The sequence below is a fragment of the Diorhabda carinulata genome, chromosome 3, assembly GCF_026250575.1.
Source record: "Diorhabda carinulata isolate Delta chromosome 3, icDioCari1.1, whole genome shotgun sequence".
Taxonomy (NCBI): Eukaryota; Metazoa; Arthropoda; class Insecta; order Coleoptera; family Chrysomelidae; genus Diorhabda; species Diorhabda carinulata.
The window spans coordinates 18918475-19029708 of record NC_079462.1 but is presented as its reverse complement, the minus strand read 5'-3'; the positions used below and the strand labels follow the sequence as shown (position 1 = coordinate 19029708).

The following is a 111234-nucleotide window of genomic DNA, read 5'->3' as shown; positions in this document are numbered from 1 at the left end:
CAAATAGAAAGGATGTACTCATTTTCTGTGCAATAGAAAACATATTCACTATTACGAATAACAAATAACATATATGAAATAACGTGTTGGCGACAAATAAAATATCGTAGCAAAACTTACTGGGTATCGAACAAATCTTGATCGATCACTCTCGAGTATTCGAAACGCTAGACTAAGTAAAAACAAATAACACTAATAAATGTCAAGCATTCTTCTTTTTCGCGTGCCTTGACCATTATCGATCTTTGGCTTTTATATTGGCTATCATGATTCCTATATCAGGGCCCACACAAACAAATCCTCGTCCTATTAAAATTTTCCTTATCCTATCAAATTCTATCCAACGCATCTCTCTCTCTTTAGATTGCTCTCATTCATTGTATGTTTGTCTAACTACTATAACGGTATAGTATATTGAAATTTCTCGTATACTTACAAAAAAAAAGAGAGCTCGTACCAAACAAACAGCTAGAAAATTGATTGAAGGAAAAACTCCTCATAAACAATTACCAACAAAAGCCACTCGGAAAGCGCCAGCTACTTGTGATGTAAAAAAACCTCATCATCATAGGCAAGCTACTGTTGCTGGTTTGTAAAAGAGTACTAAAGATTACTAAAAAACGACCCTGCAGAGGAGCAATTCCTATATCAGGGCTCACTCCAACAAACCCTCCTTCTATTAAAATTTTCCTTATTCTACCAAATTCTATTCAACGAATCTCTCTCTATCTCTCTCTCTGCACTCCGGAATAACTGAGTTGCTAATTGCCCGAACCATTGATTGAAGATTTTTCAACCACGAAGTTGTGTGCCAACCTATGACTTTCCTACTCATTATTTAACCTAGCATTCTCTAGTGAGGAAGGTAGTACTTTGTAGGATTGCACATCACATGACCAAAGTATTCTAGTTTCTTTAATTTCTTATTTCTTAAACCTTTTGATATATTAATGCATCTAAATGTTCTTGATTTTAGGTCTCTTCTGTTTTAAAATAAGTTTTTCATTTGATAATTTTTAAAAGAAAGATAAATTTTGACGTTTCTACTTTTCTTTACGTCAAAATTTTTTGATAAAGACATAAAGAAAAGTCGAAACGTCAAAATTTATCTTTCTTTTAAAAATTATCAATATAAAAACTAATTTTAAAACAAAAGAGAATCAAAATAAAGAACATTTAGATGCATTAGTATTCTAATTTACATCTCTTTATAGTGTTGATTATTTCTAAAGTTCTGTTCATACGCTCAAGCAATAAATAAATAAAATTGTTTAAAATATAATTGAAAATAAAATTTGGTTCCCTATCATACCCGTGTGTGGAAAAATTTTATTTAATGTCAAAGGTTAAAAAGGTGTGCAAAACAATAAGTTTTATCATAAAAATACCTCAGACAAAAATTGTAGATCATAAAATTATGTACTAAAATCGATTTTATTGAAATTGCCGTTCCGATAATATGCTGGCATAGTTTTCTGAATAGATTTATATCATAAAAAATTAGACGTTGCTTATCCTAAGTAAATATAATGAAATTTTGGAATGTATTCACCTTCTAATTCCGATTTTTAATTAATCTCTTTTTCCAAAAGGTAAAACCGTTCGTTCGTATCATCGTTATTTCCTTTATACATAACAAAAAAGAAATAATCTAGCAACCGATGCAAAAAGTTTAGTGAAGATAAAAATCCGTTAAATTTGCTGGTGTTCATTCCCTTTGGCTGCGTATTATTGGCAGTGTTTTAAATTTGAACCTAATCCAACTTAAAATGCCATTTCATAGATCCTTTCCAACCGGCTCTCTTTAAGTGCCACACTCTCACGGATTTTCTCTAAAAGAATTTTAAATTCTTAAGTAGACGCTCTCCATCTCACTCGGGCTTATAAGAAGGTTTAGTGGTGCTGTCTTTCTCAGAAAAACAACAGATTTTTAATTCCCACAGTCTTTTCTGAGCTACATATATATTTTTCTTGCTTTTACCCATTCTTTCCGTTGGGTTAAGTATAAAGCTGGGTCTGAGGTTCAAAATGAATTTTACGGCTTCTTTCCAACATGACACTAGGTAAAGATAAAGGTAACGGTTAAATAGTTACCAAATATTTGAATATAAATGTAATATTAACACAAAGGTAAATCATGTGTGATATTATCAGTCATATATTCTACAGAATAATTTGAAAGATACTTATACGATACTAATCTAGGTAATATTCCGAAAAACAGTGTATGAAAAAATACAGGGTAAACCAGAAGGACAAGGGAAATGTGAAGAATGGAACTGGCATCGTCGCATCCATATGGACTTTCTTCTGATTAGGGTCAGTAGTTACAATAAGCAAATGGGTTTTTACAATTAACAGGACATATAGGAAATAGTCCAGTACTTATTACTAAATTAATTTTCTGTCTGACAGTTCTAAAATTTATTAAGTAAATCACATGTGTAACGTCTACGTAGCATTCGCTTATTAAGTGGTACCATTGGGTTCCATGCCAGATTATTAAGATGGTTGCTAAGCTTTAGAGCGTATTTCTGAGACAGATTGGATATCTTTTCTTTCACTCCTTTTATTTGGGTGTCCTGAGCAATTACATTATTAGGTACATACCAAGAGGTCTTTACAAAACTGAAAAACTTTGGAATGAGACCTTTCTAGAACTTCTATCTTGGATTTGGACTCAGAGGACTCATTTGCGCCTCAGAGTTGTATCCCATAACATTTTGGTTTCATAATCGCTTTGGTAGGCTAATAAATTATTGATAATTTACATAGTTTATAGTAGTCTCGATCCTAATTTTCATGCTTCTTGAATATGTATATGCTACAGATAAGTCTGTGATCTAGGTGTATTCCTAAATATGTGATTTGCTTTTGTTTTGATAAGAAATGATCGTTGAGCGTTCAGTTAGACATGTGCCCTTTCTCCGTGTGAAAGTAATGTGGACGAACTTTTCTTCATTTACTTTGATGCGCCAGCACCAAGGTTAATTTGGAGTGCTAGAGATCCTGCAGATAGGTCTTGGTGAGAGAATAGAACAGCAGTATCATAGTAGTTATATTGATATTACTAGAAAGTTCAGCTATATAGAATAGGTCCCAGTACGCTTCCCTATGCCTTTGACACATCTGAGGTTATCGGATGCAAGATTATAGTTTGGTCTAGCAATATTGCTTGGAAGTACCGGTCTTGTAGATAAATTTTTAGGATAAGGAAATATGTGAGAGGTTTTATCTGTTGTTATATAGAAAACCATCATGCCAAATATTGTCAGAGGCCTGTGATATGTCTAGAAATGCAGCAGAATATTATTCTTTATTTTTAAATGACAAATTTATATTTTTGGTAATGCACTTGTACTAGGATATTGTGCTGTGATCGGTAGCCAAACTGTTGATCAGGTATTACTTGCTTAGTACTCAGAGTTAGCTCAAGTTTCTCCAATAGAAGTTTGGACATTATTTTCAGAAGACTGATCGATTTTCTAAGCTGGTTTGTCCGTCCTTGGTATCAATAAGACTTGAGCCAACTGTCATAATAGCGGAAATGATACTGTTTTTAAGATCGAATTATACAGCTGCTTAAGATATTAGACTCCTTTTTTAGAAAGATCTTGCAAGAGTCGTATCCTGGAGATTTTTTTGGGGTTTATCTTCGTCTGGATTGAATTAGGGACTTGTTTATTGCTGTTTTTGAGGAAGTGAGATGTCGTTTCCAGGAACTCCCTCATATCTGCATCAATGTTAAATTCATTTATAATTGAATGAGGTTCAAAGACATCAATTAAGTAGTTGGAAAACACGCCGCAGTTGATATAGTGTCGATTGTGAGCTCAAAATATACAAGGAAGATGCATAAGTTGAAGAATGGGGATGGAAATAAACATAACACGATGAAACTTATGATAATAAGAAGAAGATACAAACAAAACATTTTAAAAAGAGTATCGGCATATGGATGTTTAGGCATCAAAATCAGAGATGAATAGAGGCAGAATTAATAAAGAGCTAAGAGAACAATAATATTATTAGGCAATAAATAGAACGATCCTATGCCACCAACAAATAGACATACAAGTACATCGTTACATCTCCAATAAAATAAACAATGGAAAAATGGATAGTTCAGGAAAAGTACTAAGCTCAAACTAAGACAATGAATTGAAAGTTTTCAGAGAAATAATAGGAAAATCAAAATGTATTATAATTACAAAAGATTACATAATGATCAATAAAAAAATAAACAATTACATAATTAAATATGAATACGTTCGAAAAGTTAGTGAAAAGTGAATTTATAAAAGATTAAACAGTTAATGTCACTTACTTTTTTATTAACTAATACTGAATCTTTCCTTTTTCGTACATGCAAAACGTACAGTTTGATTAGTCTATAAAAACGCTCGACAATATGGTCACTTTATAGTAGAATTGTGGAATTCAATTTTAGAATTTCTGTCATTTTATCTTCAATAGTTTGTATGGGAGAGTAGTTTTGTACTGATTTTTTAAATTTATTGCTATTCAACACATCGCTGCTACCATCATATGAGCATTAACAACGATATCTAGGTAAATTTTATGTTACCGAAAGAGCGTATTTAAAATATACAACCACGCGTATAGTACCGTATGTGAAGGTGTTAATACTGTTATTAGTAAATTTATAAATTCAACTTAAAGCGTTATAATACACCCTATATACTCATAAATCTGTTTCAAGTGCAACTCACTAGCTATATTAATTATACTATATTGCACATTGGTCTTCTTTCCACCCGTTTGTTATGAACTTTATCACCCTTAGAACCCCGTTAACATGTTTGTTTGTCTAACAGCTGTTCACATATCGTCAAATTACCTCATTAATTGCAATTGTCAATTGTCTAACCCCTCATTATTAAATAAAGGAAATCCTCTTGGGGTTGCTATACACTCGAGTAGATTTTAGGTAGATATACGTTTAAAAATGATTTATTCTTATTGCTCATATGATATTTACATAGTGAACGTCTAAATTAAGGAATATAATTTGAGTATTTGAGTACTTGAATATCTGTTATAAACAAAAACGATCATCGACACCAAAGGGTATCCTGAAAAGCAATTTTTCAAAAACTAATAGTTTGTCGAAACACTACCACCTACATCTGTGTTCTCTGATGGTGGCAAGATCGAGCCGATCCTGGCAGGAGAATAAATTATTTTCTGAATAAACGGTATACGGTTGGCTTTGATTTGATTTGTACCATCCGAAAATAAAATTTAAATGATTTGTACCCCTCGAGAAAATGAAAAACACGCGAAAATATTAGGAGGTCGCTCCTAAAAGGAAAAAATAAGATTTTCTTCACAAAAAAATACAAGCAGTTTTCTTTTAATTTGTACCATTCGAAAATATCAATTTTTCTATTTGTACCCTTCGCAAAATTTTTCTCACTCATTCATACGTTCGTACCTTCTGAGCATTGCCAACTAATCCTATTGGTGCATTTAAAAATCTATCTGATATTGATTTTAAAGATTGCAGAAGAAAATAATTATGAACAATCTTAAGCATAATATATAGTTGTCAACTGCAGCGTGATTTATACTTTTATATGTTTATATATAGTTTGAAGAAATGTAGGAAAAAATGTTAACAGAGTAATTGAAAATGTTTTGAAAACAGTTAAAAAATATGACTCATCAATATCACATCGACTGATGTTTATATCTGAGGCACTAGAGCAACTCATCTGTAACATTAAAAAACGGAGTCTGATTTCAGGTAAAATGTTCCATTTTATTGCTAACAAATATGTCCTACGTTGAAAAATAATAATTTTATTAAAAACTCTCGGCACAACTCTTCTTCTAGAGTGATTTCGATATTATACTTACTTTTTACATATACTATTTGTTTTTCCTACTTTTTCATGTCCTCCAATTCTTTGTCTTGCTCGATAATCAAACTTCTGTGGTTTGATGGACATATTGATACCTTCTTAAATATTTTTTCTAATTCCATCCATCTCTTTAGCTTCGAGCTTTCTAATTGATGTTTTTTTCAAAACCTGTATGCTGCTATACTTTCAACTATGCTGATATATTCGATCTTAGGATCATTGCTTCTTGTATTTTGTATTTTGTGAAATATTTTTTATTGCAACAACTCTTCCCCAAGATGTTTTTTGTTTTACTTATATTTAATCTCCATACGTTTCCTGCCTCGTATTCTGAAAATGACAACTGGAAACTTCAAGAGTCCATCTCTGGTTATGACCTGGGGTCCAACAAAATAATATCTCGGAGCTTCCAACTTTTTTAAAAGCTTATTATCGGATTTCTCTCGGCAAATTGCAAGCTTTTTCCGGGTTCTTAACACTTTTTAAAACTCTATTTTACTTTTTATCTGCGACACAAATCCACAAGAATTTTTTTTGTTAGGGGAAAAATAACGTGTTTGGTTTATATGAATACTAGTCGGAAGTGAAAAGTTACTCATCGGAAATTTAAATATTGAAATTCATACTAAATTTTTTCATTTTCGTTAATATCGCAAATTATTTCATTTTTACCGTTAGTAAGTATAGTTCGTCCAATATCAATTACAGATTATAAAAACTCTTGCGAAAAATTTGTTTCATCTGGGGAGATACTTTATTTTATAAATTTATTATTTTTATAAATATTTTAATTATAAAATCTTGAGTAGCTTTGTCAACTGATTTCAGTTTTTCTCTACATATTTTTCGGCTCTGTGAATGATCCACAGCAACCCCTTTCGGGACTACTGTATTAATAGAAAATTTATTTACTCTAGTTAACTCAGCAATTCTTATTATGATTGCATTATCAGATTGCTGAATATTTTCTTTTTTAAAACATTCAAATATGTTAAAAATAACTTGCTGTGTTTGTAGATCTAAGTATTTATTAAAAATTCATACTTGTCTTTATTCTCACTGCACTGTGCAATTTCATTGACTTCATTCAGGCATGGTCTAGAGAACGCCATATTTCTATTCAATTAAAGAAATTTATGAATTAAATAAATTTCACTAAGCTACGCCACTGCTTATCGCAGACTGCCTAACAGGAATTTTTACAAAGAAATTGTGTACATACGCCTTCCGACAGTTTCGGCCAATAGAAATGCATTTATGTTCACGATTCGATGTTTTCATTGGTAAACAGTGGAGATGATGAGTGCACGTGGACTGAGGGTTTGTTAGATGTTGTTAGATGATGTAGATGTAAACATCATTTTTCATTTATCAATTTGGTATTAGTGCGTATTTATGAAATAATTTATATCATACTTTTAAAAAATATAGATGGTGTCTCATAATTAATGACTGTTTCCAATGTCCACTCTGTTTACTAAATAATCAAACTAAAAGAGAGCCTTAATAATCAAAAGAGAACCCAACGTATTCTATGGTTTTATGCTCTATGAGATTTTGGTACCATTAAGGGTATGGTAAAAAAAAATCCGTTCACTTTGACACCTTAGCAAGTAAAGTAGGCCTTTACTGAGAATATTACAAATTGTTTTTTGCAATTTGGCAGTTATCAAATGTCTCAAGTATTTGTTAGAAGTTTAGTTTGAGGAATGGCAAATATGAAAGAAGTTTTATTAACAAAGTCAAGATGAAGAAATCGTTTACGGTTAATTATTTTATAAGAATGGGAATAGCCAGACAAACAATTTAGGATACCTGTCAGCGTGTTTAGCAGAAGCAGAAAAAAATGTCAAAAAAAGAAGAGGGAAGCTTTGGTTAGAGCGGCTCACGGAAAGTCAATTTGCAAAAATTGTGCAAAATATATGTGCAACATTCTAAAGTAAAAGAATGTAGTTAAAAAATCAAGAAAATCGGCACCAAACATTCTGAAGAGCAACAATTGGAACAAAAATCAAAACTTGGAAGTCTCATTGATAACTAGATTTCGGCCGCTAAAGGTTTGAAAATCATTATCGACGAAGAGTCATGTTTTACTTTTGATGGAAGTGAAACAGCGAATAATAGAATTATTATTGTCAGAAAGTCGAAGAAATGAATTCAGAAGTGTATTCCAGAAGGCACAAAACTCGAAAGTGTTGGTATAGTTGACGATATCTTCTCGTGGTCGTTCTTCAGCATACATTTGTCCTTCTGAAAATTCTTCAACCGCTAAAGTATATGAAAAAGAGTTGTATTAGATCTAGATTAAAGCAGTTCATAAGGGAAAATCATCCTGAAAGAAAATTTTGGGCTTTAACCAGATATTACAACTGCTATTGGGCAAAGGTCGTTGAGCGAGCTTTTGCGGAATTGAATACTCCATTTATTGAACAATTATTGAACTAAAACATACACTTATAATTGTCGCATTGCATTGTCCGCATCTCCTTTGGATTCAAATTTTTTTAAATGCACCAATTTCGCCATGATTGTGAATAAATTTGACGGTACAAGATTCCTACTAAATGCTGGATGAGGTGGGAGTTCATAACCACGAAGTCCTTCGATCTTATTTCGCTTAACTTTTACAATATGTGGTTTAGAATTATCTTGTTGAAGGAGAACCCGCTTTTGGTTAACTAAACCTGGATATTTTTACAAAAAACTTCATACATTCATATCAGCTGTCCACTATATGCATCGGCAATTATAGCTCAACCATCTTGAATGGTTTCGAAGTACACTAAATCTTCATAATTCCACCAGACAGACGCTCGAATCGACCTCTATTTGAGACGGGCTCTGGTGACTACCTGTTTTTAAGACCCTGGTAAAATTTTTGTTTTGTCATAGCTGTTGGACACTCAAATTCATTAAGATAGGTGAGGTTCAGCTCAATGATGGAGAATTATTATCTATAAAGGTGGTTGATCTGGGGAAGAAAGTTTGAAAATGGTCCGAAAATAACAATCTTCAAATATATGGTATTCAGAACTCAAAATTTTCATTAATCCAGCGATCAAGTTTCTCATAATACGAATCATACTTAGCGTTTTCTATTCTAGTTCAAACAAATTAAAAAGTGATCGAATAAACACCCGTCGTACTAGTTGCTTTGTCACTGAAGTAGTACTATTTGAGAGGAGATCCATTGTTAGTTAAAGAGTAATTGGCACCAATCTAGAACCCCTATTGACAAGACAAATTTAAATAACACACAGTTAAAAGTCACTAAAGGAATGAAAAAATCTATTATACAAACACTACCAATTAGGATGGCAAATGTGCAAAAAATAATCAACTGAAAGCTGAAAGATTTGCCAAACAAGAAGCAGAGATTAAGCTAGCATATCCTAAAGAAATTTTAAAAAAGATTAAAGAAAACAAGATTCTCGAAAAGCTCCCAGATTTGATCTCATAATTTGTAAAATCCTAAGACAAATACCAAGTAACGCAATAGTTAAGCTGACACATTAAATTAATATATTTTTTAGACTTAAATGCCATTGATGATCATGATCCCTAAACTGCTACTTAAACAGCTCAAACCCATTATTGAAAAGAATCATCTGATTCAATCTTATCAGTTCGGATTTAGAGAAAGTCACTCCACGATCGATCATATCCGCCGAATTACAAATCTCATAGAAAAGTCGTTAGAAGAAGAAAAAGTGTGTTTCCACAATAGTTCTCGAAGTAGCACAGGCATTTAATAAATTTTGGAAAAAGGATATAAATTGAAAATGTACTTGCCTATACAGTTCTCTGTTATCCTAGAATCCTACATCTCACACAGACACTTCAGAATTAAACAAGAGGAAGCCTACTCTGAACTTGGGAAAATTAATGCAGGAGTGCCTCGGCACAGTGCTTTGGGACCTCTTCTATTTCTTTTGTACAGCCTAAATTAGAAGATGACACTTTAGTTACCTCTGCAGACGATACCGCTATACAAGCAGTAGAAAATAGCCTTTAAGACACAACAAAAAAATTACAGGTATCAATCTTGGACAAAAAAGTTAAGGATTATAATAAATGAATTCAAATCTATACATGTGAACTTTACCAATAGAGTTCAACAACATATATCCACATACATACATGAAAAACGAATCTCATTCCCAAATACAGCAAAATACTGGTCGGATAGTTTCAGCTATGGCGCTGTGCTAGTCAAAGTAGTCTACAAATAATTCAAAGACTCTAGAACAAGGTACTAACGAACATCGTGGATGCACCTTGATACATTCGAAACAGTAGCGTCCACAACCTAACCTAACCTAACCTAACAATCTGGATACAGACACTGTTAACCAGACTATAGTAAAATTTACTTCATCACCACACCAATGTTGAGGTAATCCAGGTCCTTAACATTGAAGAATATATAGAAGACTCATGAGGATTAAACCTTGCAAGTTGGTGAAATGAGATTGTCAAAAGCAGAGTGTGTTCAGGTGTACGTTAATTAGGGTAGAAAATGTATCAGAAATCTAAGGATGATGTAGAGTAAGACCTTAGCTACTTACACAGTAGTAATTTAAGTTAGATGTAAATTGCTGCTGGATCTTAAGATCATATTGTAATGTTAACACAATTCTGAAGTAATTGTTACATAAAAAATATAATTGTTATTCAGAAAAGAGCCATACCGAACAGGATTTAGCAAAGATGAACAACTTGGAGGTTAGTTAAATATTGTTGCACAAGGTTGTGAACGCTTTTGCATTCTAATGATGAAGCAACTAATCATCCCCTGCTCAAATCTGTAGCCGTTCTCTTTTGAATGAAACACTCAATCTTTTCAGTACTCCACACTAATATTCTTTATTAATCATCTGCATTTCTGGAATATATCCGTGACGCATCACACCTTTATAATTAAAGAAATCAAACGGCGTCGTCCTTACTTCAAATTTATTATCTATGAAGTTGATTGCATCGTCATTACTCCGGAAAAGAGAGTTCAAAAATGGTATTCAAAATTCAAAATTTTTATTAATCCAGCGATCAAGTTTCTTATGATATGGCTCGTATTTAACGTTTGCTATTCTAGTTCAAACAAATTAAAAATGGAGTAGATCTAGTAAACGTAAAACTAAACCGTCTGCAACTAAGCTAAATAACAAACTACACAATACGATAGAGGTCAACTCGAAATCTTTTTATCTAAAAGTGCAGAACATAGAGATCTGACGTCGTCTTAAGTATCGTTTACGTTAAAGGGCCGTAAGGTGTCGTTAAGACAAGGCTGTTTCCTTAACGTTTATCTGTTAAATGAGCCAAATCGCGTTACAAACTACTTCCCTCTGTGTAGTGCAAAACATTTTCGTAACGGGACTTTTCGTGGTAAATACAAAAAAGAGCTTCCCATCAAACTTTGCCTTTAGAAAAAATATATACCTATATAATTAATATGGAGTTTCTTATAACGATAACCAAATGTTTGAAGGTAGGTAAATTGAAACTACACTTCACGTACTGAACTTTGTTACGGTCAGAAAAGTTGCGACGTAAAAAAATTAGTTCCGCATATTATGGCCCGCAATTTGTGACACCCTATATTAAGCAACACTTTACATCTAAACTAAAATAACAATTATTTTCCTGTAAAAAGTCTGATGAATACAACATTAACATTTAAAAACGCATTCACTAGAGTAAAAAGTAAAGCAAAAAGCTAAACCTGTATTTATTGATTCCACTGTATTATTAACACTACTAGATGATTTACAATGAAGATCCTTGTTACATCCCCTAAATCCCGCCCCTCATAATTGAGTAACATAGAAGCCAAGGGCCGGTACAGGCACAACGCCGTTTTCATGGTCTTTGCACGCGCGCTCTTTTTTATCGGCCGCCAATCCAACCGGAAAATGAACACTCCTGTGGTGACAAAAGAACATTCCATCATTTCCAGCGTGATGGCCTCCATTAGAAATGCATAAACGGGGATTCGCCATCACTATTTTACAAACTAGACGTTTTTACGGTTTTCGATGTAAATGAAACGGAAAATTGTGACCAATCAATCGACAAGCGATATGGATATATTTTCCGTCTTATTGGGTACATAATATAGTACTGTAAGTAGCATGTCAATGATTCGATTAAGTTTTCCGTCTCATTTTATTCATGTTTATTTAAATAATTTATGTGGAATAATAGACATTTCTTATTTCCATTTCCAAAACTTAAATGAATTTGTTGATTTCCTACTGCAATTCGATTCTATTCAGGTAAGAAAATTTTTCTAATATGTTTTGTTTCAAAAAAATTAAAGAACCTGAATACGCTAAACAAGAAAAACTACCTCATTGAATGATAGACATAACATAGCAATTTGGTTAGAGCTATATATGGAAAACAAAGATAAAAAAGTTTTATCTTTTTATCCTCCATTGGGATTATCACCAAAATATTTCTTCTAGTTTTGGAAGTGGCTATACTACAGAAATGACTACCGCATCACAAGAATTGACAATTGGAATATTACAGTACTTTTTAAAATAACATCTTTTAACTGATCAAAAATTTGATATTCTTTCAATAAAATCATATTTCTTTTGATTGAAAAATTAGGTACATACTCTCCAAACGCACGAAAATACATATAAAAATATAGAAATAAATTTCGGAGCTTTCAGAACTGAAAAGATTTCAACTTGTTTCTGTTTCCCATCAACCAAAATTAATACAAAATGTATTCTTTGCAAAAAATACTTGAAACAAATTATTTCAAGTTACGCATTGATGTTATTCCTCATTATACTTCCTTCCTATTAGAATATATTGTTACTACTTTATGGAGCAGTCCTGGGAGACCAAGTGCAGAATTGCCACACCTTTTCCCGAACCAGTAGTATTTCAGATCCACTGTTAATCAGAAAAGAGTTAAACCCAGCAGGACTTAGAAAGCTGAAGAAGTTGAAATACTTGGAGGTTAGTTAAATATTGTTGCCCAATGTTTTGAAAGCTGGTGCATTTTAATAATGAAGTAGCCAATTATCGCTTGTTCAAATCTTCTCAATACTTTAATACCTTAATATTCTTTAGTAAACATCTGCTTTCGGACGGTCTTGGAGATTGAGAATATTTTCACTTTGCAGAGTGTCACTTGGTTTCTTGATCAGAGCTGGCTCATAACCATTAATTTTAGTTTTTCCAACGTTAAAACATAACTTAGAGCCATTCGGTCGTAAATGAGCACACTAATGAATACGTCAAACCTGAATTTGACATTTATACCCCATAGATGTCGATGGGGGAAGTTTTAACGCGGAGATATGAGTGTAGGTTCGATATTTTTCCATGAAAACTTAACCCTCAATCTAGTTCCTAATTGTGGGTTTTCAAAATACAACTAAAGCATTGAATGGTGCTACTTCGATAAACTTAAAATTACAATTCTTTCGTGTACCTATACCGCAGCACAGTAATAATGATAAACAAAATCCAACGTCCTTGTCCTCATTTTTCTACATTATATCTCAACATAGACAAACAAAGAGTATAGGACAACTAAAGAATTGAATCCTGGTATAATGACAAAATAATATCTACTTAAATTTGCCTTTTTCTTCTTCATGTACCATCTCCGTTTAGGAGATTGGCTATCATCATAGCTATTTCAACTTTAAAAGGTGCGGATCAGATGATGTGATACTACAACTACAACGTTATTTCGATCCAATCCGGATAGAAGAGAGAGATATAGGGAGTGGTATATCAATGCTCTTTCTCTCACTGCCAGCCGTTCAGTTCCACTTGAACAAGCTCCTACACCTCGCTCTCTCCATCTTAACAATTTTCTCAGGTTCCTAAGCCCCAATATATCCTTCACCTTGCAATATATATTTTTCCTACAATGTCTTCCTGAGTTATGAGCTTTAGGATCTCATATTTAGGACCTTTCATGATGTAGCAAAGATATTGAAGCTCTATACTTTTCACATCATTAAGGGTCTCTACTGTCTTCTCCATTAATCACATCAACATTGGTCACACGGTTCATGATATTTTTAGCATCCTACGGTAGGTCCACGCTCGTAATATGAGTTGAGAGTCCAAGCTTCTACACTATATCAGAGGACTTCTTGATCTTGATAAACTAAGCATGAGCTTTATCGATTCGAATCATTATTTCTATATGGTAATCTATGGAGCAGTCAACACTTATACCCAGGTAGTCGACTCTTTCGCCTTCCATATAGAGTTGTTCATTGGCTGCTTTAGTTTTGTTGACAATCATATATTCGATCAGCGCAAATTGATCGAAGGAGTGCCGTTAACTCTTATTCCGTTGGGATAAATTTCGAGGGCTTCCGTAAAGATATCCTCTGAGTAGACGTTGAATAGGAGTTGAGTTGTATTTTTTAGTTTGGACTGATTGCGAACAGACGCAGTTTGATTTAAGTACAGTACAAGTAATTACTTGCATATCCCTCGAGTCCAGGTTTTTCGGTTCCAAGGCTTAAATTAATTGTTTGTCTTAATTGCCAATTACCTGAGAATTGAACTAGGATGAATAGCACATCAGTGTAGACTTTGAGCATTCCTATTATTACTTTTGGTGCGTACCAAATATTTTCAACGTCCACTTAAAAATAACATTACCTTCTCTGCAGAAATCATCTATTGGAGGCTCCATAGATCTGACAATGTTATCATAACTATTTACAAGTTCATTGAATTTTGATGATTTTTGTTTTGAAAATAAAAAACATCTTTTGTGAAGCAAGGAAAGCTTTTTGATTGGTGTTGTACTTATAGATGGGAAAAGAGAAAGAGTGCTAATTTCCACCTTAAAACTTAGTGCAAATCGAATACTTAGTCTTCATAGCGTTAAAGGATGTCCAATCCTCATCTTATTTTTATTGTAGAGAACATCAAGAAACCTGAACAAGGTTGAGAATTGCTTGCAGTTTCTCTATTTCTTTACTTAAACGACTCATGACGGATTATTTCAAATCAAGTTTGCAAAGCTTAAGCAGTAGAATCGAGGATATTTTCATCATAAAAATGAGATACCTAATATTTTACTTTTTGGTGGCCTCCTCCTGAGACGACGTATTGGTTCTACTTGGTTCTTTCAAGAGGATACATTCGTAAGTTGTGATAAGCGATATAAAACCGTTGACAACTAATAGCTGGTTATCAATGAAAACGAACTGAAATAAGATTTATAGAGCTCCTAAATGTAGCTTCAATTAGAAGAGGATTATGGTTGACAAGATGTATTCAAATTTCGTGGTTTACTGCTCAAATTTTTATTTCAGAATTTATAATTAGAATTAAGTATTTAAGTAAATTATTAAATTAGAATAACAAAATTGACTTTAAAATTCAAGCGTTTATTCTTTCTTCGCCTCGTTTTTCCCTCATGGTAGGTATAAAGTATATTGTTCCAAAAGGGAGAGATAAGTAAACGAATGCTTGAAAAAGCCCATGAAATAATTTCTGTCTAGTAGACAAACGAGTTCTGGGAGGCCCAGATATCACATTGCATTGTCGCATCATCTACAAATATTAAAAATATATCTTTTTGTTTGTACATCCTAATATAAACAAAAAAGATGCCACAATCAATTATAATTTTCATTAAACTCACCTTGATTTAAATTGTTTTCGAACTTTATCTCACACAATATCTTTCAAGAAATCGGAATTTGTTGACACAGAACTTGACAACGGTTATATTTTTCATCAGTGCCTTGACTGCTTTTAACTCGTAGACTTAATATTAAAGATAGATAAAGTGATATGTAACTGGAATTATACTATTGGAAAAAAGACAATGAGGATCAATTTACTACTGTCTATTTCTCTTTAGCCGCTCCTTATTGTTGTTTTATGCATAGAGTTAATATTGAAAATCCAATCAAAATAAATTAAAAAGGGATAGAGGGTGGTAAACTGATGTTCTTTCTCACTCTATCAATAGTTCGGACCCACTTCAACAATCTCCCATACCTCACTCCCCCTATCTTTAATAGTAGCTCGATGTTATAAGTATCTACTTCACGTAATTCAGATATTATTATTTGTATGTGACAATAAGTACAATAAACTTTTTGTTTCTAGTTATATATTTTGTACATGTACGGAAATAAAAATTATTACTTGTCAGTACACTTTCAAAATTTATATTTTTTTTAATAATTGAACAATTATAATTATTCCAGTTCAAGACGTTTCAACCTATATACTATAAACAAAATTATCATACGCAAAAAATTTAAAGTTACCAGCACAGAACATAGGGTATGTTCTGTGCTTAACGGTAAGTTCAGTATGACGAAATTTTTATTTCAAAATTAGTTTTTATTCGAATACAGGAAATTATAGAAACGAAAAAACAAACATTTTTATAATGTATATAATATAATTGTTTACATAACGCTACATAGAATAATATTCACCATGCACTAACTGAATACTCGAAAGGTGAAGATCAAAGGAATTATCGGAGAAGGAAATTAAGGTTATGTAGGTTATTTAGAAAAGTTGTAAATAAAAGATGAGTCCTAAACATCTCGAAGTAAACACTGTTTTATTATTAAAAACACAAATTAAGGAACAATCTGTAGATAAATATGAGCAACTTTTAGTGGCAAATGGTTTTGCAGTTAAACAAGTGAACACATTAGTTTTCCAATACAAAAATCTTGAATTGTTGACGAAAAAACTTAATTGTAGTGATTGTTACTCAGGAATTATATTTTCTAGTCCTCGATGTGTGCAAGCAGTATATTTAGCTTATCAAAATTCACAGGCCGATATTTCCTCATGGAAATTGAAAAAGAATTTTGCTGTAGGTGCAGCAACCTCCAAGGAAGCTTTAGAAAAATTAGGATTAGAATGTAAAGGACAGGAATCTGGTAGTGCAGAAAACCTTCTTAATTTTATTTTGAAAGGTAGACGTTTATGTATAGAAAGTTATAATTCATATTAAATGCTGCAACTTATTGAACGAAACATTAAAAAAGTGTTTTTCAGAAAATTGTTCATATAAAATGCCATTCTTGTACCCTCATGGAAATTTAAAGAGGGACACATTCAGCGGACTGAAAGGAACAAATGAAATAACAGTTGAGAGCGTTTTGGCTTATGATACAATTAACAATCCGAATATTTTGGATGAGATGAGAGAAGCTACTGATAATTTCACACTAATTCCAGAATATGTAATATTTTTTAGTCCCTCAGGTGTACACAGCACATTAGAGCATCTTAGAAAAGTTGAGAATTTTACTATTTCTAAAGTGAGTATAGTTTTACAACTGTAATTTCTGATTTCTTCCAATCAAAAAATTATTTAATAGATTCAAATTCCTGTGTGGGAATATATATTTATTTAAATTATTTTAGTTAATACCTATTGGTCCTACAACTGAATTATCTATGAAAGAAGCAAATCTTCCTGTCTTTGGTGTTGCACAGCATCCAAGTCCACAAGGTGTACTGGACATTATTTTGTCAAAGTCAAGATCTCATTAATGTATATTCCAAATTTTGTTGTCTAAAACAGTTTGTAGATATTTATAAAGTTTTATATATTTATGAATATCTTTACGATTTGTTGAGATTTGAAATTCTATAATTAAAATCAATAAAGATTTAATTCTTATATTCAATTTGATATAAACCAAGACAAGAAAAATAATAGAAAAAATCCAATTCATATTTTAAGTGATTGAAAAATGGGAAAAATCTGTGATCTGAAGGAGTGATTAATATACTGGACTGCAGATTTGGATTTAGAAGTACAGAGGCCTGGTGCAAGAATCTACTCAATTAACTTTTTTAATTGTAATATATTAGTTTACAATATAAATTATAAGTAAAAATAAATTAAAATCTTATTTCATAAACTATACAAAATTTATATTTAAGAAAATTCTTTCTTGTTTTAGGTGTGGCAAAATTTTCAATTATCTTATCAAAATTCATATCCTTCAATGTAAAATCTTGTTAGTGACAATCACTTGCCTACCTTTGTAGAGTGATATACATTGCAACAGTATAAATTGCCAAGAGATGTGGGAGTTTGTCACAACTTACATTTTGAATGCATGGAATATATAATTTATTATTATTTAGAATATAACATTATTACATACAGTAAAAAATTGGTGTATGGATTAAATTACATTACTTCAATCTCTTTCCGTTGGGTTTTTAATATCTTACATTTCATTTAAATTTCCAAATAATTTTTGGAGAAAATGCAATATTTAAAATAAAAAAAAGTTATCAAATTAGTTATTTTTCTAGGTCCCATCTACTCGGGGCCTGGGTCTTCAGTCCCCCTAGACCCTCCCTATACCCGAGGTTGCTGTTTGTGAAAATTTACTGATATTTAAAGATAAATATTTACAATATCTTTTCAATGTTTTGAGATAAAATTTTTGTGTTGACTGTGATGTATGGAGCACTGTACTTTTTATAATATTGTCCAAATGTTAAGATGATTCTATCGAAATGCAATTTTATATGGTTAAATTACTTTATTCGTTGCTATAAGTACTTACTGTCAAGATTTTATGAATTGAAAAGATCCAACACGTCCATGAGAATAGAAATCTTAAGACTGAGGAATATGCTGATGCCATAGCACTTTTGGAACAAATTTGAGTGACACAATCTACTATATCTAGAATACTGAAACCATATCAAGAGAGTGAAAACTTGTACAATGCTACTATAGGGTAACAATGAATAATCAAAATCAATTTTGGCGACTACAGGTGTTGTGAGAAGCAGTAACAATTTTTTCACAGGTGTATTTACTGAAGTAGTCAAAATAAAATTTGTAGAAATCGAATTCACTTATTTTAGACCGAATAAAGCAGCATCTTGTCCAAAAATTAATGGGAAACTGGCGAAAATGACAAAGGAACAGTATTTTATTTAGTAATGAGTCAAAATATTTTTGTTTTAGTGATGATTGCTGTGAAGGAGTGTATCAAAATGATAAGCCAAACGAAATATGATTGGAGTTATGATATATTCATACTGAACACTGTAACAAAGTAAACGGGTGTACCTTCAGTCTTTGAAGATGATACCTTGGTTATAGAAACTCGCATCAAACAGTGTAATTATGAGTATCAGTGTAATGTAAACATTGTGTGTTAAGTACACAATGATGTATTATTTTCTAGGCTGAAATTAGTTTTTGATGTTTGTTGAAAACTGAAATTCAATTGTAAGCCACAATTAATCAAAAAGTGTAAATAGAGTCAATTAAAAATTAGAAACGCGACGATAATAAATAACAAACCTTGTAACTACAACATTAATAACAATTTTGTTTAGTTTCTTATTAATATGTTCAATAAATTTGGTAAACCTTGAAAATATATTAAAATTATTCCAAATTGGTCCCTTTGGCGCTTTACTGCCCATTTACAAAGTAACGTACAACATAATTTCAACTGTTTTTCTTGAACCTAGTTGTTTTGGAAAAAAAGTATTGCCGATAGTTGTGTTATATTCCAGTTTATTATATTATAATTCAAAGCGATGTTAGCAAATTGAATAGTATTACACTCCATCATCAGATGAAATTCTAATATTCAATTTATCAAAGTGGGTTATTAATATAATAAAACGAAATTATTGTTATCAAAGTATTTATTATTCAATAACTTTTATGTATAAGAAAATACCAATTCGACAACATATCAAATCATGTATCACAGTATTCCACATTAATAAAATGCAGTATTCTTTTAGCAATTTGTATAAAAAAAAACGCAACCACATAACTCTTAATGTACAAAATTATACAGAACTTCAAACCTATTACTAAACTAATATATGGTATGGGTACTTAACAGTATTGTCACTAACTCACAGATACTATTGAAGAATATATTTGAGTCAATAGAATAATTTTATTTATCAATGTCTCTACAACAAAACACAAAATGTGTCATATAGGTAGATTAACACTTATTCGTTTATATAATATTAAGCTCATGAAGTACAAATGCACCAATAAAGCAAAGATTAATTACACGATTCAACAAAAAAATTTTCGTTCCTGGTTCTAAAGTTTATATTATGATTTTTCGGTCAAGTATACACAAAAACGAAAAGAAAATACCTTTTTTAAATATAAAGTTTGCTTTTGTGATCCTTATAGAAATAATACTCATTTTAATTTTTTATTAATTTCAATTAGTTGTAACATATTTGAAAATACTGCGTGATCAGAGTAGGGTTTTTACATTCACATGGGCTCCACATGTTGCTTGTAGTTATAGTAAAAGATGTTTGGAAGGTGGGCTATATTTAATTTATCTTTAAATCAAATCTTATAGATATATTAATTTTTATAACTTTATTTCAGGTTAGTATTGAAGTGAGAAAAGGTCTATGAAATTTGGAATACCAAGAATATGGCGAGAACCGTAAGACCACATCCATGACTGCTACTTTTGCATTGTAAATCCAAGTCAAAGACGTAGAGGAAAAAATACAAAACCTATTGAATATCCCGACCTTGAATCTTCTACTGCTCCAAGTGTACATGACCTAAGATGACCAGTACTTGATCCATCGAAAAAAAACTTATCTTAAACAAAGTAGCTCATCGCTTAATTTTAATAGAAGTAATTCTGATAAGGCATTTTTACCTGTACCAAAACCACTAAAACACCATCTTATAACTACAGAAAATTTTAACGACTTAATAAGAGATATGAAATTACCAAAAAATAAAGCAGAGCTTTTAGGCTCTCGTTTAAAACAGTGGAACTTACATGCTGATGTTAATATCACAATGATCAGCGAACTTAGCATGAAACATTTTTTAAGAAAATTGACTTTGTTTTTGTAACAAAATAAAAGGTATGTTCGAAGAAATTGGCATTCCTAGCGAATGGCGTTTATTCATTGGCAACTTTATAAAAAGCTTAAAAGCTGTTTCATTACACAACGAAAATTAATTTCCATCTCTTCCATTTCGTACATTTAAAAGATAATTATCAAAGTGTTAAAATTTTGCTTAAATTAGTAAATTATGACAAGTATAATTGGCAGCCGATTGGAGATTTCAAATTGGTCGGATTTTTTATGGGACTACAGAGCGGATGCTAAGCATTAGATTCAACAGTCATGGCCTGTAAGAACAGAATTTTGTGTCGGAAAATAAAACCTAAAATATGATTCAATTGTTGAATTGGAAAAAGTGTTAATGCCGCCTCTACACATTAAGCTAGGGTTGATGAAACAATTTGTTAAAAAGTTCGATCAAACCTCAGAAGCTTTTGGATAGTTGAAAAAGTTTTTTCCTAAGTTATCAGAAGCAAAGGTTAAAGCAGTGGTTTTGTTGGTTCGCAAATTAGGCAAATTTTCGCTGATAAACAATTTCAGAAGTTACTGAATCGTACTTAAAGCTAGAACAGTTTTTAAACAGTAGTTTCTGGATTTTTAGGAAAAACGAAGTTGAAAACTACGAAAAGTTAGTTGAAGATATGCTAAAAAAGTTTACTGCCATGAGGCTGCAGGATGTCATTGAAAGTTCATATGCTCCACACCCATTTAGATAAATTTAAAAACAATAAGAGAGCGTATTCAGAAGAGCAAGGAGAACGTTTTCATCAGGACATTATAAGCGTTATCAAGGCCAATACAATGAAAACATGATGGGAGATAATTGTGAAAATTTCTAGCTCTATGCTAATTATTGTGAACAATTTCATTCTAATAAATTATTTAAAATAATATGTAAACTAAATAACAAACCTTATTTACAGAAAAATTATTCCGTCCATTTTTCAGTGAATCATAGATAAAAATATATTTAAAAACAATAACAACTTACGATTATGGAATAAATAAAAATTGAATTTGGAACATAATGTTTGGTACGTTTGTACGTTATTACATGCAGTGATCAAAGGCTATAAATATATACATTTTTTGAAAACATATTGAAATAAGAAAAAATTTCTATTCAAAGAAAAAAAACTATTGTTTTCTAATTGTATAGTATATATTCAAACCTCCACTGGTCTATTTGGGGATTATAGAGAAAGTACTTATGAACATATAAGAAAAAGTAAAAGTGTAAGCTAAGTATTTTTCACTTTTTTGTGAGCTATTTTGATAGTAAAGCTTGATGAAAATTAGAAACACATTTATTGTACTCTCCTCAATTAAACATTAAAACCACAAATTTTAAAAAATATCGTTTAGTCGATCTTCTAAACACAAGAGCAAACTATTTTATGTTATATGTATTTTTTTTCGTGTAATTACGACCTAAACAATGGAAATTTTACACATTGGAGTCAAAGTCAAATTTTGTGTTGACACGTGTTATTAAATGATATATCTAAAATTACTGATGTTGCAAATGCAGCAATTTATTGTTACAATAATTTTGATAGATTACAACTTGTCACAAAATGAGCGTATTAACGAATACAGCAACCGATTCAAGAATTATTTTACCATCTATCTCCCTCTTTTTGAATTTATACAGACTCTAAATCTTTTTTACCTTTGCCCAAGTTACAAACTACTAGTTGTGTTGTTGAATGATCCAGATTACTATTTTGTAAGTAATAATAAACATCAAGTGAAATAATACCGTTGGTTTTCTTCATCCATATATACAAGAATTCATTTATTTTATAAGAATCTTTCTATTCGCTGGTATAGAGCTAAAACGGAATCAGAATCATCTCGTTCTTCTACAAGATAGTATAGCCTCAATTTCTTCTCTGAATGGCACTCTAGTATATGCCAATCTTGGAAAAGTTTTAGGGCATTTTTTATTGTATCAACAGATATACTTTCAGCTGAAAAATAGAATAGAATCAATTTACTTCTTTACTAAGAAAAATGTGAATACAAGACAGAAATTTCCAAAAAATTGACAGAAAAAAATCGTCTTCTCAAAAAATGAAATGCACTATGCTATACTATTGGGTATTTCAAACAGACTTTCCTTCAATCAACCGCTGCAATACTCGAATGGTTTGGTTGGCCTGTTGAAACATCTTAATCTCAAACAGTAGCTTTTTCATACCCTCCAAAAAATTTATGTATGTATGTACCAATTTGAGTATCACAGATTAGATTCGCATAGGCTTATACTGCATTATTTATTTTATGCGCATAAAATAACAATGTAAATTTGCTAATAACAAAGAAACATCAGTATATAGCGAACAGATATCATTAATAAAGCCATCTATCCGAATAATTGAAAAGATCTATATAGAAGTACCAGTTCCAGTATTTATTATTTTTATGGAGGTTAGGAGAATTGTCTATGTGTATGGAAAAGTGTTCGTCTCAATGTGAAAAGGGTGGTGCCACATTAGAATCAGGGTAAATTTTATAACACAAGTCGTTGAAAATTTCAATCACAAATGATATACATTTTTTTTAATTCGGCATACTTCAATTCAACTACAATTGCTACATTCATGCCGTACCATTTGTCTACAATGCCATTCTGGAAGGTTTTCAGCTGGACACTTTTTTCAACTTTTCTTTATATCAACCTAAGTAAGAACAATCTACGAATACTAACAGGAGTTCTATCAGAACACTGTCGCCTAAACAAACACCTGAAGACGCTAGACCCACCATATAATGCAAGATGCAGATTTTATTGCACAGAGAACGAACCCTCTATCCACATTCTCTCGATGCGTGAAACACTACGGAACTCCAGCGCACTACACCTAGGAGCGTATGAAATAGAAGAGAAGAGAGAGGGACACAATAGATCCTTTTAGTGGCAGTTTATAAGAGATCCCAAATCTATATATACATACATACCTCTACACTCCATAATTACTTTGATTTATATCTAGATACCTTCTGGTAACAAAAAACCACATGAATGAGTAATATTCTAAATGTTGATATAACATATTCATATTTTTGAAATGGCAAATGGATCAATCAATGATCTACTACACTTATTCCTATTAAATGAGGTACAGGATATTTCGTTATTACAATATTTAGAGGGATGCTTAGGATTATAGAGCTTCTTAGTTTTATTTCCGGAGATTACTATCCAATACTTTCTGATTTTCAAGATTGTGAATAGAGGAATAATTGTGGTGCCATCTTTGTAGTGTAACAGATTAAAAACCGTTAGCAATTTCTTTAAAAGCTACTTACCATATTTTATACCACCACAAGATAACTCTGCCTTCATTTCTTCTAATACTTCATGTATCAATTCATTTTCAAACAGCTGTCGACCAACTAATTTCTCCAATGTAAAAGCAGTGATAGCATAAGTTTCCAATAGAGGTATAATAGGTACTCTCAAATATTTTAAAATGTCTACTGCTTCTTTATTGGGATTCATTTTATATATTTTCTGTGGAAATTTTTCTTCTTCATTGTCTTCATCAAATTGTTTTGCTAATCGTCTGCTTCTTTTAATTAAATCTGTCTCTTCATCTTCATCCTGCAACATCAAAAATATGGTTATATATTTAGTATTTTTTCAAAAATCAAGAATTTATAGTTGAGTGTGGCTTTTTCATTATGTTACTTCTTTCAACACTTTTTACTGCCACTATATTAACATTAATAATGAATATTAATTGTAACATTGTAATAATGGGTCCAGAAATTTTAATTGTATTACTTCTATAGATTTGGACAAAAGTTTTTATTACATACAGTATTGGAAGATAGGAAAATATTTAATCAACTTAACTGTTTCATTGTATTAACACTTCACTTTACCAGAGTATAGTGAAAATATATGACTGACGATTTGTCTCTGGCCCAAATTTGCTTTTGCTGATTAATTCAAATAAATATAATATAAACACATCGACAAATTTTGGAAGAGACTCTGTTATGCTTTGATTCAAAAGATTCTTGAGAGATAGTTTGGAATCAGTACCACTAGATAGGGAATTATTAACTGTAGAAAAATATAAAACAGACATTTTGGATCAAGATGTTAATCCTTATGCTCTGTTTATTGGTGATGACTTGATTTAAATGCACGCCCTCACATAGCAAAGATTGTTATAGAGTACATTCAGGAAATAAACTGGTCAGCAAATAGTCCATATTGAAACCCCATAGGACATGTTTTAGGCTTTTTTATAGAAGGATGAAATCTCGAAATTTACAACTGCAGAATTTAGTTCAAGAACATTGATTGGAAGTATTCTGTATGAATGATGAAACCACACCTATTGTTCAATTAATTTCATTTCTTTCTTTACATGTTTCAGCTTTATTATAATCGTCAAAATGTCTCTATTTTTACAAATTGAATAAAGGTATTACTTTTATTATGTTCTGTTTTTTCTTGTCAATATTTAAGATAAAAAATAACTGAACCTTAAAAAAATGAAATTCATAGAATTATTTGCAAGTGATTTAAACATAAATGATGAAATACTACAATTTATATTTCAATTTAAACCAAATTCATACACTACGAGGATGGTCCCAGAAGTACTTGGTGTAAACTAGAGATGGCGGTAGTTGCTTAAAAAAATACCACCATATTAGAAAGTACACAATCTATACAACATATGATCCAAGTTTGAAGACGCCACGTTGTTTGATATTTGTGTATAGTGAACGTTTTCAGTGTATTTGTATACATGGAAAAAATTGGTCATCATTATTGGATACAATACTTTTATTTAAAAGGTCTTAACCCAACGAATATAAAAGTTGAACTAGATTCTACTCTGGGCGAGATTGCTCCTTTGTTATCAACAGTATATATTGGGTAGCAGAATTTAAACGAGGCCGTACGACTTACGAAGACCAGTATCGCAGTGGTCGACCAAATGAAGTGACGACTCCAGAAATGTTGAAGAAGAACATCCACAATCGGTACTTGATGATCGTTGAGTGAAAATGCGCGAGCTAGCAGACATTTCAAAAAGCACGGTACATCGCATATTAACTGAAAATTTGGACATGACAAAGCTAAGCGCAAGATGGGTGCCACCTTTGCTCACAATGAAACAAAAACAGTGTTGTGAAGATGTTTCCATCAAGTGTTTGGAGATGTTTCAAAAAAATAAAGCCGAAAGAAAAAGAAAAATCAAAACAATGGACTAAAAAGGGATTTTCTTTGACTATCTTGAAAAAGGAAAAAATATCAATGGTGAGTATTATGCGAACTTATTGCAATGTTTGAGTGAAGAAATGGAAGAAAAATGGCCTTATTCTTATTATAAAATATAGAACTTATTGAACATCGCTAAGAGAAATATATGGAGCTAAAAGGAGATTACATTGAATAATAAATATATTTGTTTCCAAAATTGTTGTGTTTTCTTTGTTGGGCCAGGTACTTCAGGGACCAACCTCGTAGATATATGGAGTGGTTAAATCAACTAAAAATAAATTACACTTACCACCAAAAATATTTGTTTTCTATATAACAAATCGTCTAAGCAGCTGGCAACGACTTCTTCAATATTTTGGCATGGTTTGCAAAATAAAAATTCAAACTGTAAAATATCACAGATCTCTAGCACGTTTTCCATTAAATCTTGATAAACCACACTACCAGATGTGGTGTCTAAAGCCTCTATCGCTATCGCAATTGCCGATTCAAGAGCAAAATGTGTAACTAAAGTATTACTATAATATGCTAGTTCTATGACGTTGGGTAATATCGCTATAGGTTTGATTATATCCTCATTATTTACTTTTTCTTTTCTAACTAATCCTGGACCTAACATATCTACCTGAAAGATAAGTTCAGTACGTATTATAACTATTATCTCCTTGAATTTGGAAAACTAGGATTCGTTACTCTTCAGTCTGTTTTGTAACATGAGGGATATATGAAACTGAGTATGCTAACTTTGAGATTTTGACATTTACTAATAACTCCAATAGAATAAATTCACAAAAAAACTTTTTCAGAAATACTTACAGCATAATTTATAACATCTATTGAATCACCACTGAAGCCAATATCTCTCCTAGCATATTGCAGATCTTTTTTCAAATCATCTAATGCTATAACTAACCTTTCAATACTGACACCTTCCCTGTATTTAGTAAGTAGTAAAAATGCTACAGCATTTGTAGACATTACTGAAGTTGATTTTGCACAATCTAAAAGAAAATTTCTATGTAACTAGTAGTAGTAATTTATATTAAAATTGATTAGAAATCCTTTATTAACCTTGAAGGATACAATCAGTTTTATATGAAGGAAATCAAATGTTTTCTCTATGTGATAGAAGAGTTGAAATTTTAATGACCACTTTCTCTCAAATTCTAATACGAGCCCCATCGCATTTCAGTTGGCCTAATTGAAAAAAATTACTAATTATTGCTTTTTCAGCTATTAAGAACCGGAAAATTGTTTCCTTTTGAGCACTTTATATTTTCTATAAACATTTTAGATACTTTTACAAGTCTTAACATATGTTATAATTACAAACAAAAAAAAAACAAAAACCAAATGTAATCAGAAAAGCTTAAATATTAAACATACTTTTAAAAGTAACCATTGCGTCAAATCCCCTTTATTTTTAATAAATCTTTGAGGCATGGTATTAAATTCTGGCAGTATTTGGGAGTAAAATCATCCCAAATTTCTTGTAGTCTTTCTTTTAATTCCATGACTGTTCTAGCTGGATTTGCTCGCAACTGCTTTTTCATTTCATTCCAAAGTGTTTCTATTGGTGATAAATCTGGACTACTTGAAATCCACTCTACAAGTGGAATATTGTGGTCTGAGAACCATTTTAAGGCATTTATTGACTTATGGCATGCTGCTCCATCTTACTGAAAAATAAAGGATTTCCCAGCAGTTAAAGTTACTTCTCTTGTTGACAACAATGATTCTTCCGAAATATCCAGGTACTTGTATCCATATCCATGTACCAGGTACAGTATTGACAATTCCGTTTATGAAATGCGGTTTTCCCACTCCTCTTGCAGATATCGAGCCCCACACCATCACAGATGCCGGAAATTTTACTTTCCGCTTCAAACAATCTGGATGAAAAGCTTCATTTTAATGGCGAATAACTCTACTTCGATCGTCACCCACGCAAACTTCATAACGAGACTCATCACTCCAATATATACAGCTCCACTGTTCAAAATTCCAATTTTTATGCTCTTTGGCCCATTTAAGTCTATTTTTCTTTTGGATTGAGTCAATAATGGCCTATGTGAAGAAAATTTAAATTTAGAAAAATATGCATTAAACTAAGGTGTTACAAAATTCACATTGTATGTCCGAAATTCTAAACTCTCTCTCTCTCTCGAGCCTCTCTATGACATGTGGATTTTGAAACCCGCCTACCCACTGCATTACTCCAAAGTATACTTAGTTGACCAAAGTTAGCACGTCTGTTTTGTTAAATTATTCTTTTTAACGCTCGTTTATCTTTGTCTGACAATTTCGATTTTCTTACGTACCGGCGTTTAGGGACAATCGAACCATTTGATTTATACAAGCGAACTATATTTCGAACACTGTATTTTGACATGTTTACAACTTTCGCGATTTCTGAGTTCTTTTTCCCATTTTTGAATAAGTTTATTATGATTAATCGAATTTTTTCATCAATAACTTTTCCTCTACCCATTTTAAAAGTTATACTCACCTTATTATTTCAAAAATCTATCTGTCACTTAAATAAAAATATTTTGTGAAAATGTACTTACACAGCCTACTTTATTATTTGCGTATTTTAGACCTAACGAAAGTTTGAACACAATTTTGGAAACAATGAACCCTTGTATATGCATAAAAAATTATTATCAACAAGAGCTATTTATTATTTCCATCATATTAAATATCATTCAAAATATTTGACAATATTCATCCAAAACTTATTTTAGATGTAAAACTGAAAGTTTAAAACATTTTACTAACAGCTACTTTTTGGCATTTTAAAATAAAGTTTAATAATTTCGAATTTTTCTAAGTGGGCCAACTGAAATGGGACGGGGCTCGCACATCAATATGATTCTCTCTGGAATATTCTTAAAGGTTCTTCAAACACATTCTTGAACGTTCACAAACACAACAACTACAAGGCACTGGAAAGCATGGCAGAGAAAACATTACTTAGAATGTTCAGAGATGGAATCATCAAAAATAACCCGTTCCTAAATAATGACCAACCCTGGGACATGCCTTAGGACATTGCATCGAAAAAGTTTAGCTTTGAGAAAAACTTCACCTCAATAATAGTAACTGTAAAAGTAAGTGGGGTCAAAACATCATACAAGAAATGAACAGAAATGCCATTAAATGGTATATGGATGGATCAAAAACAGCAGACAGAACTGGAATAGGAGTGTACGGGCCCAGAAGGAAACACTCTGAAAGCTTGGCAGCGCACCAAGCATTTTTCAACCAGAAATCTATGCAATTGAAAATGCGTTCAGTTCAATCTAGAGAGGAACTATCGCAAACAGGAGATTATTATCTTGTCCGATAGTCAAGCAGCCATTAGAGCTCTAAGCTCCAATATCATAAAATTCAAACTCGTTTGGGATGGATTGATAAAATTAAACAAGCTAGGCAAGAAAAATAAAGTTACCCTACAATGGATTCCGGGACACACCGTAACGAAGGGAAATGAAATATCTGATAAGCTCGCTAAAGCGAGGGCAGCCAAGCCCTTTATGGGGCTTATCTCACAGAAGAGATCAGTTCGACTTATAGGTGATCTATAATTGAACAGAAACTTGGATGGTTTTAAGCATATATCGCCCACCTGACTCTGTTTAACCGATACTACCACGGCAAATACTCTTCCGAGCTGTCCAGCATAATACCGCCTAGAGCTGTTTTTGCAAGACCTACTCGATAGGCAGACGTGGCTCATGAACACCGAGTGCGCTTATAGACGCTCAAATCTAAATTTATCGGGACTCATTCGTTTGGAGCAGTGCAAACCTGTGGAATCAGCTACCAAGGAACGTCTTTCCTGAACACTACAACCTACAGAAGTTCGAAAATCGATATTCACAGTAAAAGGGTTTACCCTCTTGTGCTTGCTTTTTCCATAAAAAAGCAACTTAATAGCCAAGCCACATATGTTTAGGACATTCAGTTTCAACATTAACTGCAGCTAGAAAACATATTTCACATCAAGATAATTAAGTTAGCGGAGAAAAGGTGATTTTTAGGTTATGTAATATAACAATACCTCATGTGTTTCAACCAAACAGTTTTGGAATAATATGAATCATTAATATAAATCGATACAGATACCAGATACTTAATGTTTAATCATTGGTGATGCATATATATATATATATATATATATATATATATATATATATATATATATATATATATATATGAGATGAGAAGTCAAAAATGTGCAATTCATTATAAGATTGTAATAAAAAGGACAGATACAAGATTTCTGGTGTTTTCATCTCTTCTATTGGAATATTGGAATGAGTGTTGGTTGCTCTCACGTCAAGCATTACAACTGCTCTATTGAATTCTATCAACAATAATAATGCGAAACATGTTTACATGATCGTAATAAATATAATTACCATAAATTATATGTTTGGACATGCTTTCTACAATGAATTTGTGTTCTTCAGATACTACGTCTGTGCCATATAAACTCCCTCTAGTTGGATGGGTTTGTAAAGATTTGTGTCCAGAAGGTACCATTTTTTGATTAACGTTGAATGTTTTAACAAGTTCCTATAAAAATAAAAAAATTATATTACCTAATTAAATATAACGAAATTTACTAACCCGCAATGAAAAAGGTTGGTTGAAATCTATCCTCATCATACCGTAATTACTATTTAGAACATTCCATATGGCCTTGACTGCATTTCCGAAAGTTTCCATTTCCTTAGGTTGTCCCAATTGCTCCCGAATAAAATTGCCATCGACGAGTTTTTCATAATTTACACTTACTGGTACCAAAAGGGCATCTTCTATAGTACCTGTTAGACAAACATTATTTTCTTTGTATAAAATTCTTCATTTGTATTATGTATCGCTTACCATCCATAAATGTTTCTACAATAACACTGAGAATACCATATTTTGGCATACACGGTTTACCCGTTCTTGTACGACCACCTTCCAAGAAAAATTCAATATTGTGTCCGGCTCTTAAGCATGTATTCATGTATGAATGTAAAACAGCTTTGTATATGTGGTCTTTTCGTCCCATAACTGGATCTACGCGACGTTTAATGAAAAACGCACCGAGACCACGAAGTAGAGACCTAAACAAAATATTTCATGAGCTAGTATTTCAAAGAAAACGTTTTCAAATATTCGTAGGGGACATTTTTGGAAGTTAAAATATTTCAGAATTTATCTTCAATATCATGAATACAATTTTCTAATCTATAACGATGACAAAAGGTATTAACTTTTCAGTATCTTATACAATGGAAGACTATATCTGTAAGAAAAATGCATTGAAAATAAATAGAAAGGAAAACATAAAGTAGCACATCATTAAGAAAATAGATCCCAAAAACACAAAATGAATAATTGATGTTTGAACATAGTTAAAAAATTAAAAATAAGTAGAGAAAAGGAAATAGAAGCAATCAAAGCCAAAAATAAACATCTGCAAAGATGTTGAATACTAGCCCCATGGAGATACAAATTCCACTCAAGAACTACAAATAAGATATAAAGTTAGAGGTAGACAATAACAAATAGCAATAACTCCTCAATGTCTCATTGATCATTGATTATACCAGTAAGAAAAACGCTGTGGAAACCAAAATAGAAGAAAGGAAAACACAAAGTTAGAAATAATTTAGGGAACAGATCACAAAAACACAAGATAAACAAAAGAATGTTGGACGTAGTTTAATAATTAAGAAGTAAAAAAAAGCAAATAGAAGCAATCAAATACAGAAATAATCAACTGCAAAGATATAGAATAAATACTAGACGGATGGAGACACTACTATACAAATTCCACTCGAGAACTAAAAATAAGATAAAACGTTAGAGGTAGACAGGAAAAAGAACAAAGAAACGATGACAAATGGCATCAAGTCTTATACAAAAGAAGATACTAGGAAGAAAAACGTTGTGGAAACATAGATAAATGAAAGGAAAACGCAAAGTAAGAAATAATTTGGAGAACAGAACACAAATACAGAAGAAAAAAGTGCGCGGCAGCGCAATCACAGTCCGTTTTAAAATAAAAGGTTTTTCACTTTATATTGTAATGAAAAAAGTTGTAGCTCTTTTAATTACGTTTAAAATGGTTTTTCATAAGTTGTGATTGCCTCAAAATTGAAGGAGTTATGGTCTAAAAACTAATCGTATTTTTTTGTACTTAGTAGACTGAAAATTTCAGTAATAGAGACCCAAAACTATTGTCTTATGTATATATACATATTGTGGCTCATATATTTTAGGAACGTAGGCATATATATGCTATACAATGTCACCAGTTTATTTCCGCAAATTGAGTAAAAATTATGACTATGGGTTTTTTATTTTTTTCATGCATTGTCATGCTCTTGTAGATTTTTTTAAAATGTATTACTAATTCAATCTGGTACAGTTTTAGACAACTTGTGAGTTTATATTTTATTCAATGAATAGTGATTTTTTACTTTATAATTAAATTATTTTTAAATGTGTAATTATATAAATTTACTGTTTCAATTTACGGGTAGTTTTAAGGGTTGAAAAGCTTGAGAATATAATAATCATTTTTGAGAATTGGAAACCTTTTCATTTCATGCAAATATATTTTTTTATCAAGGGGTTGTTCTTAAGGGTCGAATTGGGGTTAAAAATTCGATAATCAAGATAGAGAACATACAATATGATTTACTTTTAACTTAAATCTTTTTATGCCATACCAAAGTATTTTTTATAATTTAGGGGTTGTTTGCAAGGGCTGTAGGGTTTTCAAGGGGATGAAAATGATTTTATTGAGGTAATTGTGTTACAAAAACACTTTACAATTTCACCCCTTAATATTAAACACGTTTTCTAGCCTATTTTTCGCTTTAATGACTGCACTCACAGTTTTCTGACTTGTATTTATAATAATTGTTTTTATACTGACCCAAAAAATGGTATCCTTAAGTTGTCACCAGCTGCCACAAGGGGCGATCTTATATTATTGTTCAATAAAATGAACGATATCAATATATAATCAAGATGTGATCTATGCAATGGTAAGAAAATCAAAGGAAGACTCGATTTTCCAGCTTTTTTCAGCATTTCCACTTGTCCAGGATGTACTGCGACAGAAGTTAAGAAACAAGGTAGTAGTTTATATAGAACCCAAGATGTGAACCTGCAAAAAATATAATACAGAGTTTGACAACAAAGTGTAATTTAATTTATGTGCTACGCTGAATATAAAAAGTTCTATTTGTATTATACGATGGGTATGAAAAGTACGTAACACATACTTCAATAAAAAATCCGATAACGTGGACCTCATATCAAACAATAATTTTCTCGCTCGTTTTTGGTTACGTTTCAATAACATCTGGTAAAATTCTTCGTCGGAATTATTAGCATCCTGGACTTGTTCAGCTGTTGCTTTTTCGATAGCTTGTTTCAAACGATTGTTTCTTAGTACGAGGTCGGCTACTTGAGGATACTGATATGTCTTGATTTGGCATATTTGATATAAATGCGAGAAAGTGTGCTTTAGAAAACCACTATTCGTTGGAAGTTGATAATTCAGAATATTCCTTAGTACCAGTGATTCCGTGGTTTTACTCACAAGAGATTCCTGAAAAATTTTTTTTCAATACATTTTGTCCATAATACATTTTTTGTATAGATAATGTTTTAACTTAATGCATTATCGAATTATATCCTCTACATTTGGAACTATAGAGAAAGTATTTACCTGTTTATGGGAAATTAAAAATTATTTCAAGCAAACAGTACCAAACAAGTACTAAATTAATGATAAATTATATATCTTGTGTAGGAACGCATTAAAATGTTTCATAAGGTTCATGGTACATTATCAAAAGTTATGAATGATGTTAAAATTGGTCGAAATGTGGTACCTTAATAGTCTTAAACCGAAAATTTCCTAAATGTTGTTATAACAATCAATTCAAAGTACATAACAATTCTGGGGCATCATGATTATGACTTGTTGTTCAAAGTTAAACAATCCTCACGTGTTTTCGCAAAGTTAAGCATAGACGAATATAAACAAAGAATAATTTCATGTAGTTTTAGAATAATATTATGTAAATCGGTATAGTTTAGTTCAAAAAGGTGCAGGTTAAAAAGATTCTGTTTCGTTATTTGAAACAATAGAAGGTGAACGTGTAACAAAAATTTGGTATATGGTAATATACGAAATTATGTCATTCGTAACGAGATTCGAATTAAGAAAAATTATTAGACGAGATGAAACAAATGCTTATTTCTAACGAGGGGGTAATGGTGGTTATTGCTTACGATGATAGAATAGGCAAGTAGTAATCATATGAATGAGTGATAATTATTACCCGCGAGTAGAATACTACAACTTTTCTATAATTATAAAATAACGGAAATGAGTTATATTTGATTTCATTTCTTCGTATAAGGCTTCTTAGAGTCATTGCATGGGCTTCTGTTTCCATCCTGTCCTATTGTTTTATTTCCTGTAATCCTGTTCCTGTATTTATCCCATCTTTATTTCTTCTGACCAACTCCCTTGTCTTCTTTTTTAGTTTTTGTAAGTTCATCCTAATAGTACTTCCCCCATTTTGTTTTGAATTGATTTTAAATTTGAATTTTATTCTTAATTTTGTTATATCTTGTTTTATTTTCTATTTTTCTTAGAAATCTTATTTCTGTACTTTGTTTTCCGCTTTTTTGTTCTTGAATAAGTATCCATGTTCCTTATCCAAATTAAATTAAATATTACTGTTTTTATTTATTTTGGTACTTCCTTTTTAGCTAGAAACTGTGTCTTAAATTGCTTTAAATGCTCTAGTTTCGCTGCAGCCCTCTCGTTTATCTTTTGTTTTTAACCTGCTCTACTGTTGCTTATTCTAGTTTTATCTTATAAGTCTTCTTTCTTTCGATACATCACTGTGTTAGTCTCGTCTTCGTTTATTCTCATATTTTTTGTCTGTTGTCTATAGTTTCAATTTTTAATTCAAATTTCAACATTATTACTTTCTTATGCATTTAGTAGCATTATGGTTAATAATAATGGGCTTAGAATGCCCCTTTTAATATTTTGAACATTTTTGATACATTTTGCCTAATAATTTTTTGTGTATTTATATAAAACTTCTTTCTACGTTCATTGTTTTTTTGTATTTCTCTGTATTCTAGGATATTCTATAAGCCTTTTCCACTAAATCTGTCGAATGTTTTTTCAAAATCTATAAAATAATAATGTATTTTTCCGTCTTCTTTTATTACTTTTCCAGATACTTGTCTAATTACGAGGTTTATATCTGTTATCTAAATCCTTGTTTTGAATTTTTTATGTTTTTTATCTAGTTTTCCTCTTAGTACGTATTATATTCTGGTAAATGTATTCTGTCTTTACTTAGTAATTTGATTTATTTATAATTGTTGTAGTTTCTTATATTCCACTTCCACTTATATATTGTAATTATTACCACTTGTTAATCTTTTGGCCCTTTTCATGTGTCATATAATTATTTTTCTGTCCATTATAATTTTTATTGTCTCTATTATATCCATTTCAGTCGTTTTTACCACTTCTTTTGTTATTTAATCTATATTTCTGGTGATTTCAGAGTTTTATTTTTTAAATTGCTTGTAGTATTTTTTTCTACTTATCTCTTCTTTTGTTTTTTAGATTTCTACTACTCCTGCATTTCCTTCAGTCTCTTTGTTGTCCGCTTCGTTGATATCATTTCCTTCTAAAAGATCTCTAAAATATTGTCTACATTTTTTCATATCATCTTCGTTTGTTACTATATCTTCTTTCGTGTCTTTCATGTGATAAATCCGACATATACGCACGTGCTCAAGGCGCCATTAATAAAGTGCTTTTAATAAAGTTAGTGCCGTCTTTTAATATGGCAGTAACGTAGCTGTAATGTAGCTAACCATGAAGCTGGTTAGCTACATCTAGAAAAATCCGGACTTCTTTAAAAATTAAAACATGAAAAGATCATATTTTATCAATAATTGTTCAGCAATTATTTTATTATAAATAGAAGTATTGTAAATATCATTTTAATGAATCTTATTAATCCATTCGTTCAAATTAATTAAGTTCATTCATTTGTACAATTGTAACTTTTTTGTGCCTATAAAGTTTTTAAAAAATAAAATTTCGTATGTGAAATTTATATTTGATTCTCCTTTTTTTAAATCGATGTCTAGTTGCCCACATGAATCATATGTTTTTAGAAAGAGGACAAAATAATATCGGTTTTAATACATTTATAGCCAAATTCCCGGTGTTTGTTGTATAGTTTAGATCAGAGATTCCCAAAGTGGTCGATATTGACCCCTTGTGGTCGATATCGGTTTCCAAGGGGTCGACATAAGCGAAAACTGTTTTTGGGGGTCGACGACGTCTAAAAATCGGCCCGTATTATTTAACCCGAGTTCTTATTTAAATTTTTTTAGATACTTGTTCTAGGGGTACCGACATGTTATGAGAATGACTAATATTTTAGTAGGAAGTATCATTCTTGTACTTTTAAAAAAACTTATCAATCGATAAGCGTGCGCACGTTCGTAGAAGATGAATATAATGTGTTCAAGCCTATAAATCTTTCAGGCATGTTTTGACTTGCACTGTTTTAGGTGCATATACGCAATTTAACCCGAACGAGATTATGATAAAGTTGAAGTCCAAAAATGCTCCGGATATTTGACTATAGGACGCGCTTGCACTTGCGTTTTCAATTTCGTCGGAACTTGAATGATAATACTGTAGGTTTCTCGGGCAAAAAAGACGTACATAGCTTCTAAAAAATCGAATCGAAAGGACAATATACGTAATGTATGCTCTTTTCCAAAAAAAATTCAGCCTCGCTGTGCTCCACTCTGAAATCGCAAAAATCTTTCGAACTTCTACCTTTTTTTCATTTAACGTGCAAAAAATCATATGATTACCGTCAGCACAGACGAGGAGCTTAAGGAGAAGTTCAATCAAAACTATCAGAAATTCTGGTTGCAACGCAACATTAAAACACATTATCCTGCATTGTGGAATAATGTGAAAAATACCTTATCGCTTTTTCATCAACTTACCTCGTCGAAAAAGGCTTCAGCGTGGTTACAAACATTTTGACAAAACAAAGGTCGTTTGAAAATCAACGAACGTGGCGATTTAAGGCTACAACTCACCAATATTAAAGAGAAATTAGCTAGATTGGTAGAAAGTCACCAGATTCATCCATCGCACTGAATTTTTCATTTTTTTTACTTTACTCTGCGATTTAAATGTTTTTTCGAAAAACCATTCCTACTCAAGTATTCTTACGTAACTTGTATTAATAATTATTAATTCCACTTGATATTTATTGTATTTATTTTGATAAATTTTGATGACTAAAGAATATCAAGTTCACTAAATTTCTAAATTGGTAAGTATTTTGTATCAATAGAAAAAAAATAGAGATACAATTTTTTAATTAATTGTAAAGTAATTACGGGGGTCTGAGGTATCAGTTCAGTTAGGAAAAGGGGTCTCTTGCCTAAAATGGTTTGGGAATCCCTGGTTTAGATGTTTTTTCATTTTTGATTTGTATAAGATTTCCTAATCCAAGAAAAGAACGGTGTGCTTTTAAAGGGAATCGTGTCTAATAACCCTATAGTTCACCCCATAAGTTATCAAGAATAAAAATCAACTACCACCACTTAATAAAAAAGACATGATTGTATAACTCTTGAAGAAGATTACAATGATGGATGAAATCGATTTTTGGTATAAAAAACGTGTGTTTCTTAGTTAGTCACACTATTTATTTCATTCGAAAAGCCGATCAAACACTTTGTCTTGAACCTTTTGACTGTGAGGCTTGCTCTAGTATTTGAACCGCGCACTTGTGAGTACTAGGCACTCACAGCTGACGTGGTTTTCAGTGTGTTCCTCCTCCATACACCACCTATACTCCAGGTTGTCCATGATGCCCACAGATTGAAGATGGATTACCATGTCCGTTTAAAAGTCCAGTTACCAGTTGAATTTCGCGCCTGTTAAATGGAGCATTTGTTTCGTAAACAGGCAGTAGGCCCATCAATGTGTGATTTTTTTTCTAATGCATTTTTACTTTTCAAAAACTGATGTTGCGAAAGACAATTTAATTTATGTATCATCAACTGCGGACAATAAATCTTATTTTTTTAGTATTTTTTTTTATTAAAAATTATCTAAAAAATTTTATTGTAGATTTCTTTCTATCTATACACGTATATTTATATCGAAATATAATCTTAATATTTTATAAGAATCAACTTAATTTTTGGATATTAAATATTTATAACAAATGACAGATAAAAATTTATTTTCGATTACCTTCACGTATTTCTCGTTCAAAACATACCACTTCATTACTATTTGATAGAAAACTAAAAATAACGCGATATTATAAGCGGCTCTGTCTAGAATAACATCAAAATTTAGAACCTTGACTCACAAACATCTTAGCGACATCTTCTAGTGGGCTAAATAAACTTCAAAATAATTTAGAGAGTTTGCTACAATACTAAATTTTGGATGATTTTTTTTGTTTGAATTAACGTGTCCCGAAACTTGGAACAATGATGGTATAATTAGTAACTTTATTAATTTAACTACTACGACAATTATTTAGATTGCATGAAGATTACATTTCATTATATAGATTTATCTCATTCAAATAATTGATTAGGTGTGGTAAGTGCTTCGGAATCTTTAAAAGTTCTTGGAGCAAATATCCCAGCCATATGGTTTATTGTTGTGACTTCTTATCCTAGTTATCTGGTTATTATAGGTTTGTTCCAACCTGCTAGTTTCGACTGTTCTTGGAAGCGTTTAAATGATATTTTCTACGCAATCTCCGTATATGCACGGTTCTTGTAACAGTACTTGCTATCAGCCAAGTATCGAAAAGACCGTCCCAGGAACGGTTTACAAACGATACTTAAATCGGTTGGAACACAAAACAGAATCATTCGTATAACGGTAACTGTCCGGTTGAAACACGTAATATCTATTGCGCAGAATCGTCACCGTACCTAGAACGGTTTTTTGATGGGTTGGAACGAACCTTATGAATTTGTATGTCACTGTGGAGGTTAGCTGTCAAATATTTTCAAGTTTAATTCACAAGTTCATTCCCGGGTACTCCGACTTGAGACGGTACCTAGAGCTCATAAGACGGTGAATAGAATATATATGTTATATATATTATAATCGACGTCTGTGCGTTTCTACATTGCATAATTGGCGAAATGCTAAACTAGAAATGATAATCTGCTGAAGTACTTGGACTATCTCAGTTCCCGAAATGGATAAATCAGATTAAACAGAACGAAATAGGATCTATGTTTCCAATTGATCATTTAATCTTTGACAATTTCGCGAACTGTATATTTATTTCGGCAAATTAGGTATACGAGTCTAACATATATATACACATTTCGAGTGGGAAATATTTTTTACTGCTAATGATAACAACGTGTTTAATGCCATTGACATAATTTCTCTGCCTACATTCGAAGAATTATCAAAGCGAATCGAATTGAAATACTTTCTGTTAAAGACACGATTACTAAAGCATAACTGTTATTTAAGAATGGATTTCGACGTCACCTGATGAGGCAATTGATTGGAGAATTGCTATCTCCGAACCTTTCACTGATCGATTAATGGCGAACTTGCGAATACTTGAAAAAAAATACGTGGCAAGTTCTGCAATACCTCAACTTTTCAATTCAATTGTGTGTGCTACCGAAATATAAATGACTTTAAAAATGCAGATCTAGTATTATTTTTAAATAAATATAAAATATTTTTTAATAAACAACGCTGTCCTGTCTTAATATACGACAAATTTGAAAGTTAAACAGTATTTTAAATACTTTATATTAATAATATAAATGAGTGACTTACCCTACTAGTTAGTGTACAATTTTGACAACACAAACCCATAAATGGTCGTTTTTTCGAAAGCTGAACTTCTGGAACATTGTTTTTAATATTCAATAACTGATCTTCTCTAGCCTACAAAAAAAATTGTTACATTTATTCATGAAGACATCTTTTGATTTATTCAAGGTTTTTTCAGGATAGACGTATGGTCGCAGTTATTTTCAAATTTTACTAAAGGATTGTCTGAGAAGGTTCCACCTAACAAATAAACAAGACATTTTTTTCCATAATCTGTTTCATTTTTCAACAAAGTCGTGTTTTAAGACATTAGTCCAACGAAGTTCTAACCTTTTTAACTTTTCCAAATAATAGTTACCATATGTTTCCTCGAAATCTCACTTGAACTAAAATTTTAATGTTAGGAAACGAGAAATATCTCTGGATGCCAATCCTGGTGAAAACGGTGGTTGTTACTCTTGGCAAAGTGCGCAGAGGTGCATTGACCTGATGGTAAAGAACTTTCTTCTTTTTTAAATGCAGTCACATTTTTACAATGTTTCTCTTTACCTAATGAAGCAATGATGTGTAATGAACAATCCAATGATTATCCCAAAAAACAGGTTTTTTTCGTTTCAGGACTGTAGTCGTGGTTTAGATTCCAAATGCAGTTATAATTAATACACAAAAAAAACCGACACATTTTGCTAAAACCGCGTTAATAAGATCATGTAAATGTTCACTAGAATGCGTTTTTGGTCCAAGGTGAACAGACAAAGCAATCAACGCGAAAACGCGCCAGTCCAGGGTATCTTCAGGATGTGTCTGTAAGGTCACATCTCAAATGCCTCAAGTTTTTTGATCATTTGAGCTTTCAAGTTCCCAGTTTCCATTCCGTACAGCAGTACTGACCACATATAACATTCCATGAATCCTGTTCTGACGTGACGCAATTTTTCATTTTCTAGCTCTCTAGCCTTAATCCTTTGGTCGTCCGGTACCACTTGGTATACTTTTTTCGATTAGTCGACAATAAAGCTGATAAGGCTACATTCCATCTGAGTATTGCCTTTAAAAGAACAAATATATAATGGCAGTTTGGTACCAAATTTTTTCCATATTCAGAAAAACCTGCTCAACGACTCACTTAGGCGTTTTTGTTTGTTTACATTCTTGAATCCGAATCATCAAGAAATCCGTTGTATATAAATAGGCGCTAGTATAGCAACCAGTGTCAGTAAATAATACGACGTCATAGTGAACACATCAGAATAGTATAAAGTAAAGGGTGTATTTAAGTAGATTAGCATGTTAAGCAGAACTTCTTCAAGTTAAGGTAGAAAACTTCTTCAAGTTAAGGTCGAAAACTTCTTCAAGTTAAGGTCGAAAACTTTTCAGACCGCTCTCGTAATTATTGTTGGAATGCATATACGTATTCGGAAATCAATATGTCATCAGTGTGATGAAATGAATTCATTCATTTCATTGAAATTTGTATAGATTAGAGTCAGCACTTTTGTTTTGCTTAATAAATATATACAGAAAGAACTAACCTCGTAGGCAAAAAATCGATTTAATGCAAAAATTCTTCATTAATAAATTTGTTAATTTGAATTTGAGTCAATAATTCTTTAATATTGTAGTATATTTTTTCAAAAAAATTTAACGTATATCATTATATACAGAGTGGCCAAGCCTTATTACCATAAAAAAGTATACATAGATAACAGCAACATAAACTTTTAATTTTTTTCGCGAATAAAAAATAAATAATAGGAGATCCACCCTGAATCTCATGGTATTTTAATATAAATTTACGTACACTATAACTCCAAAAAGTCAGTAAGAAGGCGCGGATGTAAAAGAGGAAGAACAGGTTTTCTAGCTAATTGTTTAAGAAAGTTCCTTCTGTGACCGCATGTTTGGAGACTGTTTATAATCAAAATATTCAAAATTGACTTTCAAAATGACAATTAGAACTTGCACATAATTTGTTACTCTTTTGGGCTTTAGAATTGTATACTGACTAAAACTACGACTTTCCTTGAAAGGCGGAAGTATCTCGTTTATTGTAACACATACTCAAAGAGATAATATCAGTTCCTACAATTTTCCATACAAAAATCAACTTAATAACAGAAAACTTCGCATACTCTTTCTTCTCTCTTTTGATGACATAGCATGATTCAATAAAAAATAAATGGCGAATTATTTAATAATTTAATAAACACGTGAATGAATTAATTCGATTTTTAGATGAAAAAAGAGTGTCATTCTATAATGGTATAAAAAAAGCCGTGAGCAGCAGAGCTCCATAACGAAAGTCGAATTTTTCATCGAATGAAGAATTTAACTAATACACAAACAAATCTTTCCATAAAATGAATTTCTTGGAAATGATATCAATTCTCAATCTTATTTCTTTATATGGAAAATTTGTTATTCCTCAATAACTTTTCATTTCACAAGTTAATTCTCTCTCTCGAATGAAAATTCATAATTTCAATAGACCCGGTGGTTTCGAACCCTCTTGTTCAATTCCAATTGACAACAAAGAAAAAATTGTCATAATGACAAGAAATTTCGAAAATGGGAAGTAAAAAGAATCACCCTAGCAACGATCATACTCGTATTATTCATTAAATAGGAGGCGGTCAAGTTCAACAATTACAACGATCAAAATGATTTCGGGCGTTTTGTGCTAGAAGAACTGAAGAAGAAAACTTTGAACTTGAGAAAGACAATTCTTCAACATCACCCCTACTTGCATGCGAAGTTCGAACCCTCTAGTTAAACTTTTTCTGGCCAAAAAATAAGAAAATATAACGAAAATGACCATAAAATGAAGAGGGGTGGAGATGGAAAGTTTCGACCTTAGACAGGAAATCATCTCGCAACTAATTAAACCTACATGTGAAATTTCATTTTTCAGTCGCTTTTCGTTTGACCTGCAGAGGTGAGCAAAGGTAAAAAACCACTTTTTTGCACTGCGACCCCTCGAAATATTCATTTGTTTTCAACCAAACTCTAATAACATCAATCCGCCGTCGGAAAATTCGACTAATTAAATAAAATTAATCATTTTTCTTCAAGCTTATAATAATTTTTATATTATTTTCGGAAACACAGATCGTAGAAGTAAATTCTTTTACTATAATGATTGGTATGACGTGTAAATCCCCAGCAGAATCATTAGGTTATAATTCCAATTCTTCTTCATAAATTTTCTGCATACCATCAGGGTTTTCGTGTTTATTTCAGAGGAGTTTACCAACTCCTCTCTGTTTTTCAACTCAATGGCTTGTCTGTCTAAATTTATCGGCTTAAGATTGACTTTTTTGTTCCCAGTAAAGGTAATAAGTTGGATCTTGTTGGACATCACCTTGAATTATGTTGCAGAATATCAAAACACTCCTTTTCTTAAATGACTATATCGTCGGCGTACCCATGTCGAGGTCAGTCAGTCCGCATAAGAATTCTTCTTCTAAAAGGCTCCACCGTAGTTCGGGGTGTAACACTCCCTTGCAGTTATAGAAATGATAAGTAGCTTTTAGCCCAATGAGGTTTGAAATGTAAGATAGTTTCGATGGTTCATGAACGCAGCTTACAATCATTTGGTTGGTAGATTGAATCTTATTAGGGGCGTGAATTAAAAAGTCAATTTTTCTCATATTATGAAGTGTGGGCGTTTGATGTTTCCAGTTAATTTCTAAGCGGTGGAATAAATTCGAAAACGCCTGCAATTTATAGTATTAAAATCGTTTAATCTATTTTTCCCTCATTTCAACTTAAGAAACAAAGAAATTTTAATTTTACTCCATTGCGGATTTTTGCCTATTTAAATTATGCTTAAAGACTAATTGTACCAAGATTTGAGCCAAACATTTTTTTATCGCATTTTAAGCAGTGTGTGTTCTAAATTTTTTTTTTAAATAAAACATCGTAAGGGGAATCAATTTTATGTTATAATGCCCATCCACATGGATAGCATTTCTAGAATATAATTTTTGTGGTCGTTTGTCTTACATGAAATAATTCCATTTATTTATAGGATTCAATAAGCACATGGTAATTGAAGAAGAGAGTCGTTGTTTTGGTTTCCGCTTTTCAGTTTTACCCCTTACAGTGTATTTAATCTTCTTTGCCAATATACGGAAATTTCTACGAATTATAATTCTTACATTTTTCTTTCCACATGCCTTTTATCCTCCAAATACCTACTTCTAATGATCTGATCAGTTTCTTCATATTGATCTCTCGTAACAATTCTAGTAGCCTGGTTATTTTATTATTGAGCTAGGATGTTCTAGCAACTATTATTTTGGAATTTCTTATTTTGAGTAGTAACTTGGGTCTGAATAAAATAAAATTATGTATAAACCAATCCAATTTGTATTCTATCAATGTAATAACTTAGACAGCTCCTTGTATTCCAAGGTGAAATAAATTTTACCAAAATTTATATTTCAGACTTAAAATCATTTGAAAATACTAACAATACACACGTTGTTGCCATGACAAGAGGGCAAGGTCGTGAAATTATAAACACTGATTATCAAAATGAATGATTACAAAAAATGGGTAACTGAAATTTACCAATCGGAAGTGTATCTATTGATAATCACAACAAATCAGAGCCGACATTATCATATCTGCAACAAGGAAAAACCATTATGCAGAAATGGTTAGGGTCGTGGAACATTCCATTTGATGAAGGAATGTTTAAACCAGAATTATACGCCCTCATGAACAAAAACCAACGATTTAATGAATATAATATTTTTACTTTTAAGGCCCATGCCACATTGAGACTGCCCCATTACCATCCTGACCTGAATTGGTATGGGCGCAATGAAAGAATATGTTGCTTTCTCTTTCAAAAAGGCCATAACTTACACCCGTTAGCTCATTGTTGATCTTAGAAAATCAAATCACAATTTCCGAACATTGTGCTCAATTTTAGTAGTAAATTTCAAATTTAAAACATGATCGATTTTTATTACTTTTTTGAGCGTTAATTCCTCCATGATATTTATTTAGTTGTATAATAGATTCTAGATACAGGGTCGGCATTAGTCAGGCAAGTTCCGCTTCAAAAAAGAGTTTTTTTTGTTTACTGCCTATCAACGCGGATTACGAAACTATGTTTATCGAATTTCAACAACAATTTCTAAAATCGCCGCTACCAAATCGTTCAACAGTGTGGAAGACGTACCAGAAATTCTTTAAAACGGGCTCTGTTGCCGACGTGCCGCGTTCTGGACGACCGGTATCTGAAACAAGTAACGAAAATATGGAAACAATGGCGCTGGCGTTAATTGAGCAGCCGAATCAATCTGCAATGCGACTATCGACAATCATCCAATCGTTCTTTACGACGTATGCTGATATATATGCACTATCAAGTCTACCGTCCGCTTCTCCTCCACGAGGATAATTTCGATGGTACCTCTGATGCAGTCAGGATGATCCGCAGTTCCTGCATTCCAATTTGTGGTTGGATAAAGCAACCTTCAAGCTTAACGGTACGGTTAATCGGCATAATTGTGGGTACTGGAATGACCAGAATCCTCACGTTTTCATTGGAAAAGAATGAAATTTGCCTGGTGTGTGTGTTGTGTGCGTGTATGGACAGGAGGTCTCGTGGATGCATACTTTCACGTGACGGGCCTAAGTTATCTGGGAATGCTCGAAGATTCACGTGGGAAAATGGACAACAACAATCCAGTACTCGCGAATATTCGTCATTTCATACAGAATGCACTTTTTTTGTTTGTGCAGTTTTGCCGCACTACGAGTTATGTGTGCGGCATTACCTTAGCTTAATTTTGAAAAATGGATAGGCAGATGAAGATTCGTTGAGTGACAGGCACAGTCATAGGACGTGACACCCTGCGAGGTCTTCTCAAAGACCGAAAAGTATAAAGGCCGAAAACTTCAGTAACCTACTAGTCATGAGAATTAATAGTAGATAGCCAGTTAAGGGGAAGAAATAATTCTTAATGTTCAAAAAACCATAGACAAATGAAACAACCTGTCAGCTGATAGCATTTATCTACTGGTCTACCAGCGTAAAAGGATCATCATATCATATGATTACGCCCAGATGAATTCGATCAGTTTCCGAGCAACAATGAACGTGTTACTTTCCGAAGATTTCTATCATAATCGGGCTCACACGCTAATAGTTTCCGAAAAGTTCTTGTGTATGCTTTTCAAAAAATTAATTCGTATTCGTGATTTGTCGGCAAAGCGTATTGCGCAGGGAGACACATCCGTTTTTTTACGATTCACAATTCCGTTGACTTGTGCGAATGTAAAATGATTATCTTGAAAAAAGCCGGATCAATGCTGTGTGAACGGGCTGTTACGTAAATTAATTAACTTTCACCAACTAAAAATAATGCGTCACTTATTTCTTTTCATAAATTAAGGCAACAATAAAAATTAATATCACCGGTATTGTTTACAAAAAGCTTATATGAAAAAATTTGCATATTTAGGCAACATTGAGTATCTTTGTAAACAATATATCTTATCAAAAATTAATAAACCCCTTGATAAAAATGTTTTCTCGTCAGAAATTTTCAACTGGTGATAACTGACTACAATAAACTTATGAGCAGTTGCTAATTGTTATCAAGAAAATTTACGAGCTTACTAAACGAAATTATCACTAAGGAATTTATTTTCTTTGCGCTCCACTTATTGCAGATAAAATGATTAGTGGGTACGTTGTTATGTTCTTCGATAAAGTAACACATCACCGATTGGTCATTATGAACATCGTATGATGATATTTACGTTACGTTGTATTATGAAAAATATCTATAAGTGCAACGTTCAATACTTATACAGAGTCTTCAAGAACGGAATATCCAATTTTTGGGATTGAGTAAAAGTTAAAAGAATGTTATAGGTTAAAATAAATTTTTGTTATTGTTATCAAGATCTAAATTTATTGAAATAGAATATTTCCAAACTATACGAGGCTTTAGTTTCAAACCCAAATTCATTTTTATGTCTCCTCTAAGTCAAGACAGTCAAATAATTACCGTCTTTCTCCTCAAAATTAGCGTTTATGTCCTTGTCTGAAAAAATTATCTGTCCTACAAGTGAAAATTTAAAGATAAAAAATAGGAAAAAGACGATGGGGACCAATTCCTGAATTTCAACCATAGTTGAAACTCATAGAGTAATTTTCTTCGAATGTTTCTTTTGTAATTTCTCCCTGTAATCAATCAAGAAATGCGGGATACTCTCCTGTTATTGTTTTGTTTTTTGAAGATAATTGATGAACACAACCTCATGTCTATCACAAAAAATGTTCGCAATCACTTTTCCGATAAAATCGTCTTAGCATTTTTTAGCTGGTTTGCCTTTCGCAATCCACTGTCTTGACTTTTTTCTGTTTCAGAACTGTAATGGTTTCATCTACAATTATAAGTTAAAGCAAAACACTGACTCATTTTGCTTAAAAAGCGTCAATATGGCCTGGGGAATGTTCATTCGAATGCCTTTATGCTCCAAACAGGCTGGGTTTAGAACAGGACTATCATGTATAGACCATATTTTTATACTGAACCACTTGACCAAGAAAAAAAGGGCAACAGGTAGAAACACCCATTTGCTTTTCGTTGACTTGGGATTGAGTCAGGCTGCAGATTATTGCCAACGCTATTCACAATATATGTAGATGAAGCTTTGATACATTGGAAGAGATCGTGCCAATGAATGGTAGTACTTTCACAAGACAAAGATGATCTGAACTTCATGAATCGCCGACAAATATGAGAGTATAAAAAATAGGGTTTGAAGGACAATATGCAAAAAATTGAGTATATAGTAAACGCTTTCTTTTGATATGCCGATATACTCTCTTTAACCTTAATCGGTCGTCTAGTACCAATTAATGAACTTCTTCGAAAATATCGTTGGTTGTCGCAACTTTGGACCATCCCGAACGCTCGTCGAGATTAAGATCGGAAACTTTTGAGAAAATCCTCGTACATGGGAAAACTATAAAATTAATAGATAAATAAATCTATAAGGTCCAGTGCAATTAGCACTAAAAGTAGTAGTAGAGAAAAAAATTGTTAAAAATTTATTTATTTGTATGCAATTATGAATATATACTAAAAAGACTCGCGCATTCAGGTACTTGGAAAAAAAATTGTCAAAAGTCTCAATAATCGGATGGACATAGAACTGTATTCTCAAATTTAAATAGTTTTTTAACAATCCTATAAAAATATAAGTTGTCATTAACTTTGAAGTTTGAACAACCAGTAAACTGAATAAGTAGGACTGAATAATAATTAATCTTGACAATTCTAGTTCCAAAGAGTCTCGCTTTTCAGATTCGTTTGTTTTTTTTTCTTCAATATTTAATAGATGCTCTTGCGAGGGTGGTCTATAAAGGAAGGTTCCCAAAGAACTGCGGACGCTGGGAAAGCTGTTATGTAAGATTTGGCGAGACTGCTGTGTAGCTTGGCTCCTTTTCTCCCAGTTTCCGCCCCAGCCCCGGCGAGCTGCGGAAGATGTAGCTTCCATTTGAGTTTCACTCCAGGTGCGAATTACATGGAATACAGTTTCATATCCAATTTACACATCATATTTGGCCCCAGTAATTACCACCTTTTCCCCGCATTAAAAAAACACTTGTGAGAGTCGCATTTCTCAACCGAGAAAGAGCCTAAAGAAAAAGTTTTAAACTGCCTTCGCGGCGCGGCAGAAGACTCAGGCATAAAGAAGATGATATACCGTATGCGAAAATGCTTTAATTTAAGCGGCGATTATTTCTAAAATTATAGGAAAGTCTAAGCTTTCCAATCCAATTTCTCGTATAATAAATTCTATTATAGAAAAGCAATCATATATTTATAGGAAACCAATGTTTCGTATAAATAAAATTAGAGTCTGCGAGGTGGATTTAAAGCAAGAATTGATACTTTACGGTTGCTCCATTTATAGTTAATGTGAATAATTCGAATTTTATATTTCCTCTATAATAAAGATAATTGATGAACAAAAAAGCATTTAAATTAAAATACGATATCCTACAAAAACTCTTAATTGTTCTCATCTCTTCATAAGCAAAACGAGTTGCAAAGTAATTTTTGAAAAGCTCGGATTATCTATTCATATAATTCCAATAGCTTTTTTAATGTGCCTTATTGAGCGTTAGATTATTGGGATTTCACTTTTTATCAATTACTTCTCCTCTTTCCGATCCTTTGCTTCTTCATTCATCTGCAGTATTGTCTTCCCTTGTCGTCCTCCTTCATATGCTACTTATTGTAACCAAGTTTCCCTGGGTGTTTCCATTTTCTCTTCTTATGTCTTTTTAATTTTGTCACTTTTCTTATGAGGCTTTGTGGTGTCCTTTGTGGTGAAATTACATCATCTCTTATCCTGTGCTCATTTCCCTTGCTATTTTCCTTGGTTGTTTCTATTGTGTACTGGGATTTTACTCTATGTCCCTAATCCATTACCCAAGTTTCACTTCTAAATATTTTTCTATTTGAGTTTATTCAATTTTTTTGCATTTTCTGAGGAAATTTTCCATTGTGGTGGTAATATTTGTTTACACCATCTCATCACCATGAGAAATTTCTATTGAAAATTAAGGTGCTTTCTCCATATTTAGTCACAATAAGGTGAAAACAAATATTTTAAATCAAAGAAATTATACAGAATGAGTTTTATGTTTGGAACGCCTAAGGCCGGTATTATGGTGATATTTACTTTGTTGTCAGATCTTTCGTTTTTCCGTAAAAATAATGTTAAAGTTAAAATAATACATTTAGGTGGCTATCACTGCTACAGTAACAAATTTGAAGTTTCAATAAATTATTATTGTTGAAGTTTATTGAAAGTCACAATGGATCGTTTATCTGAAAAAGAACTAATTGATATTTTAATGATATTAGGATATGGTGATAGGTGTAGAACTCAACAAGAAACGTGTAATATCTTTAATAATTTATATCCTAACCGAAATCCCATAACAAGATCTACTGTCAGTAAATTATTAAAAAAGTTTAACGAAGATGATGGAAAAATGTTACAATCAAAACGATCCAAATTTTTTAAGCAATGTTATGTTCTGTAATGAGACCACTTTTTGTATTAATAGAAACATAAATCGGAATAATTGTAGATACTGTTCACGTAACAATCCTCGTTGGATGCGTGAATCCCACACCCAATATCCCGAAAAACTTAATGTGTGGGCTGGAATAATAGGCGACAAAATAATTGGTCCCTTTTTCATTGAGTGTAACTGAAATTTGAAATAACAAAGTTCATTATTTTTCCGGAAAAAGGAAAGATCTGACATCAATGTAGATACCACAATAATAACAGCCGTATCACAAATTTATAAAAATCGTACAAGCCATTTCCGAGATAATTGAGGCGTTCCATCCATAAAACTCACTCTGTATTGTGTTAGGGATATAAAAAGATAAAATTTTCACCAAATTTCGAAAAAAAAAATATTTTTTTAAAGATAAAAATAAAAAATCAAAAACTTGGTTATTTGAATTTTTCACATAAATTTTGAGGTTATGTGAACACAGTGTGAGCCCAAAAGTTGTATTTGTTATTAACTACAACTTTGCTATTCAACTTTTTTCATAGGACTTTTAGTTTAATTGTAGCCCTCTAATATTCTTCCCCTTTCATTTCTTAACCTAACATCACCCGTAAATTATTTTTGCTTTTATTATTGTTATATTCGCTACCTTTCCTAACAGGTTTCATCCAGTACTATTTCCTTCTACTTTTTACAATTTCCAACGGTTTTAGCCCTGGTCTAAGATGTACAAAGAGATTTAACATGTTATTAATTCTCAAACAAACATATTTCACACTATATTTATCAAAAAACATTTAAATTAAGTACAAAATTTATTCCGTATCGCTTACGCTGTATTTGTAACATTCTTAGTCATAAAAACTTAAAAATAAATAATCAAACGCGTTCGACAAATCATATCTCTGTTAGGGACATGTTGACATATCATTCATTGAATTGCTGATAGCTCAAAGGACAAGCATGATTTAATTTCGATAATTGAAAATTTGGGTTGACTTTATTTATTGAATAGATAAATATAATTTTAAAAAATTTCCGTGAATATTGATTAAAATTCAATTATTGATAGAAGCTTATACTAGATACAAAAAAACTGATTTCAATAACTAACAAACATTAATATTTGTTTCGAATTTTAGTTTTTAGAAATTTCTCGTGAAACGAATTGAGATTCAAAGAAGACTTCTAGAAAGTATCCACTTGAGTCACAGTATGAAATATTTTTTTGTGTGACTTAGAAGGTCGAAATTGCATTATCCTCATTTTTCGTTGTTCTATGTGCGTATAATAAATCATGTTACTCTAGACTTTTGTCAGATTAAGTTTAATGACACATGGTTTATAAGACAATTAAAATAGATAAATGTTTGTTTACTTTCACAAGGTATCATTATATAAGATTAAAATGAAAGGCCAACGACATAGCTCATCTCAGTTCAATTTTTTCGACATGTGATTATAATTTGCATTGGTTTTCAGAAAATTATACTAGATGAATCGAATATGAACAAGCCTTTAGTGGCTAATACAGGGGAAATATATTTGTGTTTTTGGGCGTTATTAGTTGTTTGGTGGGTATACCTAAGTAGGAAAATCACATCAGTGCGCTTGTCCAGTGCTTAAGTTAGGACTCATTACGATGAGTAAAAGGAATGTGCTTCTCTTTTAAGTAACGCAGTGCAGAGCCCAGTGGAAATTCACCACAGACTACTGGCCTAGTTTAGAGAAGCTAATATTTTATGATCAAGAGAAAAGGTTTGATACAACGAACTCAAACAAAGTCGTGCACGTGTTGCGAATCAAGCGCATTCCCGTCTTTCTCGTAATGAAAACATTGTAAGTGTGAGCTTATTGAACAGATTCGACGAAAAATTCAAGATTATCTCATTTTTGAAGTATTGCTCCTCCACAACAACGCCAAGCTTCCCGCAGCAGCTGCCTTATAGCAGACACTGGTTGCAATGAAAGTATCAAGTAATATGAGAAAGAGAGGGATTGGTTGGGGATATTTTGGGTGGGATAAGGAAATTTTTATGGTGACTAAGTTCATTGTAATTGGCTCTGATATAGGAATTGCTCCTCTGCAGGACTGGGGTTGTGGTTTTTGTTTGTGATTGTACTTTTTCAGGTTGAAAAAAGGGAAAACGGAGTTTTCCTATTAATTAATATTATTTAATTAACTATTAATGATAATTACAAGCCGTGAACTATTGTTTGCATTGTCTGCATTGTTAATCGTTTTATGTGCATATAATGAATTAATCATCTCTAGACTTGTGTCAATTGCAGGAGTCATTCTATGCAATTACGTTCCTTCTTCTTTAATCAGTTTTGGTTCTGTGATTTTTGAATTTGCTTTATAAGATAAACATCAAAATCACGACTCTACAATGAGAAAAATGGGATTCGTAGGGGAAGAAACCGTTAAACAAAGTCTCGATGAGCAGAATTTATAGCGTACACAGATAAAATAATAAATTGCGTTCGCTGATACGGGGATTACTACTTAAGTTTTGAGACATGTCATATCTGTGATTGCCATTATAAAGTTTGACATTTTTAATCGTGAACGTATTCAGAACCCAGAAGCACCTTTCTCGCTGGTTTTCAGGATTCAATCTTGGTTGCAATTCACTATAGGATGAAGGTCGTCCAAAAGCAGCTATTGTGCCAGAAGACATCGATGCTATGCGTAAACTTCTATTGCAGGATCGTTAGGTAATATACCGTGAGATTGATGCATACTTGGGCATTAGTTCCACTAGCATAGATTCAATATTGCATAAACATTTGGCTGTCGAAAATATTTAGACACGTTGAATACCGCATAATTTGACAATCGCTAAAAAAAGCTCGTGTCGATTGGTTCATAGAAATCCTGAAAAAATTTATTCGCGGTGCTTCAAAACACGTCAATAAGATCGTGACTGGCGAAGAATCATGAATCTATACATATGAATCCGAAACATAACAACAATCGACTGTATGGTTTTCCAAGGCGAGCCTAAGAAAATACAACAATATTTTTTATTTGGATTCAACATGGGTAAATAAAATCTGTGACGACCAGACATAACAAGAGTCGTTTTTTACAGTTCGGTACATTTACTGAGGTTTCCAAGAAATTCTACTCTAAATCTCGAACTGGAACACTAAGAGCAAGTACCAACCGAGAGAGATGACCGATTTTTTGTGTGAGTCTTTAGAAAACCGGAAAGACGTTGATATTTAATTGCAGCAGCAACTCCACAGAGTAATAAATGTTTCTATCAAATTAATTAATAAACGTAGACCAGTAATAAGCCCGCCATTTATCCTAGGCCATCGGCAATATTTTTGTAAGGGAACATTTAAACTGAATTTATCAGCAATGGATAAGGATATTCTTTACTGACGAGACCAGAATATTCCTCTAGTAAAACGATTGGCGATTGGTGTCAAAGTCTAAGAAACCAAGACAATGCTTTTCAACTGCAGTCACAACTCCAGAAAGTAAGTTGTTGGACAGTGAGAAGATGGTTTCTGAAGAAAAAATTAATAGCCACAGACCTGTAACAGTTCCGGTCATTTACCCGTGGTGATAGACGCGCTGAATAGTGTTTTGTAGTGTTATATTGATGACACAAGTATATACAAAGGAGGGCCCTCTCTACATTCTGAGGGGACTTACACACGATACAGAAAAAGAGCTGCCAAGGATTTCCACAGGCTGAAATAATGGTCTCACTTCAAACTGTTATGTGGTAGTTCTACAAGAGCTTATGGTTTAATATGCCGGATTTATTTATTGTAGATGCCCAAAATACAAGGATTATTTTATAGGTTTCCAATAAGGTGTGAAAATTTGTTTGTATGTATATTTATAATCGAACTTTTAGGAAACTTGTTAATCGAAAATTGGAATAAGAACCGACACAGGGCAGAGGCGTATAGGAAGCCAAAAATATGATGATTGGTAATAATTTAGCTCTTTACCAATATGCATCCCCGAGGATTTATAGGACCTCCAATTAGGGACCAACAGATAAAGAGAAGTTTCACTCTAGTTCCCTCCAGAAAGGTTCGATTGTCTTCTATTTACCATTACTTAATGCCATTGAGAGTCTCATACTATGCTCCAAATTTGGTATTTTCAAGTAAAAAATTTGCAAAGAAATTAATTTTTTTTTTTCGAAATTACGGGCATTACTGTGGGGCCCTATAACTAGTATAGAGGTATTCGTCATATTTGGGTTCCCCTATAGGCAACTGGTCTGTGTCAATTTTTAGAAAAATAAATGACGGTACTTAATATTTACTAGTTTTAATATAAATGCAAATTCGTGTTCAACGTCATTAAGGTATCAAATTATTGGTTAATTCCTTCGTAAAATCTATTGAAATAATAAAGTATTGATGTTCACATTTTTTCTAATTCACAATTCTATTTGATTGACGTATATTTTTAAATAAACTATATTATTACCAACTCTTCCTTGACTTAAGCCGTAAAGCCGGTCATGTCCAGTTATAATAGAACTCTAAAATTTAGCCAATACGCCGAATCGTTTGACGTTTGTCGGCGCCTTTGATGTTGCTCCTATGTACGTTTTTATAAACAGCGGCGAGTTGTTTATATTTTTAAAACTAATTTCTAGGATTTCTATATATTTTTTTGTTACATTCTAGAAATGTCCATTCTGATATATATTCGAGCTTGTTTTAACAGCGAGAGTTAGTTTATGATAAAAAGTCATAATGAACGGAACGAAATAGAGAAATAACCAGTGAATATAAATAAAATATATAAGTAAGTTGAGTATTAGTAAACAAATCATAACTGTATAGGTTAGTTGAGTCTAGTATTAGTGTTTAAATAAATTAAGTGAGGAAAAGACAGTGTTTATAAATTCACCCCACCGATAGAAATAGTATACATAAATAAGAAAAAACATTACAATATTTATTGAAAAGATAATTTGTTGCTATTTAGATATTATAGATGGATTGGATCTTACCTTTGCATCAGCTTCTCGCGTCATAATTTTATTATAGTTCCGATTTCTGGAAAATCTATTCAGCGTTGATAAAGTTGCAAATGTTTCATTGTGCGTATTAGAAGGTGAGAATCTATTGTACGTATCGAAAACACGATTCGTTACTACATCTACCATTTTGTTTACTCTGTAACAAATAAAAAAATACACTTTAATGAACGCAAAAAAATTAATAAACGCCAAAGACATCCACTAATAGATTTAGGAGAAGCTAGATCTGAAATCACTATAAACAACTGTTCAATGTTGTCAGGTTGTAATTATTAAGGTTTTTTTGTATTTGAGACTTAAGAAATGATAAAAGCATTATGAATCTAGGTTGATTTAAAGATAGTTATCGTGTTTATCAAATACAGAATTGACCGTTTTACGTTGCTCCAATGGAATGATAGCGACATGTCCAGTTATTCCGAAAAATCAGGCTTCGAAGTACATCATTCACGAACAACTTTTGCCAGATTTTGCTCGTCTTGAAAGATCCATAAAATCGATTGTTCTTTTGTTTCGGGTTCATATACAAAGATCCATGATTCTTCATCTGTTGTATCTCATAGGCGTCTTTTGAAGCGCCGCGATTGAATTTTGCAATATTTATTTGCATCAATCGACTCAAGCTTTTTTTTGAGCGATTGTCAAATTATGTGGTATCCAACAAATCGTTTTGACAGCCAAATGTTCATGCAATATTAAATATATGCGAGTGGAACTAATCGATCTTGCACCAGTTTTCTGGCATAATAGCCGATTTTGGACGACCTCCACGAAATTCATCCTGTAGCTAAGTGTGACCACGATTGAATTCGAAAACCAGCGAAACATGGTGACTTGAGATGGTGCCGTATCACTAAAAGTCGAAGTGAGTTCATCGGCACATTGCTGTTGGTTTAATTCACGTAGAAACTCATCACACGAAAATTCACCTTTAAAAATGTCATATTTTATTATGGCAATGTTAGATTTTATATATTCATATCAGTGTTGCAAGTAGCAACCTACGTATACAATCTATTGGAAAGTCAATTAATAAATGAAAAAATAATTAGATATATGGTATTTGAATTGGTAATAGATATTAGTCTCTGAAATATTTTTCTTAAACGTAAAAGTGTCCGCAATATCAACAGAAACAAATTATTAATATAATTTTAATAGAGAATAATTAGAATAATTGTAAATCGTGCAATGTTGCGGGCTCTAGTGAAATGGTATGCTAGATTCATCAATTATTGTTAGCGTTATTGCCAATTGATGACATTCTAGTTATAGTGAGACATTGTTGCCAATGAAAAACATCAGAGTTTCATAACTGTTCGCTCTTTTTTAGATTAATTAATGAATTTATATGTCTATTTTAGTTGGATGTCTTTGGTAAACAATAATATCATTTCATAGACTAAATAAAAAAAAAGATGCTGAAAGTTTTCCAAGTATTCTGAAAGTTTCAGAATAGATCAGGGGCCAACTATATTAATAACAGACTTAAAAAGTTAAAAAAAAATTAAAATTCAAATCAAATCTTGCACAGCGAAGATAAGGATTCAAAAATATGTTTATATGAATTAAATGTTTTTAAATTGTCATAATATTTCAGTATATATAGTATAATAAGCCCGGAAAGTTATATATCTGTTATATGCCTTAACTTTGCTATAACAACAACAGCTTCACAGAAAGAGTATTACTATATATAGCTTACTTTGAAACTAAATCCAAAATGTGTAAGTCCTCAACCTCGACTTATTCAAAACTGAAAGGCACCCTAATGGTAAACAACGACGTAGACATCAGTAAATAGTCGAAATTCATTGCATATTTGAACAATAAATTAGTTGGCTATAGACCCAAAAAATCTAAAACATTTGCCCTTGAAGAAATTAATAAGTTTGTGTTGCAAGCTCCAGACGATCACTCTCTCATGCATAATGCATGACAGCAAAAAATTTTAATGTAAGCTTAGATATTATTCGTAACATATTTCAGGTTGCTTTAATATTCGGAATAGCAGGAGGTCTGTGGAAGGAGGAATTATATAAAATGAAGTGTAATGATATTAATAATACCGGAAATGTTTTAATTATCACACAAAAACTCATTTTCAACGTAGATTTACTATTGTTGGTGAAATATCTGACAATAGATTAAGCTTAGTAAACATTCATAAAAAATATAAAATCCAAAGACCCACAAATGTCAAAAGAGATTCTTTTTTTTTGCAATATAGAAATGGAAAATGCAAAATCCAAGTTGTAGGTACCAATACCTTTTCAAAAATTTCCTCGCTTATTGCAACATATTTGAATTTACCTAATCCAAAAAACTACACTGGGCATACATTTCGACGTTCTTCGGCGTCTCTATTAGTGGATTCCGGTGGTGATATAATTCAACTAAAGAAGTGCGACACAGTTGCGGAGGGTTACGTAGACGACTCAATAAAAAACAAAATAGATTTCGCAGTGAAAATTTTAAGGGGAACAACTAGTTCGACTTCAAGCAACATTGTAAATGTTCACGATCCTACCAACAATCCCAAAAGTACTAATGCAACTATAGACGATATTATTCCTTTGAAATCGTTAAATGTTGGCAATTCAAGTACCAATAGTAATGTAACTCCTTCTTCACTTCAAATTAATAATGCCTACAGTTGTACTTTTAATATTACTATTAAAAAATAAAAATTGATAAAAGCTTTGTCGAATTTTTTTAAGTCTACAGACGTAGAAAAAATTGTGTATGAAATTCGTGAGTAAAGTAACTTTTTTCATTAGTGGAACCGTAATACTCGTGAAAAAAAAGTATTTTTTTTTCATTTTTTTTTCTTGCTTCTTTTTGGGTTTTTTTCAAGAAAAATACAATTATATTGGAAATATAAAAAATTATAGCACTCAAATCAATAAAACTAACAATACTTGATCAAAATAACAAAAAATTAGATTAAAAAATTTTCCCAGTTGATTTATTCTATTTAATAAATCAATATTGTTTGTACTAATGTAATTTTAAAATAAAAACATTTAACTTTAAAACAACTGAGAAAATTTTTTTAATTTAGATTTTTGTTAATTGTTATTTTTATAGATTTCAGTTCTATAATTTTTTATATTTCAAATAAAATATTTTTTCTTGAAAAATTCCCAAAATAGATGATTATACCAAGAAATTAACTTAGATTGTGTTGTTTTGCATGAAAAAAAATTCCCAGTGTTTTTTCATTAAAAAGAAGCTTTTTAGGGGCGTCGCAAAAAATTTAATTTTTAGCGATCACCCTAAGATATATACATGTTATTTGCTATAACTATAATATTTGATATAACTTTCTTCCTCTTAACACTGAATTTGTAGTTGAGAAAAGGAATGATAAATATGCTCAGCGTCTGTACACTTCTTTAGAAAAGAATTTCAGACAGTACACAAAGTTCTTGCAACTGTTCGAGATAAGGATTACCTCGAAATGAGTCGAAGCAAGCTTTGGAAACAAACAAAAAAATAGATTTTCGCTGGGAAAAGCAATCTAGAAAGTCTAATTTAATAGAAAGAACCGATATTTGAACGTGGAGAAGAAATAATCTAAGGAATAAAGAAGAAATGTGAAACCAAGTACTTTTTGGCAATATAAAACTGTTACAAGTCGAAGACTGAGTTTTTCAAATAATTTGTCTACTGGTTTGAATCCACTATGAGAAAAAGTACGCAGACTGAAATAAAACACAGACAGTTCAAATGGTTTTATGAATACCAAGAGGATATGAACGCTGATGTCTTTGGAGAATGGTTCGAACAAGTGATATATTTTTTTCCTCAGAACTGTATAATAGAAATGGATGGTGTAGTTATACTTGTCTTTTAGAAAAATATGCCTATAATCAAGTGTAGGCAGAGATAAATGGAGAAGTTTTAAAAAAAAATAAATCTGTTGCGAATTTTCATCTTTTGTTATCGATTCTGATTTGGATTTGTAAAGATAAACTCCACTTATACCGGTGAGTTTTTATATTAAAATCTTATTTATTAAATATCATTTATTATTGTTGATATTATTGTCCTTCTTAGTATGTAATTTCGAATGGTGCTGCGGGTTGAGGACTCAAAATAAAACTTTCTAAAAGTTTATTAAAATGCCAACGTTTCGATCTTTTATTTGATCTTTACCAAGGCCTTTTGAATTATTAGACGTCAGTCAAAAAATGAAAAACATATATACATATTTATATAATTTTCCTGTTAAGATATATCTATTAGTCCTGATCGAATTATCTCTTCGTGAGGATATGTATATTAAACTGTTTCAAAAAAATCGACTATTTTTCTTCTTATTAATATTGAATATATTGTTTGAAATGACGAAAAAAAAATCCTGAAAAATTCAGAGTTCTTAATATTAATATTAAGAGGTGCTGCGTCGAAACTTTCAATATCGCATTTGATTAACGTGGGAAAAAATTTTTTTCTAACTTTGGAATTTATTAACTCTTTAACAAGTCATCGGACTAGTTGAGTCAAAACATATTTTTGTAGAGAATTGAATGCTCCATAAAAAAATATTCTTATAATTTTTTGATATATTTACTTTTTTCAAAGTTATTTAACGATAAAGATGGATTGATTTAAAATTTTTTCATTTTTCTTATTTTTCGATCAACTTTATGAGAAAATTTAATAGGACTTTTTTTGTAGAACATTTAATTTCCTATAACCTATGTCTTAAAAAAATTTCGATATTTTTTACAGATCGTAAGTTATTTGCAAAAAATTTAGAACGTTCCATAACTTTTGAACGGCTTAACCAATTTGATCGCGGTTGACGCCATTCGAGAAAAGTGAATTTTTCCAATTACACCGGAAATCCCGCTCTGCACTGATGGCATAGGCAATTTATTGTCTGAAAATATTTATTTTTAGAGACGAGTTCAAACTCAGTGCACATGAAAAAAATAGCCTTCGAGAAGTATTCATACCACAAATAACATAAAAACCTTGGTATTCTTCGCCTTCTGCTATTCTTGCTCCAAATCATGATCTCACTTTTTTGCAAAAATATCAAAAGCTGCTACTGAAAAAATGATTAATCATCTATGGTATTTAACTGAAAATGATTGTAAATATTGACTGTCCGAAAGGAAAGAAAGTTAAGGCAAGGAAATTTGAAGTAAAAAAAGACAATTAAATGCAATATTAGACAAAGATATGAGTGACTTTGTGTCGATAGATTCTCTATCTATTTTCAAAGATTTTGATTTGCCTTATGACTTCATTGAGAAAGATGTAAGTTCTTGTGCTAGTGATGGAAGTTTTAATGTGCGATTTTTTACAGAATCAACAGTCATAAATGATGTGGCGGAGCGTGGTGTTACATTAATTGAACAATACACAATAAGTGTTTCACTAAGAATGAAGAGCAATTACAATACTTATTGCTAGTTATAATGAATAAAGAAAAAAAGTGCCCAATTGTAATAGAAATTTTTTTGACAACTTTTTGAAAAAAATTTTTTTGCAAATAACTTACGATCTGTAAAAAATAAGAGATAAGTTATAGGAGATTAAATGTTATACAAAAAAAATCCTATTAAATTTTATCATAAAGTTGATGGTTGCGTCGGAAAATAATCAATCCATCATTATCTTTAAATGGGTGATTCCGTTCTAACTGTGATTTTTTGTATTCAAAATTTCAAGATTTTAAAATTTAACTTTTCTAACTTTTTTATGCATATTATTCATCTATTTTACTGTAAAAATAAAACTCTAAGAGGAATTTACTACAACTTCAAAGTATCACGAGCAAGACACAAATGTCGGATTTTGAGTTCCACGGTACTGACTCATTTATCCACGGTACTGACATGGTAACTTAAGATATTAAACAACAAGTGCATCAATTTTCCTCAGTTTGATCATAAACATTAGAATTTATAAGGTAATTAGTTTAAATCATTTGTTACGACAAAAAAAATTAATAATTTATCGGTAAATTCTAGGAATGGACATGACACGGTACTGACATGGTAACTTAAGATATTAAACAACAAGTGCATCAATTTTCCTCAGTTTGATCATAAACATTAGAATTTATAAGGTAATTAGTTTAAATCATTTGTTACGACAAAAAAAATTAATAATTTATCGGTAAATTCTAGGAATGGACATGACACGGTACTGACATTCAAGTGATGTAGTATAAGTTTTCTTTAAGTGGCAAGTTATATTGTATAAAAATAATGTTTAAATATCTTAAGAATTATTCAATTAACACAAAATTTTTATTAATTGATTATTAATTAATGACTAGTACAAAAAAACAATACAGGACATTGAATATCACAGTTAGAACGGAATCACCCAAATAACTTTTGAAAAAGGAAATATATCAAAAAATTATAAGAGTCTTTTTTTGTAGAACGTTCAATTCTGTACAAAAAATGTTCTGACTCAACTAGTTCGAGAAGTTTTTGAGTTAATAAATTCCAAAGTTAGAAAAAAATTTTTCTCACATTAATCAAATGGGAGATTGAAATTTTCGACGCCGCACCTTTTAATATTAATATTAAGAGCTCTAAATTTTTCAGGATTTTTTTTTCGTCATTTCAAACAATATTTTCAATATTAATAAGAAAAAAAATAGTTGATTTATAAACGTATTCTTTATGTTTTGACTGACGTTGATAATTTAAAAAAGCCTTGATAAAGATTAAATAAAAAATCGGAACGTTGGCATTTTGAAAAACTTTTGGATAGTTTTATTTTGAGTCCTCAACCCCCAACACAATTCGTAATTATTAATTATGAACGTAACGTTGTTAAAAAGTCAAAGTTCAAAATATAACCAGTATAACACAATGTTCCTAACATACCTTGTAGTCAAATAAAATATTTTAGGAAAAATTTGTGAAACAAAGGATAACGACCAACATACAAGCACCAAATTGTTTTGAAAAATTACATTTTAAAAAAGAAATAAAACTTTGCTTACCCCTGTAGAAGTATAATAAAGTAAGTGAATTGTAATACCAAAAACAATTGGAGCATTCCATATAAGACGTTAATGAAACCACATTTGGTTAATATCAAAACAATCGCAATGAATAGATAAATACCCATTAGAAAAAGTATCATGGTGATTAGATGTATATACCCCGGCGATTTGATTTATACTAAATTATCAATACGAACATAATACATTTAAATTATATCAGTATTGCATAAAATGTATGGACTATAAAGTGATATAGGTGAGGGAAGAAATGTTGAATGAATGATATCGATAATAATTTGTACATATAAATATAGGTCAAGCAATCGGGAGCATCTCAAGCGAAGAATTACAATATTTTTGATTAGTTTATTAATAAGGTTGAAAAAATTCCATACTCTCAATTAGTTCAATTTCTAGGTAATTAATTGACTTTTACGAATTAAATGAGCAGTCTTTCGACCTAATAGGAACATTAAGGCACAAAAAAATATAATTATAGGTAAGTCACTAAAGAAAGAAAAATAATAAAAAATTTTATTTAACACTCAATTAATGCTAAGTTACAGATTAGCTGAACTTAATTCACAATTTTAAGTAATATGAACAATACAAAATATTCAGTACGTAAATTTTGAGATAATATGAATAATGTCTACAAATTCAGCCCAAATTTCAACAAGCTACGAGGATGATCTTAAAAGTACGTGGCCCAACAAAGAAAATACAAAATTTTTGGAAAAAAGTATATTAATTTTAAACGTAATCTACTTTTAGCTCCATATACTTTTCCCAACGATGTTCAATAAGTTCGATACTTTTTATAATAAAAAATGTCTAGCTCCTCAAAATAGCCATTAACTGCAGATATCACCTTTTTCACCTCCGAGCCATTTTTTCAAGTCTGGCAACAGAAAATAATCCGAAAGGGTTAAATCTGGCGAATAGGGTGCATAAGCTAGCAATTCCAACTTTAATTTATTAAATTTGGCCATTGTCCTATTGGAACAACCCTTCCTTCTTAGCTAAACGCGGCCGTTTTTACTCGATTTCTTCGCTCAAACCTTGCAATAAGTTCGCATAATACCCGCCGTTGAAAGTGTTTCCTTTTTTCAAGGTAGTCACGCGAATCCTAATAAACCGACGCCATGACCTTCCCTGCAGATGAAACGGTCTTTGCCTTGTTGTTTTGATTGTTCTTTTTTTTTTTTGGTGTGAAGTGATGAACGCACGTTTCATCCATGGTTATGAAGCGGCGCAGAAATTCGGCGTTATTTCTGTGAAACTGTGCCAAACCCTCGATGGAAACATGTTCACGACGATGTATTTTTTCCATTGTGAGCAAATGCGACACCCATCTTGCGCACAGCTTTCTCATATCTAAATTCGTCACCTCATTTGGGCGACCAATGCGATGCTGGTCTTCGCAGGTCGTCAGGCTTCGTTTAAACTCTGCTACCCAATATTTTACTGTTGATAACGAAGGAGCAGTCTCACCCACAGTAGAATCTTGTTCAGCGTTTGTTTTTGTTAGGGTAAGACCTTTCAAATAAAAGTATTGTATCACATAACAATGACCAATTTTTTCCATATGTACAACATATGAAAACGTTCATTATTGATGACTGCCAAACAAATACTGAACAAGGTGGCGTCTTCAAACTTGAAACACATGCTTTATAGATTGTGGACTTTCTAATACTGAGGTATTTTCCCAGAAACTACCGCTATCTCTAGGTCAGGCCAGGTACTTCTACGACCATCGTCTAATTGAAACCTTGGTAAAACCTTTCTTTGGGTTTACATGCAAAAAAATTGTCACACTGTATGCTTAACATCTCTTTTGGTTTCAAAACTTTTCTCACGCAAGAATAGTAGTAATCTGACGGTGCAAGGTCTACAATAATTGCTGGATGTGGCAGGAGTTCAATACCACCAACTTCTTCGGTCTTAATCCGCGTAACTTTAGCATTGTCTTGTTTTTAGACAAACAAGACTTTCCGAATCGACCTCTATTTTTAGCGGGATCTGGCAATTGTCCTTTGGCTAACCACTCATTTTCCATGTTCGGGTTGTTTAGATAAATCCATTTCTCGTCTAAGGTAACAATGCGTTTAATAGAACTTTCATCATCTTTCGACAAGGCAAGGAGCTGTTTACATATTTCTAATGGTCGGTTCGCTTGAATCTCGGTTAATTCGTGTAATACGACACTATTACTTTTATAGGTTTTACCTATATATATATATCCCCTTTTATAGCGTTATACGCCTTTGGGTTCCTAATCTCCAGGCCTGTCTATCTTGCCAGTCGTCGACTGCTAGGTTCCTTTCGGACATTGCTCTAGTGATTCCTTGTAGCCATGTTCTAGGTGGTCTTCCCCTCTTTCTTTTTTCTGTGGGGGTCCATTCTAATATTATTCTTGGTAGTCGTTCTCTTCCCATTCTCTTAACGTGTCCGTACCAAATCAACTGTTTCTTTTCTATATCTTCTACTAAAGTTCTTTCTACTTTCAATTGTCTTCTTATTTCCTCGTTTCTTATATGTTCCGTTCTAGATATTCTTGCTGCTCTCCTCCAGAAATCCATTTCCACTGCATTTAAGTTATTTTTTTGCTTTTCTGTAAGTTGCCAAACCTCGGAGCTATATGTAATTATTGGTTGTAAAATGGCGTTGTATATTCTCTTTTTTGTTTCTGGTCTAATATTCTTTTGCCACAGCACTGAGTTCAGGGCTCTTATTACTTTTCTTCCTTTGGTTATTCTGTCCCTAATTGTTTCCTCGTTAGGTTTTACCTAATGGCTTTAAATGGCGATGAATGGTAACTTCATAAGGGTTCAAGGGAGTCTGATCATCGCTGATGAACTGGTCTTTAGATAATACAATGTAGAAAAATTCGGAGGAAATGCTATCAATTCGCTCGATTCCTCGACAGGCCGTTACGGATAGTCTGCAATTGCTTGATGAAATCTTAAGCAGATGAATCGTTTAACAATGCAATTATAATTATTTTGGAATAACTGGCCATGTTTAGCGGAAATTGACAAGTAGTGAAATCATATCGCCAGCAAAAATTCTCGAGTCATTGCACAAATCATTCAAATTTTGATCAAGAGTTTCCAACGTGAGTGTGATTATTTTAAGACTGAGCAATTATAAAGTTGAATGAGCCAGTATTTTCGAACAACGTAGTCGCAACAGTTGCCAAAATCAATGACGAGTAAGTGTTTCCAGTTCCACCAGGGGCATCTAGAGAAAATGAGTCATTTGTTTCATTTTTGAGTAGCTTGATATATTTTCCACAAAATAAATTTCCCAACGCAAGCACAATTATTTGACAACTCAAAATCCTTCTTTATTAGTTGATGGAAAAGTCTGGTTTCACATGTCATTAAAAGTGAAAGAAACCTAATAAACAAAAAGTTAATTTGTAGGCGATGGAAAATAAATTTTAAGTATTTTTTAATGAGTAAAACGTGATCAAAGTAACACAAATTATGTGTATTTCCAGTAAATATTTTAGATTGTTTTTGATGTTAACTAAGATGTTTTAACCAATTTATTAGTATGCTACAATGAAAATAAATAGCAGTAAATAGTGGAAAAAAGTAAATTTGAAGCCACACTTCAATTGGATAATATAATTTTTTTTTTCGTTCAACGTTACTAATTGTGTATATCACATATGTATGATAGTCTGATTGAAAAATACATTTTTAAAGGACTTTTTCTTTCTTATGCTTCTTATTATGTTGACCGCTATACCTACTAAAAAATGGACGTTTATACCGGAAACGGATTCAATGGAGGCTTTTTTTCTTTCTCAGATACTTTCTAAAAGTCGCCATTTATGATTTTTTTTACATTTTAAGTCCTACTTACAAATATAAAAAAAAATATTTTTTCGGCAGTAAAGTGAAACATTAATCGGCATTAGATTCTGGGCGATTATGAAAAAAAAAATGTAACGCGGCATTAAAGTCTGCTAAGCCTCGTGACAAAACGTATGAGGTTAATTTTTCACTTATCCGATCCCACATCTCATCCACTTTATTTTCATGCTCACGTCCTTTTACTCACGCCAAAAAAGAAACAGACAGAGAAGCGAGCCAAGGGTATGCGAAAGGGCATGAGCGCATAGGTTCACACTCTCGAATTCGCGTTTCCTCGCGGAGAGTCTGGATTGGGCTTAAATCTACAAAAGGAAACGTAGGTGCAAGAGTGTGGACAATGCGCTGAGTGCTCTTGCTTTCGTTCCACTTCGTATACTTTTCTGAAGAGTGATTCAAACGATGCAAGGGAAAGAGGCGAGGTAATTAACCACACTCTCGCGCTTGCTTTTCTGTTTTCAGTCGCTACGACTTATCTCGAAAGTCTCTAAGAGACATCTAACAAAAGTCTAGAGTGGGCATCAAGGGAAACTGACCAGTATGTGCTTCTTCAATATTACTAAAAAATATTACTTGTTACAGCTTTGTTCTGGCTTCATGTTCCAGCAACAAAATCTAGTCATGTTTTTATTGTTCTCATTTCGTTTAACAGCCGTTATTGTTGAAACTCCATCAGACAAGCTTTTGGTGGCATAAAGATAGACAGACAGACGGATAAAAAAGATATAATACTAATAGAAATAAAACTATGAAAACATGCAAAAATTAAAACATACCAAAAAACAAACCGTGAGTTAAATGAAGAAAAATCTATATTATTCTTAAAAAGATCTTATTTCGTAAACATATATCTGCATTTATTTTAATAACTTGACAATGAATTGTAGTTGGTTTAAACAATGAATAGTAGTAGTTAATTCGCTTATGAGATTAATTCTGTTCATTCAATCCATTCAATATTGTAATTTTGTGTTTAATAAATTTTTAAAAACATATTTTCGGACATCGAAAATATAACTCTTGTGAAAAACATGTTTGTTATTTTTAAAATTGTTTTTTTATCTGCGGTAAATAATAGTTACTGAGGAATATATAATTTTATATGATTGCATATATTAAAAAAACAACGGAAGCGATTAAATCTTCCTTTGAATTTTTGAATAAATAAATCAGGTGATTATTCGTTTACCTAATTAAATACTTTTGGTTTAGTTTAGTTCGTAATCTAATTACCTCTACTTAAGTAACCATTTAAATTACATAATTCTCAATATTAATAAGTTCTTCAATTAGTCTAAACAGTTAACTTTCAATCCCATTCGATAGCAATTAAAGTCAATTGAATAAAGACCAAGAAGTTGACACTTTGTAAGTGTCCTAGTGCAATAATTTTCAATATGTACACCTAGAGCAGAGGGCGGCAACCTGCGGCTCGCGCGCCACTTGTGGTTCTTTGGATGTGAAGCTGCGGCTGTTTAGTTCCATATGCAAATAGTATTAATTTTATAAATATAAAAATCGTTCTGAATCTATTAACGAGGATTAGGCATCGATTCTATCTCCCTTTTTTTCGCCTCCTCTCCCGTGAGATACATCAAGAATTGCTTTATACGTTCATCTAAAGAACTGAAAAAATGTTAAAAAAGATCAAAGATTTGCCCTTATCCGCTAAAGCAGTACAAGCTAAAATGTCTTCAAATGTAACAGATTTGTAAGTGGAAGATATTCAACTTTCTTCTGCGTTATCACTTGCTATCAATGAGTCAATCGACATGAAAGACACGGCACAAGATGCATCTTGTCAAAAGCACTCTACCATCGACAGTTTAAAAGAGTTATTAAACAAAATGGAGGCTCAGTATTCCGGCCTCCTTCATAATAAAGTGCAATGGCTTTCCAAAGGCAAGATGTTGAAACGTTTTGCTTTGTGCTTGAATGAAATAAATATATTCCTGAATGAAAAAGGCATTAATCACTCTGAATTAAATAGCGACAAATGGTTGCCAGTTCGATATCATAGCGAAATTAAATGAACTAAATCTAAAATTGCAGAGAAAGGGAAAATCAGTCTATGCTTTGGTAGAAGAATTAGTTTGTTTCAAAGAAAAGCGATAAATTTTCAATTTCATTTTCAATTTTCAAAGCAATATCGCGATACCAGTGTAACTGTAGGCACAAATTGCTTCAGTACACATATTAAAAAAATTAAAGACGAATTTGCTGACAGATTTGAGCAATTAGAAACCAACAATACCACTCTAGCATTCAGAGTAAATTTTTTCAATATAAACAGTATCGAATTCTACATTGAGCCATCTGGAATTAAAACTGGACCCTAGAAATGCAATTGATCTATTTAAAAAGTAAAGCTTTGTGGAGTGGAAAATTTACTAAGTTGAACAGCAAGTGAGAGGAGTTGGAGGTTCAAAAATGTATGAACGTAACGCAACAAAAATGAACAGCTCTCAAAGTAATTCTACAAGTTGAGGCTCGTATAAACAACATATGGAATAGTCTTCCAGATTGCTACAGTGAGATGAAGAACTTGGCATTTGGAGTGCTGACTTTCTTGGGATCGATATATTCGTGTGAACAAACATTCTCTTGCATGAATTTAATTAAAATTATAGTAAGAAACAAGTTATGAGCCAAATTTATCCAAACTTTCTAAAACCATGCAAAGCCAACGCTCACATTGAATTTATTTGTCCAATTGTTTGTTTACAAGTTAAAGTTGTGAATTATTGTTTAATTGTTTTTTTTTACTTAAATGATAGGTAATTATCTAATAATTCCATAGACACATGTATGTATATTAACTAATTAGTTGTGAAAAACACTACAAATATATGAATAAACATATATTTTTTCTCTTGAATATTTTTTTATCTAAAAGTTCTTTTTACTCGCACTATTTATTATTGACAACGAAAAATTTCATGGTTGTGTAAAAACTGTTATTTTTTGAATTGTAATTTTTTATTCTCCTGACTTAAAACGTTGCCGACCTCTGACCTAGAACAATACCTTTTCTGATATTCAAATACAACAGACAATATTTGCAGATATAACATATTCTATGATTCTCTCAATGGCCAATGCGTAGTTACCAGAAAAATACGAGTTCACAGCAAAATGTAACGTATATCACCATTAATTATTCATCAATCAAATCTAAAGGTTTTAAATCTGTGAAACAAGAGAAATCATCAAACCTTTATTAAAGACGACACAACAAATCTTTTTTCTCGTCTAAAAATAATGAAGAGGATTGAATTATCATTGTAGGAGTTAGTTTTGGCGCGAATTGGTTTCTGCCAAAACAAATTTCATTCAATTAATTTTATGAAGAAAATTTAAAAACTCGTTACCTTCTACAGACAAATCAATATAAAAAACCCTGTAAAAATAGTAGGTTCTAAGAAAAATTCTATTGTCCAAGTTACAATTAAACTGTTTCATTTGATCAATTTCAAAATTAGTCACTATCTAACTTCAAACTATGCCCAAATTCAACTACAAAATATTTTCCTAATCACAAAAACAATCAATAAATTGAGTTAATAAACAAAAATTTTATATAGTTCTAGGAAAAACTTGATTCTGTCAAATAGAAATATATCACTTTTTAAGTAATATCAAATTTCGTTACCTTTTGAAACCTTCCGAAAATAAACCAGGAAATACCCAATATAGGAACCCCATAAAAATCGTAAATTCTAACATAGATTCCATTGTCCAAGTTACAAATAAACCGTTTAATACGACCATTTTTAATTAGTCACTATCAAATTTCAAACTACACACAAAAACAAATACAAAGTATTTTTTAAACACAAATAACTGTCAATGAGTTTAAAAAGTTTATAGAAACTTCGCGTTCCATGAAAGAGTTTTTTCTAACTTGCGTCCGTCGATAACGTACCTAATTCTCATAGCACAGTTTATAAATGTGAAAATGTTAATAGCACCCCCCTAAGCTCAAATCTTAATATTTATATCTAGCAAATAAATAACAACATGGTTCCAAAGCACTAGTCGACGGTCGGATGTTTCGATGTAAACGATCTCTATTGCATTTCCACCACAAAATTTAGACCAGTTCATGACAATATTTGGAAAGATACAAAAGCTGAGAACCGAGAATTTAAAAAAAAAGGGCAGTACAATTTTTCAAAACAAATTAAGAAGCGAACAAAATGTATTTTATGAAATAATCAGGTGCAACAAAAATTAAATTTTTGAAAGACACACAAAAATAAAATTAAACAGACTGCATGAAATACAAAAAAGATATTCATAGCTTTCCTTTTACAATTGATCTATTTCAAGTTGAGCTGTTCTCACTTTGATATGGTGTGTCAAATAGAATGTGTGTGTGTGTCAAAAAAATTCAATTTATTGTAATTTAACCTAAAATTCACTTGTGAATACAATAGTGAAATAAAAATAAATTCACAAATGTTAACTACCATTCTTACTAAGCACTAACCAAAAAAACAAATAAATATAGCATCAAACTTTTCATTCATCTGTCAAATACATCTGATTTAAGTAAAATTAAATGGGGCATAGAATTAAATGAGCTACACTTTCATGAGATTTCATGCAAAAGGAATGCTCTATTTATATAGCTAAACTTTCGTATGTGCCCAGATAACGGAAATCGACTTTACCAATAATTGTACTGATTGTCTTCCAGTTCGGATTTCTGAACTGGATTTGTGATATAACGAAAGTTTTTTTTTGGGAGCTCATTTTTAGGAGATGGGGAGTTAACTGAAGGAGAGAAGAAAGTACAATATGAAAAAAGTCTAATATAATTGTTGTTCACGTTTTTACTTTTTCAATTTTTTTATTTACATTCGAATTGATGTTAAGCAGACCGAGGAACGCATCAATTTTGCGGTTAGGTTTATCTTAACTTCGATTGGGTTAACTGAACACAATGTTTAGACTACCAATAAACAAACACTCTTTTACCTTCAATCTTTGAAGATGATAACTTGGTTTTCGAAACACACGTTTGATAATAGTCACTAAAGTTAGCAGAGCAATATGAGCAGTCAGAAAAAATAATAAACAGAAAATTAACTGTAAATTAAATGTTAATTAAGGGCCATACTACAGAATTTTCTGTTGTGCAAGTTTTTGAGTAAATCTTAGACAATTATAGTGTTTCGCTAAGAAAACTCGAAAAAAGTCATTCTTTTCGTGACGTCTCCAATAAATTCATTTTTCCGCAGCATTAAATTAACATTAGTCGAGCACTGAACAATTTAGGCACTAACGAGGCCACATAAGTGTATAATTATTCGCCAATGATAGTGTTTTGCTGAGAAAACTCGGTAAAAGTCATTTTTTTCGTGACGTCTCCGAAAAATTCATTTTTCTACAGCATTTAATAAGCATTAGTTGAGCACTTAACTATTCTGGCCGTAACAAATAAGGTGCTCGACCAATGCCATCTAAATGGTACTGAAAAAATGACTTTTTCCGTATTTTCCCAATAGAAGTCTATTATTGTCGAGGAATTAAAGACTTGTATAGCCTCGTTAGTGCCTGAGTAATCAAATGCTCGACTAATGATAATTACATGCTGCAGAATAGATGAATTTTTCCGAGTCGCCATAAGAGAAATGTCTTTTTTTGAGTAGCAGAACAGCAGAACTCTATTATTACCGAGGAATTATAGACTTGAGTGTCCTCGTTAGGGCCTGAATAATTAAGTGCTCGACTAATATTAATTAAATGTTGCAAAATAGATGAATTTTTAGGAGACGTCACGAAAAAATGAATTGTTCAAAGTTTGTGAAGAAAGACACTATCATTGGCGAAGAATTATACTCATGTGGCCTCGTTGTGCTCGACTGATGATAATTAAATTCTGGAGATAAGATGAATTTTTCCGAGATGTCGTAAGAGAAATGTTGAAATAACTGACTTAAAGGGCACCACAAATGTCTTTTTCCGAGTATTCTTAGCAGAACACTATCATTGCCTAAAAGTTACTAAAAAACTTGCACAGCGGAGAATTTTGTAATATTGCACGTAATAATTCCGATAGTGTGAATGCGAGTGTAGGTGTAGTAGTAGTGTAAACTGAGTGTTCATCATGAATATCAACTGTTCCAGAAATTCACACCAAGTCGATTAAGTTAAGTTAACTTAAGCTTATGCTAGGGTTATCCTAATTAGCCAATAACTGTTGATATTTTTCAATGAAACGCGATATGTTTTCGTAATCAAAAGGCAGTACTGTTTCGTGTAATTTATACAGTTCAAAAAGTCGATCCGGAGATGAAACAATCCAATTAAGGGCGATTAACATGTATTAGTTATGATTCTGAATCAGGCAGGTATTTTCATTTTATTTCCATCAATATCAGTGATTCTTTAAGCAGTAGAGGTTTGGATATAAAATAAAAAATGAAACTTTTTAAATCACTAGGAAACAATAAAAAAGTAAAATATGAAAAAATTGATGAAATTGTACGTAGTGAAAATAATTTGAATGTAGTTTTATCGAACAAATTAGGACATAATTAATTGTCATTAATAAACCTTCAGACCGTACTACATACAATCACCAAATTCACGAATGAAACGAAGTAATACTATCTTTGTTTACCGGTATTGTTTTCTTTATCTTTAAGAAATAATACAATCTGTTATTCTGAACAGGACCGTAATGAATTCCTACGAAAAACTTCCTTTGTCATTACAAAAAAATAGTCTAATTAATTAATACATACATGGTTTTTGCGTAGTATGAAGCGTGAAGCTTTTGTTTAAAAATAGATAATTACGTGAAAAATATACATATTTCGTCATAAGTATATATTAAAAAATAGTAAATAAATTTGGAGATCTCTAAAACATACTGAAAAAATAATTGAATCAAATTTCCAATTGGAAAAACATTTGTGGGTTTCTGAAAATTGAACGGCGAGAGAAAAATATAGCGTAAATTTAACGGTAACTTGTTTTTATATTTGTGCTACAAATGTTTTAATATTTACATGGCAGTGAGTTTACTTTGCCTTTCAATTCTTTCAAATTGAATATTATATTAACAATATCTATTTTTGGTATATTCGCAAAAAATTATTTGATAATGAATCTCTTGTCTTAGATATATACTTGACATTGAATTCGAAACGCAAGGTCATAATTCATATTGACCTAATCTTAGGAGACTAACTCATAACAATATAATTCAATTTTCAATTTTAGATGCTTGATAGAACAGTTAGCATGTGAGTTTATATTTTCCTTTTCTTATTGACACGGTAAGGTCGTTATTAAAAACAATAATGTTGAGTTAAAATAAATTGGTTGCCTAAACGATGCTTTGTCATGTATTAATACTCATACAAAAGCATTTGAACCTTCTCGTGACCTATTCCATATTTACAGGATGTTACTCACTTATTCGATGGGGAAGAAACGAATTTTATCGCCTTAAAAACATTTATGTTGACGTCTTATCAGCATACAGGGTAAGGTCCAAAGGCAAACAGATATGAATAATTTTTTATTTATTTTGTTTATTAGATTAGAGATGACCCCAGATCTGAAAAATCGAAAATATTTCCTTCCTATTCCACAACTTGGTCTCAATATGCCTTTTCATTGAACAAAGACGATCTAAGGAAAATTGTTGGTATGCTTACTGGACACTGCTCAGTGAACTACCATCTGATGGAAATCGGAGAATCTCCTGACACCTTTTGTTGTTTCCGTAAGAAACCAAAGGAAACCGCCGAACACCTTCTTTGTGAATGTGAGGCAATCCATAAACAAAGACTACATTCAAGCTTTTTAATGCCAGAAGAGGTAAGCCGCATAGCCTCCACTTGTTACCTGACTGGTAAACAGTCCAGGTACATAAGAGATCAATATGTCATTGTGTTAACGAGGTAGATTCACAACCTTAGAGATATGAACTACCACTACAATAGCTTATGGGAAAAGATATACCAGAATAGGATCAAACACAATATTATTTCCTCTATTGTTATTTATAGGATAATGAAAATTATTGAGTACTTGGAAGATATAAGCGATAAGATAAATGTGATTAAGAAGTAGTCCAAGTGCCCATATTGCTTGAGAACTACGAGGTCCAAATCATCACCTTACTGATTTGTATAGAATAAAAAGTGAGAACTATTTTTCATTTTTCGAAATATATGAAGGTAGGAAAATCCCCAATTAACAATTGAATTGGATAAAAAATATCAATAATTACAAAAAAAAATTAAGTAGTAACTGCCACATTGCAATAGTAATATAAAAACATAATTTTTCTTGACATTAATTATTTTTCACTATATAATTTTTATGCAACTTTTATTGCAATTGAATAAATATGCAGGTTAGAGGAAATAATGTCATGCAGAAATACTTGAGGACATAATTAGAGAGTAATTTTAAAACTAATGTATTAAAAAGAGAAAAAAAGGTTACAGTGGTGTAGAATTTCAATAGTTTCAAAAAGAAACCAACAAAAGGATCGTATCGTGTGGTCGTAGTGCGTAGTGTCTTTCGACGAATTTATTCTATTTGATAATTTCTTATTTTTAACACAGAGAAGAAAAAGCTTTTATGATTTAATTTCATTAGGCAGGCATTTATAATTAAGAAATAGACAGATACCAAAAACAATCAACAACTTTTATTTCCAATTCTATACATTTTACCGAAACAGGTAGGGGTCAATCCATACCCAGTGATCCAATATAAATGAAGTTAGTTACTTGACCATTTTTGATTTTTTTTAAAATTTTGTATGATGATTCATTCCTTCAAGTTTATACATATTTAAAACACAATAAAAATTTTTTATCTTCATCCATTTGAAAATAGCAGCCATTTTTATTCGACTGGGCGAAACTAAAAACTAAATGACAGAAAAATAATTTAAACTCCATCTTAAAGGTAATGTCTTAAGCTAAAAAATGTGTTGTTAGTTCATTTGGTGTATTCTTACCCCTAATATGAAAAAATTGTACCTAAAGCTAAACATATAAATTTAAGAAATAACCGTTTTCAAAAAAAGATTTTTATAAGAAGGAGTACTTTGAAGTTTAAACATCTTACATTTTGTGTGGTGGTAGGTACCAATGAATAGTATTACAAAATTAATATCCATCATTACTTAAAGTATCTTCAATTTTTCGAACTTTGACATTTTTCATTATCAAGCTGAATCGTTGATATCTCTGATGGGAGAGAAGTTAAAAATATGAAAGTTAGCCAAGTTATAGTGTTTTTGGTAAGGTTCATGGGAAATATAAACTCGACTTGTTTATTTTCTTGGTTCAAATCTAGAAACTGTTTAAAAATGGGGGAAAACATGACAATCATGCAAAGTCACACAACTGTCAATCCTCTGAACAATAATTTTTGTTTAATTCTTGTACATTTTACATTAAATCTATTTTATTTCTAATTATATAATTATAAAGCTAAATTAAATATATCAAGAACAATATTTTTTTATTTGTTTACCTTGGTAACCTTTATTGAATCTAAAAAAATTTAACTTAAACCAAGTAAATAAACAAGTCAAGTTTATATTTCCCATAAACCTTAACAAAAAAAATCTAGAACTTGGCCAACTCTCAGATTTTTAACTCTTTTCCCATCAGAGATATCAACACTTGAACTGTAAAAAAATGAAAAATTTCAAAGTTCAAAAAATTAGAGAGAAATAAAAGATACCTTAAGTAATGACGGATATTAATTTTGAATCAACTATTCATAGGTAACTACCACCACACAAAAAGGTGAGATGTTTAAAGCACTCCTCATAAAAATATTTTTTTGAAAACGGTTATTTCTTAAATTTGTATGTTTAGCTTTAGGTACTTTTCATATTAGGGGTAAGAATATACCAAATACACTAAAACTTAACTTAACTTTTAACTTAAGAGATGACCTTTTAAATAGTGTTAAAATTATCTTTTTATGTCAAACGGCTGAAGATAAAAAAAATTTAATGTGTTTCAAATACCTACAAACATGAAGGAATCATCTTACAAAATTCAAAAAGATCGAAAATGGTCAGGCCACCTCCTCTAGACTACTTCATATGGATTGACCCTTGGGTTTTATTTTACAGATATATTTATTCCATTTGAATAAATTTTAAAACACAAAAAGTTTTGCAAGCATTAACAACAAATGTGATCATTATCTGTTAAATATATTTAAAACAATTAAAATGAAGGACTTATTAATAGCAATCAACTATTTTGTAAAAAATAAAATAATTAAGTGTTTAATAACACTACCATTCAATTATACAAATTAATGTATTGAAAAAAAAGTTGTAAAAATCCTTGGCAGTTACAGAAAATGTAAACAAAGAATATTATAATTCTAATTTAGAAAAAAAAAATAAAACAAATTCCTATAGCAGGTCCCAAAAAAGAATTATCTTCCTCTATTTAGTTTCAAATCTTAGGTAGTTTAGTTTTTTAAACGCCAGTATCCATACGTACAATTATCAATATAGATGTCTTCATATAGAGAAATTACTAATTACTCGTCATTATTATTTTGTTTCAATTATGGGTTGATAGTGTGTATTTCATATGATTCAGTTTTATAGATTCAAATTATTCAAAAGTTCCTTGGCATTTTGTTTTCTATCACTCCATATTTTCTAGTGATAGAGCAATAGGCTCAACATTTATTGGATATTTTTTTCATATAGACATTGGAAAATGCCAATACTTCATGTTATCCAGTGGCACAAGTTAGTTTGAATATTTTCCAAATCAAAAATCATAACATAAATATTCTATGAGACATATATAATTTTATAACAAAAAAATTGTCTGAATGTGTTGGGTCTATAACTTTCATTGGAATATTTCTTTTACTATATACTCTAGTGTAGTAGTATTACCTTATTTACGAACAATTAGTAGGAAAAAATGTGAATGTAGTAACATTTTTTATTTGAGAATTAGGATTTTAATTTATTTTGTTAAATTGAAAAAATTAAATTAAAAAATTAAAAAAAAATAAAAATAGTGAAATATTTCTATGGGCTTATAAGTAGAGGTTAAGTCACGAGTTTCTTATTGAATAATAAATATAATTAATAAAACATACCCATAATTTTGGCACTAGAATAGTAACTGGGATAAGTCACAAAAAATTTAAAGTAAATAATATTAAAACGAATATAGATACCTGTTGGGCCTTGCACAATTTTACTACAGTGACTAAAAACCCATTGTCTAATATATTAATATCGTAATATAGTGAAATACTCCGACTACCACAAGTTTTTAAATAATTTTCCTTAAAAAGTATTTGTAGCCACTACTAAACGATCATCATCTTCTTTTCTCAATTTATTCTTCTTTAATCAGGCAGCTACCGTACAGAACATTAAACCTGGTTGTATACCAACGACATTGTAAAACATGGTTGTACACTTAACATAATATATACCTTTCTAAATTATATTTTGCACTTGACATTATGAGGTTTATCAAATTCATCATAAGAACTATGCAATATACTCAAGATTCTTAGAACTTTAATTTTTCTGCAGCATTCGTCTTCTTTTTATGCTATAGTTTTGAAAGCTACAACCAGCTGTACAGTTGAATTTTTGCTGAATATAATATTGGTTTAGTAAAACTGATGGATTTAAATACCTTTATTTCAATTATATTATTGTTTGTATATAATATTTTCTTTGTCTAAAATTATGGACATGTGCAGCATGCGGCGACATCTAGTACTTAGTCGCACATTATTTGTCACATGATACCACGTGAATATTCGATAAGTTAGCAGTAGCTGAATTTGTTGCACGTATGTCAGACGTGTCTTGTTAATAGTGAAAATGGCATCGACGATTTCGGCAAGACAGGCCAACCGAGAACATGTTTTAGCTGTTTCTCGAGACTTTAAATCCCAACCAAGGCTCAGTAAGTGTTTTAATAGTTTTAACTACAATATTTTGTTCTAAAAAAGACTCAAAATTGGGTGGGTCATGATAACTAATGGTGGACAAGAATCGGGTCATATGACCAAAATTTCCTATATTATTATTGATTATTTTTGGGATAGTGGATATTTTAAAAATATTCCTCCTGGGATTTGTATTTTTATGCTATATATTATGCTTTATGATTATAATATCATTAAATCTAACTTGTGATCAGCTGTTTATGTTATCATGTGACATCTTAAATACTGCCACTCCTCGTAAAAAATTAATTTTCAAATACAAAATTTATGTATGGAGTTTGAAATAGTAAAGAATTAAATTAACTATAAATAAATTCAAGGAATAATTTACAAAATTTAATATGTCTCTATCTCGTTAGACATAGAAAGGTCTCTTAAATTGTTTATTAAATACTAGGTACTTCTTAAGCCCTACCATGCTAGTAACGCATGAAAAAGGGTTAAATGGAAAACGAGAAAATGCTACAAGGTCAGCCACATAAATTTTATCTTAATAGGGTGAAAAAAGTAAGTTTTAAATATGGTCACTTGACAATGTATTTCAGTCCTCAGTGTTGTCTTGGTTTTTTTAACACTCTAATAAAAATCTAGTTTTATTTAATGCATTATCTCAACAGATTTTTTCACTACCCTAGCAAGTTTGTTTCATTTGATTTGTACAAATGTATTATGTACTTCCATATATCTGTATAAGGATTCAAATGCTAAGGGGGATTAATGTTTGAATAGATTCTTACTAATAGAATTTATTTCGGTAACAATTTTTGTGAAAGTATAAGTTTAAAATCATTACTATGTATAATATATGCATTACACTAAAGAAATCTATCATTTTTCAGCATACAAAACAGTTTCTGGTGTCAATGGTCCTCTAGTAATCCTAGAAGATGTCAAGTTTCCTAAATTCAATGAAATTGTACAGCTCAAATTATCAGATGGAAGTTTACGATCAGGTCAAGTTTTGGAAGTTAGTGGTTCAAAAGCTGTAGTACAAGTATTTGAAGGTACATCAGGTATTGATGCCAAACACACCGTTTGTGAATTCACAGGAGATATCCTTAGAACTCCCGTATCTGAGGATATGTTGGGAAGAGTATTCAACGGATCAGGAAAACCTATTGATAAAGGTATGCTTGTATAAAAAGTGCACTTTTGCCTAAAAAGATTAATTTCATATAAGTATAGAATTAAATTAAATAAAAAGTTGGTTCTGTTGTTGAATAAATGTGATATTACTATTTGAGACTAATATAATGTTGGCTATTTCAGGTCCACCAATTCTAGCTGAAGATTATTTAGATATCCAAGGTCAGCCTATCAATCCATGGTCCCGTATATATCCAGAGGAGATGATCCAAACTGGTATTACAGCTATAGATGTAATGAACTCTATTGCTCGTGGTCAAAAAATTCCAATTTTCTCTGCCGCTGGTTTGCCGCACAATGACATTGCTGCTCAAATTTGTAGACAAGCAGGTCTTGTCAAAGTTCCAGGAAAATCTGTTTTGGATGATCATGAAGATAACTTTGCCATTGTATTTGCTGCTATGGGAGTTAACATGGAAACTGCTAGGTAATAAAGCCAAAAAAATCTACTAATGAGTATCATGACATTCTATGGTGGATTCCACTATTTTTTTTTTCAAATTAATTCTCTTATTTTTATGTTTGGAATCATTTCAGGTTCTTTAAACAAGATTTCGAAGAAAATGGATCTATGGAGAATGTATGTTTGTTCTTGAATTTGGCTAATGACCCTACAATTGAGAGAATTATTACTCCCCGTCTAGCACTTACAGCTGCTGAATTCTTAGCTTATCAATGTGAAAAACACGTACTGGTCATCCTAACTGATATGTCTTCATACGCTGAGGCCTTGCGTGAGGTTAGTATATAATTTTATCAATTTGAATATTATAGTAAGATTCATTCATGCTTTTATAGGTATCTGCCGCCAGAGAGGAAGTACCTGGTCGTCGTGGTTTTCCAGGTTACATGTACACTGATTTGGCCACAATTTATGAACGTGCCGGTCGTGTAGAGGGGCGTAATGGTTCCATTACTCAAATTCCCATCTTGACTATGCCTAACGACGATATTACTCACCCCATTCCTGATTTAACTGGTTATATTACAGAAGGGCAGATTTATGTAGATCGTCAATTACACAATAGGCAAATTTATCCACCAATCAATGTATTACCATCTTTGTCACGTTTGATGAAATCTGCTATTGGTGAAGGAATGACCAGGAAGGACCATTCCGATGTTTCCAACCAACTGGTGAGTGAAATGGGTGCTGATTCCTATTCATTTTATAATTTTTTAAATGTGTGTTGAAGTTTCCAAAATATAAATAGTTTCATAAACAAACATTTTGATACTTTTGGCAAATTCAAAATAAATATTGAATGTTTTGATAATAGTTGTGCTAAAATATCAAAAATATATTTCTAGAAAAAAGTTTATTCACTAAAATATAAATTACAAGGATAATATATTAATATATTAAAAAAGGAAAAATGATATTGGCATACATACAGAAAAGTAGATGGCCCTAATATGTGAAAAAAAATTTTGAAAGAATTAAATTTTACATAGAATTGGAATATAAATGCAAAGTTCACAGTTAGCATCCCCAGTTTCACAGCAAGTAAGGGATGCTTTATGTCTCAGTGTACACGGTACCCTAATATACACATAAATACGTACCATAATTTTTTTTAAATTTCAATATATAGTTTGGAAGATGACTCCGACTAGTGAGTTGAAAGATTAGAAATGGAAAAAAGACTTCAACACAGCTCTAGGTTTGAGATTCCCTAAATAAACACCACTGATTAATTTTTATGAACGCCTTTTTGTCTGAATTGTTATTTTGAATATTATTTTAAAATATGCTGATACTATTTGTATGTTGGTACATAAAAAAGCAGATTGTTTCTTCTCGAATATCTTATACGATCAATAGAATCGTTTTATTGAAAAATAAGCTACTAGATATGGTTAGAACAATATACAGTAAGACGAGGGGGGGATACGTTCCATTAAAGTAGAGCATAAAGTGAAACAGTGCTTAATGAGGCTTAAAATGTAAATAATGTTAGGGGAAGATGGATAGAAAATTGGTTAGGTAAAAAATTCAATAATGTTTTTTTATTTAATAAAAATAGAACCAAACATTTATTTCTCACAAAAATAAATATTCTGCCTTTTTGTCAAGAAGGCATCTAATGAAGTTTGAGTAGATAAAGCATCTATATCACCCCATCTTTCTTGTGAACTCCTGTCAAAATTGGTACATAATTTTAGTTATAGTGGTCAAACTCTTTTTTACAAATGCCATGGAAAGTTCTTTTTGCTCTTCGTTAAAATCACTACTATCAATATTTTTGTTTTCTTATTGCTCATTAATTCCTTGAGCTAGATATTAGAAAGACTAGTTGCTGTTTTTTTACCTATTTCTTCGATTTCTTCCACATTTACCTCATATAAACAAGTTTATTTTGCTAACTCCACAATTTCATCCATATCGACAGAGTATCCAATGTCTTCAATCTTACTTAAATCTGGCCAAATGTTCTCCCACACTCCTTGGAAATATCATTCCATGTTTTCTACAGCATTCATGATATTGCAGTTTTTCCAAAATGCTCTTATTGTTTACTTCTCTTTCCCGTCTGTTTTTTCAAACATTTGCTTAAATGTTTGCTTCAAGTAATAAGCCTTAAAATTGGATATAACGTTTTTGTCAATTGGATTAAGGCAGTTGTGTTAGGCGGCAAGAAAACCACTTCGACTGGAATGCATGTTGTTAAGTCTGATAAATTTGTTGGGTGGCTTGGAGCATTATCAATTAATTGTAGTGCTCTTTGTGCAAGTTTTTTAATTTCAAAATAAAATTTAACAGACGGACAAAAATGTTCAATGAACCAATCTTGGAGAATTTTCATAGTTATCTATGATTATTGTTTAGATTCCCAAATTACAGGTAAAGATGTTTTAGACATGCCTTTCACCGATCTTGGATTCTTGGAGTGGTAAACTAGTAGTGGTTTTAATTTGAAACCTCCTCTTGCATTACCATTCAGTAGAAGTATTAAGAGATCTTTCACAGCTTTAAATCTTGATGCTTATTTCTCTTCATGAGATAGAAATGTTCGTTTTGGTCTCTTTTCCAAAATAGGCCTGTTTTATCAACATTAAAACCCAATTCTGGAGTATAGTTTCTTTGTTCAATTATTGTTTTTAATATTGCTGGGAATTCAGCCGTCGCTTTCTTATCACCATTTACTGCTTGTTCTGTAATTTTTATGTTGTGAAGATTATTTCGATGTTTAAATCTATTAATCCATCCTCGACTAGCAACGAAAGTTTCACTTATGTCACTTGCCTCAATCGAATGTAATTAGAAAATTATTCTAGCTTTTTCCATTATTATAGATTGGCTTAACGGCATATTGTCATCTTGTCGTCAATCCATATAGACAGTCGTTTTTCCATTTCCTCCATAATATTATATCTAGAAAGGGTAATTCTAGTGCAGAGCTTGACATAGTTGCAGTTGCCGATGACAATATTTTTTCTTTATTCTTAAGAATTCTCCTTATTGTTGAAGTTATCAAACTGAGCACTAATTTAATCTTCTAATCACTTGCATTTTAGTTTCCAGTGAAATGCTATTTATGGTTGCTTTCTTTTCTTGTTTTTTATTATCCCCCATGATAAAAATTAAGATCATAATATTTTTCACTATATTAATCGTTATAGTATTATATAAATTTGAACACTTATTATTATAAGTATTATTATGTCAACAAATATTTCCAATGATAAAAATGCATCCGTACAGCACCGTACCTACCTAACCAACACAACTACATACACTGTTTCTGATATGTTATTTGCACAGATCTAATAACACAAGAGACAAAATGTTTTATTGATAAAATGCATTTAAAAGCGATCCAACATTGTTTGGGAACAAGTAATGAGTGCAAAAAGGAGAGGATTTTCCTTGTCGGCTTAGAGTTGCTTTCCGGCAACGCTGTAAAATGCGCATCTTCTTATGCCGCCATTGGTGTACTGAGTATCGACTTATTTTATCATAAATAAAACATTTTGTAGTTATTTTATAAAAAATTTTGTGTTTTTTTAATAGTTCAATTGAGGTAAGGAGATAATCTTATGTTGAGAATTGTATTGCTCAACCTAGATATTTAATTTAATAAAGAAAAGTCAAATTATTAAACTAACGAAATTTATTTTAAAAATTCACAAGGATAATTGCTCGGTTAAAAATCATAGAAAATATATACACAAGTACATATAATACAAAACATTTCAATTATGACCTACAGATAGTAATTTAGTACCTATATGTGTCTATACCCTATAATTCCAATCATCCCATATCACATAAATTCCCTGTATATGATACATTGAGCATTTTAAGTTCCAATATAATTTTGATAGAGAATAGATATTTATATAACAAAGGCTGCAAAATGAAATTTCACATGAGATTGAAAAAATCAATTGAAAGTGTGAAATTAATAGTGGTCGTGTTATAAACAATATTTTTCCGCAACTAATTTTGCACAGTTATAATGATTCAAATAGGAAAAAGATATCTCTGATATCTCAATAGAGCTAAGCTCTAATATTTCTAAAATCCTCATTTTTCTATTCATATATATTAAGTGAATAATAAGATAAGGTCTTGGTTTAGCCAAAAATAATTAAACATACGGTGGGTATCTCATGAAATGTAATTTCTGTCATTCTGATGATAATATTTAAAATCAAAACAATTGCCAACTTTTTAGAATTTGTAATATGTTTTCATTATATTGTGAAATTATTTAAAAAAAATTTCAGTCGAAAAAAGTAACAAGAGAGTATATTTCACACAGTAAGAAAAAGGCGAAACAGTGAATTTCACCTAATCAGGTACATATCTAATAAAAATTGGAAGTTATTTTATTCATTTATAAATAATACCAATTTTCTGCTAAGGCTTTTCTCTCTTGTTTTGTTTATCTAAATCCAAATAAAATGGTCTGCCACTGGCAATAAATAGATTTGTTTTTCTGTCATAAAACACAACCACACTTACATGTGAAAAGTTGGTTTTGATTATTTTTGTTTTCAAGAAAAATCACGGATATATACCAAAATAGCCAAATAATTGAAAAAATAATTATAGATGTACAAATTCTTGAAGGCAACGCCACAAGAAATAAATTCATATATATCTCTTATCCAGTTACCACTAGCCTAAAATTGTAAACGGTGTTGTCATGTTTCTTTTTATCTTATTACACAAATGTCATACGAATAATTCATAAAATGAAATTGTTATTTCATAATGAACAGTTTGACTTTACTATTAAACAATTTGTTATAAAAATATATTAAATCACTACTTGCTATTAGTTAATTGCAAATGATACTAAATTAATCTTGTTTTTTTTTTTTATTTTTTCTGGATAAACGATACTATTTGTAAATTTGGCTACTTTAGCTACAGTTGCTTTAGTGTAGAAAGTGGAAGGGCCAATGTTGGCTCACTCTAGAAATGTGAACAATTTGCTCTCTTGTGTTATTAAGTCTGTATTTAGAAACCTAGCGCCGCGCACAATTTCGGGGAATCCCCGAGTTGAAATAAAACACCGTTAATCAGTTGCTTCTAATAACTGTATGAGTATCATGAGTGTATAATATTTTTGTTGATTACTAATTACTTCTATATGCACCTGTTAACCCTTTCAATAAAGCAACCATAAATTACAAAATGTAATGGAATAACATGTGTAAGATATACCTAATATTTCACCTATGTTACTAGGTATTTATCATTAAATGCTTTAGTTGAAAAGTTGTTGCTATCTTCACTAGAAAAAGTTTTTGCTTATTTATGATAAAAACTTTCTCATTTTCGTTTTAATAATGTTCGTGATCCATAGTGTTGAATATTTATATTTGGAGAATAATTCCAGAAAGTATACAATAAAGTCAATTCAGAAAATGGGGTGGGGAACACCCTGTACATATTTAATGCAGTGAATAGCAGTCTTGGTTTTCTATTAAAGAGCATAAAGGGCACGTATATTTATCTCTAACCATTCTGAAGTTACCAACACATTGAAAATACTGTATTTTTCCTCATTTTGATAAAAATTGAAAAAAGAAGCTAGGTTGAAATGGCTACAAACTAAAGAACAAGATCATTATGATAAATATAGAAAAATTAGAAACGAGAGCACGAAGATGATAAAAACAAAGAGAATAAAATGTCTAAATGACCATATGGAGAACTGGAATGATAATAAAAATAATGTGAGATTATATCAACATATAACCTAACCAATACCTTTTATTAGTTCAAAAAAGATTCATAGACCATATTATATACTGTCTTTGACTTTTCCGGCAATAAATTTAATGAGGCAACAGTTTCTCTAATTTCTGGTAGTGTTGAGTAAAAGTCATTTTCATAATCAATTTTCAGTTGGTTTTTTAACACAAAATATCAAGACACTGAGAAATCTACGCATACAAACAATAATTTTAATAGATTAGACTCAAATTTATTTCGTTTCAAAAGCTACTTAAACTTATAGCTTTGAAAAACATGGTATGTTGAGAAATAGATATACGACACGCAAATTTCTGACGCTGATGGCTCAGTGTTGTTCCGCGCTTTCTAACTGCGGGTCCCAGGTTCAAATTTGGTCTAGGACAATTCACTTTTTAAATTAGTTTTTGAGTACTGAACTGAATTGAAAATAATAAGTGATTTACGAATTTTGAAAATCATATTTTTTGTAGTAAAACAATACAATATTATAGTTATTCTGACATCAGTGATTAATTGAAAAACTTTATCTTAATATCATTTAGTTCATCATTATTTTTTTCATTGTGCCTAATTTTTTGTAATTTAAATGAAGCAACAACCAATAGATAATATCAAATTTATAAATTATGATTAAATTCATTTTAAAAGAATAGAAATAAACTGCTTTGAAAATATTTGCCTCAATGTGTTTTTTTAATGGATAATTTTTTGACCAGTGTATCTAGGGAGTAATGGAGTATTTTATTTATAAGTCACAGATCTATATTTGACTTGTTTCATACTGATTTTATACAATATACTCATCGATTATTGAGTATTTGGTACCAAAATCAATGAATCGAGCGTTTTACTGGAAAATCATCTTCAATAACTTATTTATAAGTCTCTGATCTAAATTCGGCTCGTTTATATGAATTTCATTCAAAATACTCATCAGTTGATGAGTTAGGCGCAGATTTCTTCAAACTGTCCAGTACTGAGTCTCCAGTACATTATTGATGTGTCGCTGATCTATATTTGACTAGTTTTATACTTATATTATACAAATCACTCATCAATGACCAGTAAAAATCAATTAATTATGCTCAGATTTTTTGAAAATCGTCCATTAATTAATTTCAAATACATTATTAAGTAGACCCTGATCTATATTTGCTCGTTTTATACCAGTTTCATTCAAAATACTCGTAAATAATGAGTATTTTGTATGAAATCGATTAATCGAGCTCGTTATTCTCAAATATCGTCTTCAATATGTCATTTATGAATCCCTGATCTATATTTTGTTCGTTTTATACGAATTACATTCAACATACTCATCAATTAATGGGTATTTTGTATAACATCCATTAATTAGGCACATATTTCTTGAAAATCGTCCATTACTGAGTCTCCAGTACATTATTTATGAATCACAGATCTATATTTGACTCGTGTTAAACAAAATACTTATCAATTGATGATCATTTAATACAAAATCAATGAATTAGGCTCATATTTCTTGAAAATTGTCCATTAAGGAAACTTTAGTGCATTATTAATGAGTTCCTTCATTCATTCAAAATACTCATCAATTAATGAGTATTTTGATAATGAGAATTTAAGTAATCTATGTTTTAGCTTATTATTTTTCATATTTTTGACTTTGTTCAATAACACGGGAATTTTATTTTATACCTGAATTATTTTTTAGTATGCTTGCTATGCCATTGGTAAGGATGTACAAGCGATGAAGGCCGTAGTAGGAGAAGAAGCTTTAACTCCCGACGATCTTCTCTATCTCGAGTTCTTGACGAAATTCGAAAAGAACTTTATTAGTCAAGGTAGCTATGAGAACCGTACCGTCTTCGAGTCTTTGGACGTCGGTTGGCAATTACTCCGTATCTTCCCCAAAGAAATGTTGAAACGTATTCCAGCTGCCATATTGGCCGAATTTTATCCAAGAGACTCTCGCCACTAGTTCAAATGTGTATAAAACTTTATATATTAGGGAGTTTGTTAGGTTTGTTATAAAAAATATGTCCACTTATTGTATCAACAATTTATTTTTTAATTTGGAAAAATAATTTTACCAGAATAATTTTAAGCCGATGCAATTTTTGTAAACAATTTACTTAAAAAATGACGTGTTTAAAAAAATACGTCAACTTTTATGAACGTACAGAGTGGATGTATCATTAATCCTTTCGTGCTTGATAAATGTACTGAATATTGTTAAAAGTCGCTACTCTGTACAACAACAATCATGTCCGTTTGAAAAATAAATTTTTGTCTTCAATAATATAATTTTTCAATCGGACATTTTATTAAATTTCAAGAGTATATAGATATTTACTCACTATTTCATTAATTCTAGATGAAAATAAGATAATATCGTGTATTTTTTATCTTGTAAGTTCAAATTTTTCGATGTTTATTGTTGGCAAAATCCCCATCCTTTATTATTATTATATTACCTATGTAATTTTTTTTCTGTTAACCAAAAGTGGAAAATTTAACATTCCATTAAATGTCATTGCCCAATTGTATAAAGCAATATATATATATATAATTACCTCTTACCATTCGATGAAGCTTTTTTCTCAGTATTTTATTTCTAGATGGTGAATGAAGATTTTTTTCTTGATGTAGGTATTGACATTTTTCGATGTTATTGTAAAAATCTAATTTTATGTTAAATAGATTAGTGTAAAAAATGTGAATAAACACTATACATATTTTGATGAATTATTTTTAGATAGTCACTTTGTGGATATATTAAGACCGTTTTTTTGTCGAGGGCACCATGTTACTTTCAGACATTTAAAATGAAGGCGAAACAATTCATTAACTGTTTGGGATACACTCGATATTTTTTAAAAAATTCAAATACTATAGAGCAGCGGTTCTCAAACTTTTTTAGTGACGGAACCCTTTTGGAAAGCGAAATACTTGACGGAACCCTAAAATAAAACAATAGTATCTAAAAGTATATTCTTTATTAATAGGCATAATAAACGTAGAATGTAACATTTACTTATTACTTACTTACATAACAAGTATAATAATAGAAATAGAAGATATTAAAAAAGAAAAAAAAATAACTAATGGGAGGTATGAAACTGTTTTTTTATTTTTCATTAATTGGTTGATATCAGGTTTGATAGAAGACAGTTGAAGTCTCATATCAGGTTCGGCGTCCAGTCTATTCCAATATTTTGTTTTCGTGGCTGCATAGGTTGAGAATCCTGTTTCGCACAAATATGTTGTTGGAAATGGAAGAAGAATATTCAGAGCCATTTTGGCAAGCATTGGGTATTCATCACGGATTCTGCACCAATAATCGTTGAGAGATGTCGTTTTGAACAATGACTCCATACTTGTGTCTGATGACATTTCTAAAAGAGATTCATATATCTCATTTGTCATACTTTCGGGCTTTCGCAAGGTGGGTAAAAAAGGATTATGAATCCATGAATTCAGTTTCAATTTTGTATTCTGTTCTTCGGGAAAATACTTCTCAAAAGATGCGCGCATCGAAGTGAGATATTGGACCAATTCTTCAAATACATCATCTTGAAACATTTCTGAGTCGTTATCGCTAACAAACTCAATGAGTAACGTAAAGCTTTCTATTTCTCTCTTACTAACGCAAATAATCCAAAAATTTATTTTTCTTTTAAGGCAGTTATTTTGTTACAGGCCTGGAACACCGTTGTCTGTTTACCTTGCAATGATAAATTTAATTCGTTCAGTTTTTGAAAGATGTACGCCATGAAAGACAGTCGGAACGACCAAGTTTTATCATACAAACGGTCTTTCAAATTAAAAGAAGTATCTGAAAGAAACATTTGTAACTCGGCTTTAAGTTCAAATAGCCTTGTTAAAGTTTTACCCCGAGACAGCCATCGCACTTCTATATGGAGTAGCAGTGTTTTATGTTTGCTACCATAATCTTCACACAATAATGAGAACAAACGGGATTGTAGTGGTCTTGATTTGATAAAATTAATAATTTTTACCGCTTCATCCATTACTAATTTTAGGTTTTGACGGCATTTGCTTCATTGCTAGTGTTTGTCTATGCAGGAGACAATGACTGGAACCACAATTAGGTGCTTTTTTTTGTATTCGTGACACGACTCCTGCTGTTTTACCCGTCATCGCCTTGGCCCCATCTGTACAAATGTCAATGCAATCGTTCCAACTGAGATTATTTTCTTCAAAAAATATATTTATTTTAGTAAAAATTTCTTCTCCGATAGTGTTTGTGGGCAACGGTGAACACATAAGCATGTCTTCAAAAGAACTTTCATATGGATATCTCACGATAACCAGCAAGATAGCCAGACCAGCGACATCAGTAGACTCATCCATTTGCAAGACGAATCGTGTTTTTTGTAGACGTGTAACTAGCTCTTGTTTGACGTAGCTTGCCAGATCATGAATTCGACGTGAAACAGTATCGTTTTATAGTATAGTGGCACAGTAGAAAGATGCTTTGCAGATTTTTCATCGAGCATACATTTTATGTCTAACACACATGGTTTTATTAAAATCTCAGCGATAGTGTGTGCTTCACCTTGTGCAATGCGATACGTCTTGTGACCTTTTCATTGATAGTTTGGGTTACTTGCATCATAGTTTTTTGACTTTCCAATAACTGTTCTTTTTTACGTACAAAAAATTCTCTATTCTTGTCTTTAGACTCGGGGTGTACAGTTTCTAAATGTCGGCGCAACTTGGCAGGTGCCATGGAACTAGGAAGCAGTTTACTACATAACATGCAGAGAGGTGAGCCGTTGGAATCAACAAATCCGAAACTGATATATGATTCATCATACTTCCTTTTTTTCGCCTTTGAAACCGTGGAACTTGACGTCGTTGCATCATTATCATCGATAATTGCTGTACACTCCGCGCGTACTGCTTTTGAACATTCGGCTTCGTTAGAAGATGTTGTTGCAACACGTTTAACGCCTTTAAGCCAATGTTCCATTCTTCTTTATTAATAATCACTTGTCAGGGTGGTGGGGTCAAATTATCGCACGATCGTTACTGCGGCTTGCGGATCTCATCGGTGAGACATAAAGCATAAATAAATCACCTTAAACTTAAGTATTAAGTCTATTCTTTTTATCTAGGCGCGTGCTGTCCTGAATAAATATTTGGGCTACTGTAGAGATATATTTTTTTAATCTTCTGACTCTCGTATTTTGTATAGGGATCGGTGTAAGTAAAGAACTTGCCATAAAGTTTTATTGAAGAACTGCGCGATGTTAAACTCTCCTCGTAAAATGCACTGTTTCAAGTTAGAATAAAATTACTTTACTGTGCTGGGTGGCGACTAAGTTCTAAATTCTTGCGGAACCCCTACAGGGGTTTCGCGGAACACACTTTGAGAATGGCGAGTATAGAGTAAACAGTAAGAAAATGGTCCATATATTCTTAGTCTTTCTTCAAATTACCCCTCAACTGGTATCATGGTTTTATAGTCACGTAATCAGTATCCCGGGATGTTTCAACACCACATTTTAAAACAATTTGAAACAAAAGAGTAGAAAATTGTTGTATTTATCTTTGTTTAAATAGTATTAAAAATAGAAGTTTACAAGAAAAAATCAAACATAAGTCTTAAATTTAAAAATTAACTTGAAACAGTAACGACCATGGCAAATTTGTCTTAAACAAATGTAGTAATTATGGTCCAAAAACAAAATAACAGAATATCCAAGATGCATTCCAATTTGATACCTTAACAGTATGATTTCGTTACTGCATCCTGTAACAAAATAATACTTATAAATAATAAATAAGAATTTGGAACGTTTTCATTGTACGTTTACTTACTCTTCGTCACAATCCTGACATACACGTTTGTCAATAGAATGGTCTTCACGAACTGCTGCGTGGTATTTTTGGTAAAATGTCTTCACTTTTCTATCTCTAGTCCTTGGACAGAAATTACATCTTTTCTGTTATGGTGCAGGTCAGGCCATATCTGTATTTGTTTGGGTTCTACTCTCATTAGCATTTTCGCCGAAAGAATAGAAATTGTTTCTAGTTCCCTAGAAAATTCTATCGTATCCTTTCTTCTCTTCAAGTGGTCATTTAAAATATTCTTCACTAACGATATTGTGAAATTTTTTCGTGACAATTTATTATCAACAGTATCACATTTTTAAAGCACATAGGCATTAACTCTTGAAATGTCAAGCATTGCTTAGAACACTGCAAGAGACCATCTATGAGTTCTATGCTGACAAGAATAAGTAGTGCATTTCTGATTAAGTGAGTCTACTTCTGATTTAGTTGAATTACTACTACCTGCTATGATGTCGATCTTCACCACCTCTTTATTGACTTCCTTCAGGCGTATGACAGTATCTTCAGAGACCAGATGTATGAGTCGCTAGTTGGGTTTGGTGCCCCAAAGAAGCTGTTGCGTATGGTTAGAATGACAATGAGGAACGCCTCTGGCGAAGTGAAGGTATCGGGGTCTCTAGGCACAGATTTTACTGTGAACACAGGCTTGCGTCAGGGAGTCCCACTGTTTAATTTCTCACTGGAAGGTGCCACAAGGAGCATCCGAACGAATCCCGGAGGATCTATTTGCAACAGGCTCACACAGCACCTCGTCTATAAGAATGATGTTGACATCATAGCACGAACCACATCGGCTCTTTCAGGGGCGGTTGAGGAGTTCGAGCCAGCAGCTGAAGGAAAAGGACTCAAAATCAATTAACAGAAAACCATGAACATGTGAACCTCAAGTTCCAATTAAGAGAACATTGCTTCCCCGTGTGCCACCAATTCAAATATCTTAAAGCCTTGCTAACTGAAGATAATGACATGACAACGGAGATCAAGGCAAAATTTGCTGCGGGGAACAGATGCTTCAGAGCGCTCAAGTTTAGAGGGCTCTCACGAAGGTCAAAGCTCACAATTAACAAGACAATAATCCATCCCGTAGTCACATACAGATGCGAGACATGGCCTATGACGACGACAACTGGGAACGTAAGATCCTATGAAATATTTTTGACCCTGTTTGCGAGAACGGTGCTTGGAGGATCCGAAAGAATGCTGAGCTGAGACAGATGTAAAGCGAGCCAGATTTGGTAGCGTTCATCTTGAGGGCGCGTCTAAGGTTGCTGAGATACGTGGAGAGGATGCCTTCTGATCGATGCAGAGCCATGTATGGAGTTTCTGGAGAACGGTGACTGAGAGGAAGACCTCGCCTTCGCTAGTTGGAGGACGTTGAGGCGGACCTGATGCAACTAGGAGCTCGACGTTGGAGGCACCATGCTCAGCACAGAAAGGATTAGCAGTCGATTGTTGAGAAGGCCCTGGTTCTCAAAAAACCATAGCGCCGTTTAAAGAAGAAGGAAAAGAGTATTATTTTTGGGCTTTAAACCGAAAAGAAACTCTCGAAAGAAATTGATATGGTAGACAATTTCAATTTAAACGCCATTATAAGGACAGTAAGTCAAATATTAAACAGTGGACATTCCACAAATTGAAAAAATTAGATTTCAAATTTGAAAAAAGCGGAAGTAGTTTGTTGCCTGAGCAGACTGAAATAGTATTGTGGAGACGACAGTATTTAATGAAATAAGTGCCTACTGAAAAGAGAATAGAAAAATTTAATATCTGAATGAAACATGGGTAAATGTAGGCCATACAAAGACCCAAATTTGGTTTGATGAATCCATAAATTCTTCAAAGCAAGCCTCTGTAGAAGACCTAACAGCTGGATTAAACAACTCTAGGTAAAAATCTGTATGTCCTATTCATAGTCTGCGTACTACTGTATCTCTACGACTCATTGGAGGTAGATCTATGAAGTCGATGGACCCTTTAATTCCATGTAACTTGGGCCCTGTTGTACTACGTTGGCAAGTTACGTTGCCGTGGTTAGTTCCGTAGTGGTTAGTGCCGTAGCTTGCGACTGACACGGTCGCCGATCACCCAGCTTAAGACGCAGTGAACACGTGCAGGGCAGCACAGCGCAAGGAAAGATATCTCGAGAAAACTGTGTGGCGCAGTTGCCTCCGCATATTGAGACACAGTTTTCATTACCAGATCACTGCTGCATTTCGACGAAGGTGGACGTGTTTTCCCCTCTTTAAATTTTTACTGACATGGATCACTTAAATTTGAGCACTCCAGATGACTAGTTCTTAACATACTTCTACTGTACCAGAAGTCAAGATCGAAGCGAACATTTTATTGTATCAACTTCTGGTTGGATTTGAGAAACAATATTAATATTCAGAATGAGTGAGAAATGAAATCATGAAAAAAGTAAGTGAAAATAAATTCTGAAAAAGCTAGTCAACGGTATTAGTTATAAAATATGTTTAAACGAAATTTGGAGGTACTTACCGTTCTTTAAATTAATTTCGGATGCAATCGTTGTCCAAATATCTTGTTTCAATTTAATTTTCATATAGTTCGGGTCACTTGTATTATATAGCACTGGGTGGTTTTGCACTAGTTCAATCAATTTTTCTTCACGAAATTCCATTTTCCCTACACACTTGTAGGAAACTGTGCGAGTGTAACGCAGTTTCTGTGTGACATTCACGAGTGCCACATTGGCCACGTCTAGCGCAGTACTGCCCTGCTCTGGTCTGCCTCTCAATTCGCGCCGTCCCATTAAACAACAAGAGTTACAGAAACTGTGCTGCCCTGCACGTGTTGACTGCGTCTCAACTTGCGCCCGGCCTAACACGTGGATTCTTCATAACGTCTTCAATTTGCTAGTTGTATAGATGCCATTGAACAGTGAGTACATGTTGTGCTAGCACTTCTGCGAAAAAAAAAAGAAGAACGAAGGAAACGGTGCGTGTTCATCCTATTCTGTCTGTGTTTCGAAGGAAAGAAGCTTGTTTGTACTATACTTTGTTCGACGAACTTTGTAATTATGAGCAGTTCGGATCTTATTCACTGACTTAACATTATCTTCAAGTGTTTCCTTATTTATCCCACTACCACTCACGTCACCCATTATAAAAGGAAAGTAACTTTACATTAATGATTATTGAGGTAAAAATAAATCATTCACTCACAACACTTGGCACACTGATGAGTCGCACTATGTTTTTCGAGCACCATAGTATAATTTTTGTTCGAGCACCATAGTGTAATAGGTGGAACAGGCACGGTCCGGGTGGCCCGCCACTGTATAGTTAAGAACAGCTTCCATGTCTGTGGCAGTTTTTTCCACCCAAATGGCTAATTTTCTGCCACGTCGCCAGTCGCCGTAGTGTAACAGGGTTCCATTTGATTCAGTGTAAAAACTTGCACCCGTAGGCGACATGGTAAGCTACAGTAGTGTAAGAGGGCCCTTAGTGTTACAAGTTGTCCAGTGATTTTGGTTACGTATTTAATATCTTATCCTAGTTATCAGATCATTGTAAATTTATATTGAGTTAGTGTGGAGGTTAGCTGCGAAGCTTTTTGTGCAATTTGATCTAAATTTCGTTCCCGTGTACTCCGGTGTGAGACGGTATCCAGATTAAAATCATGGTAGCACCAGAGATTGCAAGAAGAAGATAGAATCATGTTTATCCTGAATAATAGGATGTATGGGTTATATTTGTTTTGGAGTTTATTGATGCGAGAGTTTCTTTGCATATAGCTGATTGTTTGGAGAATTCAAATCTTGAAGGAGTGTGTATAACTCTGTGTATGTGTAGACGTGAGCCAAAGTTGGTAGTCGATGTTGTTCAATTATTTGATGTGAATTGGCTACATCCCACCCTACGCTGGCCTCGAATTTAAATACATCAGTATACTGAATTTTATTCCAGTGAGTGGAATTAATAATATTTAGAAATCGTTATTTCAGAAAATATCGGTGTGTTTCATGCTTAAGTAATATATTTAGACGATATAGGAATAAATGCTGTTTCAGAGAGGTTGATATTAGTCATGACTGGTGATGGGGTTGCTGGAAGTGATTGGAGTTTAGAGCCAAAATTACTGGTGCTATAAGAACGATTTATTAGAGGATAAACTGGATTTTCTGGTTATACTATCACATAGTATGATGACATGAGAAGTAGTTGTTTTCTCAGCTTCGGGGGAGGTTCATTGAATACACAATAGATGCTTTCATAAGGACCGGATCTGACAGCAACTCCAAAGAAAAACCTTGAAGCAGTATTGTGAAAGGAATTGAGAATTTCTAAATCACTGTTTGCTGACATGTAAATAAAGCTTTCATAATCTAATTTGGAACAAACGAGAGATTTGTAAAGGGTTTTTTCATCAGCTCTGGATTGATGGTGAGCCAATTTTTTCAAAATGTTTGTCCCAGAAATGAATTGTTTGCGAATATCTACAAAAAAGATACTTTTCTTATTATTTTTTGTAACTTGTCTTAAATTCATTGGTTATTAATATTACAGCCTCTTATGTAACATACATTTGTTCAGTTAAAAGTTGGTAGTATCTGCTTGGATTATTAAATGATTTTGATGAGGATGAGGTAATTAAACCTATTCTGTAAGCCATCTTGTCCTAATAACAGACCAGTAGTTTCATATCCTTTATTAACATAATTCTAGATTTAACAGTAATCAAGTTCTATAACTTAACATTTTTCTGTTTATCTGAACATGAAGAAAATGAATTACTATCTAGTATCCATCTAACTTTTACTATCACATCCTGTTAAGTCTATAAGATTTTTACACTGCTTTGAAGGACGAAACAATTATCAAAAAGACATGAATTGCCTTTGACAACAGGTTGTAATTCAACTTTACGCCGTGTTGTAAGTTAACTTACCACCCTTAGCTGGTAAAAATTCACACTGTATAAAACATGTAACTTATTTACTGAAAAAACACCCTATATTCATTAAGTTTCAACTAAAAATACATACATATATTTATCATTCTTTTTGTTTGCTCCAAGTTTAGGAGACTTGGAAATATCTTTGTTTTGTTCTATGAAAAGGGTGCTCTTTAGCATACCATAAGCTTGATATAGACTTAAATAAATATAGTAGATTTTTCGTGAAAGTACGTCAAAATTTCTGAAACTGCATTAGAAGTCTTTATATGGCACAATTTTTTAAAGTATTGATATGTTGCTTTCAAAGCTCTTCTTCGATTTTTCTGGCAGCAGCGACAGTCAAGTATATTTGTTGATTTTTCTATATCCATTTGGTTATCCATAATGAAATTTGAAAAGTATCGAGTCAATAAAAATCCAAGAATAAATTCTGCGGATAAAAAGTCTTTTTTACTTCAAAAGATGTATTACTTACATCCCTTATAGTATAAATAACAATGCAATAGTTAAATATAAATAACACGGATAAAAAAAAATCTGTGGCCATGATATGGAAAATACCACATCTGTCTTCATTAAAGCTAATTCAGCAACATTGTCAATCTGTTGTCAAATTATGATCGTTGTTTATTGATGTACCTAAGAACACTTTAAAACATCTCTGAGTGTTAGAACGAACTTTAAATCATCTATTGATAACATATATGAAGTATGAACCATAATTCATTACCTACATTTTAATAATTTAAGAAATCTTATCTCGACAATTTCTCAGAAGGTAGTTTCAATTCACCCAACTATACTAATACTAATAAATCTACAAATAATATTAATAAGATATTTAGATCTTTTACATTTTTTATTCGATTAGCTAAATGGAACTTATGATTCATAATACTTGGGATCTTGTGATTAATTTTGACTGGTATTTCCAATCTTTCGCCGATGAATATCTGATCTCATTGATAAGCACTTGAGCAGCAGGAGGTCAAATGTACTCCTGCGGCACTAGTACTTAGTAACAGAACAGAAAATAGATAAGTCCTTGTAAAACTCTTAATTAACTCGAGAATCTCCTGAAAATAAAGTGAACTATAGTTAATTTACAATGTTATTTTTATGTACTAAAGTAATAAAACCCAATTTCTAATGCAATACTTAGTACAGTCAATTTAAATATGATTACACAATAATCTAAATATTTCCACAAATTTTTATAATTGTACATAAGCTAGTTTTGGTCTTTTACAACCATATGTTGTACAGAACAATAGAAAGAAGTTTGGCGAGGTTAAATGCTCTGGGTATTAAAGATTACATAGCTGTATCATAAGATTTGTTTTAATAAGTAGTTAACTATTTTCTAATAAATATTAGAAAATTTGTTTTATTGGAATTCCAACAATCTCTTCCTAACAAATTTCACCGAAAATACAACTGTAGGTCTTTCCATTTATTAAGGAGTACTTTTAATAGTTATGTTGCAATATTGCAAATTGTTTTCATTTATTTACAAACGTTTTTGGAAAATACAATGGAATTAGTTAGTAGTACGCTTGGTGTTGAGAAATTTACGATTTAATGAGTTATTAAAAAAGGAAATGCGGCGAGTTTAAAACTGCACGTAAAGCTCTAGGAGAACTAAAATTTCAAATAGGAAATCATTTGAAAGATAAACGCCAATACACAAAGTTCTTGCTACGAGTCGAGTTCATAAAGATTTACCTGAACTGAATCGAAGCACACTATGAAAACTTGTAAAAGGAATAGGTTTACCCTGGAAAAAGCATTCCAGAGAGTTTATTTTAATATAAAGAAGCGATATTGTAGTATGGAAAAGAAATTACCGGAGGACTATAAAAGAAGAAATGAGAAACCACCAGTGTTAAAGATGGTTTATTATGAGGGCATGAATTCTTTAGAAAAATTGCCTACAACCAAGTGGCTAGAAAAATATTTATCTAATTCCGTTATCAAATGTGACACTTTAAGTCACTTCTTGACAGATTAATTTAATAATAAATTATAAACAAATCGTAAATTAAGTCATATTTTTGTAAATAGAAATATTTCGCCTTCAGCCTCTTTTAAAAATTTTTCAATATTCTCCGTTTTTTTTTGCATGACGCTCATTTTGGCAAATATTACTCTTGTTGAACAATATCTATGTGATGGTAAAACATAAACAACAAGAATAAAAAGAAAAAAAATTCAGTGAACATGTTATGGAAAATGCTACACCCGCCTTCATGAAAACTAATTTGGCAACATTGTCAAATTGTGATCGTTGCTGTTTAAAATGTACCTACGAACACTTTAGAAAATCTCAGAGTGTTGTTAGAACGAACCTTGAATCAATCTATGGATAACATCTATGAAGTATGAACCATAATTTGTAACCTGAATTATAATAATTTAAAAAATATATTTTCATCCCGACAATTTCTCAGTAGGTAGATTTAATTCACCCATCTATACTAATACTAATAAATCTACAACTGTATTCTTTGTGATCATTCCAAAAAGAGAAAAAAATATGAAATTGCAGAAAATAGTGGAACGACAGAGCTTAGATCACCAACGTATCATTGCGAACTAAACCAGATGAACTGGTATGGACACAGATAGAAGGAGAAGTTTCAAGAGAAAATAAATTTTATTTTTTCAATGCATATTTAATATGGAAATGAGACTTAAGTTTAAAAATCAAAATATTAGACATTATCTCTTTACAATTTTTCAAATGTCTCATGTTAGATAATCCGTTATATATTCGGTTCATTTTCACACTATGAAACTTCTATGTCTTAAGATAAAATATGGATTGTAAAGAATATTTGCCTCTGCTTAAGATGGGAAACGTTTCACGGTACTAGCGTCGTTATTTAAAATCACGATGTGATCTAAAGCATGGTGAAATATTTTAGTTATAATTAAAAAGCTAACATATAATTTTAATTTATCTCCAGTACTCCCTTGGCTAGCAATATAATTATCCCAACATTAAATCTACGACTGAGAGCATTTCTGGAAAGCTTTCATGTCCTGCTTTACGACAGGTACTGCAAAACGATCTCAGTAAATTGCCTAAGGTAGTAGACTAACAAACAGAAACGGATTGCAATGCAGGACCTGCTATATGAAAAAGATGGCGAGTAAGTAATTTTATATAAATGCTTGACATTTTCACTGCTATATAGTCTAGATAAATAATATATCTTTGTATCTGTGTTTAAATTAGACATAAGTTGTGACTTTGCTCGTAGAATCACGCTCTTCATTATATGAATTCCTTCAAGTACTCGTCTGAACCTATTGAAATTATAAAATTCTCACAATTAATGTTTACACATGGTATGTTACCACACTGTTATACTTGTTTCTTTCTATATTTAACAGTTTATAATTAGTAAATCTGAAAGACATCAAGATAAAATATAATAATAGGAGTGGCATTATTTTGTTGACAGTCAACTTGACCTAATAGTTGTTAAATAACTATTCAATGATAATCTCTTAAGATCCATTGTTTTGAAACTATGCATAACTAACCTTCATCGAAATTAGTTACAGGCCCTTCGTTATATTAAAATCTTCACAGTTTATTTGAGTCGAGTTGTTTGTTTCTGCTGTTTGAGTTTGCTGAAATTGTAAAAAATTGTCACAACCTAACCAGTCTCAATATCTACTAGTGACATCTGGTAGGCACATAGTCAACTTGGTTAGTTTATATCTGAAAGAAATCAATATAAAAGATTATTCACATCAGTCTTGTTATTTTGTTAGCAGACAGCTTAATAAACCCATTGTCACATCAGTCTTGTTATTTAATTAGTAGACAGCTTGATTAACCCATTTTTATACCTTTTATTTTTGGTATAAATTATGATTAACTTTTACTGTTTCATTATGTTGGAATTATGAAAAATTTTACAGCAGCACCTTGCATTTCATAATGCCGTGATGCCACTTACTAATAGCGTATATCTCTTAATATTACTTTTGACAAATAATTAGATATATGTTTCGGCTGGTTACATAGTCGTGCATTTAAAATTAAGGTTTGTAGTCCGTCTAACCAGATTTGTACATGTAAATTTATCTCAAAAAAAAGTTTTATGATTTACGAGTACCATGGCAATATCAACTTTATTTCTTGATTCTCCTCCATGGACAATATTCCCTCTCTTGCAGGTAAGGCTGTCTATGGGATCCAGTGTGTACACTCAGTGGTTATTAGGTCTCGATAGTACATAAACACACTCACTTACTCTATAACTTACCCAAAAGAAAATTTTCGATACTTTGCAGTTGCTTCCTAATACCTTGATAAACAACTCAGGAAAGCTGGCCAGTTGAAAAATCCACATACCTCCCGATTCACACTGTTGCAGCTCTATAATCTACGACGACCCACATTATAGTCTCTGCATCGGCAGCCCAAAACAATTGCGTGATTTAAATGGAAAGGTTTGCAGCATTCAGTTCAGACCAATGCGAAATACGTTAGTTGAGTGCCGAGTAAATAGCTCTTATTTGCGACGTTCCGAACTGTCTAGTTCTTAAAGACGATTTGAACTGAATAACAATATACTATAATAGAGCGTGTTTGATTTTGTGCAGTATAAAAATGTTTAACTTGATTTAACTTGATAAATACCAAGAGATTTTGTTAATATATACGAATAGAAGATGGAATTTAAAACGAAAGATAGGCCATTACCAAATATTATTATAGGAAAAATTTTGCTTATTGGTTAAACTACATATGTATGTCGAAAAATAGGTATACGAGGATAGTTCCACAAGTACCTGGCCCAACATTTTTAACGTAATTAATTAACTGCCGACATTAACTCTTCATCGTTGGTAAATATTTGAACACCGAGCCATTTTTTCAAGTCTGGGGAACAGAAAATAATCCGAGTTGCTAAATCTGGCGAACCCGGTGCATGAGGTAGCAATTCAAACTTTAATTCATTAATTTTGGCCATTGCAGTATGATGAAACTTTTTCTCCTTAGCAAAATGCACCCATTGATTTATTCGCATAATACTGGCCGTTGATAGTTTTTCATTATTCAAGATAGTCCATGAAAAATTTTCAACGTGCGTATCAAAAAGCCGACGCCAAGACCTTGCCTGTAGATGGAACGGGCTTTGACTTATTTGGAACCGGATCTCCCTTTTCAGTCCATTGTTTTGACTGTTCTTTTGTTTCATCCATGGTTATGAAATGGCCGCAAAAATTCGGTTTCATCTTTGTGATACAATTCCAAACATTGTGAGCAAACGCGGCGTTCTTCCTGTGCACAGTTTTCTCATGTTCAAATTTTCAATTAATATGCGATGTACCGCACTTTTTGAAATGCCTACTATGTCTGCTAGCTCACGTAGTTTCAGTCGAGTTCATCCATTACCGCTTTGTGGATTGTCTCCAACATTTCTGGAGTCATTTCACCTCATTTGGTCGACCACTGCGATGCTGGTCTGCGCCTCGTTCAAACTCTGCTACCCAATATTTTACTGTTCATAACGAAGGAGCAGTCTTACTCAGTCTAGAATCTAGTTCAGCTTTTATATTGGTTGGGCTAATGCCTTTCAAATAAAAGTATTGTATCACATAACGATGACCAATTTTTTCCATGCCTACAAACTCACTGTAAACGTTCTCTATTAATGGCTATCAAACAAATACTAAAAACCGTAGCGTCTTCAAACTTGAAATATATGCAGTATAGATTGTGTACGTTCTAATACGGTGGTATTTTTTAAGCAACTACCGCCATCAGGTACTTCTGCGACCATCCTCGTATATTAATAGGGTACCACCGCGGCACCACATCTTCGAATAAAGTTATTGGGAATGTGTAATATTCGTGTCAATTGACAAAACATTATTACGAAATTTGAGGTGTATCAAAATGGTTTTTATATCTTTCAATATATTTTTGTTTATATAATAAAATAAAAACCTTAATTCATCTAATTATTTTTTATCCTAAGGAAATAGACTGTTTAAAAGAAAAAAATGATTATTGAAATTAATAACTTACTCATCCTCCCGGTTTTACGTAGACTCTCCACTGTCATCCCGCATAACTAAATTTTCGTATCGTTCACATGTACACAGAAACATCTCGTCAGTTAATAAATAAATTGAATGATGAGTTGATCAGAATAATACATCAGGGCAAATAAAGTAGGTAATAAAGGTGTAACTTTAACTATAGCGTTTAAACTCTGGTGACTTACTAATTCAAATATTTCTCATTCAACGTTAAGTTAGTAGAAAGAGAGAGATAGAGGTTAAGTGATTCGACCCCTTGTAAATTGAACGTCTGCTAGTCGGTAATTGACGAAATAAACGGTTTTGTAGTTCGGTAATGTTGAATAATTACAAGAAAAATAATTATATTACACGGATTGTTCAGGTAGGTGAAACATTATCTTTTGAGTTATCTATAATATCTCGAAATAGGAGGCTCTTAAGTGTTTTCGATCCCAACCTAAAGACGTCAGCATGCTTCAATATGAGATAGAAAATATATTCGCGCATGCGTTGAGAGATTCTTACTCAAATTTCAGCAATCTTGGAGGCACAGTTTTTGTTTGTCAATCGTAAAAGTGAGTCGTTGTGAAGGATTTTGCCATCGGCAAATCAAAAGAATGCATCCATGCGTTGAATGTCGCTTTGCCTACCTCGGGCCAAAAAGGCATTTGAATCAACATTACCCAGAACTTGTTTACGCGATTTAAGCAAACAAATCGGACAGTATATCTATTCATGTTGATGTAACTTGGATCCAAAACTTCATTCCTGAAATAAAAAAAAACAGTCAAGACTGTGAATCGCAAAAAGCAAACCTGATCCGAAAAAGAGAAAGATAGTTTCATGGATCGGAAAAGTGAAGACGACTGCTATGAAGGTTCGTTATGAGATTGTGCTTATCAACTATCAAAAATAACACCAAGGTATTACGCATCATTTCTTGATTAAGTAAAAGGAGAAATTGTAAAAAGCGACCGCATTTGAAGAAAAAGAAAGTGATTTTCCATCAGGACATCGCACCTTCTTACCTTTTGGTTAGGTTGGTGATCGTCATGGCTAAACTTCACTAATTGGACTACTACTCACATATGTAGATGGAGACAAAATTAAAAATGATTATAAAAAAATGTCTTCGTTAGCTCGGAAACTTGAACATAATAACATACATAACTTGAACATCCTGTATTGGACATATTGGATATTCGAAACCTCTGCTTAAAGTGGGTTTACCGAGAGCTATTATTCTGCACGTGAGGAACCGACCGAAAAGTGTGGAAAGACGCAACAGTCAGTTCGCGAGGTTATGACATGAGAATTATGAGATGCGTATGGCATAATATGCTTCCACTACCATAAAAAAAGGAACACCATACACAGCGACTATTACGTAGCGGTATTGGTGCATTTGGAAGATTAAATCGCAGAAAGTAGCCCCATTTGAAGAAGAAGAAATTGATGTTCCATCAAGAAAATGTACCGTGTCACAAATCAGAGAAAACGATAGCAAAATGTATGAATTTGTTTCCGCATTCACTGTAGTCTGCACAGATTTGGCCTCAAGAGAATGTTCACTGACAGATATTTTATACCGAAACTAAAGCCTATTTTGATGCTAAAGACTATAAAAAACGGGTTCGCTACAACTCGTGACGATTTTTAATACGTTGAGATAAGGATGCGCCAACTCAGGACATGTATATTTCAGGTAAACGAAAAGGTAGTCGGAGTATATAATACAACTCGTGACGGATTCATTAAAAGTATCACCTGGAATCCACTTTGTAAAGTAAAACATCGAATTAATGGGTTATATGCCGTACAGTCCTTGTTTGGCACCGAATGATATCTTCTTATTCTCACAGATCAAAAATACATTGCGTTTTTCTACACCTAAAGAAGCGGTTGATCTCAATCGGAATGGAAAAATGATTGGGCAAACGCATAGTATATTGATCTTATTGTCAATATTATGGAAAATAATAGAGCCATATAAAATTATAAATATTTTCTTTTATTTGTATATCTTAAAACTTAAGTAGCAAATGTTATACTACGTTTGAGAATCTTTAGGATTTCTACTAACTGCTGATAAATGATTCGTCTATCTTCTATTACAGCTTTCCTCACAAGTTCAATGTCTGCAGTTACGACTTCTGTTGATTGGCACGAACGGGGATCATGTTCTACATTAAGTAGTCCACATTTAAAATTTGAAAATCATCTCTGAATCATTCTTAAGGATGAATAATCATAACCAATTTTTTCTTCATTTACAATAAATCACCGACGCCTTATGTTCAAAGTCAATACCACAAGACTCATGGTGTGACATACTTTTTGGAAAGTTTATACACTTTTATCATTGTAATAATATTTTTCAAATTCGAAGTAATATAGTGATAAACAGAAATTACCGTAATGCAAATAATACGGGTTATTTTATTTAAATATAGGACATTGGACACTACTACTTAATTATTGATGCATTAATTAAATATTTGAAAAGATATTATCTCTCCATGATACTGGCTATCATGAGGGCAAATACCATCCAAAACTAAATTGAAGTTACTCGTTCTATTAAGGGATCTGTAATATGTAATAAAGTATCTATTTGAGGACGTTCTCACAAAAATTTCTCAAAGGAATATTTTAGAAAATATTAATGTATTCTGTAAATATAAATTTTTTTAATCATATTAAATCAGCTTTAAATTTTTGAAAATTGACATTGTTAATTTAGAATTATTATGAACATTAATGTGAACGTTTTATTAGATTTAGAGTGTTATTTTAAATGTAAAAAAACTAAAAACCCGAGAAACCGTTATGTAAATATGTATTCCTCTTTGAAAATTGACTGTATTAACATATTTTCGGACAATAATGTCTTGGTCACAATTTTTTGAGATTTAAGATATTAACTGACCAATATAATACTAAAATGCTGACACGATTTGATTTCCTTAATAGCCATGCATAAAATGTCTCCTCGTTGGTATCATATGAGGGAGAAACTTAATCGCGTTTATCAACTATTTAAAACAATGCATATTTTATATTGCATGATACATGATGTTGACACAAATGGTTAAGCTTTTTGACTTTTTGCCAAGTTTAGAACAAAAATTTGTTTCGGTTGGAGTGTGAGCAGTAAGTCACCAAAAACAATGAAAGATTAGCCACGACTTGAGAAAACGGCAGTGTGGAAATCATCTTAAGAATACCAAAAGATTTATCTTAATAAACAAAAATGAGATTGTTTCCTGGAAAAGACAATATTTGCTAATCATATGAAAAGAAAAAATGAATAAATATTTTTTTATATAAAACATGGATAAATGCGGTACACTCGGTTTCAAAATATTGGGGAGATAATAAATTTATACGCGGTAGGTAATACGATAATGAAACATTATTAAGAGATACAATACAAATGAAACTATTTCTTCGAATTGAGATTTGGAATTAGATTATTGTAAAACGTAGAAGCTTCATTTAGTTTTATCGATGAAAATCAGAGTTCATCAATATATTTTTTATTTTAACCATTTATATTCTTTCCAAATAATGAACGACGAAATCAGATTATCTAATAAGAATGAATAATGTTACCTTTTAAATTATTAGAAATTTACACTGAGACTATACACCATAACTAACTGGAATTGGTACATTCATTTATCGGAAAGAATAATATGAAGGGTCAGGGTATCAACAGTCAGCTATAGGTCACAGATAACATTTTCTCATAAACAGAATCGTATTAACCCTTTCGGTGCGAACGGTATCCATATTATTACAATAGAACATCTATAAGTTAACCACCAAAGAGAGTGAAGCTAAAAGGTTGACATAAAAAGGCGGGATTTTTTTATACAATTTAGTTCATATTGTCTATTTTTAAACCTACTGACTAATACAAATACGCTAATTTGAAATTTTATTACAGAAAAATCTGAATATTTCCTAGAATTTTCATACATGTACCTGAGCTAATAAAAGTTTTCGGACTTTTATTGGTCTTTTATAACTATAAATTGTACAGGGCAATAGAAAAAAGTTTGGATTGGTCCAAAGCCCTATGTTTTAAAGTATAAGTTGTGTATTCTTAACAGTTAAGTTTAATTGCAACTTGCAAGGTGCAGTGTGAATCTATTGTGAATTCTAGTATGAATATGAAAAAATTTTTGAAAGGAACTTTAACAGTTAATGGAGGAAACATTAATATTTAATTGATTTAAATCATTTATTGACAAAAATTTATGTAAAAGTGTTTATGACACAGTGGAATTAGTAAGCTTAGTTTTGGGAAATCTCCAATTTACAATGTTATCAAAATATGAAATTGGAGGAATTACAGAAAACCGTTGAATGTCGGTGGTTAGATCTCCACCATGTTAGTGCGAACTAAATCCGATTGAACTGGTTTGGACACAGATAGAGAGAGAAGTTTCGAGAAACAAACATTTGTTGTTTGAAAGTGTAATAATGTGAATCTTCAAAACTTGGAAAAGGCAGTTAATCATATGATTAAAGAAGAGAAAATGTGAAGGCTGGACAATATTATTACCGAGCCACTTATTGTTAATATTGGTTGCAGCATTTCATCTTTTAATTCCGATTCTGATTTGGATTTTTAAGAAGTAGTTCTACTTATACTAGTGAGTTTTCATATCAAAATTATTCTTTATCAACGTAGGTTTGTTTACAAATCAAAGTTTAAAGCCTGATAGATATGTAACCAGTATATAATACCAAGTTCTTCATATCTTGTGGAAAAAGAAAACATTTTATAAAACATTGCATTTTTTGCTGTTTGGAAGTTATAAGCAGATCAATTAGATGGAAATCTATATATTCATCATATTTATACAAATGTTATTTGATATGAAAACACTCGAGGTGTAACTTTTAACTGTAACTAAGTACTGAAAGAATTGATACACGTATGGATCACGCAAGTTTCATCATTTTCTTACTCTATTATTCATAAAAAAGACGGTAAGAATAAATTAGTGAACTAAAATACAACAAACGTTTAAATAACTGTAATATGATAAATCATGAAATTCCAGCTCCTGCTTAAATTTAATTTTATGACTGTCATTCAACAGATCTTACTCGCATTCAAAAGAGTTATAGATTCCTATCTACAAATCTGTTCTCAAAAGAATGATATTCTTCTCATTTCACTCGAACAAAAAGGCGTCCTTATTTTTTAACTATTCATAGAAAAAGGAACAACAAATAAAATAAAACTTTTTTCTTTTCGTACCTTCTTGGTTATTCCCAAATGATGCGCATATTGGATGTGAACAATGAACATATAAACTCACTGAAAAGTACTCAACATACAACTTATAAAGGTAACTATCCATTGAAAAGACGTTGTGACAATCCAACTAACAGAGAGATGGTTAGCATTGGAGGTTTTACTGTATATATCACAGATTTTGCACAAATTCTGATAGTCACAACTCATACCAAGTAAATATTTAAGAACTAACACATCGGGTAGGTGAATGTTTGTAGAATTTACAGCATTGAGCTGCGTATATTTTTTAAGACGTTAAAAAGTCTTTTGAGCATCGTTTTGTGAAATAATCTTCGCGAAAAATTATAGACGATTTTAAAATTTTAATTCTTTTACACATCTCGGTAATTACTGTGAATTAGATGGGCACTGAAAGATTTGTAAACTACCAGCTTTCCACATTCGACAAACATCACTCCAACCATACGCTAATCGAAAGATTGTTTAGCAGCATACTGGATGATTACAAACACTTTGTACATATTTACACAGGCGCATCGAAATCTCAATATGGTACGGGTATTGTTATCATTACACCAACCTCCAAATATATGCTAAGAGATCCTCCAGCCATCATACACTTTCACTGCTCAATTATATGCAATATATCGATCCTACACATCGCTGCTTCGTCAGACGAACCTAATCACCTTATACTTACAGATTCCTTTAACTCTTCAAAAAATTCATACCACAAATTCCTTGGCAGTCAAAATCAAGCCACTGCAATACATAAAAGAATGCTTTTTCTTGGAACCCCTCACATACTGGATTAAAAGGAAACGAAGAGGCAGATCTGGTCACTAAGGAAGCTTCGTGAAGTGAAAGACTCCGTGAAACCATGGTCTACCTAAAAATTGTAGATTTGAAGTTCTTCAAACGCGTCTCCGTCTTGGCCATACGCGACTGACCCTTAACTACTTATTTGATACTAAACCTAAGCCGAAATGTGAGAATTGCAACTGTAAATTGACTATAAAACGCATATTTTTCATTACAATCTCACACATTTTACGCGGAGCAGTCGTATCAGGCGACCGTGGAGGCCAATCAACAACACCATTTCTTGAAATAACTTGTTATGGAAAGAGGTCTCGCAGTAATTCCATTGTAATCCTGACTGTATGCGATGTGGCACTGTTTTGTTGATACCACATATCAATGAAGCCCAAAGCATGTAGTGGTAGTGTTTTCAATCATATCACGATATCGTTCCCCATTGACAGTTACCGTTACGCCGTTTTCAGTTTCAAAGAAGTAAGGACCAATGATTCCTCCTGACCAAATTGCACACCAGACTGTCACTTTCAATGGATACAAAGGTGACTGATGAATAATATGAGGGTTTTCCATTGCCCAGAACCGACTACTCTGTTTATTCACATATCCATTCAAATGAAAATGTGCTTCGTCACTCGTTATGAATTTTTTGTGAAAATCGATGTTGTCATGAGCGAGCTGTCATCCTATTGGCATATATACGGGGGCGTAAATGGTCTTCTGGAAGAAGCTCTTGTGTCAACTGAACGTTAAATGGAAACAAATGCAAATCCTTTTGCAAAATTGTGACCAAAGTTGTTCTTTGAAGACCAAGCTCCTGAGCACGGCGTCGAATTGAGGTTGATGGATTGTTTTGAACACTTTCTTGAGCAGCACTAATGTTTTCAGCGGATCTTGCAGTACGTTGGGTCCATGCTTGGGTCTATCAGCTACAGTCCCTCTTTCTTCGAAATCATTCACTACATGATAAATAGTGCGTCTTGTTGGCACGTTGTTTCTCCCAAAAATTTCACGTAACTTTCTCATCGTCACAGTAATCGATGATGATTTTGATAAAATGTTTTAACGATTAAAACACGACTGTCAAATATGAACTGTCAACACTAATGTTTACCAAAATGGCGGCAAAACAAAGTAGTATACCTTCCCTGCGGACAACTAGTATAACATTATGAATATAAGAACTAGTAAGATATGTATTGAAGCCAAAACTCTCAATGGTTTTTTCGATATTTCCTTTTACATCAATGTTTTCATAAACATTTTTAATTATTGAGTTAATACGTAGAATAAACAGAGCCGAACCTGTTTTTACTTAATTGTTATTTGTCATGATCTCAGTTAATTCTTTATAATTTCAAAAATTGATAAACAACTATAAATAAAAAATTGTTTTTATTAAGGTACACTCACACAACAAAAAAGTTATTCTTAGTTATTGAGGTCCAATATGAATACTTTAGTTTTATTTCAACATAAAATTTTTGATAGTTTATTCGCGCAAAAACAAATCTATGTATCTATGTAATTGGAATTAATATTGTGTAATCAGCGATAAGCATTTCTTGTTGATTACAAAAAAATGTCTCAAAATTTTTCGATTCATAATGCTATGATACTATTAATATTTTTAGGGGTTCATTCAGAATAACCAATATATTACAGACAACAGAACAAAACATGATCAGTAGAAGAACTCTGCCTACCTCATGTCAGAGAAAGAAAGTACACGAAAAAGATATGCAAACGTATTTAATACGAAACTCAAGACGAAGTAACAACTATTTGTCATTGACACAACTTCAGATTCTTTTTTCGGAAACAACGGTGATGACGTGAACTCGTTCATACAATTTATGAATTTGCTTTTTAAAAGGAATTATACAGGATGATACTACAATTAATGGACAGTTAATGGCAGTTATCAAACTACATCAAGTCGATTATATTCAATACATTGTCGATTGGTGGCTCTGTACGAGGAAGTAAAAACTAGAGAGCCACTGGACAAAATTCAGCACCTCGAGTGTGTTAGTATTTCATGGTCCACGTCAACGGCCTCAACTAGTCCCAGGGACCTAATGATATAGTTGGCTGGGGTAACTGTCCATGTGAAAATTATATTGTTGGCACCTGGAACAGAAGGGCTTGGAGGTGCACATCACTGAAAAAGAACTAACGATGGGGTATTCTAACCTCGAAATATCAAATAAAGGGACACCTTGTACACAGATGGCACTAGGATTAATGGTTTGGCCGGAGTAGGCTTCTGCGGAGGATACTCAAAAATAAGCGAATTTTTATCACATTAAGAACATGCCGAGTATTCGTTTTGATGAAATGTAAACGGGCGATACTCAATGACGCTATAGAACATCTTAATCTGCTCAGATTGCCATTACGGTGTGATCTGGATTTGTACTAAAGGGAGTGGCTACAAAGTCCAATTAGTCTGGAAAAGCGGTCCCTCGAATAACAAGTAAAACCACCAATGTGACCAGAACCCATTCTTAGCGTACCTAAAAATGTAGCTATTATAACTCTTAGTAGTATACCTGCAAGAAAAGTCCTGCTGATATGGACGAAAACACCTGGTACGAGACTAGCAGAGGCTCATATAGACGGGCCTTAGGTTTCTCTTACCAATTAACTGCTTCATTTAAACAGGCGTGAAATTCGACTGGTCACTGGAATTCAATCCGGATACGGTCATCAGTTACTGGAATTCGAGCCGGATACGGTCATATAAGTCGCATTCTTCATAGGCATCACGGATAATCCGGAAGATATCACATTTTTCAGCTCAACCGTATAGATATTAATTTAAACAAATAAATGGTAAACGTGGAGTATTTGCCAAGCACTGCAATAAAGCTTGAAAAGAAAGAGTTAGATGGATGCGGACTACCTCGTAGATAATACTTCACCATCGATGTTAGTGTCTCTCATTAATAGTCATGATGATTCTCTTCCGTTTAGTTATGGTTCAAA

General features: G+C 31.9%; 4 protein-coding genes and 1 long non-coding RNA gene across 9 annotated transcripts; 3 read left to right on the top strand and 2 right to left on the bottom strand.

Annotated features, from left to right (window-relative positions):
* Positions 1-15180: 15180 nt before the first annotated feature.
* On the bottom strand, positions 15181-15601 carry LOC130891416 (uncharacterized). The gene is made up of 2 exons (XR_009058906.1): positions 15538-15601; positions 15181-15446 (listed from the first exon to the last, which is right to left on the bottom strand). It is a non-coding gene; the product is annotated as an uncharacterized LOC130891416 (long non-coding RNA).
* An 804-nt stretch (positions 15602-16405) lies between these two features.
* Positions 16406-17489, top strand: LOC130891085 (uroporphyrinogen-III synthase-like). The gene is made up of 3 exons (XM_057795623.1): positions 16406-16843; positions 16926-17191; positions 17298-17489. The coding sequence occupies exons 1-3, from the start codon at positions 16447-16449 to the stop codon at positions 17424-17426; spliced, it is 792 nt and encodes a 263-aa protein (XP_057651606.1). The 5' UTR covers positions 16406-16446; the 3' UTR covers positions 17427-17489.
* A 2058-nt stretch (positions 17490-19547) lies between these two features.
* Positions 19548-77314, bottom strand: LOC130891083 (glycerol-3-phosphate acyltransferase 1, mitochondrial). 5 transcript variants are annotated; one of them, XM_057795620.1, is made up of 12 exons: positions 77153-77314; positions 55040-55205; positions 39965-40075; positions 33324-33652; positions 32972-33205; positions 30922-31148; positions 30664-30860; positions 30453-30609; positions 26842-27026; positions 26315-26650; positions 24087-24381; positions 19548-22744 (listed from the first exon to the last, which is right to left on the bottom strand). In XM_057795620.1, the coding sequence occupies exons 2-12, from the start codon at positions 55193-55195 to the stop codon at positions 22575-22577; spliced, it is 2397 nt and encodes a 798-aa protein (XP_057651603.1). In that variant the 5' UTR covers positions 55196-55205; positions 77153-77314; the 3' UTR covers positions 19548-22574. The 5 variants fall into 5 exon arrangements, with proteins under 5 accessions (XP_057651603.1, XP_057651602.1, XP_057651601.1 ...); XM_057795619.1 differs by having other exon boundaries at positions 77072-77178; XM_057795618.1 differs by lacking the exon at positions 77153-77314 and adding an exon at positions 69594-70036.
* LOC130891086 (uncharacterized) lies at positions 73246-74594 on the top strand. Its single transcript, XM_057795625.1, has 2 exons — positions 73246-73443; positions 73499-74594. Exons 1-2 carry the CDS (start codon positions 73291-73293, stop codon positions 73865-73867), a joined length of 522 nt encoding a protein of 173 aa, XP_057651608.1. The 5' UTR covers positions 73246-73290; the 3' UTR covers positions 73868-74594.
* Positions 77098-88027, top strand: LOC130891084 (V-type proton ATPase subunit B). Its single transcript, XM_057795622.1, has 6 exons — positions 77098-77901; positions 78784-79071; positions 79214-79517; positions 79628-79829; positions 79889-80227; positions 87001-88027. The coding sequence occupies exons 1-6, from the start codon at positions 77817-77819 to the stop codon at positions 87265-87267; spliced, it is 1485 nt and encodes a 494-aa protein (XP_057651605.1). The 5' UTR covers positions 77098-77816; the 3' UTR covers positions 87268-88027.
* Positions 88028-111234: the final 23207 nt, after the last annotated feature.

Coding starts and splice junctions, on each gene's coding strand:
- LOC130891085 (XM_057795623.1), top strand. CDS start 16,447: ATGAGTCCTAAACATCTCGAAGTAAACACTGTTTTATTATTAAAAACA. Junction 16,844..16,925: donor TCTTAATTTTATTTTGAAAG/GTAGACGTTTAT, acceptor AGTGTTTTTCAG/AAAATTGTTCATATAAAATG. Junction 17,192..17,297: donor AGAATTTTACTATTTCTAAA/GTGAGTATAGTT, acceptor AAATTATTTTAG/TTAATACCTATTGGTCCTAC.
- LOC130891083 (XM_057795617.1), bottom strand. CDS start 62,194: ATGATACTTTTTCTAATGGGTATTTATCTATTCATTGCGATTGTTTTG. Junction 24,382..26,314: donor GAAAACAAATATTTTTGGTG/GTAAGTGTAATT, acceptor TTGATGTTGCAG/GATGAAGATGAAGAGACAGA. Junction 22,745..24,086: donor TTGTGGTGGTATAAAATATG/GTAAGTAGCTTT, acceptor TCTATTTTTCAG/CTGAAAGTATATCTGTTGAT.
- LOC130891086 (XM_057795625.1), top strand. CDS start 73,291: ATGCTTTGTCATGTATTAATACTCATACAAAAGCATTTGAACCTTCTC. Junction 73,444..73,498: donor ACGTCTTATCAGCATACAGG/GTAAGGTCCAAA, acceptor TTTGTTTATTAG/ATTAGAGATGACCCCAGATC.
- LOC130891084 (XM_057795622.1), top strand. CDS start 77,817: ATGGCATCGACGATTTCGGCAAGACAGGCCAACCGAGAACATGTTTTA. Junction 79,072..79,213: donor AGGAAAACCTATTGATAAAG/GTATGCTTGTAT, acceptor TGGCTATTTCAG/GTCCACCAATTCTAGCTGAA. Junction 80,228..87,000: donor CCGATGTTTCCAACCAACTG/GTGAGTGAAATG, acceptor ATTATTTTTTAG/TATGCTTGCTATGCCATTGG.